Source organism: Trachypithecus francoisi, unplaced genomic scaffold, assembly GCF_009764315.1.
Source record: "Trachypithecus francoisi isolate TF-2019V2 unplaced genomic scaffold, Tfra_2.0 Lachesis_group12, whole genome shotgun sequence".
In the NCBI taxonomy this organism is placed as follows: Eukaryota; Metazoa; Chordata; class Mammalia; order Primates; family Cercopithecidae; genus Trachypithecus; species Trachypithecus francoisi.
Window position 1 is genome coordinate 13,214,500 of NW_022681457.1, and position 139,304 is coordinate 13,353,803.

A 139,304-nucleotide genomic window follows, 5' to 3' on the forward strand; every position below is an offset into this window, starting at 1 on the left:
AGCTTCCGGAGTAGCTGGGATTATAGGCACAACGCCACTGTGCCCAGCTAATTTATTTATCTATTTATTTGTTTATTTATTTATGAGACAGAGTTTTGTTCTTGTTGCCCAGGCTAGAGTGCAGTGGCACAATCTCGGTTCACTGCAGCCTCCACCTCCTGGGTTCAAGCGATTATCTTGCCTCAGCCTCCCAAGTAGCTGGGATAACAGAGGCCTGCCACCACGCCCAGCTAATTTTTGTATTTTTAGTAGAGACAAGGTTTCACCATGTTGGCCAGGCTGGTCTCAAACTCCTGATCTCTGATCTCCCTGCCTCGGCCTCCCAAACTGCTGACATTACAGGTGTAAGTTACCACTCCCAGCTGACTTTACAGGTCTTTTTTTTTTTATGGAGTTTCTCTCGTTGCCCAGGCTGGAGTACAATGGCGCAGTTTCGGCTCACTGCCACCTCCTTCTCCTCCTGGGTCAAGCAATTCATTCTCCTGCCTCAGCCTCCCAAATAGCTGGGATTACAGGTGCCCGCCACCACACCCGGCTAATTTTTGTATTTTTAGTAGAGACAAGGTTTCACCATTTTGGCCAGGCTGGTCACAAACTCCTCACCTCAGGTGATCCACCAGAGGCGGCATCCCAAAGTGCTGGGACTACAGGCGTGAGCCACCTCACCTGGCCCAGAAGTTTTAACAGTGATGTCTAAGAAGACATGGAATTAAGGTCAGCATGTGATTAAAAATGGTCCCCTTGTTGGTTTTGTCATTAAAATGAGATTCTTTTTCTTTATTAAAAACATTGAACAATACCAAGGTGGAGAAAAAGTGTGCCTGTTCACCCACCTACTTGGGAAGCTTAGAGGGAGAATCACTTTAGCACAGGAGTTTGAGGCCAGTCTGGGCAGCAGAGCAACACCCTGTCTCTAAATAAATAATTTAATGAATAAGTAAAAACAGAAGGTGAAATTTGCAGTATAGTATTATCCTCATAGAATTGTGTCTCCCTTTGCTCATTATTCAGTGTGTGTCAATTATATTATAGGTTTTTCATCTTATAGGAAAAAAGTCATAGATTCTATACATATCTGTACTTTGCTTTTCTCACTTAGCAATATGGTTTGAACAATGAAAAGCTTCTTTTTCACTTCACATTTGAAATCTGCTTATCTCCACATTCTATTTTTTTTTTCCTTTTTTGAGACAGCATCTCACTCTGTTGTCGAGGCTGAAGTGCAATGGCACGATCAAGGCTCACTGCAGTCTCAACCTCTCAGGCTCAAGTGATCCTCCCATCTCAGCCTTCAGGAGTAATTGGGACTATAGGCGTGCACCACTACACCCGGCTAATTTTTGTATTTTCTGTAGAGATGCGGTTTTGCCATGTTGCCCAGGCTGGTATCAAACTCCTGAGTTCAAGCAATACTCCCACCTCGGCCTCCCTAAATGCTGGCATTATAGGATTCAGCCACTACACCTGGCCTATTCATCTTTTTCTGATGTAGAACCCACTCAGTGACAGTATAAGAAAAATGTCAAGAATCAAGAAAGAGGCCAGATGCAGTGGCCATGCCTGTACTCCCAGCACTTTGGGAGCCCAAGGTGGTCACATCACTTGAGGTCAGGAGTTTGAGGCCAGCCTAACCAACATGGCAAAAACCCGTCTCTACTAAAAATACAAAAATTAGCTGGGTGTGGTGGCGCACACCTGTAATCTGAGCTACTCAGGAGGCTGAGGCAGGAGAATTGCTTGAACCCGGGAGGCAGAAGTTGCAGTGAGCTGAAATCGTGCCACTGCAGCATGGACAACACAGCAACTCCATCTCAAAATAAATAAATAAATAAATAAAGCCAGAATACAATACACAAGCAACTGAAATATTTCAACAGCAAAGAAACCCTCAAACAATACAATTTAAAAATGTCAAACGACTTGAATAGGCATTTTTCAAAAGACAACATACAAATGGTCAACAAATATATTAAAACACACTCATCACTATCTGGGAAATGCAAATCAAAACCACAATGAGGTATCACCTCTCCCCGTTTAGGATAATTATCATCAAAAAGACAAAAACAGATGCTGGCAAGGATGCAGAGAAAAGAGAACTCATGGTCGGGCGTGGTAGCTCACACCTGTAATCCCAGCACTTTGGAAGGCTGAACTGGGTGGATCACGAGGTCAGGAGTTCAAGACCAACGTGGTGAAACCCTGTCTCTACTAAAAATGCAAAAATTAGCCAGGCGAGGTGGTGTGCGCCTATAATCCCAGCTACTCAGGAGACTGAGGCAGGAGAATTGCTTGAACCCAGGAGGCAGAGGTTGTAGTGGGCCAAGATCATGCCACTGCACTCCAGCGTGGGCAACAGAGCAAGACCCTGTCTCAAGAAAAAAAAAAAAAAAAAAGGCTGGGCATGGTGGCTCACACCTGTAATCCCAGCACTTTGGGAGGCTGAGGCAGCCTGAGGTCGGGAGTTCGAGACCAGCCTGACCAACATGGAGAAACCCCATCTCCACTAAAAATACAAAATTAGCCAGGTGTGGTGGCACAGGCCTGTAATCCCAGCTACTCAGGAGGCTGAGGCAAGAGAATTGCTTGAACCTGGGAGGTGGAGGTTGTGGTGAGCCGAGATCGCGCCATTGCATCCCAGCCTGGGTGACGAGAGTGAAACTCTGTCTCAAAAAAAAAAAAAGAAAACCAACAAAATACAAGAAAAGGGAACTCATACACTGGTGGTGCAAATGCAAACTACTACAGCCACTATGGAAAACAGTATTGAGGTCCCTCTAAAAACTACAAATATGCTGGGCGTGGTGGCTCACGCCTGTAATCCCAGCACTTTGGGAGGCTGAGGCAGGCGGATCACGAGGTCAGGAGTTCAAGACCAGCCTGACCAAATGGTGAAACTCCGTCTCTTCTAAAAATACAAAAATTAGCTGCGCGTGGTGGCACACGGCTGTAATCCCAGTTACTCAGGAGGCTGAGGCAGGAGAATCGCTTGAACCCGGGAGGCAGAGGTTGCAGTGAACCGAGATCACGCCACTGCACTCCAGCCTGGACAATAGAGTGAGACTCCGTCTCAAAAAACAAAAGAACACACACAAAAACTACAAATACAACTACCATATCATCCAGCAATCCCCCTACTGGGACTTTCTCCAAAGGAAAGAAAATCATCACATTGGAGACACATCGACACCCTGTTTACTGCAGCACTGTTCACAATAGCCAAAATATGGAATCAACCTAGATGTCCAACAACAGATAAATGGATAAAGAAAATGTGGTTTATACACACAAAGGAATACAATTCAAAGAGCAGAATGAAATCCTGTCACCTCAGGCAACATGGATGGAAATGGAGGACACTATTTAAGAGAAAAAAGCCAGGAACACAAACATGCACATTCCCACTCGTATGTGGAAGCTTTAAAAAAAAAAAAAAGCTGGGTGCAGTGGCTCACGCCTGTAATCCCAGCACTTTGGGAGATCGAGGCGAGTAGATCACCTGAGGTCGGGAGTTCAAGACCAGCCTGACCAACATGGAGAAACCACGTCTCTACTAAAAATACAAAATTAGCCGGGGTGGTGGCACAAGCCTGTAATCCCAGCTACTCGGGAGGCTGAGGCAGGAGAATCGTTTGAACCCGGGAGGCAGAGGTTGCGGTGAGCCGAGATCGTGCCACTGCACTCCAGCCTGGGCAAAAAGGGCAAAACTCCGTCTCAAAAAAAAAAAAAAAAAAAGCCTGGGAGACAGAGCAAGACTGTCCCCCACCCCCACAAAACAAAAGTTGATCTCTTAGAAGTAAAAAGTAGAACAGAGGATACTAGAGGCTGGGAAGGGTAGTGGGTAGGCAGGAATAGACAAAGATTGGTTAGGCCGGGCGTGGTGGCTCAAGCCTGTCATCCCAGCACTTTGGGAGGCCGAGACGGGTGGATCACGAGGTCAGGAGATCGAGACCATCCTGGCTAACACGGTGAAACCCCGTCTCTACTAAAAAAATACAAAAAACTAGCCGGGCGAGGTGGTGGCGCCTGTAGTCCCAGCTGCTCTGGAGGCTGAGGCAGGAGAATGGCGTGAACCCGGGAGGCGGAGCTTGCAGTGAGCTGAGATCCGGCCACTGCACTCCAGCCTGGGCGACAGAGCGAGACTCCGTCTCAAAAAAAAAAAAAAAAAAAAAAAAGACAAAGATTGGTTAAAGTCTACAAAATTACAACTAGACAGGAGGAATAAGTTCTAGTGTTCTATATCACTACAGGAGAACTAAAGTTAATAATATATAATTTCAGGTTGTTGGGAGAATGGCAATTGAGACTGAATATTCTCAATATAAAGGAATGACGAATGTTTGAGATGATGGATATGCTAATTACTCTGATCACTCTAAATTATAGGTATCATAGAAACATCACTATGTACTCCAGGAACATGGACAATTATAATTTGTCCATTTATCGCTTCTCGGCCTTTTGGCTAAGATCAAGTGTATAATTTGTCCATTTAAAAACAAAGAATTTTTTTTTAAAAAGAAACCATTTGGTTTTATGTGTGGACATAAGAGAGACAAAGTAGTACGTACACATATAAATTTATTTGTATAAAACAAAATTCAGAGAACATATACTAAATATAAAGCATGGTTATTGAAAATACATATTTATTTATTTATTTACATCTATGAATTCTGCAGGGACACTTCTCAGTCCATAACAGCCCTATGTGTGTTACCTAACCTTTATCCCTTGTGGACATGCTGATGTTTTAGGAGGTTAGAGTTGAAGGTAAAAGATTTTCCACAGTCACTACACTCGTAAGGCCTTTCCCCACTGTGAACTCGCTGGTGATTACTGAGGTTAGAGCTCTGGCTAAAGGATTTTCCACATTCACTGCATTCATAAGGCCTTTCTCCAGTGTGAACTCTTTGGTGTTTAACGAGGCTAGAGCGGTTACTAAAGGATTTCCAACACTCACTGCACTCATAAGGCCTTTCTCCGGTGTGACTTCTCCTATGTCTAATGAGACTGGAGCTCTGGCTAAAAAATTTCCCACATTCATTGCACTCGTAAGGCCTTTCTCCAGTGTGAACTCTCTGGTGTTGAAGGAGTGTAGAGCTATGGGTAAACGATTTCCCACATTCCCCACATTCATAAGGCCTTGCTCCAGTATGAACTTTCCAGTGTGCGATGAGGTAGGATTTACAGGTAAAGGATTTTCCACATTCACTACACTCATATGGCCTTTCTCCTGTGTGAACTCTCTCATGTACAATGAGGTCAAATTTCCTGCTAAATAATTTTCCACATTCATGACATTCATGAGATCTTACTCCAGTATGAACTTTCTGGTGTTGGAAGAAACGAGATCTATAAGTAAACAATTTCCCACATTCACTACACTCATAAGGCCCTTCTCCAATGTGAAGTCTCCGGTGTTTAATGAGGTGACAGCTCTGGCTAAAGGATTTCCCACATTCACTGCACATATAAGGCCTTGTACCAGTGTGAACTCTCTGGTGTGTAATAAGGCTAGAACTATGGATAAAGGATTTCCCACATTCACTGCACTCATAAGGCCTCATTCCAGTATGAATTCTCTGGTGTGTAATGAGGCTGGAGCTATGGCTAAAGGATTTCCCACATTCACTGCACTTGTAAGGCCTTTCTCCAGTATGAACTCTCTGATGTATAAGAAGGTCATACTTCCTGTTAAATAATTTTCCACATTCATCACATTGATGAGGTCTTACTCCAGTGTGAACTCTTCGGTGCGTAATAAGGCTAGAGCTTTGCCTATAGGATTTCCCACATTCCCCACATGTATAAGGCTTTTCTGAAGTGTGAACTCTCAAATGATCACTGAGGCTACAGCTTGTGCTAAAAGATTTCCCACATTCACTGCACATGTAAGATCTTTCCCTAATGAGGTCTCCCTGGTGCTGAGCACGTACATGTTTGTAGCTGAAAGCTTTCACACATTCGCCCCAGTTGTAATGATTTTTTACACTGTGAAAGGCCACTGCACTCTTGGTTCTGTTTGACTTCTTTCTGGTATGAGTAGCCTGTTGCTGAAGAAATCTTGATCTTGCCAGGAAATCCTTCCCAACCTCCTTCCAAGTAAAGGGCTTCCCAGATACTTCAAATGTGCAGCTGTTCAAAAACATGTCTCTGCCCCCATTGCTTCTGAAGTGCTTCTGTCCAACATGCTGCTTCTCGTGCTGATGAAGGTATGCAGTAAATTGTAATTGTTTCCTACATGCCCCATCTGTATACAGTTTCTGACCATGGTGTGTTCCCTGGTGCTCAAGCAAGTGCAAAATCTCTCTCAAGACTGGGCCACATATCTCACAGGGATTGGTCTTCTGGGGAGAAGGAAGAGCCTTAGGAAGCCTAACCTGTGACACCCGCTGTGAAGAAGTGCTCTGCTGATAAGGTGCCTCCTCATCCCCTGCTCCACAACCACCTGAAAGAAAGAAATGATAGTGAACAGCATGCTGACTTTAGGGGAGTGGGGGTAGCCCACAGACAAATGTGCATCCAACAAACCCGGGAACTGAGTCCATGGGGTTGTTTTCAGGACCAAGGTGTTGGGTTCAAGTTGAAGATGGGGCTGCCTAGCAGAACTGGGCCTCTAAAGATCACGGAACCGGGGAGGCCTCCTGAGTTAAAAAAAACAGCCATGGGATGAGAAACATGGAGAAGCAGCAGGATACACAACTCATTCCTCTAGAGCAATATTCAGTGAGATCTGTTCTCCTGCTAACACGTGCATTGTGTGCAGGTATGTGTCCTGGTCCAAGAAAATGTGACAACAAAATAGCGGCTGACATACGTGGACATTGGACACCTCATAACATGCGATGTAGAGGCCAACACTGAAGAGCACTGCAGATACGGCAGAGAGAAAAATGGGTGAGACATGGAGTCCAGAGATGTGGGGATTAACCCCAGGCTGCAAGTAAGAGACACAGAAACCAGGTACAGAGCTGACAAGCAGGCTAAGTGTCCAGAATGGGAAAGAAAAGGCAGTAATGAGGTTTGGCCCCAAATGTCATTAGCACCAAAATATTGATCAAACAGGATATGTTTCTGGTATGATTTGGACATAACCCTGACAGAATGTCCTCCTTTAGGCGGTTCCTAGGGCCAGGATCCCTCTGAGTCCACCTTACTATGGGGAATCACAGCCATCCTCGGAACCATAGGGCCTGTACACCTGACCCCTACGATCAAGAACATGGAACTTGGAATATGTAAGTACCCAAGACCAGCCCAGAATGACTCTGCACATGATAGCCCACAGGAAAAAAAAGCAATACAAGGAGAAATTCAGAGGAGGATTTTGCAAGAGCCACTCATAGTCCACATAACTGCTGGCAGAGGCAGGCATGAGGAAGTGTACCCTAGAGGAAGGAAGTAGAGGTCTCCAGGGCCTCCAGGAGCCTCAGATCTGGACAATGCCACCTGGTCAGGGAGACGCAAACAAGGTGAGATCCATGAGGCTGACTGACTATAAAAAGCCTGACTCTGAATCTTTCCACATGAAAGGGAAGCAGGTGTTGCCGGCTCAAGGAGAAAAGCAGGCAACATGCAACCTTAGCCCTACCAACTGCAGCACCTACCCAGGAACAGGAAGCTGTGTCAAGGGTCCTCTTGTGAAGACATATCTGTCCCTGGGGAAAGGGTAAGAGCAAAGACTAGCTCGGGGCACAGAGGTGGGTGTGAGGACCTTACCCAGGGAGGTTGTAAGTGTCAAGTTCTCCAGCATCACATCATGGTACAGGCATTTCTGAGCCTCATCAAGAAGACCCCATTCCTTCCAGGAGAAGTACACAGCCACGTCCTCAAACGTCACAATGCCCTGCCAGGATGGGGACAGATGAAACCACAAACGGTTCCTCCTCTCAGGATCCATAATCCTTCCCCTCACACATTTACTCCATCCTCTTTCCAAGTTCCCCAACTCAGAGGAGAAAGCAGTCAACTGGTGCTGTTGTCTCCTAATGGGGCTCTTGGTCACCGGTTCCAGCCATCAGTAACAAGAGGCAGGTGAACAAATGCATGTATCTAAGCTATGGGCGTGGCGTAAGGGCAACCATTCCTTCCTGACAAGCATTCCTCTGGTATGACCAAGGTAATGTAAGTCTCAACAGGGGCACTGGGGCCATCTGGTACACTCCCCGTCCAAGTGCATATCATTCATTATACTGCATATACCTCAGGTCTCCACATCCCACTGCCATATGACCGTGCCCACCACTACATTCCATACCACAGGCAAATCCTGGCCTCCCCACATGCTACCTGGGTGAAAGAGTGGATAACCTGGGCCGGGCGCGGTGGCTCATGCCTGTAATCCCAGCACTTTGGGAGGCTGAGGTGGGTAGATCACGAAGTCAGGAGATAGAGACCATCCTGGCTAACATGGTGAAATCCCATCTCTACTAAAAATACAAAAAATTAGCCAGCCAGGCGTGGTGGCACGGGGCTGTAGTACCAGTTACTCGGAGGCGAGGCAGGAGAATCACTAGAACCCAGGAGGTGGAGGTTGCAGTGAGCCGAAATCGTGCCACTGCACTCCAGCATGGGTGACAGAGCAAGACTGAGATCCCCCCGCCCCCCACCAAAAAAAAAAAAAAAAAAAGAGAGAGAATGGATAACCAACAGCCAAATACAGACACGTGACATTGGACAAATGAGATCAACAGTTTATTTATTCATTTTTTTTTGAGACAGAGTCTCGCTCTGTTGCCCAGGCTGGAGTACAGTGGCAAGATCTCAGCTCACTGCAAGCTCTGCCTCCCGGGTTCACACCATGGCCCTATTCAACTTCTGTGCTGCACTTACCATCCCCTTGGCAGTCACTATACACCTAAAGCTCTTTAAATCCCAGCCTCACTAGTCGCTCATCCCACACACAATGACTCTCACAAATGACCACATGACATTAATTTAATCTTCCAGCCTGAATGAAACACCCAGGCCTCCTCAAGTTATCACAAAATCCTGGATACCCACAAAGTGGTGAAAAAGCACGAGTTCTGTCCTGAGTGGCCTATGCATTCGCATCCATCTCATGTCCATTCTTCTCTTGGAAGCCCTGGCCCCTGCCAAACTACACTGTCTTTTACATACCCTGCCTTCATGACCACTTACTCCATCATCATCCTCCCCATCTTGGCCCACTAACAGCTTTACAACCAAAATCTAGAGCTTGCCCCGCCTAACTGTGACCCACAGCTCACTCACCTCGGTGCACACAACAGCCACATCTGGAATATCTGCACCCTGAACTACTGTTTTTTTTTTTTGGTTTTGTTTTGTTTTTGAGACGGAGTCTCGCTCTGTTGCCCAGGCTGGAGTGCAATGGCGCGATTTCGGCTCACTGCAAGCTCCGCCTCCTGGGTTCACGCCATTCTCCTGCCTCAGCCTCCCTAGTAGGTGGGACTATAGGTGCCCGCCACCATGCCCGGTTAATTTTTCTATTTTTAGTAGAGACGGTGTTTCACCGTGTTAGCCAGGATGGTCTTGATCTTCTGATCCACTCGCCTCAGGCTTCCAAAGTGCTGGGATTACAGGTGTGAGCCACCGCGTCCGGTCACTACTCCCTAGATTTCAAGACCTGCGTGTTCATCTGCCCACTTAACGCCTGCATTTAGTAGGCTCTGAAAGATGTGACTCTTAGCATGACCCAAATAAACCTGATATCCCTAGTGAATATTACTCCTATTGCCAATTTGTTCATCTTAGTTGATGAAACTTCTTTCCCTACAGCTACTAACACCAAAAACCTGGGGGTCTTCTCTGAATCCTCGGTTTCACTCCCTCACCACCTACATTATGTAATTTAGTTGTCCCTTTTGAAACCGCGCATCCAGAATCTAACCACATCTCCTAAACCACGATCCTTGGCCAGTAACCCTCACTTGGACTAGTCTACCCTGATTTTCCTTCCTCCTCCCTCAACCCCACAGTTTGTGCCCCACTGTGCACACAGATGAAGCCTGGGAAGCCCCTGGTAAATTACTTTTTGATTCAAACTTGCTATTGCCTCCTGAAAACACACTCAACTTCTCAGGCAGCCACTGCAGTCCTAACGCCTATCCTCCTGTTATTTACTTCCCACCAGAAAGCAAGGAGACTTGTGGCTTCACAAATGCTTCCAGCTCCGTACTGCACCTAACCATTTGCACATCTTGTACCTTTCTGGAAAAACCTTCCACACCTGTTCATATTGCCTGCCAGAAATTGGAACAATTCTATATACACACTCACATGGGCATAGAACCCTGGGCTTGGGGTTCACCCAATGTCTTCAGAACTAAGGGCTGGGGGAATGGCACTCCGCAACCCAGACAACCTGTGGATGGGAGTTAAGGCTAGTGAGAGACTGGGAAACCCTCCCCTTCCTGGCGTAGGTTTCCTAACCCCCTCTACAGCCAAAGGAAACGTGGAAAGAGCCAGGCCTCAGGGGGCATCCATGGCGGTATTAATCGGGCTCAGGCCTCCCTGAAGCCCCATGCCTGGCCTCGGAGCCGGGTGCCCTCGCACTGGCTGTGTCACCTCTGTGCCCCAGGGCTCGGTGGCGCCTCTCATCAGGGGCACCTTGCAGTCGTGCCCTCCCTTTCCTAGGTGTTGGAAACGGGCGCCCTCCGACGAGCCCCCATGTCCTGTCCTGGGCTGCAGGGCCGCGACCAGGCGCCCTTGGGGTGCTACGACTCGCGTGGGGAGGGCGGGGAAAGTCCGGAGGACGCGGCACATACCTGGGCCGGGGCCGTCAGCTCGGCCGCCGCCATCGGACTCTGTGGGCGGAGCGGGACAGGAGAGGAAGTCCTTATTCCGGGCCGGGCCGGGGTACCCCGGGCGCCGCCGAACCTCAGCTTCGCCTCTGTGCAGCGGGGAAGACTCCTTCTGCGCCTTCTCAGTCAGTCACGGATGACGCTGACTATCGCTCCGCTGCTTTCTACCAGGGAAAGAGTCCAGACACATGCCAAAACGACCGCACCGGGAGGACAACGGAAGTCCCGCCGAGACCGCGCGTGCGCTTACGGAAACGCCACCTTTCGGAGACCTCATTGGCTGAAGGTCGCCGTCGCCCAACGCAGGCCATTCTGGGTAATGTTGTAGGCACTGCGGAAGAGTGAGGGTCGCCTCCACCTCCTTCCGGAAGTAAAGGCCAAACCTCTGTAGGGGGCGCTGGGAAATGGACACTCCAGGTTGGGGCGGAGGCGGGGCTTCGTTGTTTCTTAAAGGAGACGTACCCAGGTTTCTACCGATTGCTGTCTGAGAGTGTTTGTTTGAAGACGTGTCATTTCCTGTGTTCCCAGAGGCACATACCCAAATGCACATATTATTACATACAGTCAATCAGTCACAAAATATATCCATTGGAAGAGAAAGCAAATAAAAATGACTATGTTGCGGCTGGGCGCGGTGGCTCGAGCCTGTAATCCCAGCACTTTGGGAGGCCAAGGCGGGCGGATCACGAGGTCAGGAGATCGAGACCATCCTGGCTAACACAGCGAAACGCCGTCTCTAAAATACAAAAAATACCCCCCCCCAAAAAAAATTAGCTGGGTGTGGTGGCGGGCGCCTGTAGTCCCAGCTACTCCGGAGGCTGAGGCAGGAGAATGGTGTGAACCTGGGAGGGGGAGCTTGCAGTAAGCTGAGACCACGCCACTGCACTCCAGCCTGGGCGACAGAGCGAGACTCTGTCTCAAAAAAAAAAAAAAAAAAAAAAAGATAATGTTGTAATTCAAACGCATGCACTCAAGCCCTGGAGTCAGTTTTCTCAGTCTCTGTATGTTTGATTAGGGACAAGAAAAAAAAACACACCACATAGGTTCATGACAAAGAGGATGAAGGTGGGATACGGAAGCACCCTATAGCAACAGGACATAAGTAGATCCCTGTCTCCGGGCCCCACAGAAAATAACTCTCATGCATGTATAGTTAAACATTGTGTCCAATTTACTAAGCAACACTTGTATGCATCTAATTTCACTTTCTCTATGTCTTTTTTTTTTTTTTTTTTTGAGACGGAGTCTTGCTCTGTCACCCAGGCTGGAGTGCAGTGGCCGGATCTCAGCTCACTGCAAGCTCTGCCTCCCGGGTTCACGCCATTCTCCTGCCTCAGCCTCCCGAGTAGCTGGGACTACAGGCGCCCGCCACGTCGCCCGGCTAGTTTTTTGTATTTTTAAGTAGAGACGGGGTTTCACCGTATTAGCCAGGATGGTCTCGATCTCCTGACCTCGTGATCCGCCCGTCTCGGCCTCCCAAAGTGCTGGGATTACAGGCGTGAGCCACCGCACCCGGCCTTCTCTATGTCTTTTTATTCACTTCCTTTTAATAATTTGACATCAAGCTCAGAAAGAGAACAACAAAAGGAATGCTATTTTGAAAAGGCAGGATGGCTAGCCAGAGCACTCACAGGTGGAACAAAGGGTGCTCTGAATCCCAAATGTAGGGAGTATCTTAAATTCAACATCTCTTCTCATCCCTGAAATGATTATCTTTGCCCCCATTAGTTTCGCTCTTGTTGCCCAGTCTGGAGTGCAATGGTGCGATCTTGGCTCACCGCAACCTCTGTCTCCCGCGTTCAAGCGATTCTCCTGCCTCAGCTTCCCAAGAAGCTGGGATTACAGGCGCCCGCCATCATGCCCGGCTAATTTTTTTTTTTTTTGTATTTGTATTTTTAGTAGAGACGAAGTTTCGCCATATTGGCCAGGCTGGTCTCGAACTCCTGACCTGAGGTGATCCACCCGCCTCGGCCTCCCAAAGTGCTGGGATTACAGGCATGAGCCACTGCGCCCGGCATTTTGCCCCCATTATTATAGGGCTGTTATGCTTAAAAAATTGATATGATCTCAGGAAAAGAATTGTAAAATACAAATTACAGAAAGCTACTAATAATGAGTGTCGATTCGCCAGCCAGAAACCTCTGTGGTCGCGCCTCTGCTTGAGTTTTGCTCACATCCGCTGGGCTCGTTCCACCCACTCGGCCCAGTAGGCTGCACCTGGATCCCACAGCTACCAAGGGTGAGCCACGCGCGGAGGCGCAAGGGGTGTGTGAACGAGCAAGTGAAGGGTTCGGCCACTGCACACAGCCAGGCACGCTGGCTGCTGCGGTGGGGCGGGCAGCTCCAGGCGCTGGCACAGGGGCCGGCTCCTTGCAAGGCTGCGGCTGGACCACACAAACTACAGGCGGCTTCTGCTGCAGGCACCAGCATCTAGACGAGAGAAAAGTGGTGGCGCTGGAAAGCTCGGAGACACCACGAACAGTACAGCCCCAAAGAGGGTGTTGCAGCGTGTCACAGCCCTGGCTCCGGAGTCTCCAGTCTGGGTTCCCGGAAGAGCCACAGCTCTTCTCTTCTTCCCGTCGCTTGCGGCCTGGCAAGCGGGGAGGTGTGTTTTGGGAGGGGTGTGTTTTCAGCTTGTTTGTGATGTATCTCTTTCAGTCCCGCCGCCCTGCTCTGGCCCGCTGCTGCTTCCAGTCGTCCGGGGCAGCCACCCAGTGCTGGCTGAGGGTAGGAGGGCTACAGTGTTACAGCTCTGGCTCTGGGAATCCCAAAGTCTGGGCCCCCAGAAAAGTCGCCATTTTTCACTCATGCAGCCCAGGAACATGGCTACTCAGCCAGGAATGTGTTACAGCCCCTTTCTCTCCTGCTGTTGGTTGGGTCCTAAATTCTCGTCCCCCAAGTTTTTATCCCACGTCCAGAAAGAATGAGGTTATGCAGACAACTGGATGGTGAGCAAGGCAGAGAAGGGATTTACTGGACGACCCAACAGCCCTCAGTGGAGAGGAAACCTGAAGTGAGTAGCTCGCACCTGCATACAGAGTCTCCAATGTCTGAGTCTGGCTGAGTCTAGGGTTTTTCATGGGCTCAGAATGGAGACAGTGTGTGCTGATTGGCCCATGGGTGGGAGGAAGTGCATGCTGATTGGCCCATGGTCAGCCATGGGCAGGCCTGGGAAAAGCGCCATCCCATTGGCCGAAAGGCATCAAGGAACTTCTCTCTCTGGATCACAGACTCCACCTGGAACTGGCAGCATGGCTTCCAGGCTTCAGACCATCCGTGGCTTGAAGGTGGGGTTTCACAGAAAACCCACCCCTTGCCACCTAGGAACCTGTCTGCCTCTCATGGCCATCAACATGCTGTCCATGACGCCCAGGCTGTCCATGCTGAAGGTCGCCTGCAGGCCCGCCCCGAGCCACCCTCAGTGCCCCCGGCCTCCTTCCCCTGTCCTTGGTGCACAAAGTTTCAGCCTCAGAAGCAGTTTCTGGAGCAGGTCGAAGTGGTGGGGGGCTGGCATGTCATCACTGCCCCGAGTGCACACACATTTGGCTGGGTCGTGATAGCTCCCAGGCTTGGCTATCTTGACACGTCCACAACTTTGCTCTGCCATGGAGCAGGTGCTGAGAGTGGGGAGAGGCCAGGGAGTAGGAGCGGGCACTTTTGGGCCTGTGGAGAAAGGGTGTGTCCCAGGTCCCCAAGAGTGCAGGGACGCCCTGTCTGGAGCCGCGACTAGGTGGCTGCAGCTGCGCCTGGAAGCACAGGGCTCCCGTCCTGACAACTCAGTACGGCTTGGGGCTGGGATCCCACTGGGATCACCCGTTTCCAGCCCCCATGGGCTCCACGGACCATGCAGCTCTGGCTGTGCCTCCCCATTTGCAGCTGGCATCATCACAGCGGCCCCTCCAGATCAGCCACTGCTGCCATTATCATGACTATGTGGTCATTCAAAAATGGTGGCAGAATCATGTTTGGGAAGTATCAGCTGGTGAAAAAAGTGAAGGTCTCACAGAACTCTTTTGGTTTGGTTTGGTTTGGTTTTTTTGCTTTTTCTTTTTTTTTTTGAGACGGAGTTTTGCTCAAAACGGACTTTTTGAGTCCAAGGATGTGAACTTGGACTGGGAGGTGTGCAGGAGGGGTGCTGAGTACTAGGTCTGCATGTCTTGTTCTGGTGGCTGTCTCAAGTCATAGTCCACCTGGAGTGTGGGCTAGCCGCATTTCAATCATGGCCTGGTGGTTGACTGACTGCCTTGAAGTAATCTCTGAAATTTCACAGCTAGGTCCATATGCCTACCAAGTCTGTCTCAAGATTATCCCCAGGAACTTCTGAGTCAGCGCGTAATGAGATACTAGCATACAATTGACAAATGTGCATGGTCTAAGGGAGTGTATGGTGAGAAGCGGTGGACATGGTGTTTCAAAGAAAGTACATTTCAAGGCTGTATTTTAAGACTAAGAAGAAGAGGCCGGGCGCGGTGGCTCAAGCCTGTAATCCCAGCACTTTGGGAGGCCGAGACGGGTGGATCACGAGGTCAGGAGATCGAGACCATCCTGGCTAACACGGTGAAACCCCGTCTCTACTAAAAAAATGCAAAAAATTAGCCGGGCGATGTGGCGGGCGCCTGTAGTCCCAGCTACTCGGGAGGCTGAGGCGAGAGAATGGCATAAACCCGGGAGGCGGAGCTTGCAGTGAGCTGAGATCCGGCCACTGCACTCCAGCCTGGGCGACAGAGCGAGACTCCGTCTCAAAAAAAAAAAAAAAAAAAAAGACTAAGAAGAAGAAAAGATTCTGCGGTAAGGTTCAAGGTTATATCGCAAGACTAGGGAAAAATGAGAAAAAGGAAAAAAACTTTCAAAGTGCATTTTCAGGCTAGACTGTTCAGTTACAAAACTAGTTTTAGAGTTGCAGTGTGTCCTTTCAGTAGCCATGAAATAAAACTTGTTTCAGGTTACGGCAGGGAGTTTCAGCAGCCAGGCTTCCAGAGAATTACATTTTTGGATCAGTGTTACCTGCCCTGAGTGCTTTTCTTCCCACAGCTCTTTCAACTCTGTTTTAGATGGGTATGACAAGAAGGACCCAATTCATATGATCAACTTTCACACAATTAACAGGGATCCCTTCTAAATCTGCTAAATCTGCAGGATTTTTGAGCTGTGACTGGGGGAAAAAACCCACCAAATCTCAACTCAATACATGTTTGTTTTCCTAATACAAAATAAAATGTTGTTTTCTATTATTTATGTACTATCATAAAGTAGGATGTGAAAAATCTTTGTCAGAGACATGGAGGACATTTCAATGTGTATTAAAAAGCAAAGAAGCCATTCTGAAAAGGCTACACAGTGTGATTCCACCTCTATGACTTTCTTTTCTTTTCTTTTCTTTTTGAGACAAGGTCTCACTCTCACTCAGGCTGGAGTGCAGTGGTGCAGTCACGGCTCAGTACAACCTCAACCACCTGAGCTCAAGCAATCCTTCCATCTCCGCCTCCAGAGTAGCTGGGACTACAGGTGCACACTATACCTGGCTAAGTTTTGTATTTTTTTGTAGAGATGGGGGTCTCACTATGTTGCCCAGGCTGGTCTCAAACTCCTGAGTTCAAGTGATTGCCTGCTTCAGCCTCCCAAAGTGCTGGGATTACAGGTGTGACCCACTGCACCTGGCCATTTCCCTTATTTATATTTACAGCTCACACTTCCCCAGATGGGATCCATTTGCTGTGTCAGCCTGTCCAGCTGGTTGTGTAATCAGCCTTTCAGACTAGACTTGTCCAAAGGTTATCCCAAAGCCCCTGCTCCCAGATCTGCAGCCCCAGAGTCACCCCCTCGGCAGTGGCAGCTCAGACCTTCTGGCTCCTCAGTAGACAACCCAATAATCATGCTTCACTCCTTTCCTGCATGCCCACGTGGAGCCTGTGAGCAAGTTGTGTTCTGCTTTCCAGGGACAAGAATCTAATATTTTTCCGCATTGCATGTGTTAACAACATTGATCCAGCTAGAGTCTTTTTTGACTCACAGAGGCCTCATGTGCAATCCTTCAGCAAAGCTTGACCTAGACTCAAAATTCAACCAGAATGAAATTTGTTGTCATCAATACATACGTGATAGCCATGGACCACGCTACCATCATCTCATACCTGCTTTCTTACAATTGTCTCTAAATGGTCTTCCTCTTCCATTCCTCACTCACCATTGTCTGTTCTCCAAGCACAAGCCAGAAGGACGTATTTCAATCCCCAGTCCAATCTGGTCACTTCCCTTTCCAAACTCTCCAGTGCCTTCTCCTCCCTCAGTTAAGCCTTTAGCTCTCACAGTGGCTTCCATGACCCTACAAGGCTTTGTCTGGATCCAACACTCAATTTTTGTTCTCCTAGAACTTCATACCCATCTCACCACTTGGGCCACAATGGCACCATAATGTTTCCATTATATCTTGAATAGGGGCTGGGTAAAATGAGACTGAGACCTGCTGGGCTGTGTTCCCAGGAGGTTAGGCATTCCATGTCGCCAGAAGTTGTTAGTTAAGGGAACAGGTTAATCATGTTTTCCAGACAGACTCAGGACTTAACCAACCCAGAAATTAATGGACCCAGGAAATGTCCTGATGTCTCAATATCTTAAGAACAAAAGCATTCTTACTTTAAGAATAAGTTTCGGCCGGGCACGGTGGCTCAAGCCTGTAATCCCAGCACTTTGGGAGGCCGAGACGGGCGGATCACGAGGTCAGGAGATCGAGACCATCCTGGCTAACACGGTGAAACCCCGTCTCTACTAAAAATACAAAAAACTAGCCGGACGAGGTGGCGGGCGCCTGTAGTCCCAGCTACTCGGAGGCTGAGGCAGGAGAATGGCGTAAACCCGGGAGGCGGGGCTTGCAGTGAGCTGAGATCCGGCCACTGCACTCCAGCCTGGGCGACAGAGCAAGACTCCGTCTCAAAAAAAAAAAAAAAAAAAAGAATAAGTTTCACTTTAGGCTGGACGCGGTGTCTCACCCCTGTAATGCAGCACTTTGGGAGGCCAAGGCAGGCGGATCACGAGGTCAACACATCAAGACCATCCTGGCCAACGTGGTGAAACCCCGTCTCTACTAAAAATACAAAAAATTAGTTGGGCGTGGTGGCGCATGCTCATAGTCCCAGCTACTCAGGAGGCTGAGCCAACAGGATCGCTTGAACCCGGGTGGTGGAGGTTGCAGTGAGCTGAGATCGCATCACTGCACTCCAGCCTGGTGACAGAGCAAGACTCCATCTCAAAAAAAGAAAAAAAAGAAGTAAATAAGTTTCATTTTAATGTTAATAATAGAGATTGTTGTGGAAGACAGTAGTTACACAACGATTAACAATCCTTTGTCAGGAACTCTTGTGGTAGAGCACACCTCCCGTATGATTTTTTGCTTTGTTATCTTATATATAAACAAGCACTGCACCTAAGGTGGGCATGTTCCTCCTCTTACTTCTGGGAATGCCCTGCTCTGTCTATGAAGTAGCCATCCTTTGATTCCTTTACTTTCTCAATAAATTTACTTTCACGTTACTCTGTGGACTTGCTCTGCATTATTTCTTGAATGAGATCCAAGAACCCTCTCTCGGGGCCTAGATCAGGACCCTTTTCCAGTAACAACTTCAGATCTCTCTGCCCCAACTGTTTTCCTCTCAAATAGCCGCATGGAGTGTTTGCTACCTGCTCCTTTCAAGTCACTGGCTAAATGTCACTTTACTATAGCCCTTTCAGATTCCCCTGTATCAGTCCGTCCTCACTCTGCTAATACATACCCAAGACTGCGGTAATTTATAAAGGAAAGAGGTTTAATTGGAAGGTGGAAACAAGACAAATTTCCATTAACCAATAAGTGGATAAGCAAAATGTGGTCTATCTGTACAATTAAATATTTTTCAGCAACAGAAAAGAATGAAGTCACTCTGAAAGGCTGAGGTGGGAGGATCACGAGGTCAAGGGATTAAGGCCATCCTGGACAACATGGTGAAACTCCGTCTCTACCAAAAATACAAAAATTAGCCAGGCGTGGTGGTGGGCGCCTGTAATCCCAGCTACTCACAAGACTGAGGCAGGAGAATGGCTTGAACTCAGGAGGCGGAGGTTGCAGTGAGCCGAGATCGCACCACTGCACTCCAGTCAGGGCGACAGAGCAAGACTCCGTCTCAAAAAAAAAAAAAAAAACATTAGTGTGCAGGTTTTTGTGTGTACATGTGTTTTCAATTCTCTTGTGTGTATACCTAGGAGTGGAATTGCTGGGTCGTAAGTAACTCTGTGTTGAACTTTCTGAGGAATCGTCAGATTGTTTTCCAAAGCAGTTGCACCATTTCACTCAATCTTCCCTCTTTGCATTCCCACAGCCCTTGGTGTCCACTTGCTACCTCTGGCTGTGTTTCTTAGCTCCTTGCCTGTGGGCCTGTTTCCCTTGAGAGAGCTGGCACCTGACAGCAATGAGTGTATATTTCCTTGTGGAGATGGGGCCTCACTATGTTGTCCAAGCTGCTCTTGAACTCCTGGACTCAAGCAATCTGCCTGCCTCATGCTCCCGAAGGGCTGGGATTACAGGCATGAGCCCTCATGACTGGCCTGGATGAGTGTGTTTTATTTACTTATTTATTTAATGTAATTAATTAATTAATTTATTTTTGAGACAGGATCTTGCTCTGTCAACCAGGCTGGAGTGCAGGGGTGCAATCTCGGCTTACTACAACCTCCACCTCCCGGGTTCAAGCGATTCTCCTGCCTCAGCCTCCTGTATAGCTGGGATTACAGGCACGCACCACCAGGCCCGACTAATGACTGTGTTTTAATCCGGTGTCATATTTATTTTGACATCCTCAGTTTCCTCATGGTACAAAGGAGACAAGGTATGGAACTGACAGGTAATCTCACCAGGAAAGTTTGGCTTCGTGAAAGCTATTCCCTGGCAAAGTCTGGGAGATGGCCCCCCAAAACTACTTGTGCAATATTTCTGGTCAGGAGCAAGAAAAGAAAATCCTGATAAGTTCTCTTCACCCTTAACAAAGTTAGATTCTTTTCTATTTTCCAATTAAGTTATAATTATTCATTAAGTATGAGAGCCAATAAGCAAGAGTTGCTATATCATGTGGCTTTATTTTCTGGGATACACGTTTGGCGTTTCTTTCTTTGATGTCCTCTTCCACAAGGTTCTCTGGGAACAAGCCACGCCCACGGGCTCAGTCTCCCAGCACCCCCATAGTCTCTCCTCTGCCTCAGCCAGCACCTCTGTCATCTGTGTTCACAAATCTTCCATTTTTCCATTATGTGACGCATTCTTTGTTTCTTTTTGTGTTACTGAGTTTTTCTCTTCCCTCAGTTTCTTCTTCTTAATATTTTTCCTTCTTTTTGATCTAATAACTAAAATGTAGAAACGATGTTATCGATATAGTAAAAAGTGAGGATTAAAATTGGAGACAAAAGAGTTGAGGGAAAAAGCCTGGAAAAATGGAGGTACCAACAGTGGAACTTTCAGAGGATTCATAATGAATGTTATTTGTCTGACAAGGATAGTGAAAATTAAATTTTAAAATTATTTTCCCATATTTTGTATTCAAGTTGTATACATGCCCAGTAAAAGAAGAAGAAGAATGTAGAAAAGTTATAATCCAGTGTGGTAAAGAGACATTGGGAAAGTGTTCTCTACAGGTTACGACAAAGCCCTCTGCCTCAGTGAGCATCAGTGATCTCTCCTGCTCTGGTCATTCTGCCTCTTTCTGGCTATGTCTGGAGTTTTTAGAGAGTAAGTCCATGTGAGGAATGGTTAGTACGGCTGAATCACACACTGCACTCTCTATAGGTTTCTCTCTAGAAGTTTTTAAACAGATACCCACGAATCTCAGAACTTCTAGGCTGGGCTCAGTGGCTCAGACCTATAATCCCAGCAGTTTGGGAGGCCAAGACAGGAAGATCTCTTGAGCCCAGGAGTTTGTGACCAACCTGGGCAACATGGCAAAAACTGTCTCTACTAAAAATACAAAAACTAGCCCAGTGTGGTGGCTCATGCCTGTAATCCCAGGACTTTGGGAGGCTGAGGAGGGCGGATCACTTGAGGTCAAGAGTTCGAGACCAGCCTGGCCAACATGGTGAGGCCTTGTCTTTACTAAAAATACAAAAATGAGCCAGGCACGGTGGCGCACGCCTGTAATCCCAGCTACTCAGGAGGCTGAGGCATGATAATCACTTGAACCCAGGAGGCGGAGGTTGCAGTGAACCAAGATCGCACCACTGCACTCCAGCCTGGGCAACAGAGCGAGACTCTGTCTCAAAACAAAAACAAAAAAGAGTTGGGCATAGTGACTTGCACCTGTAGTCCCAGCCACTCAGGAGGGTGAGGTGGGAGGATTAACTGAGGCCAGGAGGTTGAGGCTGCAGTGAGCTGATATCACACCACTGCACTCCAGCCTCCAGGGTGACAGAGTGAGACTCTGTCTCAAAAAAAAGAAAAAAGGCCGGCGTGGTGGCTCAAGCCTGTAATCCCAGCACTTTGGGAGGCCGAGACGGGCGGATCACGAGGTCAGGAGATCGAGACCATCCTGGCTAACACGGTGAAACCCCGTCTCTACTAAAAATACAAAAAAACTAGCCGGGCGAGGTGGCGGCGCCTGTAGTCCCAGCTACTGGGGAGGCTGAGGCAAGAGAATGGCGTAAACCCGGAAGGCGGAGCTTGCAGTGAGCTGAGATCCGGCCACTGCACTCCAGTCTGGGCGACAGAGCGAGACTCCGCCTCAAAAAAAAAAAAAAAAAAAAGAAAAGAAAAAAAAAAAAAAAAAAAAAAAAAAGAGCCAGGAGTGGTGGCTCACGCCTATACTCCTAGCACTTTGAGAGGCCAAGGCAGGTGGATGACTTGAGGTCAGGAGTTCGAGACCAGCCTGGCTAACTGGTGAAATTCCATCTCTACTAAAAGTACAAAAATTAGCCAGGTGTCATGGTGCACGCCTGTAATCCCAGCTACTCTGGAGGCTGAGGCAGGATAATTGCTTGAACCCAGGAGGCAAAGGTTGCAGTGAGGCAAGATTTTGCCACTGCACTCCATTTTTTGAGACGCCTCTGTCTCAATCAATCAATCAATCAATCAATCAATAAATAAATAAAATTCTATAGCCGGGGTGCATTGGCTCACTCCTGTAATCTCAGCACTTTGGGAGGCCGAGGCAGGTGGATCATGAGGTCAGAAGATCGAGACCATCCTGGCTAACACGGTGAAACCCCGTCTCTACTAAAAATGTAATGGGCCTGGTGGTGGGCACCTGTAGTCCCAGCTGCTAGGGAGGCTGAGGCAGGAGAATGGCGTGAACCCAGGAGGCGGAGCTTGCAGTGAGCCAAGATCGCGCCACTGCACTCCAGCCTGGGTGACAGAGCGAGACTCCGTCTCAAAAAAAGAAAAAAGAAAGAAAGAAAGAAAAGAAAACCAAGCCACCGCTGCCAGCTTGGCCTTCCTGCAAGTGGCTCTGACAGGTCACGTTACCTGAGTGGATGAACTTCTCCAGCTCCTTTTCATTCTCTGGAAGTAGGTGCGTGGCCTCGTCTTCGTCCTCTGAGCCCTGTTCTTGGTCTCCTAATGATGGTATCTTGATATTCTTATAAAGCGACTCGAGCTGTTGTCTTTCCTCAGCCTGTGCCAGTCGACTGGAGAATGATATAAATAAATTTAGAAGCACAGTTTTCATGGTGAATAATTCATTTCTCAGTCATGCCACTTTTTGACTGGAAAGGAGTTGCTTGTGGGGTGGATCCAGAAGTAAGACTTTGAAACCAGACTAATCATGGTCAGATCTCAAATGTCTACATGGTCAGGTCATTTCCTGGAGTAAGGAGTAACTCTTATCCCAAAGTATGGATCAAAGCCAGGACTAGACGTGAGCAAGGCACTCACATCGGGTTCCAAACTTAAGCTGTTGACAAAAAACTCCATAATCAGACCAATCATCTTTCTTTCTCTTTTTCTTTCTCTTTCTTTCTTCTTTTCTTTTTCTTTTCCTTTTCTTTCTTTTCTCTTTCTTGTTCCTCTTTCTGTCCTTCCTCCCTCCCTTCCTTCTTTTTTCTCTTTTTTTCTTTCCTTTTTCCCTTTTTTTTTTTTTTCTCTCTCTCTCTCTCTTTCTTTGGAACAGGGTCTCATTCTGTCGCCCAGCCTCGAAGTGAACTGATGCGATCACGGTTCACTGCAGCCCCGAACTCCTGGGTTCGGTCTTCCCTGCTCAGCCTCCTGAATAGCTGGGACCACAGGCTCATGGCACCATGCCCAGCTAATTATTTTTGTATTTTTCTGTAGAAATGGGGTCTTGCTATGTTGCCCAAGATGGTCTCAAACTCCTAGGCTCAAGCTACCTTTCCTCCTTGGCCTCTCAAAGCACTAGAATTACAGGTGTGAGCCACTGTGCCCGGCCACAGTCATATTTCAGTGTAATATTTTACAAAATAAAAATTAATGCCAAGAAATCCGTGATGAACAAAATGGGACACAAAGGGTGTTACTGATGTTTCTACCTCACTGTAGGTCCAATCCTGGAAGTGGATCATTGAACAGCTATTTCTCTTTGGTGTGGAAATGGATGACAGTGTTTTCTTAACATGCTTACCTTCCCAGTACTGTGTGAATTATGTAACAAAAAAATACTTTCAGGGGCCAGGCGCAGTGGCTCACTCCTGTAATCCCAGCACTTTGGTCGGCTGAGGCGGGCAGATCACCTGAGGTCAGGAGTTCGAGGCCAGCCTGACCAACATGGAGAAACCCTGACTGTACTAAAAAAATACAAAATTGGCAGAGCGTGGTGGCGCATGCCTGTAATCCCAGCTACTTGGGAGACTGAGGCAGGAGAATCACTTGAACCCGGGAGGCGGAGGTTGCAGTGAGCCGAGATCGCGCCATTGCACTCCAGCCTGGGCAATAAGAGTGAAACTCCGTCTCAAAAAAATAAAAAATAAAAAATTTTTAGGGTTAGCTTGTTTTTTGTTTTTCTTGCAGAGAGCCAAATCCCAGCAGAGGGTTGGCTCCTTTGGGTGCCAGGGGCAGTGGTGGGGAAGGGTGTGGGCACTCTAGAAGCTGTGAGGCAGCAGAGCTGGCTACAAACATCACCAAAGATTGTCAAAAGGCTGGGGCAGGAGCAAGAATTGAGTGACAAGAGGGAGGTGCTCGCCTCAGTGTGAAATGTAAGGAGGTGCCCCAAACACTGAAAAATGAAGACGAGTATTTTTTTTTTTTTTTTTTTTGAGATGGAGTTTCGCTTTGCTGTCCAGGCTGGAGTGCAATGGCGCGATCTCGGCTCACCACAACCTGTGCCCCCTAAGTTCAAGCGATTCTCCTGCCTCAGCCTCCCGAGTAGCTGGGATTACAGGCATGCACCACAACGCGCGGCTAATTTTTTTTTTTTTTTTTTTTTTTTTGAGGCGGAGTCTCGCTCTGTCGCCTGGACTGGAGTGCAGTGGCCGGATCTCAGCTCACTGCAAGCTCTGCCTCCTGGGTTTATGCCATTCTCCTGCCTCAGCCTCCCGAGTAGCTGGGACTACAGGCGCCCGCCACCTCGCCCGGCTAGTTTTTGTATTTTTTTTTAGTAGAGGCGGGGTTTCACCGTGTTAGCCAGGATGGTCTCGATCTCCTGACCTCGTGATCCGCCCGTCTCGGCCTCCCAAAGTGCTGGGATTACAGGCTTGAGCCACCGCGCCCGGCCAATTTTTTTGTGTTTTTAGTACAGATGGGGTTTCTCCATGCTGATCAGGCTGGTCTTGAACTCCCAACCTCAGGTGATCCACCCACCTTGGCCTCCCAAAATGCTGGGATTACAGGCGTAAGCCACCACTCCCAGCCCTTAACTCAATAATTTTAAAAATTGAAATGAAGCAAAAAATAAATAAATAAATAAAATCCAGGCTATACCAAATGTCAAAACTGTAAACAGAGATAGGATCCAACAGTGCTGTGCTGAACAACAGGGGAGCTTGAGTCAAAAGGAAAGGTGTGAGTCCCTATATATATGTTTTAATGTATTTTTAAATGCTTATTCTTTTCCAAAACACTTAAGAAGTTCAGAATATTTTTAATAATTGAAAACTGGTGTATGAAAAGTCACAACGTTAAGTTTAAATATTTTATCTAGGCCGGACATGGTGGCTCATGCCTGTAATCCCAGCACTTTGGGAGGCCAAGGCGGGCAGATCACGAGGTCAGAAGATCGAGACCATACTGGGTAACACAGTGAAACCCTGTCTCTACTAAAACTACAAAAATGGGCCGGGCGCGGTGGCTCAAGCCTGTAATCCCAGCACTTTGGGAGGCCGAGACGGGCAGATCACGAGATCAGGAGATCGAGACCATCCTGGCTAACACCGTGAAACCCCGTCTCTACTAAAAAATACAAAAAAATCTAGCCGGGCGAGGTGGCGGGCGCCTGTAGTCCCAGCTACACAGGAGGCTGAGGCAGGAGAATGGTGTGAACCCGGGAGGCGGAGCTTGCAGTGAGCTGAGATCCGGCCACTGCAATCCAGCCCAGGCGACAGAGCGAGACTCCATCTCAAAAAAAAAAAAAAAAAAACTACAAAAACAATTAGCCAGGTGTGGTGGCGGCGCCTGTAGTCCCAGCTCCTCGGGAGGCTGAGGCAGGAGAATGGCGTGAACCTGGAAGGCGGAGCTTGCAGTGAGCAGAGATCGCACCATTGCACTCCAGCCTGGGCGACAGAGCAAGACTCCATCTCCAAAAAAAATAAAAATTATAAAAAAACCGTTTATACCCCAAACAAAATTAATTGTAATTTTACTTTCCTGGTTTAAATAAAAGCAAACTTACCAATAGTATTTTCAAAATCTACTTCTGGAAAAATGAACCACTAAAAATTACATAAAACTTGTATTTTTGAATAGGTGGTTTTGTTTTTTTGTTTGTTTGTTTGGGTTTTGGCCTCAGGCTCCACTCTAGCTTAGTGCTAATACAAATGTGAAAACAATAAGAATTGACTAGCTCAACAACTCAATTCAACACTGAGTGTCCAGGAGATATGTTTTACCAAGTTGCATTAGAAAACTTCACATTTATTAATAGTGTTGTCTATAATAATGAAATATACAGAAGCTACAGTTACATAATTTTTTTTTTTTTTTTTTTTTTTTTTTGAGACAGGGTCTCACTCTGTTGCCCAGGCTGGAGTGCAGTGGTGCGACCTCAGCTCACTGCAACCTCCACCTCTGGGGCTCAAAGCATGCTCCCACCTCAGCCTCTAGAGTAGCTGGGACTACAGGTGTGTGCCACCACACCTGGCTAATTTTTGTACTTTTTGTAGAGCTGGGGTTTCACCATGTTGCCCAGGCTGGTCTCAAACACTTGAGTTTAAGGGATCCACCTGCCTCGGCCTCCCAAAGTGTTGGGATCAGAGGTGTCAGCTACTGCCCCCGGCCTATACAGTTACATAAATTAAGTGGATGTAGTGGAGATAACCCACAACCAAGCACGCAGGTTACACTCTCATTAGCAACATTTTTCCTCTTTTACCTTTAATGTCACTTTGCCTTCATGTGACCTACTCCAAGGTGGTCTCAACATAGCTGCCTCAAAAAATATCCCACACATGGCAATATATCCTGTTTTCATACTTAATTCTAATGAAGCAAGTAATTTTGTACTTCTCAAGCTGTTTCTGGTGCGATAACAACGGAATCCTAGCACAGAATCATAGAGTAGGAGTCAGAGCCTGTTGGTTTGGTCAGAACCACATGAGGTCACAGTGTGTCTCACCTTTTTCTACCGTGAATTTCAAAACGATTACATCACTCAAAAGAGCTTGACCCCAAGCTTTATTTGCAAAGACAGTGACGTATCTTCCCCCAAAGATGCTATCACCCCAGACTGCACTGACACCTTTCTAGTGAAAGGGAGAGTGGTCGCTCTTTTCTGCTGTGCACTATTTTTTTTTTTTTTGAGACGGAGTCTCGCTCTGCCGCCCAGGCTGGAGTGCAGTGGCCGGGTCTCAGCTCACTGCAAGCTCCGCCTCCTGGGTTTACGCCATTCTCCTGCCTCAGCCTCCCAAGCAGCTGGGACTACAGGCGCCCGCCATGTCGCCGGCTAGTTTTTTGTATTTTTAGTAGAGACGGGTTTCACCATGTTAGCCAGGATGGTCTCGATCTCCTGACCTCGTGATCCGCCCGTCTCGGCCTCCCAAAGTGCTGGGATTACAGGCTTGAGCCACCGCGCCCGGCCTGCTGTGCACTATTGAGATTCCTTCCAAAGTAACAAGTTCATTATTTATTTATTTATTTATTATTTGAGACAGAGTTTTGCTCGTTGCCCAGGCTGGAGTACAATGGCGTTATCTCTGCCCACTGCAACCTCCGCCTCTCAGGTTCAAGCGATTCTCTTGCCCCAGCCTCCCGAGTAACTGGGATTACAGGCGCCTGCCACCATGCCCAGATAATTTTTGTATTTTTAGTAGAGATGGCATTTCACTATGTTGGCCAGGCTGGTCTCGAACTCCTAACCTCAGGTGATCTGCCCGCCTCAGTCTCCCAGAGTGCTGGGATTACAGGCATGAGCCACCACACCCGGCCTCAAGTTCATTTTAAAACACCAAATGCTGGGGTCTGGGAATGGTGGCTCACACCTTTAATCCCAGCACTTTGGGAGGCCCAGGCGGGCGGATCACCTGAGGTCGGGAGTTTGAGACCAGCCTGACCAACATGGAGAAAGCCCATCTCTACAAAAAATGCAAAATTAGCTGGGCGGGGTGGCACATGCCTGTAGTAATCCCAGCTACTTGGGAGGCTGAGGCAGGAGAATTGCTTGAACCCAGGAGGCAGAGGTTGCAGTGAACCGAGATCCGTACCACTGCACTCTAGCCTGGGCAACAAGAGCAAAACTCCGTCCCCACCCAAAAAAAAAAGTAAAAAAATAAAATACTGAATTTTGGGAGGATACCAGCATCTCAAACTGTGTCTTTCACACATTTTTGATCATGACTCCCAGTAAAAAATATATTTTATTTCACAACCATGTGTCTCTGTGTGTGTACATGTCTCACATGTGTCTGAAAAGTTTAAAAATCAGCCTTTTACATTAATATTTTAAGTAATATTTTCTAGTATTTTCTATTCTGCGGCCGGGCACGGTGGCTCAAGCCTGTAATCCCAGCACTTTGGGAGGCCGAGACGGGCGGATTACGAGGTCAGGAGATCGAGGCCATCCTGGCTAACACGGTGAAACCCCATCTCTACTAAAAAATACAAAAAACTAGCCAGGCGAGGTGGCGGCGCCTGTAGTCCCAGCTACTCGGGAGGCTGAGGCAGGAGAATGGCGTAAACCTGGGAGGCGGAGCTTGCAGTGAGCTGAGATCTGGCCACAGCACTCCAGCCTGGTGACAGAGCAAGACTCCGTCTCAAAAAAAAAAAAAAAAAAAAAAAAAAATTTTCTATTCTGCTGAATTGTATTCTGTCCTGTGTCTTTCTCTTTTTTTCATGTATATCATGACTCAATGTGAGTACAACCCACATTTTGAAAAACACTAATCTGCAAATTTATAATGACTGTAATAATTTAACAATTATAAGATGTGTCATCATCATCCTTTGACACTAAATAATAATCAGTTGACTTGTTATGTCCCATTTAAGGATAGCAGATGTTATTTAGCAGATACTTACTATATCATATAGGAGATTGCCATCCCACTTATCAGGGCAGTGCTGAAGGCTACGCTCGAAATTAAAATTACTTTAACAAGAGCAGGTCTATGCCGAATTATTGCTAAAAAGAAAAGAAAAGAAAATAAGTGCTCAAAAATGTTCATTTTAGCTATGTCTTTCCGTTAATGTATTTGTCCTTACAGAGGGGAACAGAAGTCAAAACCAGACACACTTTAAAAAAATAGCTTTTTTTTTTAGACACAGTCTCATTCTATCACCCAGGCTGGAGTGCAGTGCATGATCACAGCTCACTGCAACTTCCATCTCCCGGGTCTGAGCGATTCTCCTGCCTCAGCCTCCCAAGGAGCTGGCACCACAGGCATGCGCCACCACACCTGCCTAATTGTTTTATGTTTTTGTAAATATGGGGTTTTGCCACGTTGCTCAGGCTTTCTTAATTTTAGAAAATACCGAAGTTAGATTTTATGGCCTATGTGAACAAATATAATTTTTGCTCCCAACAATCTCTGACTCAAGTTCACTTTCCATCCTGGGCTGGAGCCCTCCCCTCTGCGCTGTAGAGACACTGGGTCCCTGACTCTGTGTGGCAACACCTGCTGTGTATGCAGCTGAAGGGGAAGTGGCCTTCATCTTATGATTTGGGTGCTGCCCTGATGGTCTCAGATTGTGTGGTGCTCTCATGAAAGGACATTGCAGGACAACTTAGGATGAAATTCCATGGACCTGCATTCCAGGTGTCAATTTTAGGACTACGGAACGTGCTATAAAATCATGGCTGTTCTTTGCAGGCTCAGGTGTGTCATCCTCCTTCATATTATCTGAAATGTGAAAAAATAACAAGTTGTTGTTTGTGCAAACTGAACAAAATAGCAGTTGGCGAAGTAAGTGCATTATTCAGCCATTTGTAAAATCCGACAAGTTGGGATGGGTGCCGTGGCTCACACCTGTAATTCCAGCACTTTGGGAGGCCAAGGTAGGTGGATTACCTGAGGTCAGGAGTCCGAGAGACCAGCTTGACCAACATGGTGAAACCCTGTCTCTACTGAAAATACAAAAATTAGCTCGGCATGGTGCCGCCTGCCTGTAATCCCAGCTACTCAGGAGGCTGAGGCAGCAAAATTACTTGACCCAGGAGGCGGAGGTTGCAATGAGCCAAGGTTGTGCCATTGCACTCCAGCCTGGGGGACAGAGCGAGACTCCATCTCAAAAAAAAAAAAAAAAAAAAAAATCTGACAAGTTGAGGCAGCTCCCCCTTGCCTCATGCCTGGCCTTCCCCTGACTGCCATCTCTTCACTGGCACAGGGCGAGGGGTTCAGCCACCTGAACTGAAAAGCATCCTGAGATTCATCCCTCAGTGGAAACAGCATGCTGAAAACAGCCTGGACTATGAAAAAGCTAAGAGTGTAACATGAACAACTAGATTTTAGGTGAGGGATATGGGGCGTTCACTCTACAGTTCTGTCTACTATTCTGTATGTTTTCAAATTTTCATGAGGAAATATTTTGGGAGGGAAAAGAACACAGGTTGCAGATAGTTTAGGTGTGATGAAAACTGAAAATGGGCCAGGCGAGCTGGCTCATGCCTATAATGCCAGCACTTTGGAAGGCCAAGGCAGGTGGATCACTTGAGGTGAGGAGTTCAAGGCCACTCCGGGCAACATGACGAAACCCCGTCTCTACTTAAAACACAAAAATTAGCCGGCGTGGTGGCTCACACCTGTAGTCCCAGCTACTCGGGAGGCTGAGGCAGGAGAATCACTTGAACCTGGGAGGCAGAAGTTGCAGTGAGCCGAAATGGTGCCACTACACTCCAGCCTGGATGACAGAGTGAGACTCTGTCCAAAAAAAAAAAAGTAAAGCAAACTGAAAACGGACACTGGATGGGGCATCCAGGAGGTCATCAGAGATCTAGGCAGAGGACATATTAGCTGTGTGGTGGGGACACAACTGAAGCAGGTTCAGGAGGGAGTGAGAAGAAAGTAATTGGAAACCGTGAATTTTGAAAATGATTTTGGGGAACTTTGTATAAAAGAAAGAAGAGAAATGGGCACAGCTCCTGGAGGAGTCTAAGAGATCGAGAGACGGATCTTGTTTTTAAGACATGAACATTGGCAGCACGTTCGTGAATGGGAATGAGACAGTGAATCGTGATACTACAGTACCAGTTCCTTCTGGCTGCTGTAACGAAACACCACAGGCTTAGTGGCTTAGAAACAACAGACACAGCCAGCCGCAGTGGCCCACTCCTGTAATCCCAGCACTTCGGGAGGTGGGCAGATCATGCGTGAGCTCAGGAGTTCAAGACCAGCCTGGGCAACATGGTGAAACCCTGACTCTACAAAAAATACAAAAATTCGTCGGATGAGGTGGCAGGTGCCTGTACTCCCAGCTACTCAGGAGCCTGAGGCAGGAGAATTGCTTGAGATAGGGAGCGGGAGGTTGTAATGAGGTGAGACTGCACCATTACACTCCAGCCTGGGTGATGGGAATGAAACCTTGTCTCAAAAAAAAACCTCTGAGAGGCCAAGGCAGGTGGATCAGGAGGTCAGGAGTTCGAGACCAGCCTGACCAACATGGCAAAACTCCATGTCTACTAAAAATACAAAATAAAATTAGCCAGGCATGGTGGCTGATGCCTGTAATCCCAGCTACTCAGGAGGCTGAGGCAGGAGAATCGCTTGAACCCAGGAGGCGGAGGTTGCAGTGAGCAGAGATCGCACCACTGCACTCCAGCCTGGGCGACAGAGCAAGACTCTGTATGGGGAAAACAACAACAACAACAACAAAGAAACAACAGACATTGATTTCTCCCAATTCTGGAGGCTGGGAGGTCCCAGATCAAGGTATCAGCAGCTTTGCTGGCTGGCAAGGTTCACTTTCTGGTTCAACAGACGGTGGATTCTTTGTTGTGTCCTTACAAGGTGGAAGGAGTGAGATAGCTCCCTGTGACTTCTATTGTAAGGGTACTATTCCCAATCATGGGGGTTCCACCCTCCTGACCTCGTCATCTCCCAAAGGCTGCAACTCCTAATATCCTCACCTTTCAGATTAGGATTTCAACACATGAATATGGGGTTGGGGGACACCAGCATTCAGACTGGAGCATGCAGGAAAGGGAGAAGGAATTGCCAGGAAAGTCCTTGAGTTGACCTAAGAGGATGGAAGCTGGGACAGAGGCCAGCCTTGGCATGGACAGTTCAATTTCCAGCAGGAAACGGAGAAAGGGGGTGTGATTGCTGTTAGACAGGAGGGTGTGGACACTGTCTTTTAACTGCTTAAATTTTGTTTGTGAAGGAGGCAAACAAGGGCATTCTGGGAGCGCAAAGCTGGGGTAGAATACACTGAGATATTTGCAGAGCTAGAGAAATAGATGAGAAAGTCACCAAGCAGGATGGGAGAAGTAGACTAGGAAAATGAATAGCATATTTTTAATAAAATTTCCTAGAAATAGACCAGGCATGGTGGCTCACACCTGTGATCCTAGCACTTTGGGAGGCCGAGGTGGGTGGATCACGAGGTCAGGAGATGGAGACCATCCTGGCTAACATGATGAAACCCCGTCTCTACTAAAAGTACAAAAAAAAAATGAGCCGGGTGTGGTGGCAGTCACCTGTAGTCCCATAAGGTGGGATAAGTCCCATACTTATCCCATAAAATACTTACCCCATACTTATCCCATAAAATAAATAAGAAAATTATATTTTCTTATTTTCTGAATTCCTGATGCTCTGGCATTTGGGGCCTTAATCCTGGAGAGACCTTCCTTCCCAGGGCTAGTTATTTCTTAGAGACAGCAGATGACTCCCCTGCAAGCACACCTTTGATATACAAACCAACCAATCCAGAGCCCACACCCCAACCATCTCCTTTTCAAACTCACACACTAAGCCAATCTCTCCGTCTGCCCTAAATCACTCCAGGGTCAAATACTGGACAACTAGAAACCACCCCTATGGTTTGCCAAAATTATTTTTATTTATTTTTATTTTTATTTTTTATTTTTTGAGACGGAGTCTCGCTCTGTCGCCCAGGCTGGAGTGCAATGGCCGGATCTCAGCTCACTGCAAGCTCCGCCTCCCAGGTTCACGCCATTCTCCTGCCTCAACCTCCCAAGTAGCTGGGACTACAGGTGCCGACACCTCGCCCAGCTAATTTTTTGTATCTTTTAGTAGAGACGGGGTTTCACCGTGTTAGCCAGGATGGTCTTGATCTCCTGACCTCGTGATCCACCCGTCTCGGCCTCCCAAAGTGCTGGGATTACAGGCTTGAGCCACCGCGCCTGGCCTGGTTTGCCAAAATTAAACCATTCAAATCTAAATTTACTCAGAGTACCTGCCATGCCTTACCCATTCTTTCCCTAGGAAACCCCAGTAGAGGCGGGGGCCACGCTCACCCTCCCTCCCTGTGCTTCCTGAGGGTCCTGGTGTGCCCCTCTGTGGTGGGCCGTGTCTCCTGTTTCCAGGAATCTGTGGGTATAAACTTTCTCCTTCATGAAGATCATTTGTATGTCTGGGAGTCTTGTCATAACTGATTAAAATAAATCCCCCAGGTATATTTCAACAGTCTAGGTTAAAAAGTAATCGCCGGCTGGGCGCAGTGACTCACACCTGTAGTCTCAGCACCACTTTGGGAGGCCGAGGTGGGTGGATCATGGGGTCAGGACTTTGAGACCAGCCTGGCCAACATGGTGAAACCCCATCTCTACTAAAAATATAAAAACTAACTGGGTGTGGTGGTGCACACCTGTAATCCCAGCTGCTCGGGAGGCTGAGGCAGGAGAATCTCTTCAGCCTGGGAGGCACAGGTTGCAGTGAGCTGAGATCGTGCCATTGCACTCCAGTCTGGGCGACAGAGCAAAACTCTGTCTCAAAAAAAAAAAAAAGTAATTGCCTTGCCCAGGCACGGTGGTTCACGTCTATAAGCCCAGCACTTTGGGAGGCTGAGCCGGATGGACCACTTGAGATCAGGAGTTCGAGACCAGCCTGATTAACATAGTGAAATCCCATCTCTGCTAAAAACACAACATTAGGTTGGCATGGTAGTGGGCACCTGTAATCCCAGTTACTCGGGAGGCTGAGGTAGGAGAATCGCTTGAACCCGGGAGGCGGAGGTTGCGGTGAGCCAAGATCTTATCATTGCACTCCAGGCTGCAGGCCAAGATTGAAACTCCGTCTCAAAAAAACAAACAAACAAAAAAAGCGATCGCATTGTTTTTCTATTTATGACAACTGTCAATTGCCTTTTCTAGAAGTTGTGCTCACTGCTAGCCTACAAACAAGACTTGAGGTTATGTTTCCCAGCTCCTTTGCCAATACAGTTATGACACATTTTACCCACTTTCAACAGGATAGCTGAAAACTGGAATTACATTGTAGTTTTATGAAATCAAATCATTCAAACTTAAACTAATTTAAACTTAAAGCTGCTGGAACCTTGAACTACTCTGAAACTGGAGAGCAATGTGGCTATAGAGCTTGAATCACAAGGATGCAGCAGCAACTTCTGCCTTTTTTTCCTGTAAATAAGAAGACCAAGAGGTGTCAGCTGTGAGAGCCCCCTCTGATGGTTGCTCCTCCTCACAGCAATAATCTTCCTTGGAAAGGGGTTGCTGTCTGGAACCAATCAAATAGCTGTAACTTATGCACTGGTCTCACATGGAAAATGTTACAATCCTGCTACAATGTCAGTCTCTGTGCATATAAGTGAAACTTTATGTTTTTTTATTTTTATTTTTTTTGAGACGGAGTCTTGCTCTGTTGCCTGGGCTGGAGTGCAGTGGCCGGATCTCAGCTCACTGCAAGCTCCGCCTCCCGGGTTCACACCATTCTCCTGCCTCAGCCTCCCGTGTAGCTGGGACTACAGGCGCCCGCCTCGTCGCCCGGCTAGTTTTTTATATATATATATTTTTTTAGTAGAGACGGGGTTTCACCGTGTTAGCCAAGATGGTCTCGATATCCTGACCTCGTGATCTGCCCGTCTCGGCCTCCCAAAGTGCTGGGATTACAGGCTTGAGCCACCGCGCCCGGCCATAAGTGAAACTTTAACTTCTCTTTAGAAATGCTGTCCCCATTAGTTTGGAGTCAGTGTCTCCTGGGTGGACATCCTCAAGCTTTGTGCTCAAATAAACTCTGTACTTAATCATACTTGTTGAACTTCATTATTTAAGCTTGGCAGTTTCAATGCACAATTCTTACTATGAGTAAGGCAGACATCTTTCCATATACATATATATATATATATATTATTATTATTTTTTTTTGATACACAGTCTCACTCTGTCACCAGGCTGGAGTGCAGTGGCTGGATCTCTGCTCCCTTCAACCTCCACCTCCTGGATTCAAGCCATTCTCCTGCCTCAGCCTCCTGAGTAGCTGGGATTACAGGTGCCCGCCACCATGCCCAGCTAATTTTTGTATTTTTAGTAGAGATGGGGTTTCACCATGTTGGCCAGGCTGGTCTCAAACTCCTGACCTCAGGTGAGCTACCCACCTCAGCCTCCCAAAGTGCTGGGATTACACGCACAAGCTACCGCAACCGGACCATCAACTTTGTTAGACAAACAATTTTGTTCCGCCTCCATTCTACCTACAACTGGGACCTGAAGCTCAGGGTGGCAGAGGTCTCAGTGACCTTCCAGCGCCAGCGCACAAAACCAGCTAGTGTCAAAAGAAGGACCAGTGTGCAGGCCTTTGACACCCCAGCCGGGACTCAAGCTCTGTGCTTTGGTGACGGTGGTGTCAATGGGCAGGTGAAATAGTCATAGCTGAGCTTTAGGAAGATTGATAATGTGTTTGGCATGGATGGATGTATTCATTGTGTTTTTATTTTCTGCATTTCCTGATACTTTGACATCTTGGGGCCTTAACTGACCTTTGCAGACACTGCCCCTCCCAGGTCCAGCCAATTCCTAAAGATAGTAAACTCTGGCCTGCGAGTCCACCTTTCATGGGCAAGCCGACCCACCCAAAGCCTACGCCCCAACAATCTCTATGTAGCTCTCATGCTCCAGGCCACTGTCCCCTGCCCCCAACTACCCCAGGGCCAGGTCCCAGACAACCAGGGACAGATCCCATGCTGCACAGCCACCAAATCACTCAAGCTGATCCCAAGCCTGCCTTGCCTACCTGCTTCTTATAAAAACCAGAATAAAGTTTTGGTTTTTTTTTTTGAGAAGGAGTCTCGCTCTGTCGCCCAGGCTGGAGTGCAGTGGCTGGATTTCAGCTCACTGCAAGCTCCGCCTCCCGGGTTCACGCCATTCTCCTGCCTCAGCCTCCCGAGGAGCTGGGACTACAGGCGCCGCCACCTCGCCCGGCTAGTTTTTTGTATTTTTTAGTAGAGACGAGGTTTCACCGTGTTAGCCAGGATGGTCTTGGTCTCCTGACCTCGTGATCCGCCCGTCTCGGCCTCCCAAAGTGCTGGGATTACAGGCTTGAGGCCCCGCGCCCAGCATTTTTTTTTTTTTTTGAGACGGAGTCTTGCTGTGTCGCCCAGGCTGGAGTGCAGTGGAGCGATCTCGGCTCACTGCAAGCTCCGCCTCCCGGGTTCACGCCATTCTCCCGCCTCAGCCTCCGAGTAGCTGGGACTACAGGCGCCGCCACCTCGCCCGGCTAGTTTTCTGTATTTTTTTTTTAATAGAGACGGGGTTTCACTGTGTTAGCCAGGATGGTCTTGATCTCCTGACCTCGTGATCCACCCACCTCGGCCTCCCAAAATGCTACGATTACAGGCTTGAGCCACCGCGCCCGGCCCGTTTTTTTTTTTTTAAAGACAGTCTCCCTCTGTTGCCCAGGCTAGAGTACAGTGACACGATCTCAGCTCACTGCAACCTCCACTTCCCAGGTTCATGCGATTCTCCCCCTTCAGCCTCCCGAATAGCTGGGACTACAGGCACCCACCACCGCTCCCAGCTAATTTTTGTATTTTTAGTAGAGATGGGGTTTCACCATGTTAGCCAGGCTGGTCTCGAACTCTTGACCTCAAGTGATTTGCCCACCTCGGCCTTCCTAAGTGCTGGGATCACAGGCATGAACCACCGGGCCCGGCCCGGAATAAAGGCTTTTGCTCACACTTTCCTGGCTCCCTTTGCCTCCTGACCAACCCTGGTGCTTCCTTGTGTGGCCTCCTACTTCTAGGGACCCGTGAGTACCAGGCTTCTTCCTTCATGACAGTCATTTCTGCGTCTGCATGTCTCACTCAGCGTATGTGATTAAAACAAATGGTGGCTACGTGCTAAAGCAGTGGGGATGGGTGGGGGGCGGAGCTGACTCAGTTGCCGTCCTGTTGCAGGCACTTAGCAAATGTGCAGAGGAGAAGGAAGGACGCTCTGGGGCGGGAGCAGCAACAGGACACGAGGTGCCTTCTGCTTTGGAGGACTCTGAAGCGAGTGGTGTTGAGGAGGTTCCAGGACAAGCCATGGTAGGGAGAGTTGCTAGAAAGGCTGCTGACAGGGTCGCTGTGTATGCCCATGCATTCTGTGTGTTCCACTGAGATCTCAGACACAGCCTGTGCTCTACTCACTACACCACCAGCCCATGGAGTTCAGCCACCTTCTCACCCGCCCCAGACGGCGTCACTGTGCATCCCCCTCCAGAGGGGGCACCTTGTCTAACACACGTGAAGGCGCAGACTCCTTGTGCAGACTCCTTGGTGACCACCCGGCACCTTCTGCAGCCACACATCACCACAGCTTCAGGAATGCTGCGGGTCCACCCGCCCGCCCGCCCTCCCAGATCCCTTGACTTACCTTTATTCCTCAGGAATTTCATGGGGTGCGTAGGTGATGCCGCTAAAAGGCCATCAAAGGGGATCAAAAAGAAGAGATTTTAAGATGGCTTAAGATGAATTTGGGAAAACAAGGAAATAACTTGGCATTAGAGAAGGCAGCCTAACACACAGCTTCCAAATATCTCAGATGGCATGTGTTAATACATTCTTCCCAACGCCTGGCAGCAATGTGCGGGTTAATTTGCAGAAGCCTGGTGTTCTTTTTGCATCTGGTGCTCCCTAACATGAAGAATGACCTTTAGGAACAGGATACTTTTGGTTTCTGGCCTCCTTTTGCAGTCATACAAGTTGGGAAATCTCTGCCCAAATTGAGGACCTGGAGGGAATTTCAGTTGAAGGGGCTATGACCTCATTAGAAGGTCAGAGAGGGTTGGGCACAGTGGCTCATGCCTGTAATCCCAGCGAGGCAGGCAGATCACGAGGTCAGGAGTTCGAGAGCAGCCTGACCAACGGGGTGAAACCCTGTCTCTACTGAAAATACAAAAATTAGCCAGGCGTGGTAGTGCATGCCTGTAGTCCCAGCTACTCAGGAGGCTGAGGCAGGAGAACTGCTTGAACCCGGAGGTGGAGGTTGTGGTGAGCTGCGATCGCGCCATTGTACTCCAGCTAGGCGACAGAGAAAGACTCCGTCTCAAAAAAAAAAAAAAAAAAAAAATCAGAGAGCCAGGCAGAGAGGCCAGGGAACCAACAGTAGTGTCCTTTCCTTGGACACAAATTAGATGCAAATGTATCACACAGCATTTCCTTTGCATGGAATGGACATTGTTTATAAGCATCATGTATCTCCACAAAGGGTTGCTGAGCTTCAAAGATTGTTGGGCTTGGTTTTGCTGTTGTAAGATGAACAGACATCCTCTAGTACTCAAATTAGAAAGGAACCATAGAAAATGCTTATAAAGAATTCTCGGGCCGGGCGCGGTGGCTCAAGCCTGTAATCCCAGCACTTTGGGAGGCCGAGACGGGCGGAGCACGAGGTCAGGAGATCGAGACCATCCTGGCTAACACGGTGAAACCCCGTCTCTACTAAAAAAAATACAAAAAACTAGCCGGGCGAGGTGGCGGGCGCCTGTAGTCCCAGCTACTCGGGAGGCTGAGGCAGGAGAATGGCGTAAACCCGGGAGGCGGAGCTTGCAGTGAGCTGAGATCCGGCCACTGCACTCCAGCCTGGGCAACAGAGCGAGACTCCGTCTCAAAAAAAAAAAAAAAAAAAAAGAATTCTCGGCCAGGTGCGGTGGCTCACGCCTGTAATCCCAGCACTTTGGGAGACTGAGACAGGAAGATCATGAGGTCAGGAGATCGAGACCATCCCGGCTAACATGGTGAAACCCCGTCTCTACTAAAAATACAAAAAATTAGCTGGGCCTGGTGGCAGACACCTGTAGTCCCAGCTACTCAGAAGGCTGAGGCAGGAGAATGGCGTGAACCTGGGAGGTGGAGCTTGCAGTGAGCTGAGATCGCACCACTGCACTTCAGCCTGGGCGACACAGCGAGATCCGTCTAAAAAATAAGAAGAAGAATAAAAATTCTCTACACTTGTAAACCTTCTGTGTCTAGACTTGCATGCTCTACTGCCAAAACATGCACCAAATTACAATTCAAGTCAGACAGACACATCTGTGTAATCTGGATGGGATCAAGGTTTTTGTGTGTGCTAATTAAAGTGAAAAGAAGAAGAAAGAGAAGAAAGTGGCAATCCCTAAACAGAAAGCACAACTTAACAGAGTGAAGAGCATAAGATCTAATTTCCAAGCAAATGTTTATCTAATTACACTCTATTTTATGAACCTATCTACTACCAAGCACACAGTACACATTCCCATAGCAGATAAGACAGGACTCCAGGCTACGATTCTCACTTCACTGAATGAGGAATTCAATGACTCACCCACGGATCTCGAAGCAGCCCCTTGAATCCCAGGTAACTGGGTTTTACGAGAGAACACTTTGGGCCCTTTGGTGATGTTTCTGGGTGGTTGTGATTGTTTATTGCCTTGAAAAGAAAACGTTTTGCGGTGAAATGTCATTACCCTCTTTTTCTCTCTCCTGAAACAGCTTTTCAGTTTTCCCTGAGTCACGTAAAACCAGTGGTTGAAGCTACCTGGTAAGCCTGTTACGTTTCCAGCGGGATGGAGTCCATCTGCAAACGGCAAGCACAAATGAAGTGGGCATTCCATTACAAACAAAAACAAAATGAGGAAACCACTCTGAACCTTGTCCATCACTTTCAAATTAACAGTATTTTATCCTATGGATGAAAGGAAATACTCAGCTACAGTCCAGCATCTGCCCTCTATTTATCTGAGCAATCAAGCTCTACTCCCTTCAGAATGTTTGGGCAGTGACCTGGAGCCACCACTGTGAGGTCAGTCTTTGCTGTGGTAACGGAGTTCCTTCATGGAACCAAGCTGACCAATGGGGAGACGACGGTGGAAGAGGGCAGTGCTTGGAGGTGCAGGCATGATTAGACCAGGTCCCTGCCTGCAGTGTGCAGACTAGTGAGGAGGCAGAAAGAAATCAATTACAGTCAGCCCTCTGCATGCGTAGTTCCCCATCCGTGATTCCCACCAACCTCACTTGGAAAATGTTCAGGAAAAAAGGAATAGGCATGGTAGCTCATGCCTGTAATCCCAACACTTTAGGAGGTCAAGGGCAGATCGCTTGCGGCCAGGAGTTCAAGAACAGCCTGGCCAACATAGTAAAAGCTCATCTCTACTAAAAAGACAAAAATTTGCTGGGCGTGGTGGTGCACACCTGTAGTTCCAGCTACTTGGAAGGCTGAGGTGTGAGAATCACTTGAACCCAGGAGGTGGAGACTGCAGTGAGCTGAGATCATGCTACTGCACTCCAGCCTGGGCGACAGAGCAAGACTCTGTCTCTAATAAATAAAACAACAAACGCCAAAACAAAAACAAAAACTAGCCAGGCATGGTGGCGTGTACCTGTAGTCCCAGCTACTCGGGAGGCTGAAGCAGGAAGATCACTTGAGCCGAGGAGGCAGAGGTAGCAGTGAGCCAAAATCGTGCCACTGCCCTCCAGACTGGGCAACAGAGCAAGATTGTGTCTCCAAACAAACAAACAAAAAAAAAAAAAAAAAAAAAGAAAGAAAAAGAAAAGAAAGTGGAAGGAAAGCAGTCACCCTTAGAAGGGAGGCAATGTGCACCAGGGAGACCCATAGCAGGAAGGTGAAGGGGGACTCCTGATGACTGAAAGTGGGCCCTAGGCTTCAGAGATGGCAGGAATGGAAAATGGGCTCAAGAAGGCAATGAACTCAGTCATGTATGAGGGAGACAGAGGGGACCTGGGAGTCCTGGACGTTAGGGAACACCGAAATCAATCTTGATTCTTTAGTGTCCAGGCTGTGCATGATAGGTGACAGGAAGGGAATACTTCCCGGAAGAAGCAGAAGTCTGGGACTTTCTTTTGACTCGTGATGTGACCTGAGCCACAGGAGGTCCCCCCCCCTTTTTTTTTTTTGAGATGGAGTCTTACCCTGTCACCTACACTGGAGTGCAGCGGCACAATCTTGGCTCACTGCAACCTCCACCTCCTGGGTTCAAATGATTCTCCTGCCTCAGCCTCTGGAGCAGCTGGGATTACAGGCGCCCGACACCACACCCAGCTGATTCTTGTATTTTTAGTAGAGATGGGGTTTCACCATGTTGGCCAGGCCAGTCTCGAACTCCTGATCTCATGATCTACCCACCTCAGCCTCCCAAAGTGCTAGGATGACAGGAGTGAGCCACTGTGCCCTGCCAGGAAGCCCTTTAAGACATGAAAAAAACTGTATCTATTTAAACAGAGATGGGATCTTGCTATGTTGCCCAGGCTGGCCTTGAACTCCTCAGCTCAAGTAATCCTCCTGTCCCAAATGTCCCAAAATGCTGGCATGAGCCTCGGTGCCTGGCCTAGAAATTTTTTCAAGATAATAATCTTGATAATAAGGTTATAAGTTACCAGGATGCTTGTGAAATATTGCATATGACTTATGAAATCCTTTGGAATCTCTAAATCAGAGAATTTGGATTCACTTTGGGTATTACAATACAATATCCACATCCTACTGGTAGTATGATTCTGGGTATATTATGCTGCTTTCTCTAAGCTGAGCTGCTGACTTCATTCTCTCCAAGGGCCTTTGCATACATCATGTAAAAAAAAAAAAATCCATCAATAACTAACTTGCCCCTGCCACATTTATCAGGTGACTACTAACGTGTCAGGCCCTAAAAGGACTGCAATGAAATGTTGCATACCTAAGTGAGCCCCAGCTGGGAGTCAGAGGGTGAAAACAGCCTCCCCATGACATCACTAGGCCATCATCTCTCAACCACCGGGGAGCCATGGGCCCTTTAAAAATTAGATGAGCTTTATGAACCCCAGAGTTCCACTCAATGCCCTTGAAGCCTATCCAGGAAGGATCCTTGGCCCCCAGTTAGAGCCCTGTTGTAGAGAGCACAGGAAATACTTATGACTGGAGAGAAGCCACCCAAGTCTTTGGATCCATCTTTCCCCTGTGAACACTGAGACTTCATTACTCTAGGTGGAATAGCTAGCTCTCTTCCCTTCTGAATTCTGCTCCTTCAAGTAAGCTTTTCATCTGCAGAAGATTTTGAAAAAATAAACACTGAATTCAAGGTAAACCTTGGGAAATGGTGCTCTGAAGTGCAGTGGTGTTTGGTTATGGAAAGGAACAAATATCATTGCTCTCTGCTCTGTAAGTGGCATTCTAAACCCACCAAGGGACTTGCCCAGTCCTCCAGCAAGTCCTCCAGGCCCTGTTGCCCTGTAATCCTTGGGGTTGTAGGCAGCAAAGTTCTAGGGAACTCAGGTCCCAGAAAATGCGTGATTCTGAATGTCCAACACAGACTTCATATTCCAAAGGGATATTAGTTCTCATGTTACTATAAATCCTTCAGGACAGAGAAAGCAGGTAACTTTATACCTCATTGTTTAGGATTTTCTTTTTATTATCAAATCTCTACTATAGAAACACTGAAGAAAATGGAAAAAAAAATCACTGGCGAGGCAGCATAAAATGGTGGCTGAAAACAAGAACTCTAGAGCCAAACAATCTCAGCTCTACTCCCTTACTAGTTGTGCCCCTTAGGTAGGATCCTTCAACATCTATGCTTCAGCTTAGCCATTTGTAAAACTGGGGTAACAGTATCTATCTCATAGAGTTAAGGGGACTAAACAAGTTAACACTTGGAAAGCATTTAAAACAAAGCCCAGCACATAATTGTTATATGTATTTGTAAAACTTTTAAAAAATCTCAAATTAACTGGGTTAATTTTTCCATGGATCTTTCAGGTTTTTACCCATACACATTTTTTAGATCTGTTACAGTAAATATGTATATACAATTCTGTATCCTTTTTATTCTTTTGTTATGTATACTGATGCAGTGTCCATAATTATAATTTATAGTGATTGCCTAAAACAAAATACAAACTAATTGCCCAACAATGCAGTGATGAGTAACAATGGATGCTGACACACTGGGCTAAGGATCACTTTCTGTCCAGCAACATCAGTCTCATACTCCTAGGCAAGAACTTTTCTACCATTAGTCATCTCATTCATTAATTTTCTCTAAGGAGGTTAATCAACAGTAAATACCCCATTCAATACTATTTTTCTTACATTCAGATTTAGCATTTCATATTCTACTCCTGAGCACCTAGACGCTCCCCTTATAACAACAAAATCTGTATTTCTACAATTATGCACAAAATGTTATTGTAAAGTTTTCCATCCAATACTCCAGCTTGATGCAAAACAGTGTATTTCCAGTCAAAAACTTTTCTCTGCGTAAGGTTTTTCCCTTAGCAATTCACACCAATCTACAAGTAGGTGAGAGCTCTTGCTAAAAGATGCCTCATTCCCCACAGTCACGGTCCTCAAGTATGAATTACTGGTAGACCGTAAGGGGAGTTTAGAGTTTTCTTCACTGTAATTATCTGATTTTGAATAAGGGCTACATAACCGCTGAAAGCTTTTCCCTATTCTTTTACTTCACGGGGTTTCTCCTAAGATAGATATTTTCTAGTAAATAATGTGGGAGAAGTCTTCCTGAACTCTTAATGAAAAATGTCCCCTCTTGATTATGTTTATAGGGTTTTCCTCAATGTGTTGTCAAAATGTACGATGAACAAAAAACTCGCATACATTCAATTCAGTTTCTCTTCACTGTGGTTTCTCTGGTGTTGAAGAAGGGCTGAGTGACCACTAAAGGCTTTTCCACATTCACTGCATATAAAGCGCTTCTCTCCACTATGCATTCTCTGATGAATAATAAGGGAAGAATTCTTACAAAACGCTTTCTCACAATGATTACATTTGTAGGGCTTTTCTCCAGTATGGTTTCTTAGGTGTACAATAAGGGATGAACTCTCATTAAATGCTTTCCCACATTCATTACACCTGTATGGTTTCTCTCCAGTATGAGTTCTCCGGTGTGCAATGAGGTGAGAACTACAATTAAAGGATCTTTCACATTGATTACATTTATAGGGTTTCTCACCAGTGTGAATTCTCCGATGAGCAACAAGGTGACAGCTTTGACTGAAGGATTTTCCACATTTATTGCATTCATAGGGTTTTTCTCCAGTATGAGTCCTTTGATGTCTAACAAGGTGAGCCATTTGGCTACAGGATTTTCCACATTTATTACATTCATAGGGCTTAATTCCAGAATGAATTATCTCATGTTTAGTGAGGGCTGAGCGTTCTCTGAAAGCTTTGCCACATTCCTGACAGTTATACGGTTTCTCTCCCGTGTGAGTTCTCTGATGGGCAATAAGATGGGAGCTCCAGCTGAAGGATTTTCCACATTCAGTACATTTATATGGTTTTGCTCCAGAATGAGTTCTTTCATGTTTACTAAGGGCTGAGTAGTCCCTAAAAGCTTTTTCACATTCATCACATTTAAAGGGTTTCTCTCCAGTATGCATTCTCATATGGGCAATAAGATGGGAGCTCCAGCTGAACGATTTCCCACATTCAGTACATTCAAAAGGTTTCTCTCCTGTATGAGTCCTCTGATGTCCAATAAGATGAGAGTTCCAGTTGAAAGATTTCCCACACTCATTACAAACATAAGGTTTTTCTCCTGTATGAATTCTCTTATGTACAATAAGATGAGAATTCCAGCTGAAGGCTTTTCCACATTTATTACATTCATAGGGTTTTATTCCAGTGTGAGTCCGTTCGTGTTTAGTAAGGGCTGAACGATTCCTAAAAACTTTTCCACATTTATCACATTCATAGGGTTTTTCTCCAGTATGAGTTTTCTTATGCTGAATAAGGTAAGAGCTCCAGATGAAAGATGTCCCACATTCATTGTAGTCATAGGGTTTCTCTGCAGTGTAAGTGCTTGTATGCTGAGTAAGGAATGAATCATACCCAAAGACTTTCTCCCATTCATTGTATTTATATGCTTTCTCTACAGTACCGATTTTTTGATGTTCCATAAAGGATGAGAAATAAAAGATATTCTCATATTCTTTGTAATTATACTGGTTTTCTCCAACATGAAGCCTTGGGTGTTCATTAAGTGATGGGCTGTGGTTAAAGATTTGATGGCATTCCTTATATTCATAGAGTTTTTCTCCTGTGTGAATTCCTTTATGATCACCAAAATGTATTATATGATTGAAAGATTTAACAGCATCAGTACATTTGAAAAGATTATCTCCAGTTTGTATTCTTGAAGGGTAAATAGGCTGAATGGACTGATAAATAGTTTTGTCATAATCATTATTTTCACAGGTAACTTTATCTGCATACATTATGGCTGAGTCACATCTCCAACTTTCAGCATGTGTATCAGGCTGATAGAAATGTTCTATCTGAGAAACTCTCTGAGATGGAACAAAGTTTAAGTTCTGGCTAAACTCTGCCCCAAGTTCACAGAATTCAGAGCTTCTCTGGGATAGTACTTGCTTTTGCATGAAGACCATCTGCCTCATAGCTGTACTCTGGTTCACGTGATACATTTCTAATTGGTCTTTACATCCCAAAACTTCTAACCTGGAGAACCAAGGATCATCCCATATATATCTTTCCAACTTCATGTCATGGGGTTGTTCTTCCTCAAAAATGCTCTGTGCTGGGATCAATGCTTTGCTTTCAAGATTTCTCATCCATTCTGAAACAGACAGAAAAAAAAGCTATGAGAGCATAGAGAAAGACATTAGAATAAAGTGTGAATGGTGAGATTCACTGTCCATATTATCAAAAAGACAAGTATAAATTTGTTTTCAAGACCAGACTTAGAACTCAGAGAATGATCATAATAGGGAAAAGAATAATGAAAAGTAAACAACAGTTAACCAGAATAAAGTGTGTACTGAAAACTAATGAAACCATTTAAAAGTCTTCCTTTCCACGAAAAGGAAGACCAGGATAAGAATGTGCAAGAAAGAGGCTGGGCACGGTGGCTTACCCAGTGCTATACTCTCAGCACTTTGGGAGGCCAAGGCAGGCAGGTCATGAGGTCAGGAGACAGAGACCATCCTGCCTAGCACAGTGAAACCCTGTTTCTACTAAAAATACAAAAAATTAGCCAGGCGTGGTGGCGGGCGCCTGTAGTCCCAGCTGCTCAGGAGGCTGAGGCAGGAGAATGGCGTGAACCCGGGAGGCGGAGCTTGCAGTGAGCCAAGATCGCGCCATTGCACTCCAGCTGGGTGACAGAGCGAGACTCCATCTCAAAAAAAAAAAAAAAAAAAAAAAAAAACAATGTGCAAGAAAGAGTTAACTCTGCAGGCCTGACATGCTCAAACCTTGCAAAGGTGGCCTGTTTCCTAACTGGCCCTTAGCCAACTCCTGGGAATTAAGATCTTGGAATGTTCTAACTAGTAAGAGTGTTTTGCATGCTCAAGGTATTGAAGCACATTTACCAATTTCTTTAGATATGTGTGCAAACAATGTCATTCATAGTGATCACCTGCTTTCCCTCTGGATGGCCTGGAGTTTCAGCGATTGCAGTCAGTCACGCAAGCACTATGTGCCTGTACGACCAACCTCTCAATAAACACACTGGACTCCTAGACTCAGGCAAGTTTCCTAGTAGACATTTCACGTGTGTTGTCACAACTCCTCGCTGGAGGAATTAAGTGTGCCCCATGCACGCTACTGGAAGCTTGCACCTGGTCTAACCCATGCACCTTTTTCCTTTGCTGATGTTACCTTGTATCCTTTCACTGTAATAAACAATAATCCTGAGTATAATGACTTTTGAGTCCTTTAAGTCCTCACAGTCAATCAGTGAACCTGGGGTGGTCCTGAAGATCCCTGACAAAAGGACACAGTGAATGTTATTAAGGTTAAAAAAGAAAAAAAGAGAATAAAGCCTTTCATCTTAACAAAAGGTAGGCAGGTGAGCACACGAGGCCTTTAGCAAGTAACGTTTACATCATGAGTGCTCTAATTCACTTCTGTGTCATAATGTCCTTCTACTCCCATATATTGACAAACGCAGAAAAAAGGAGGAGCGGGTGTTAAGAGAGTATCACCAAGCAAGGCTTCAAGCCAGGCTGTTACCTATGACAAAATGCTATCACATTGTTTCCTATGTCACAGAATCCAGTCAATCACACAAGATCCACCAACCCAAAAGGCAGACATCATCACAGTTTATGGATACCCCTAAAGTTACACTTCTATCCACCACAGAAAATTTTTAGAGCAATGATAGATGGACTAGGAAGACAGCATAGTGTTAAAAAACAGACACAGGAGTCACAGTCTGCTAACCTATACTTGAACAATGGCCCTGCTGCTATCCTTCGAGAACTTTTCTGATAACTAATGAGACTCAGAATCCAGCCAAACTCCTGGCAAGTTTAATACACAGGAGCTGCCTATTGTCACTGCTGAAGTATCAGTTCTCTAACAACCAAAGGAGGCTATATTAGTTTCTTTCTGCTATTGTAACAAATTACCACATATTTAGTGACTTCAGATAATACAAATTTATGATCTTACCATTCTGGAAGTCAGAAGTCCAAAACGGCTTTCACTGAACTACAATGGAGTTATCGGCTGGGTTTGCTCCCTCCAGGAGCTCTAAGGAATCCACCATATCCTTGCCCTTTCCATCTTCTAGAAGCTGCCCAAATTCCTTGGTTCACAGCTCCTTCCTCCATCTGCAAAGCTCGTCACTCTGACCTCTGCTTCTGTCATCACTTCCTCTCCCTGTGTCTCTGACCTTCCCATCGCAATCTTGTAAAACGACCCTTGTGAGTACAGTTAGAATCCACTCAGACAATCCAGGATAATCTCCCCACAGCAAGATCCTTAATTTATTCTCATCTGAAGGTCCCTTTTGCCATACAAGGTGCACTATTCACAAATTCTGGAGATTAGGATGCAGATATCTTTGTAGGGGAAGTCATTATCCAGATTGCCACAGGGTCTAAAGTCCCAGGCAAGTCCCAACAAGAACTAGACCCTGTCCTCTCTCTCTGCCTCTTTTTCTCTCTTTACTGTATGTAATTTCCCCCCTTTTACCACCCAAGTCCATTATTTTTTGTTCAATTTTTTTGAGACAGGGTCTCACTCAGGCATCATAGCTCACTGTAATCTCAAATTACTGGGCTCAGGCAATCCTCCCACCTCAGCCTTCCGAATAACAGGACTACAGGCGTGCATCCTGTACACATAACCATGCCTGGCTAAATGTTTTCAAATTTTTTGTAGTGACAGGGTACTGCCATGTTGCCCAGGATGGTCTCAAATTCCTGGGCTCAAATGATCCTCCTATCCTGGCCTCGCAAAGCACTGGGATTACAAATGTGAGCCCCCATCCTGGACCCCATGATCATTATAACAGAGGGTCTACTCTGCACAACTGGCATTTATTATCAATTTCAAGCTCAGCTCTTAAAAGTTACTGAATTATCTTCATATAGATTTTAAATCCTTCCAGTAAAAGCTTTTCTACAAATGGAAGCTGACCAATTCCCTGACCAAACGAAAGACCAACTGAAAGACCAAATGAACAGCTCTTGTCCAACTTTATACTTGCTCAGTACTTGTAGTCTACTGAGTTTCCAGCACCAGAGACGAGGCAAGAAAGTATGGTCTCCCTGGAAGTCAGAATCTATGTGATGAGAGGTCATACCAAACAGTGATGAATATACATGAAATATCACTCTGAGGCTGGGCGCGGTAGCTCATGCCTGTAATCCCAGCACTTTGGGAAGCTGAGGCAGGTGGATTACCTGAGGTCAGGAGTTCAGGACCAGCCTGGCCAACATGGTAAAACCCCATCTCTACTAAAACAATACAAAAAAATTAGCCGGGCGTGGTGGCAGGCGCTTGTAATCCCAGCTACTCGGGAGGCTGAGACGAGAGAATTGCTTGAACCCAGAAGGCGGAGGTTGCAGTGAGCCAAGATCACGCCACTGCACTCCAGCCTGAGCAACAAGGGCGAAACTCCATATCAAAAAAAAAAAAAAAAAAAAAAAAAGAAACATCACTCTGAGATAGTGGGGTTATAGAATAGATGCTAAGTGGGTGGGAGATCAAAAAAGGAGATCAGCACTAACTGAAGTGATCGAGGATGGTTCACACAAAAGAAACAACATGAGCTCAGCCTTGAAGCACGACCTGTGTACAGAATGACTAGTCACTCAGCATGAGCAGAGGCATGCATGGCGTGACCGGTGTGTAAGGAGGAAGATAAGGATACCTGCTGAATAAACTCCAGGAACTATTCAGGAAATGAGAGAAACAATAGAAAAAATAGAAGGTCTTGAAATCCAGTTGTTTTGTTAAAAGGCAATTAGAATCACTCTAGGTTGACTGACAGGGACCTCATAATGAAGGATTTCAGGGATATAAACCTAGAAATAATACCTGAGGTGGCTAACAAGAAGTGAGAATTTCCTCATCAACTTGGGCTGGAATTTTATGAGAAAGGGGCTGGACTGAGAGTGATGATGGAAGCTGAATGACATAACTCACATTTCAGAGGAAGAAAATCTTGGGAGTTAGAAGGGAGATTACTTCTTGGAGAGGAAAGAGTAGGAAGTCAAGATGACTTCTTAATCTCCAGCTTAGGGGACATGCAGAAATACATTTCAGGAAGATGGGAAAACATCTAGACAGAGGAGACAAGATTACTGGTTCTATCGGCTGTGATCACGGAGACAGCTGAGATGCTTTGTAAAAGGGAGAAGTGTAAGGACAGGGGTGCTGGAATTGCAGCACTCTGGATGGTAATTAAGAACGGGCAGCACTGAAGGTGGAAGAATTAAAGCTCCTGGAATTCATGAGCTCTTAGGGGAAAGTTTCCAATCTGAATAGAAAACAATTGGCGAGATTCTCCACCAAAGTCCCTCCATTAGACCGGGTGGAAGATAATCCAACTTCAGGACTCGAGAAGAGATGGTGGCACATTGCCAAAAATAGTAAGATAAAGACAATGTGTATAATATTCCTACTGTTGAAAACGTGAAAAGTAACACAAATTCCTACATGCTTGTAGTTGCATAAGGAAACTCTGTTATGCACATAACAGAAATTACTAAAAGTGATTACCTGGGGCAGAATGTCAGTGAAAATGGTGAAGTAAAGACATCTAAAATTTCAACACTCTGTAAAACTAACTAAAAAACTGGCAAACCTGTCAGAAGGCAGTTTTTCAAAATTCTGTAAATTAACCAAAGCCTTGCAGCAACCAGGAAACATTTATTCCAGAAAAGTAAATTTTAATAAGAACAGTAAGCTATATGGTGTTTTAACTTACCCTGGTCCCATCTCTGGCTCAGTAACAGCCTTTGAAAATGACAGCTCCCGCTTCTGGTACTTCAGTGAGCAGAACAAAGCTGGAGCTTTTTCAAAGCCTCAATCCCAAAGAACAGTCATTACTAGATCTGCCTAGTGGCTCCCTGGAAGACTCCACTGAAAAAGCTGGTCTTTATTTTGTCTGACACAGAACTCTCATAGTGTTAAAAAGCCTCTAGGGAGGACGTACTTTTCTAACATTTACAGGCAATGTTTTAAAGTCACCATTGCCCAAGGTGATGGCAAACAGGTGGGGCCCAAAACACAGGAGTCAAAAAGATAGAATGAAAGAACTGAGGAATGAGATGTCTATAGGGACTCTGAGAAGCTCCAACCTAGAAGGCTACATGCATACACATAATAATTAAACTAGGGCCGCGCGCGGCTCACGCCTGTCATCCCAGCACTTTGGGAGGCCGAGGTGGGCAGATCACGAGGTCAGAAGATTGAGACCATCCTGGCTAACACGGTGAAACCCCGTCTCCACTAAAAACACACACACACACAAAAAAGTAGTCGGGCGTGCTGGTGGGTGCCTGTAGTCCCAGCTACTCAGGAGGCTGAGGCAGAAGAATCGCTTGAACCCAGGAAGCAGAGGTTGCAGTGAGCCAAGATCGCGCCTCTGCACTCCACCCTGGGTGACAGAGCAAGACTTCGTCTCAAAAAATAAATAAATTAGTTAATCAATTAATTCAATTTAATTAAAGCCAAAGAGAGAATCCTGAAAGCAGAAAGAAAGAAGAAACTCATCACATACAAGGGATCCTCAAGAAGATTAACAGCTTGTTTCTCAGAAACTATTCAGGCCAGAAAGAAAGACAAAAAAACATGACAATCAAGAATTCTGCCGGGCGCGGTGGCTCACGCCTGTAATCCCAGCACTTTGGGAGACTGAGGCAGGCTGATCACAAGGTCAGATCAATATCATCCTGGCTAACACGGTGAAACCCCATCTCCACTGAAAAATACAAAAACAAAAATTAGCCAGGCATGGTGGCGGGTGCCTGTAGTCCTAGCTACTCGGGAGGCTGAGGCAAGAGAATGGCGTGAACCTGGGAGGCGGAGCTTGCAGTGAGCCAAGACTGCATCACTGCACTCCAGCCTGGGGGACACAGCGGACTCCGTCTCAAAAACAAAAACAAACAAACAAACAAAAGAATTCTACACTCAGTAAAATTATCCTTCAAAAATGAAGGAGAAATCAAGAGATTTCCAGATAAACAAAACGCCACAGTTTGCTGTTAGCAAACCTGTCCTATAGGAAATGCTGGCTAGGGATAGTGACTCATGCCTGTAATCCCAGCACTTTGAGATGCTGAGGCAGGGGCATCACTCGAGCTCAGGAGTTCAAGACCAGCCTAGGCAACATAGTGAGGCATCGTCGTGTGCACCTATAGTCCCAGCTACTCAGGAGGCTGAGATGGGAGGATCACTTGAGCCTAGAAAGTTGAGACTACAGTAAGCCATGATCATGCCACTGCACTCCAGCCTGGGCAACAGAGTGGAAATGCTAAAGTGAGTCCCTCATGCTGAAATGAAAGAACATTCAACAGTAACTCAAAATAAAAAAATCAATAAAGGCAGCTACATAAGTATGAAAAGACAATATAAATACAATTCTTGTTTCTAGCTCCCTGTTTTAGTCTCTTAGAAGACAACTGCATAAAGCAATAATTCTATATTCTATAATATAGAATATAGAATATAGAATATAATTATAAATCTATATTCATGAACACACAATGTATAAAGATGTAATGTGTGACAAAACAGCATAAAAGGAGGAGGGCAGAGCTATACAGAAACAAAGTTTTGGTATACTATTAATATTAAACTAGTATTAATCCAAACTACATTGTCATAAATCGATGTCAATTGTAAGGCCAGGCGTTGTGGCTCACATCTATAATCTTAGCACTTTGGGAGGCCAAGGCAGGAGGATTGCTTGTGCACAGGAGTTCAAGACTAGCCTAGGCAATACAGTGAGACCTCGTCTCTACAAAAAAAAAAAATTTTTTTTTAATTAACTGAGCATGACGGTGCATGGCTGTAGTCCCAGCTACCCAGGAGGCTGCAGTGGGAGGACTGCCTAAGCTTGCGATGCAGAGGTTGCAGTAAGTCAAGATTGTGCTACTGCACTCCAGTCTGAGCAGAAGAGCAAGACCTTATCTCAAAAGATGTTAATTGTAATCCCCAGGGCAACTATCAAGAAAATAACTCAAGATTTCTTTTCTTTTTTTTTTTTTTTGAGACAGAGTCTCACACTCTCGCCCAGGCTGGAGTGCAGTGGCATGATCTCAGTTCGCTGCAAGCTCTGCCTCTCGGGTTCACGCCGTTCTCCTGCCTGAGCTTCCTGAGTAGCTGGGACTACAGGCACCCGCCACCACGCCCGGCTAATTTTTTATATTTTTAGTAGAGACAGGGTTTCACCATGTTAGCCAGGATGGTCTCGATCTCCTGACCTTGTGATCCACCCACCTAGGCCTCCCAAAGTGCTGGGATTACAGGTGTGAGCCACCGTGCCCGGCCAAAATAACTCAAGATTTTATAGTAAAAGAAAAGTGGTTACCTGTGTGTATGCCTCTATGTATCTCTGTTTTGGAGGAATAATAGTAATGTGACTAAGAACAGGGAGTATGAATGAATTATTTTTGGTGTTATTTTTGGTGTTGTTTTGAGACAGGGTCTTGCTCTGTTACTCAGGCTGGAGTGCAATGGTGAAATCACAGCTCACTACAGCCTCAACATCCCAGGCTCAAGCAATCCTCACCTCAGCCTCCTGAGTAGCTGGGACCACAGACATGTACCACAAAGCCCAGCTAATGTTTTTAATAAAGGAGATTTTTTTTTTTTTTAGTTTACACATTTTAAGTAGCTTTCAGATATTTGAACATTACCTATATTTTAAAAATCTATTTTATTTGGTATCCAAGAAGATCTAAGTAAGAAAGAACAAAAGCCCAAGCCGGGCACCATGACTCATACTGTAATCCCAGCACTTTGGGAGTCTGAGGTGGGTGGATTACTTGAGGTCAGCAGTTCGAGACCAGCCTGGCCAACATTGTGAAACCCTGTCTCTACTAAAAACACAAAAAACAGCCAGGCATGGTAGCGGGTGCCTGTAATCCCAGCTACTCAGTAGGCTGAGGCGGGAGAATCGCTTGAACCCGGGATGCGGAGGTTGCAGTGAGCCGATATCGCACCACTCACTCCAGCCTGAGCGACAGAGTGAGGCTCTGTCTCAAAACAAACAAACCAAAAAGCCCAAAAAACCTATTTTTTTTTTTTTTTTTTTTGAGACGGAGTCTTGCTTTGCCCCCCAGGCTGGAGTGCAGTGGCCGGCTCTCAGCTCACTGCAAGCTCCGCCTCCCGGGTTCACGCCATTCTCCTGTCTCAGCCTCCCGAGTAGCTGGGACTACAGGCGCCCGCCTCGTCGCCCGGCTAGTTTTTTGTATTTTTTAGTAGAGACGGGGTTTCACCATATTAGCCAGGATGGTCTCGATCTCCTGACCTCGTGATCCGCCCGTCTCGGCCTCCCAAAGTGCTGGGATTACAGGCTTGAGCCACCGCGCCCGGCCTATTTTTTTTTTTTTAAAGAAGTATCTGTAGTTATAGGTTACACGTTTGGCAACAGAGGGAATAAGGAAAACATTTTAAGTAGCTACATGGATGAGAGGTAACGTTAGAGGAAGGGACCGCAGAAAACAGGAGCCATCAAGAGAGCCAACAGCAAGGGAGGGAAACTGCAGCACATGAAAATGGCTGCCTTATTAGGATGGTGATGCTTCTCTGCTCTGAATCAAAAGCAGTAAGAGAAGAAAGCTCCTTAGAGGGAATTTTAAATGTATCTGAGGAAGGTAACTCTTCATGGCCTTATTCCATTTCTTTCTTTTTTTTTTTTTTTTTTTTTTTGAGATGGAGTCTCGCTGTGTCGCCCAGGCTGGAGTGCAGTGGCGCGATCTCGGCTCACTGCAAGCTCCGCCTCCCGGGTTCCCGCCATTCTCCCACCTCAGCCTCCGAGTAGCTGGGACTACAGGCGCCCGCCACTGCGCCCGGCTAGTTTTTTGTATTTTTTTTAGTAGAGACGGGGTTTCACCGTGTTAGCCAGGAGGGTCTCGATCTCCTGACCTCGTGATCCACCCGCCTCGGCCTCCCAAAGTGCTGGGATTACAGGCTTGAGCCACCGCGCCCGGCCAACCTTATTCCATTTCTTAACAAAGAGGGCCTGGGGGGAAGTTCCTTGTTCAGCCTGGGCTCTGCCCTCACCTGGACAAGTGCGTTGAGGACATGCCTGCTCCATCGACCATGGCTCTTCTCCTTGCTCCAACAGGGAGATGACCTCAGGCTTGGCAATCTGATTTCCTGTGCATGGAGGAAAAGCATGGAACTCGTGTCATGAGGCTTTGGGACAGCCAAAGAAAGCTTCTCTTGCCTACTGCTCCCTGTGACTTCTCAACCTGGGCAGAATACGCAAGGTCCTTCCCACTCCATGTTCTGTAAGCATTAGGAGTTTCGTCCCCGAACCTCAGGGCCCAAGATCATCTCAGCTCTTCTGAGACACCACCCTCGCCCCTGCAACAAGCTTCTAAAACATGGAGCAGCTGAAGGCATTACCATGGGAACAGCTTCGTTTACTTGGGCAGCACCTGCCTTACCCACAGAGAGCAGGTGCCCATAGGTCTCCAGCATCACATCGCGGTACAGAGTCCTCTGAACAAGGTCCAGCTGCCCCCACTCTTCTTGGGTGAAGTCCACGGCCACGTCCTTGAAGGTCACTGGTTCCTAAAAGAACACAAATGTTCCTTCTCAGCCTGTGACCACCGCCTCCAATATTTCTAGGGATGGAGTGAGGCTGACAGCCCTGGGGAGAGAAGACAGGATATAGACAAACTGTCCTGGTTATTCACGAGTCTGACTAATGTGAGGCAGGGCTCACTGAGAACCACTCAAGACCCCATCTTTGGTATATACTCTTAGGGAATTAGATACCTGGGCCCACAAGAACCACAGCAAAGCTGAGCAGGTCTCTTCCAAGACTCTTGCCAAATTCCAGCACACTGGCTATGTCCCCCACCTTGGCAATGCCCCTCTTCTGGAAAGGCAGTCATGTAATAAGGCCTGGACTGGTGCAGCAACAGGCTATAAGCAATGGTTGCAAGCCAGAGACTTTTAGGATGGATTATTTGCTTCAACACCCAGATCAAGGACCTGAAAGGGTGATCTGTACATTCACAAGTTGTCTTTCTGGCCATGGTGGGGAGCCTTCCATTCCCAGTTCATCTCTGTCCCAAGGACTGAAGCTAAGGGTGTGCAGGATGCCCCAGAGCAGCCCAGTGCAAGGAAACTTGGTTACAGCTGCCATCAAAAGCACTTTAGTTACAATCTAAACTGATTTTTTTTTTAATGAAAGCAAGAAAACTGGAAAACTAGAAGGAAAAAGGAAAGGTAATCTAAGTCTGATTTTTCCTACGAATACATCCCTCAAGTCCTTTTATTATTTTAAAATTATTTTTCTCGAGACAGAGTCTCACTCTGTCGCCCAGGATGGAATGCCATGGTGCGATCTCAGCTCACTACAACCTCTGCCTCCCAGGTTCAAGTGATCCTCCCACCTCAGCCTGCTGAGTAGCTGGGACAATAGGCATGCACCACCACGCCCGGCTAATTTTTGTATTTTTAGTAGAGATGGGGTTTCACCATGTTCACCAGGCTGCTCTCGAACTCCTGATCTCAGGTGATCCGCCCACCTTGGCCTCCAAAAGTGCTGGGATTACAGGCATGAGCCACTGCACCCAGCTCGAGTCCTGATCTGAGCCAGCCCTCCCTGCTGAATCTTCAGTGTATCAACTTTTTTTTTTTTTTTTTTGAGACAGACTCTCCCTCTGTCGCCCAGGCTGGAGTGCAGTGGCCGGATCTCAGCTCACTGCAAGCTCCGCCTCCCGGGTTCACGCCATTCTCCTGCCTCAGCCTCCCGAGGAGCTGGGACTACAGGCGCCCGCCTCGTCGCCTGGCTAGTTTTTTATATTTTTTTAGTAGAGACGGGGTTTCACCATGTTAGCCAGGATGGTCTCGATCTCCTGACCTCGTGATCCGCCCGTCTCGGCCTCCCAGAGTGCTGGGATTACAGGCTTGAGCCACCGCGCCCGGCCTCAGTGTATCAACTTTTATTGTCTCAATTGCTTCCCCTCTACCTTCACATGATGGGCTTAAAACAAAGAACTGCTTCTGCTCCAATAAATACCATATCCTGAAAAGTCAACTCCTGCTCACAACCCTCCAGGCTCAGCCTTACTGTACCCCACGGCAAGGACTGTCCATCCTCTTTTCTATGGCTGAATCTCACCTCTGTGTCCCACATCCTCGGAGGCAAAGAATCATCCCTCCCAAAGCCTCACACCCCCCGTAGAGACGTCTCCTGCACCCTTGTCCCACTTCTTCTGTGTCTCATGTCCTCAGAGGCACAGAGTCACCCCCTGCAGCCTCACACCCCCTGTAGAGACGTCTCCTGCACCCTCGTCCCACTGCTTCTGGCAGTCAACCTCCTCCTGCCAGGTACAGTGCACTCTCACCTTCTCTCCTTCCTTGTCGTCCGGCCTTGCCCCAGGGCAGTTCCTTCTCTGCCTTTATTATCCGTTTTCCTGTTCCTTGGTAATGGAAATTTTTTCTGAATATTTGTCATTTTTGCTGATCTATATTGAAGCATTTTTGAGCAATAATTATATGAGTCTTGTTTTTACCAAGCTCTCACCAATGTCTCGTGATTGCCAAGTCCAAAGTTTGATTTCTGCCTTTACCTTTTTTTTTTTTTTTTTTTTTTGAGACGGAGTCTCGCTCTGTCGCCCAGGCTGGAGTGCAGTGGCCAGATCTCAGCTCCCTGCTAGCTCTGCCTCCTGGGTTTACGCCATTCTCCTGCCTCAGCCTCCCGAGTAGCGGGGACTACAGGCGCCCGCCACCACGCCCAGCTAGTTTTTTTGTATTTTTTTTTAGTAGAGTCAGGGTTTCACCATGTTAGCCAGGATGGTCTTGATCTCCTGACCTCGTGATCCGCCCGTCTCAGCCTCCCAAAGTGCTGGGATTACAGGCTTGAGCCACCGCGCCCGGCCGCCTTTACCTTCTTGGCCTATGCAGCATTTAGCTAGCCATAACCTCCCTCTATGATACCCTCCCAAACCCCCATGGTCAATGACAACTTATTGGTTTTCCTCTCACAGACTGTCCAGATCTCAGTATGCTTGACGGCTACTGTTTCTACATTGTATGGTAATGTAATTTTTTTTAATTTAAATGTAACATGGAGTTGGGAGCAGTGGCTCATGCCTGTAATCCCAACACTTTGGGAGGTCAAGGTGGGTGGATCCTTTGAGGTCAGGAGTTCGATACCAGCCTGGCCAAGATGATGAAACCCCCATCTCTACTAAAAGTACAAAAATTAGCTGGGCATGGTGGGGCACTCCTGTAATCCCAACTACTCAGAAGGCTGAAGAATGAGAATCCCTTGAACCCGGGAGGCAAAGTTGCAGTGAGCCAAGATCGCACAACTGCACTCCAGCCTGGGCGACAGAGTGAAACTCTGTCTCAAAAAATAAAAAAACAAAAAACAAAAAATAAATGTCATATGGACAGAGAAGGGCACCACACCTACGCCAGATGCACTTTCACAGAGCAACAGCACCTGGGGAGCCAGCTAGGCAGCTGTGCTGATAGCCCAAGGTGCCTCTGACCCGGTGCTTGTCTCACACATCCTAACCTCCCTGGGGTGGCACCTTCTTAGATGGCTTCAATGTTCACCTACACTAACAAGGTGCAAACCTACACCCTAACGGCTGTCCAGCTGGTAGACCAAGCCACAAATTCACTTCCCACCCCTCCCAAGACCCCAGTGGAATCATTATATGTTTAAAAATACAGGAATTAGGTCTAATAAACATAAGAGGAATGAAATCGTGAGACCGGTTCTGCGGTCCCTAATAAAACAGTGGACAGTGGCAATGACCATCAATGACTGCTCAGCCGCAGGTGAAAGGCAGACAGGTGGCTTTATAATGGAGGGATCAGCCTGACAGTACCTGCACCCACTAACCCACCATACATGAAAATGGGACGACCAGACATCACGTGCTCACAGATGCAAGCAGTACGAAGAACCCAGCACCACCTATGAAGTATTCTTTCCAAAAATACCAGATGAGTCTACTCAGGCCTCTAGTCCAACTACTGCTCACAGGAGACGAGGCGATGGAGGAACGTATTCAATGACATCATGAAGGCAAAAATCAGGCAAATCAACGAGACCAGTGACCTAGTTTCTTCCGCATGGGAAGCACGTGCAGTGTGTGAGCCTTGTTTGGATCCTGATTTGAACAAACCAACAACTGTAAAAAGTTATTTTAGGGACATGTAGAGAAAACAGTATGAACTGGATATCAGGTAACATTGAGGAATTATGGGTAATTTTGCTGAGTATGATAAACGTATTATGATTTCTTCCTTAAGGGTACATATCTCTTAGATACATACACAGAAACACTCACAGGTGAAATGATACAATTCTGAGATTTGCTTTCAAAGCCTCCAGTTTAAAAAAGGTTGTGTTGGAATCGATGAAAAGAAATGCAGAAAGCAGATAGCTGACAGCTGCTGAAGCTGGTCAACATGGGTGCTTGGAGCAGGCTAAATGACACCCCCCAAAAGATGCCCATGTCCTAACCCTAGAACCTGTGACTGTTATCTTAATGATAAAAGGAACTTACAGATATAATTAAGAATCTTTAGTGGGATTATCCTGGATTATCCAGGTGGCCCAATGTAATCACCAAAGTCCTTATCAGTGAGAGAGGGAGGCAGGAGTCAGAGTCACAGGAGATATGACGCAAGCAGAGGTCAGAGTGATGTACTTTGCAGACGGAGGACAGGGCATGAGCCAGGAAATGGCTCATGATAGAGGTCAGGACATGAGCCAGGAAGCAGTCTCCCTTGAGCCTCCAGAAGAAACAGCCCTGCAGACCCATTTTAGACTTCTGAGCTGCAGAACGTTGTTCTAAGCCATAAAGTCTGTGGTAGTCTATTACAACAGCAACATAAAACTAAACTAATACAGGGTTCATCTTCTACTTTGGGGGTCAAAAATCTCCTAAAAAGTTGTTTTTTTTTTTTTTTTTAAAGAAAGTTAAAGAAATAACCCAGCCAGTGAAAAAAAATGGGGGCGTCAGCACCTTGAATTCAACTCATTCCTCCCAGAGGCAGAACAGATGAAGGTGAGGCTGACCAACTAGACCAGAGGTGATTCCAGCCCCACACTAGGAGGCACCATGGTGAAGCAGGTGCTTCCTGCAAGAGGACTCTAGGAGAGGCAGGAGTGAGTCAGGCTGAAAACAGCAGGCAGAAGCCTGCACTTGAATAGCTTTGCAAGTGCCCCACCTCGTGGGCGGCACTGCCAGCAGCCATGCACTTATAACCAGGCAAAAATCCCAGGAGCCTCCTCAGACTTGAGACTGCGGCTAAGTTCTCAGGCTGCCCAGATGCGTGGAGACCTGTTCAGTCCCACCAGATGAAAAAGAGAAGGGAGTCTGTGGCCTCACAGCTCATTATCTATGAAACTGGAAGTACAGCTGACCGGCTGGCCCTGGCCCATGCAGGCCCACGAAACCCAGGGCATGCCTCGCCAGGAGGGCAGAGGGGAGTGGAAGGCACCAATCAGGAGTCAGATCTACGCAGCTGCAGTAGAGCAGGACTTCTAGCCTCACAGCCCTGCCCTAGACCAGACGACTCCTGGACATGAGAAACCCCTGATGCAGATCAAGAGACTGAACTAAGCAGCCACAAGGCCAGAGAATCCAAACAACAGCCACATTCAACTTTCAGAGAACTGTAATTCCTATTCTCAGATTCTCAGATCAGAGTGATTTCAGTATAAAGTGGGACAGGATGCTACAAGAGAGGTTGAGAGAAGAGGAAAGCCTTCAAAGAGTAAGAAAAGACTAGAAGACATAGCAATTAGTTCAGGAGGCCCTAGAGAGTTCTGCTGTGGTGAGAACATGATCATCACACCCCCAAACTCCGCCAAGAAAAGGACATGGAATATAAAGAGATCAGAGACATGGCAATTTGTTCAGGAGGTCCACTACCTAATAGAAGAGCCCACAAAGAGAACATAAAGGAAAAGGACAAGAGGGAAATATTACTTTTTAAATAACACAAGACTTCTTTTTTTTTTTTTTTTGAGGCGGAGTCTCGCTATCACCCAGGCTGGAGTACAGTGGCCGGATCTCAGCTCACTGCAAGCTCCGCCTCCCGAGTTTACGCCATTCTCCTGCCTCAGCCTCCAGAGTAGCTGGGACTACAGGCGCCGCCACGTCGCCCGGCTAGTTTTTTGTATTTTTAGTAGATACGGGGTTTCACCGTGTTAGCCAGGATGGTCTCGATCTCCTGACCTCGTGATCCGCCCGTCTCGGCCTCCCAAAGTGCTGGGATTACAGGCTTGAGCCACCGCGCCCGGCCCACACGACTTCTTAAAATAAGACACAGAAGGGCCGGGCGCGGTGGCTCAAGCCTGTAATCCCAGCACTTTGGGAGGCCGAGACGGGCGGATCACGAGGTCAGGAGATCGAGACCATCCTGGCTAACACGGTGAAACCCCGTCTCTACTAAAAAAAAAAAAAATACAAAAACTAGCCGGGCGAGGTGGCGGGTGCCTGTAGTCCCAGCTCCTCGGGAGGCTGAGGCAGGAGAATGGCGTAAACTCGGGAGGCGGAGCTTGCAGTGAGCTGAGATCCGGCCACTGCACTCCAGTCCGGGTGACAGAGCGAGACTCCGCCTCAAAAAAAAAAAAAAAAAAAAAACTACATAAACACGTGCACAAAGTGAAGCTACAGGAATGTTCACACAGCTTTGGCTGGAGCAGCAAAAACAATGGGGGAAAGAGGAATTTATAAACCTGTCCATAAAAGAAACTATGAACAGAGGTGCACTTCTCTAATGGACACACTCGGCAGCACAAAAGGAACAAGCCTGACTTCTCTGTATCTATCAACACGGATGGACCTCAAAGTTGAAAAAAGAAAACTATAGGAAAACTACATGTAGAAAAAAATCACTGGGAAAAAAATAGAGTGTTTGACCGGGTGCAGGGGCTCACACCTATAATCCCAGCACTTTGGGAAGTCGAGGCAGGCAGATCACTGAGGCCAGGAATTCGAGACCAGCCTGCCCAATATGACAAAACCCCACCTCTACTAAAAATACAAAAATTAGCCAGATATGGTGGCACATGCCTGCAATCCTAGCTACTTGGGAGGCTGAAGCACAAGAATCCTTTGAACCCAGGAGGCGGAGATTGCAGTGAGCCGAGATCACCCACTGCACTCCAGTATGGGCAATGCAGTGAGACTCTGTCTCAAAAAAAGAAAAAGACTATGTCTATATAGTTTATCATCTACGTATGCATATGAAAATGAATTAGCTGTGTACAAACTGAATCCATGAGTGGTTGCCTGAGAAATGGTGAAGACAAAGAGTACTATGTAAAAGAAGAAAAAGATAACAAATATGACAAAACAGTAATAATTGTTCGCTGATGGTGATGCCATTTGTTACCTTTTTATACTCTTCTGTAATTATGAAATTTGTCAAAATTAAAATTAAAATAAATTTTTAAAAAATTCAGAAATGAAAAAGGGGACATTTTCAAACTGTAAGCCCCATGGGCTAAAAAGCAGGAAAAAAAAAAAAAGGTGCCCCCAGCTGAACATGTAACCATGTCTGGGCCCACAAATCATGGAGGCCTCACCTCCAGGATGGTAACGGGACCGGGCACAATGGCTCACGCCTGTAATCCCAGCGTTTTGAGAGGGCAAGGCAGGCAAATCACCTGAGGTCAGAAGTCTGAGGCCAGACTGACCAACATGGTGAAACCCTGTCTCCACTAAAAATACAAAAATTAGCCGGGTGTGGTGGTGCACGCCTGTAATCTCAGCTACTCGGGAGGTTGAGGCATGAGAATCCCTTGAACCCAGGTGGGGAGGCTACATCAAGCCAAGATCGTGCCACCACACTCCAGTATGTACAACACAATGAGACTCTGCCTCAAAAATAAAAATAAATAAATGAATGGTAAGGGGACACAGTAAACACCTTCAGCCTAGAATTGCAAAGGAAAATGCAAAACCAAAAGGCCAGAAGGAAGAGATGGTGGAAGACAGGAACCTAGTCTCACGGGCTGTGGAGATGAGAGGGACCCTTCAAGGATAGGAGAGGAAATGCAGGTTTCACTGTTGCCTGATGCTGAGGTTACCGTAAGGGTGCTAAAGAGAGAAGAGTCCTGCTAGAGGGAGGAGCAAACCCTTCGGTTCCACAGGTCACCCTCAGGAGCTGCATCTGCATTTTCCAATTATATCCTAGGATGACTTGCAAATGTGTTTCACCCAAATTCTCATAAACATTCTTGCACACATCACTTTGTACACACGTATAAGCACTTATCTAGGCATTCTAAAGCACTTTATGGAATCTGCTAACAAACCAGCCACATATATAAACCCTGTGAGAGTCTCAAGGAGAGAAGACAAAGGGTGCTGAGCCGGGTCTCAGATGTTTGCCAACAGATCTTACCCAACTGCTCCCCCTTCAAGGAACCCGGGGCAATTCAGATGGCTTCTATGGTAGATTTCACTGCAGAGAAGGAAAACAGAACTAGACTGTGCACATCCTCAAGTCTGACCAAGGATGAGTGCAGATTATTACTGGTGTTTTATGTACATAACGTTTGTTACGCAGATATCCTAGGTGGATTGTTACAGGGGGGTTTTAATGCTTCCATATTTGGACAGGCTGGTTGGGGTTTTTTAGATGGAATGAGATATTATCACTACAATTATTATTTCCCCCTATTTCTAGAAATAAGGGGATCTGGGCTTCTGTAGTAAAAACCTCACTATTGAACATACTTCCATGAATGGACTATTCAGATAATGAGGGATGACAGCATTTTATGTTTTCACCAGATAAATGCTTTATTTCAATAAAGATTTAATCTCGGAGGGAACAATAAAGGACACAGGGTTCTTTTGCATTCCTGAAGATCTCACTTAGTTAAAAACACACAGCAGTCAAATCCAAGTTTCCCACAGGAAAAAATCCAAAGTAAATGTGGGGAGGGGGGCCAGCCAGGAGCATGTTATCAGAAATCACAACTCTTCAGACATTGGAGGGTGTTGTTATTTTTAATTCTGTTTTATTTTCTCGGCATTAACTTGGATAATTCTCAGAAAGCCTAGCATAAATTAACAGCAGAGTGTAGCATGGTGGTGAACAGGGCTTCTTCGCGGTGTTTTATTACAGCTAACTTCTCCTCCTCAGAGTCTGATTCACGGGCCATCTTTCAGGTTAGCCTAGCTTCACTACTGATGATTCTGTTTTAGGATTTAATAATGACTGTACAGTGTAACAGCAGCACACCTCATAGCTGCCCACGTTCTGATACCAGGCAACAATCACCTTGCATCATATGGTTCAAGCCCTTCTGCTTCCCATCTCATCTGGACCAGGGATAGCAACACTGCCAAGTGGGGACAGCATACTTATGATATACTTCACCCACCAGATTTGAAACTGTGGGCAGTTTCATTAATATTTTTTAATTTCAGGGGGAGGCACAAAGTAGAGACATGATTTTTAAATCGTTTTATATCCAAGTATCTCACATCTGCTGGATTCATTATTTCAATTTAAAAATAAAAGACCTAAAAAAAGGTAATGAAACTGTTTTTCTTCATCTTTCATAGCAGGGAGTTAACAGGGTAAATGTAACTTTGATGAATTAGAAAAAACAAATTTTTAAAAATCTCCCATTTAGAAATACAGACAACTCTAAAAAATTGAAAACAAGAAGTTAAAAATGGCTGCCTCAGTCATTAAAAGAAGTATTGACGCAATGCTACAACATGGATAACTCCTGAAAACGCAAACACTATGCTAAGTGAAAAAAGCCAGACAAAAAAGGCTGTGCCATATTATGATTCCATTTTTATGAAAGTCCAGAATAGGCAAATTCCTAGGAACAGAAAGTACACTAGTGGTTGGGAGGGAGTAGGGGGACAGGGAGTGACTACTAATGGGTACAGGATTTATTTTTGGGGTGATGAAAATGTTCTAGAATTAGATACTGGTGATTGTTGCACAATTCTGTGACTATACTAAAAACCACAGAATTATAAACTTTAAAAGGATAAACTTTATGGTATGTCAGTACCATCTCAATAAAGCTATTATAAAATTTTTTTTAAGTGGCTGCATCTGGTGAGGAGGCTGGGCAGGAGGAGCACAGAGAGATGATACCTTTCCTAAGTGACTCCATTGTCCTGTTTCTCTCAGGAGCCACCCTGTCCCCATAATCACAAAGGACCCTGCTTTGATTTCCTTATACTTCTCCTCCCTAGTTCCAAGGTCCTGGTCAGACTGAAGCCTGAAACACCAGCCTGCTTCCCACAGCCCTCCTCTTCCACACCCATCATCACATTTCGAACCCTGGTGCCCCCTGATCCCAAGACTTCTGAGGCTCTGCAGCAGGCATTCAGGGCCTGGCTGGGTTCATCCTGGCCTCTCTAGCCTAAAATCTAACTGGAGTCAGTCTCACTCAAACACTGGTCACGTAGTGTGCCTGCCACCCCCACCCCTGTAGTGCTGCAGGAGGCCAGACTCCCACTCACCAGGCTGTGCCCAACTGGCTGATGCATTCTTTTTACCTCTTGGCCCAGGTCTCCCAAGCAGCCTTCCCTCCACAGCAAAAGCTGACCTCACACAGACTCTGTCCCATCTCCCAACTCATCAGGTGACTGAGCTCCTCCGGGCCTACCCCACCCGTCTCAGGTTTCTCACATCCCACACTGCATGTGTGGCTCCAGGTAGGCCGTGAGATGTCCTCAGCTGAGTGAATAACCCTGGAAAAGGGTCTGGGAGCTCCTCAGGGTGGAGGCTCACACCTGTCCTTGTTCCCCTCACAGCAGGCACTGCACAGCATAAGCCTAAATCAGGTGCTAAAGACATGAGTGAAGGTGGCAAGAGAGAAGTGGGGCTGCCAGCCAAAAGGGCTGCCCCTCATGCCCCACAAGCGGCCAGGCTAGTCGGAGCTCAGCACTGTGGACAGGCTGGTCCGCAAGGCCAGGCTCCGAGCAAGGCTCCGAGGCACCAAAAACAGCCTGATTCTCCCTGCCTGCTCTCAGGAAGCATTAACTTCCAGTTGCTTGTTTCCCTACCCAAACTCCAACTGTTGTAAACTGGTGAGCCACATCAACTGGGATGACCAGGGATAACCTGGACATCATCCTTTGGGAACAGAACAGCCCCATCTCACCTGAACCTGGGCTGCTGGGAGCCCAGTGGCCCTCCTCCCCTCCTCGAGGTTCCCCTCCACATGCCAGGCAGGATCCTGAGGACACAGAGCTAGGAAACGAGAAAAAAGTCATGGAGGCAGCTCTCGCTGCCAGGAGCTCACCTGTCCTTCTGGCGGGCTGAGGACCAGCCCCTGCCCCTCCCCCTTGAATGAGGCAAGAGACCCACTTCCTCATTCTATAGATGAAGGAATTAGGGCTCAGAGAAGGTAAGGAAAGTACCTGAACACATGAATCTCTCATTGCTCCCCCTGTGCTATAAGGTACCATCTCTGAGAAGCAGTGTCTGGTCACAACCTTCCTGGGCCTGAACCCTAAATGGCCACACATGAATTCTCATGCATCTTGAGACGTCACCATCACCTTATTGCTCACTAGTTTTCTGATTCTTCCTTGCTCCAACTCTGCACAGAGACAGATCTGGACCACCTGCCCTAAAGCCCCACCTGGTCTCCATTCTTTTTTTTTTTAAGATGGAGTCTGGCTCTGTCGCCCAGGCTGGACTGCAGTGGTGCGATCTCGGCTCACTGCAAGCTCTGCCTCCCAGGTTCACGCCATTCTCCTGTCTCAGCCTCCCGAATAGCTGGGACTACAGGCGCCCGCCACCTTGCCCAGCTAACTTTTTGTATATTTAGTAGAGATGGGGTTTCAGGGTGTTAGCCAGGATGGTCTCGATCTCCTGACCTTGTGATCCACCCGCCTTGGCCTCCCAAAGTGCTGGGATTACAGGCGTGAGCCACCGTGCCCAGCCCACCTGGTCCCCATTCTAATCTCCAGCTGTGGCAGAGCACTACAGCGAGAGGCCACAATATGGCAGCCCACAGCTGACCGGGCTCTTGACTCACCCCAGGAGGCCCATGGGTCAACAGCCGTCATCCCCCAAGACTGGTCCGTAAGGGCACCTGCACAGAAGGAGCAGGTTAGGACTGTGACACCAAACCTAGCGATTCCAGGCGACAAAATACAAGAGGAGACTGACTTGCTAATGGGCACTACAAAATTCCATAAACAGAGCCCAAAGGCATGTAAAAAAATCCAACATAAGCTGGATTCACACAGGCGATGCACAGGTGAGTCGCTATTACTTAACACTTTTAAAGTTACCAACCAATGCTATATAAGTAAAAACAACAAAGCTAAAAATATATATGGGAGCAGTAGAGACAATATTTTCTTATATGTATTACTGTTGTTTAGGAAACCCCATAAACCACCAGAAAATCTCTTAAAACTAATGACACCTCTCAGGAGATGACTATAAAACACATAAAAGTTAGTGTCTTTTATGCCAACAATTTTCCTCCTTTACCACCAATCAGTTCTAATTTTGTACCAAGATAGAGCCCCTTCCATCCTCAAAAGTCCTCAGCTTGTCCCAGCTCTGACCCATGACTTCAGCAGCTAATGTTGGGGGAGGCCCAGAAGAAACACAATTTGGACTCACCCCAGGAGGCCCATGGGTTGATGGCTGCCATCCTGAGGACTGATTGACCAGGCACCTGCTCAGGAATACTGCAAATTCCAACCTAGTGACAAAAGTGAAAAAAGACAAAACTAGTCCTTTCTCACAGAAGACCAAGTGGGAACAAAGAAGGGAATCCATCCACAGAAGCGACAAAGAAACTTGTAAGGAGCATCATCAGAAAAGAGAATTTACATGTCAAAAAAGTAACACAATTCCTGGAGAGAAATGAAGGGTAATTTGCATAAGCTGGAAAAAAGCATGATCCTGAATGAGGGTACAAATTTGTCAGCCATTCCCAAGAGACAGCCAGTCACCACACAAATGGAACTTTTGGGTTGACAACAGTTATTGTAAAATCAACTTGCAATCCTCATATATTAGTGGTTGCCTAGAGCTGGGGGGAAAAATGAAACGGGGAGTGACTGTTTAATGGGAACAAGGGTTTCTTTGTGGGGTGATGAAATGTTCTAAAATTAGATAATGGGGATGGCTGCACAATTTTATTAATATACAATAAAACCAGTGTATTACACACTTTTAAGTGGTTCAAGTGGTGAACGTTATGCAAATTTAATCCCACCTCCAAAAGAAATTCACGTCCAAGATTTACTAAGCCTAAGCTTGTGTGTGTGTGGAGGACTTAGGGATGGGCCTGGCGCCCAGACCCCTAACTCCTCAGGTTCCAGATCTTTGTACAAGTCAGCAACCTCTCGACTGGATTCCTGGGTATGTGTATAAAGCACCAGAACACACAGTGGGCCTCAGGAGCACCGGAATCAGCGCGAAAACGCAGAATGCAAACCGTATTTTGCACCGTTATTTGCAACTTGACAGTGACCGCCACCGTCGCTGCATGTTTAAGGGAACCCGGAGCTGTTTCCAACCCCGGTCTGACGTCCTTCACAGTGCTTTGTGTGAACTGGCGGGGGGAGAAACGCCGGCTGGGGAATGAACGGGGTTATTCGTCCCATCAATGGCCTCGGAAGCATCCTTATCACCTGCTTCCAGAGCTCCCGACCCAAATTTCCTCCGCAAGACCGACGCGGCCGCGACGCTGCAGAAGCTCGTCCCGGCCTCACCTGGCTTGCAGCCGCCGGTCCCCCTTGAAAGCGGCGCAGCAGGCTCGGGGTCGCTTCGCCTGGGGGGTTTGGCTTTTGTCCCGCGCCGAGGTCCGGGCCAGCAGTGCGCTTGGGAGCTCCAGGCGCGGCCTCGGGGACAAAGGCGCGCGGAGCCGACGTTGCAGAGTTCACCCAGGCCCGTCCGGCCAGACAAGGAAGAGCGCCCGGAGGCGGGAGGCCGGAGGCAGGCTGCTGGCTGGAGAGCCGAAGGCAACGGGGGCGCAAAGCCGGCGCGGAAAGGGCAGGCGCAGGACCCGCCCTAGCGCCGCCTTTCCCCGCCGGCTCTCCCGACCCCCGAGCCCCGCAGCTACAGCAGCCCCACAGCCCGAGCAAAGGCCTCGCCTCAGCCGCGGACAATGGCGGCTGCTCCCCCGGCTTCGACCGGGGCGCGCCGCGGGGTCTGCTGGGAGCTGGAGTTTCAGGCGGGCACTTCCGGCGTCGGGCAACTGCGCCACCATGACCGCTGCCTGGGCTGCCCCGCCTCGCACCGCCCTACTTGGGCGGGGTAAGGACCATTCTGGCAGCTGCGTGGAAGCCGGCGGCAGGGTGGACTTTGTTGTCCCGGCCCCAGACCACCCTCCTCCACCGCCGCCTCCCACTGCAAAAGGGCCTGGGTAAGTCGCGGCGCCGCGGGCCTCAGTTTGCCCGTCCGCAAAATGGCGCCTCGTGATCCCGGGTTTCCCGGGAGGAGCTCGGCGAGTTCTCAGCGCTCTGGAGGGATCCTTCCATTTGGCGTTCGCAAGATTGTGAAAAAGTGGTTGCTGTTATTCTCTTTATTTAAGATAAGAAACCTAATTCGAGGTACCCCTCTCTGTGAAGCCCCACGGCTGAGAACGTCAGGGCTCGTTCCCAGGTCTCTTTCCAGAGGCCAGCCTTTATGGGAGCATGGATTACCAGCGACGCATCCTGTGAGTTTTCCTGTATCAATATGTATGGAGCGGTTCGGGCGCGGTGGCTCATTCCTGTAATCTCAGCATTTTGGGAAGCTGTGGCGGGAGGATCGATTGAGTTCAGGAGTTCGACACCACCCTGGGCAACATAGCGAGACCCCATCTCTACAAAAAAACACAAAAATTAGCCCGGTGTGATGGCGCGCGCCCGTAGTCCCGGCTACTCAGAAGGCTGCGGTGGAAGGATTGCTTGAGCTCGGGTGGTCAAGGTTGCAGTGAGCTAGGATCGCACCACTGCACTTCAGCCTGGGCAACAGAACAAGACCCGGCCTTAAGAAAAAAAAAAGGCCGGGGGTGGTGACTCACGCCTGTAATCGCAACACTTTGGGAAGCCAAGGCGGGTGGATCGCGTGAGGTCAGGAGTTCAAGACCAGTCTGGCCAACATGATGAAACCTCGTCTCTACGAAAAATACCAAAAATTAGCTGGGCGTGGTGGCGGGCACCTGTACCCAGCTACTCGGGAGGCTGAGGCAGGATAATCGCTTGAACCTAGGAGGCGGAGGCTGCAGTGAGCCGATATTGTGCCATTGCACTCCAGCCTGGGCAACAAGAGCAAAATTCCATCTCAAAAAAAAAAAATGTATACATATATATATACACACACACACACATATGGAGAGGCGCTGGGAAATAGAGCAGGGAGCAGGGCTAAGGACTCTCTGCCTTGGCGGCTGCCATTGAAAAACACAAACAGAGAGGCTAAAAATGAAGGAGCCTGAGGTGTTGACCCCCAGCCTGATCCTGGAGGATCCCCTTGGCAGAGCCCATTGACGCCCCTTTGGGGTCCTCACAGAGCCACCTCCTCACCTCTGTTAAGGATGACTCTAACCCAGAGCTTCCTTGCTCACTCCCCTCCCCATGCCCAGTCCCTGTGCTCCTCACTCTCCTCGTCTATTTTGTCCACCCTCATTCCCACTGCTCCTAGGGTCTGATCTGGGCTGGTTGTCTTCACTTACTCAGCACCTCAGTGAGAGACCCACTTTTCATGCACCCACTGCTTGCTGCTTGCACATTTTTACTTATTATTTTGTTTTTTTTTTTTTAGTCAGAGTTTTGCTTTTGTTGCCCAGGCTGGAGTGCAATGGCGTGATCTCTGCTTACTGCAACCTCTGCCTCCCGGGTTCAAGTGATTCTCCTGCCTCAGCCTCCCAAGTAGCTGGGATTACAGGCATCTGCCACCACGCCCAGCAAATTTTTTGTATTTTTAGTAGAGATGGCATGAGCCACTGCGCCTGGCCCAGTCCCTTCTTTATATTAGCTGCCTAATTTGTTAAAATTCACATGTAACCTCACTACTTCCTTGCCTAAAATCTTTCAAGGGTCTCTGTAACTTCATTATAAAAGCTGTATCTCTCGTCACTCCTATTTCTCCTCCCACTTTTGTTGCTCTCTGACACTCTCCATTCCAGCAACTTTAAGCCAGTTACTTATCTCCTAACATAATCCTAAGCCTTTGCACACACTCTTTCCTTTGTCTAGACAACCTCTTCCATTTGTTCCATATCCAGTGTAAATGTCCTGCATCAGTCAACACCTGATCTGGGGCCATCTCTCCCCTTTCTAATAGAGCTGACCCTTTGCTTCTCTGAAACCCATGCACACACACAAACACACACCCCACTCCTGAGCCACTTTTACCACATTTCTTCCCTGTCATCCTCTGTAGGTGTGGATCCTCACAGGCTACAAACAAGTCTTGTCTTGAACACCTCCATACCTATCACAGGGTAGGTGCTCAATGAACGTGCAAGGAAAAAAAAGCGCTGGGTGTGGTGGCTCACTCCTGTAATTTCAGCACTTTGGGAGGCTGAGGTGGGAAGATCACTTGAGCCTAGGAGTTTGAGAGCAGCCTGGGCAATGTGGCAAAACCTTGTCTCTACAAAAAATACAAAAGTTAGCTGAGTGTGGTGGCAGGCATCTATAGTCCCTGCTACTCTGGGGGCTGAGGTGGGAGAGTCACTTCAGCCTGGGAGGTCATGGCTGTAGTGAGCCAAGATGGCCCCACTGCACTCCAGCCTGAACAACATCCTGTCTCAATAGACTGGGCACAGTGGCTCACACCAGTAATCCCAGCACTTTGACCAAGGCGGTGGATCACCTGAGGTCACAATATGAGACCAGCCTGGCCAACATGGTAAAACCTCGTCTCTACAAAAATACAAAAATTAGCCGGCCATGATGGTGGTTGCCTGTAATCCCAGCTACTTGGGAGGCTGAGTCGGGAGAATCGCGTGAACCCAGGAGATGGAGGTGGCAGTGAGCCAAGATCAAGGCATTGCACTCCAGCACTCCAGCCTGGGCAACAGAGCGAGCCTCTGTCTCAAAAAAAAAAAAAAAAAAAGAAGAGACTGAGGGACTGTAGGTGGTGATACCAAAGCATGGCCATTTAGGAAGCTGGACTTGAGTGAGCAGTGGGCAAGAGAGATCTTGAAGATATTTCTACGGTAATGGAGGATCATTTTAAAAAGCAGGCCTGTGGGTTGAGCTTTTGTTGTTGGGTGGTGTTGGCACTCACTGTGGGTGGGCAAAGGGGAGTAGCCCTTTCAGAGGGAGAGGAAAAGTTCAAGTAGAACAGGCTGAATTCAAGGGAGAGGACTAAGAGAGAGGTAAGGTGGAAGGGGCAAGGTATTGGGACAGGCCCCAGCTGGCAGGAAGGTGAACCCAGGCAGAGTGGGCACTGAGAGGAAAGCAATCTATGGATGATACAGCCACAATTTCCATCTCAGGCTCAAGCAGAGAAAGAGACGCTGGAGAAGGAAGAGTGACAGAAATAAGAGGAGTATTTCTCCGCTTCCACTCAGCCCCCTACAGCTCATCCTCCGGCAGGCAGCCAAGGGCACTTTTAGGATATCACATCAGGTCCCTGCCTCACATTCTGCACTGACTTCCCAAGTAGTTAGAGTAAAATCCAAACTCCAACTCGCAGCTTGGAAAACTCAGCAGGACTAGCCTCGTTCCTATCCCACACCCCACCTCAGTCCCTCAAGCTCATCTCCTGTCACTCCTGCTGACTCCAACCATTCCTCAAACAGGGTAAGCCCATTCCTGCTTCAGGGCCTTTATATGTATTGTTTCCTCTTCTGGAATCTTCCTTGTACAGCCACAGGGTTTTCTTTTCTTCATTCAGATTTCAGCACAGATGTCACACCCTGATAACAGCCAGCTGTGACTCATCCTCCCTAATTCTCAGTCACATTACCCTATTTATTTTCTTCATATCAATATCTAAAGTCATAACTGATTGTCTCGTACAGAAGCTAAGTTTTGTGATAGGCAATCACCTAATACCTGCTACACGAACCTCAATGTTCATATAAGACTAGAATTCATATTCTAAAGAGAGATAAGGTAGCTCTGTTCACTTTTGAGAGAGCACTCAAATGAGAGAGAGACCTTTGACCTAAAGGTGTCAGGAAACCGATGAAGAAAAACACCCCTGCTATGGTTTTAATGTTTTTATCCCCTCCAAAATTCATGTTGAAACTTAATCCCCAGTGCAGTAATATTGGGAGGCAGGGTCTAATGGGATTTATGTAGGTCATGAGGCTCTGCCGTCATGAATGGATTAATGTTGTAAACCAAAAAATAAAATTATGAGCACCCCCCCCAACTATATGAATAGACCTTGGCCAAGGGCATTCCAAAGGTAACCTGAAAAATGAGTTCGGGCCATAATGGGAAGCAGAAGCTGGACTTGCCTCATTATACCCTCCTCCCTTCTGGAATTAGTGATAGAACAGACTCTTTAAGTCTGATAAGAAACATTTACAGTCTATTATCTCTGGAGGTTTCATCTGCATGATAAAACCTTGAGCTCCACAACCCCAGACATTCCTTTCTATTGACAATAACTCTTTAAATCAATTGCCAATCAGCAATCTTTAAATCTGCCTATAACCTGGAAACTCTCTGTACCATTGTACATCTTATATGTATTGATTGATGTCTCATGTCTCCCTAAAATGTGTAAAACCAAGCTGTACCCTAACCACCCTGGGCATGTCCTCAGGATCTCCTGAGAGCTGTGTCTGGGGCCATTGGTCACCATATTTGGCTCAGAGTAAATCTCTTCAAATATTTTACAGGGTTTGACTCTTCATCAACAATGCCATTGTAAAAGGCTCATGGAAGTGGCCGGGCGCGGTGGCTCAAGCCTGTAATCCCAGCACTTTGGGAGGCCGAGATGGGTGGATCACGAGGTCAGGAGATCGAGACCATCCTGGCTAACACGGTGAAACCCCGTCTCTACTAAAAAAATACAAAAAATTAACCGGGCGAGATGGCGGGCGCCTGTAGTCCCAGCTACTCGGGAGGCTGAGGCGAGAGAATGGCGTAAACCCGGGAGGCGGAGCTTGCAGTGAGCTGAGATCTGGCCACTGCACTCCAGCCTGGGCGACAGAGCGAGACTCCCTCTCAAAAAAAAAAAAAAAAAAAAAAGCCTCATGGAGAGATTCTGCGTGTACTTGCATGCTCTTTCTCTCTCTTTCTCTTTCTCTCTCTCTTTCTCTTTCTTTCTCTCCCTCCACCCCTACCCCTCCACCACCCTCCCCTTTACCTTCTATCATGTGAGAATGCAGTGTCCAAGGCACCATCTTGAAATCATCATCGCCAAATATGTCAGCACCTTGATGTTGGACTTCCCAGTCTCCAGACCGGAAGGCAGTACATTTCTTTGTAAATTACGCAGTCTCAGGTATTCTATTATAGCAGCACAAATGGACTAAGACAACTCCTGAGATAGGAAGGGGTGAGGTAAATGTAATCAGAGTTGGGGTTTTAGATCTTAGTCCAGTAAAGGAGCTGGAACTGTTCTGTATAAACAAAGGGCAAGGTAATTGCTACATAGATTCTTTTTTTATTATTGCTGATTCTTACCCTAAAACAAAGGATGTTGCCACTATACATCCACTAGAATGACCAAAAATAAAAATACTGACAGCATCAAATGGGACGACATGGTGCCAACTGGAATTCTCATACCCTGCTGATGGGAGTATAATGTGGTACAGTCACTTTGGAAAAAAGTTTGACAATTTCTTATAAAATTATACATAAACCTGTACTATGATCTAGAGATTCTACTCTTGTTTGTTCAAAAGAAAGGAAAACATCTGTCTGCTAAAAGATATGTACAAGAATGCTTACAGTGGCATTATTGATGACAGTCCAAACCAGGAGATAATCCAAATGTCTTGTTACCAAGAGAATGAATAAAGAAATTTTGATACATCAGTTTAATGGATTACTACTTAGCAATAAAAATAATTAGCCATGCCGGGTGCGGTGGCTCACTCCTGTAATCCCAGCACTTTGGGAGGCCGAAGCAGGCAGATCACCTGAGGTCGGGAGTTCAAGACCAGCCTGACCAACATGGAGAAACCCCATCTGTACTAAAAATACAAAATTAGCCAGGGTGGTGGTGCATGCCTGTAATCCCAGCTACTCGGGAGGCTGAGGCAGGCGAATTGCTTGAACCCGGGAGGCGGAGATTACGATGAGCCGAGCTTGCACCACTCCACTCCAGCCTGGGCAAAAGGAGCGAAACTCCATCTCAAATAATAATAATAATAATAATTAGCCACATATCCACACAACAATATTGCATTATCACAGGTATAGTGATAAATACTGTATAATTCCATTTATATGAAGTTCAAGAACAGGCAAGTAATCCATGGTGAAAGAAGTACTTACCCCTGGGGGTGGCGGTGTTGACTAAAGAGGTACAAGGGGGTCTTCTGGGGCCTGGAAATGTTCTACATCTTGATCTGGGTGGTGGTTACACAGGTATATGCGTGTTAAGAATTCACCAAGCTGTATACTTAGTAGTGTACTGTAATGTAATTACACTGTATTTCGATTAAAATGTGAAAAAAAAAAGGGGGTGTCTTTTGCTTCCACATTTGTAGCCCCAGCTTCTGTAAGTATCTCCTGCGTGATAACGGTTGGATGAATTAAAAGGTAGGAGGGATAGAAGAGGAGAGAAGCAATAGGAAGAGGAAGGTTGGAAGAAAAGCCCAGCTCCACTGTCTCACAGGGGTGTCACTGGGTACTGGGGAACTTGGAAGCACTAGGGAACAGAGAGGAAGGTGCTGCCTCAGGCTTCCACTTCTCAGCCCAGAAGTGAGAGGCTATGAAGCTGTTGGCCCCTGGTGGGGGACAGGTAAGACCAGTGAGAGAGGGTTTTCGCCCTTGAATTGCCCCTTCCCTGGAGACAGCAGCAAGATGAAGGCCTCTCAAGAAGTGCTTCATCCTCTGGAAGCCAACTGAGGAAATGACTTTCCCAAGAGAAGGATCATACATCACTCAATCATCAGCAAACATTTATGAAGCACCTGCTCTGTGCCAGGCCCTAAAGTGAAAAAAATAAACGCCGCACTTACAGAAGCACGAGATAAACAATAAACATAAGTAAGTTAAAGAGTAGTTAGAGGCCGGGCGCGGTGGCTCAAGCCTGTAATCCCAGCACTTTGGGAGGCCGAGACGGGTGGATCACGAGGTCAGGAGATCGAGACCATCCTGGCAAACATGGTGAAACCCCGTCTCTACTAAAAAAATACAAAAAACTAGCCGGGCGAGGTGGCGGGCGCCTGTAATCCCAGCTACTCGGGAGGCTGAGGCAGGAGAATGGCATAAACTTGGGAGGTGGAGCTGGCAGTGAGCTGAGATCCGGCCACTGCACTCCAGCCTGGGCAACAGAGCGAGACTCCGTCTCAAAAAAAAAAAAAGAGTAGTTAGAAGGCAACAACTTTGGAACAAAGAAAAAGAAGAGTGTGGGTGATGTAGTGCCCAGATGGGAAGGGCAAGTTGCCGTATTAAATGAGGTGCTGAGGGTGAGTCAGAGTCACTTCATTGAGGTGACATCTGAGCAAGGACTGGAAGGAAATGGATGTAGACGGCTGGGCGCAGTGGCTTACACCTGTAATCCCAGCACTTTGGGAGGCCGAGGCGGGCGGATCACGAGGTCAGGAGATCGAGACCATCCTGGCTAACACGGTGAAACCCCGTCTCTACTACTAAAAAACACACACACACAAAAAAAATTAGCCAGGTGTGGTGGTGGGCGCCTGTAGTCCCAGCTACTCGGGAGGCTGAGGCAGGACAATGGCGTGAACCTGGGAGGCAGAGCTTGCAGTGAGCCAAGATGGTGCCACTGCACTCCAGCCTGGGTGACAGAGCAACACTTCATCTCAAAAAAAAAAAAAAGGGATGCAGATACCGGAGGGAAGAGCTAAAACAAACCCCCTGGTGTAAGGCCTGCCTAGTCAGCTGCAGGAACAACACAGTGAGGCAATAAGGGGGCCAGATGGTAGAGAAAGCTGAAGGCACCATGGGGGCTCTGGCAGGGTTCTGAGTAGACCATTGATGGGCTCTAGCCTCTGGAGAGTCAACTAACCAAGGGAAGCAGTGGAGTGATGTGTGAAACAATGTAGTAATTAGGTGGGAGATGATAGCCACTTGGATGAGATTGGTGATCAGTGGCTGGATTGGGAACATGCTGATACTTTAAAGGTAGAGCCAACAGACCGTAGGTTCAAGGTTTTGCATCATAAGGGGCAATATAGCCCGTAATGTCCAGAACAAGTCAGGACATAAAGGAGGCCTCTCAATACAGAGCTATTCACCAAGGGCCTTGATGGGTAGGAAATTAGTTGCAAGTGTATGGAGATACTGTTCCCCTCTGGCCCAAGCTCCCTCCCACTCCAGTTACCTAGTGTTCTGGGCAGCACCCTATTCTCTTCTGTGAATAGGCAGAGGCAGGACCACACCGTCATCTTGGATGCACCTATTATGGGAGACTGGAGTGCAAGGGTACCATCTTGGCTCACTGCAACCTCCGCCTCCCAGGTTCAAGCGATTCTGCCTCAGCCTCCTGAGTAACTGGGATTATAGGTGTGCGCTACCACGCCTGGCTAATTTTTCTATTTTTAGTAGAGATGGGGTTTGGCCATGTTGGCCACGCTGGTCTTAAACTCCTGACCTCAAGTGATCCGCCCGCCTTGGTCTCCCAAAGTGCTGGGATTACAGGTGTGAGCCACCATGCCCAGCCTGGACTTGCCTTTTACCTCATCCATGGTGTCTTTTGAAGAAAAAGATTCTTTAGAAATATTTTTTCTTTCATAACTTGTGTTTTATGTATTACTTTCAAGATCCCAACTACATCTAGGTCCTAAAAATAGTATCCTACCTATTCTAAGTTTTTGTGTTTTTTTTTTTAAATCAACTTAATTGTAGTGTAATTACACACTGCAGATAAACTGCACATGTTTGAAGTGAGTAACGTTGTAAGATTTTTTGTCTTGGAGCCCTGAGGTAAACTTTTATTTCTAGCTGACAGGACTTCCACACCCATGCTCCTCTCGGCACCTTTCACCCAGCCCAAGCAGCGGCGGCCCAGTGCAAAAGTGCGGTGGCCAAAGGGGTGGGAGACTCACTCCGCATTCTAGGCCGGAGAAGCGGGCGGGCTTGGGATGCCGGCAGGAGGCAGTGACTCTCCCCAGGGCACAGGCTCCTTTCCGCCCTGACGCTGATGCTCGTCTGGCTGCCTCCCGTTCCTTGGCATCAAAATACCAGACGACGGTGGCTCATTCTGCGGCCTGGGCTGCCTCACCTCGTTCGGTCCCGCCCAGAAAGACCAGACGACCAGAAAACCAGAAGCCGGTCACAGCGACCGCGAGCCTCAGCGTCCACGCGGGTTACCTGGGTAACGCGCCGCTTGGGCTCGGCGCCCAGCAGATGACAGGGGAACCCTGCCAGACGGCAAGCGCCTCCTCCAGCCCCGGAGGCCTCCAGCTGTGCACCCGCCCGCACTCCCTCCCATTGCGGTCGCCTGCATGCGTTTTGACAAATACCTAAACCCACAAAACCATCACTAGCTCTGGTTTCCCAGGGCTCTTGAAGCCCCTCCGTTCAGCATTCCACGCCCCTCTGCCCTGCTTTCAAACCACCGCCAATCTTTCTGTTATATATATAGATTAGTTTGGATTTTCTAACACTTGTATATAAATGCAGTGACACATTTGAGTGTACTCTTTTGTGATCTGGCTTATTTTACTCAGCATAATTATTTTGAGATTATCCATTTTGTTGCATATGTAAGTAGCTCATTCCTTCTATTGCTGAGTGGTGTTCCATCTCATGGATGCACCACAATTGTTAATCACGCTGGACATGTGAGCTGTTTCTATTTGGGGCTGTTAAAAAAACTTATGGCCGGGCGCGGTGGCTCAAGCCTGTAATCCCAGCACTTTGGGAGACCGAGACAGGCGGATCACGAGGTCAGGAGATCGAGACCATCCTGGCTAACACTGTGAAACTCCGTCTCTACTAAAAAATACAAAAAACTAGCTGGGCGAGGTGGTGGGCGCCTGTAGTCCCAGCTACTCGGGAGGCTGAGGCAGGAGAATGGCGTAAACCCGGGAGGCGGAGCTTGCAGTGAGCTGAGATCCGGCCACTACACTCCAGCCCGGGCGACAGAGCAAGACTCCGTCTCAAAAAAATAAAAAAATAAAAATAAATAAAAATAAACTTATGTGAACATTCGTGTACAAGTCTTCCTAAGGACACACACTTCCTTTCTTGTTGGATAAATGCCTAGGAGTTGAATGACTGGATCATATAGGAAATGAAAGTTCTTTTTTCTTTCTCTTTTTTTTTTTTTTTGAGATGGAGTCTCGCTCTGTCACCCAGGCTGGAGTGCAGGGGCGCGATCTTGGCTCACTGCAAGCTCCACCTCCCGGGTTCACGCCATTCTTCTGCCTCAGCCTCCCAAGTAGCTGGGACTACAGGCGCCCGCCACCACGCCCGGCTAATTTTTTGTATTTTTAGTAGGGACGGGGTTTCACCCTGTTAGCCAGGATGGTCTCCATCTCCTGACCTCGTCATCCGTCCCCCTCCGCCTCCCAAAGTGCTGGGATTACAGGCCTGAGCCACCGCGCCCGGCCACTCCTGGGACTCTTAATCTCCAGGCCGTGTTTTATTTTCTTCTAGGTATTTATATTTCCGTGAAGCATCTGCTTTGTTTACTGGCGTTTGCCCCATGAACATGGGCTTCCAAGGGGCTAAAGCCCTATCAGTCCCTCTCACTGTCGTGCTCCCACCCCAGTGTCCAGAACAGTGCCTGTTACATATAGGCCCTCAATAAAGAGCTGTTCAGCAGATGCATGGTGGTCAGGCCCAGGCCCCTGGAGGTGGGTCCTCCTCTCCTTCCTTAGCTCACACTCTCCTGCTGCTTCTTCAGCAATGGGCAGCTTAACCTACCCTGAGCTCAGTCCCAGAGCTGAGGACCCTCCTTGCATCATGATCTCACCCCCACCTGATTTTCAGATACAAACAGAATATATGTGGAATCCTACTATTCTGGCACATGGTTACATTGTAGACAATATTAAAACATGTATATGAAATGTACTTATGTAATGTTTCGTTAAAGTATATGAAATATAGGACACATTGATACTAATCCTTGTTTTTCTTCTTCTTTTTTTTTTTTTTTTTTTGAGACAGAGTCTCACTCTGTTGCCCAGAGCAGGCTGGAGTGTGTTGGCAGGTCTCGGTTCACTGCAACCTCTGCTTCCCCAGTTCAAGCCATTCTCCTACCTCAGCCTCCCAAGTAGTTGGGATTGCAGGCACGCGCCACCATGCCTGGCTAATTTTTGTATTTTTGATAGAAATGGGATTTCACCATGTTGGCCAGGCCGGTCTCAAATACCCGACCTCAGGTGATTCGCCTGCCTCAGCCTCCCAAGTCTGGGATTACAGGCGTGAGCCACCGCACCCGGCCTACTTGTTTTTCTTCAGTTTACATATAACTGAGCTTTCTTTTTTTTTTCCTTTTCCTTTTTTTTTTTTTTTTTTTTTTTTGAGACGGAGTCTCGCTCTGTCACCCAGGCTGGATGGAGTGCAATGGAGTGATCTCGGCTCACTGCAACCTCCTCCTCCCCGGTTCAAGTGATTCTCCTGCCTCAGCCTCCTGAGTAGCTGGGATTACAGACATGCGCCACCACGCCCAGCTAATTTTTGTATTTTTAGTAGAGACGGGGTTTCACCATATTGGTCAGGCTGGTCTCCAATTCCTGACCTCGTGATCCGCCTGCCTATGCCTTCCAAAGTGCTGGGATTACAGGCGTGAGCCACCGCGCCCGGCCGACGTCCTGTATTTTTATTTGCTAAGTCTGGCGATCCTAGTCTGGGACATAATCTTACTAAACATATTTATATTAAAAACAATGTTTTCACATACTACTCGGATACTGTAAAAAACGGTTGCGTGTCTAGAACGTCCTCGTTTTGCCCAGCGGCCGCATCGTACATGCGCATCCCCGCAGCCGCCCCCTTCTCCACATCCCCTAGCAGCGCCCCCTACGCTGCGGGACCCGTTGCCAAGGCGACCGTAACCGCGGCCGGAGGTTACTGGAGGGCACGGCGGGGGCGGGGCGCTCATTCCAGGCGGCTTCTGACTGGCCCCGGCCGCCTCGTGCGTCACAGCCCCGCCCCTGCCCGGGAGTCCCGCGGCGCGTGACATGTCGCCGACGCTCGGCGCGCTCCAGCGGACCAATGGCGGCCGCCCGCGGCGCGCGGGGAGCCGGGATGGGGTCCGCCCGCGGCGTTGGGCGCGCTCGCCAGCCCAGGGGTCGCCATGACTGAGCGGCCCAGGCCCGAGCGAAGCCCGCGCGCGGTGAGTCCGCCGCGGCCCATCCGTCCCTCCGCCCGCCAGAGCGTCCATCGGGACGCCCACCCGGGAGTGGCGCGGCGTCGTGTCGGCGGGAGCTGGCTCGGGATTGCGGGCCAGGGGCGCGCGTCGGGGGAGGAGGGCCCGGGCGGGGGCGGACCGGGGCGGGGTTCCAGAGCCGGTCCGGAGTCCTGAGGTCGCCGGAGGGGAGGGGAAGGCTAGAGGCCACGCGGCGCGGGGCACTTGGGGGCTAGGGCCGCCCCTTCCTCAGGGACCCCGACCCCCGTTGGCATCCGCCTGTCAGTTTGAGGCCGAAGCCCCTCTACGTATCCCCTTTTTCCACCCAGACACCGCTCTGCCGCGTCCAAGTTCTCTCTTCTACACCTGATCGGCATCCCGTGACCTATCTCCCTCCTGAACAGCTGCCCCGGACCCATCTCCCTCCCTACCACCTCCCCGGGCCCATCCCCCACTGGAACAGCAGCCCCCGACCCGTCTCCCTCCCTACAAGCTCCCCCCCCGCCCCCGCCCGTCTCCCTCCTGAGGAGCCGCCGCGAGCCATCCCCAACCCGACCAGCCGTTGTCGCTGCCCCTCCCCCGTGTTCCCAGTGCACACTTCCCCAGCCCATTTATTATGGAGCTCCCCCGAGTGGCATCCTAAGCTCCCAACGCCCTCCCCACTCTAAGCCCCCTTCTCAGAGCCAGAGCCATTCACTGACTGTCGCAGGGAACATGTCTACTATGTCACTAAGCATCGGCCATCAGCGGCAAAGCCCTTTGGCCCATCCCCACAATAGAATTTGGGGCTCGGGCTGCAGATCTCAGTGCTCATGTCAGGTGAACCTGGCCCTTCCACAGGCACTGAGCCCTCCAAGTGACACTCTCACACACACACATCCCCAGCATTAATCCCAGACTCCCACCAAAGTAGACCTCTAGGACCCCAGGGCCACCATAGCATTGCCCATGGGGGGCCCAGATCCTCCTCACCAGCCATGTAGACCTCAGTCCCCTCCACATCATCGCAGGCCCTCTTCATCTTCCAGAAGTGACCCCCCATCAGTCCTGGACTCTCATCAGCTCAGGCACCCCCACATTGGCCCAGGTTTTCCGTCAGCCCCCATATAGACCCCAGACACACCCATGAACCTCTGGTGCCTTCTGCTAAGACCTCCTCTTTACCCTCATCCCGGATAAACTTAGCCTCTCCTCCCACAGACCCCAGCCCAAGACCCTGGAGGATGCTGAGGGGCTACAGCCCCCCTCCCTGGAGTCTCCAGGGTGAGCTGCCATGAGCACCTGAGAGAGTGTAAGGTCTGAGGCCCCAGGGCAAAGGGACTTCTTGAACCTGTGGAGCTTCAAAATGGGCCTTTTTTTCTTACTCAAAACTACATATATAAAAGCGTGAATACAACATAAGAGAGCATTTTTGCCTGTGGCAGGGAAGTCCAAGCTGGTAGTTTCCCAATCAGGGTGCGGGTGGCTGGGTACGCTGACTGGAAGATGGCTGGCGGGGCACAGTCCCCGTGAGTTGCCTTTTCTGCCACCCTGCACCTCTCCTTTCTCCTGGATTGTAAAACCAGATGCACAAGAACTGCAGAGTGTATGAAAAATGCAGCAGAGGATGAAGAGGGAAAAATCCCATGGAATCCCTCCTTTTCATTTGTCATAAGCATTTCCCATACGGTTAAAAATGCTTCCTAAAGATTTCTTGTTTTGTTTTTGTTTTTCCATGTTGATGAAGGTCACATGGGATCCTGACACCATTTGGAGGAGATTGAGAGAAGTATGAAGAGCACAAAGCACTTGGCTGCCCCCCGTGGGCCTCTTCCCAGCACTCCCTTTCTATGATACTCATGCATCATCCTGCATCCCACATTCCCTATGTCTCATGTCATCTGTACATCGTGTGTCTACTCCCCATGGTCATGTCATGGTGTTGTGTACTGGACACAGTTGAATACTCCCGTCACATGATGGGGAAGGTAGTTGATCCCACCATGTTCAACTGTTGGGCACTTTTGCAGTGAATCTTGGTGCCTGAATCTCACATCTTGCACGCAATCTACCAAGTGTTCTTGATATATAAGTGGCCACAGTGCTTTCCAGAAAGGTCGTGACAATTTATATTCTCACCAGCAGATCAGTCCAGGGTACAATAGTTAAAGACAAACAACCAAAACCTCCCTGCTTATTTTTATTTTCACAACTTTTAATGTTTTCTTCAGTTATATGTTTACCATAGTGGGCTTGGAAAATGTACAAAAGGTAACTTCTTTTTTTTTTCTTTTTTTTTTTGAGACAGAGTCTTACTCTGTCACTTAGGCTGGAGTGCAGTGGCACAGTCTCACTGCAATCTCTGCCTCCTGAGTTCAATCTCACTGCAATCTCTGCCTCCTGGGTTCAAGCGATTCTTCTGCCTCAGCCTCCCAGGTAGCTGGGATTAGAGGTGTGCACCACCACACTGGCTAATTTTTGTATTTTTAGTACACAGGGTTTCGCCATGTTGGTCAGGCTGGTCTCGAACTGCTGACCTCAGGTGATCCACCCACCCTGGCCTCCGAAAGTGCTGGAATAACAGGTGTGAGCCACCGCACCCGGCCACAAAAGGTTATTTTTTAATTGCCCTTCCCACTTTCCCTCTCTTTTCAGAGTCTCCAGTCTCCTTTGCCCTCTTCCTGGTCTCCTCTCCCAACTTGGACTTGGTAGGAAAGGCAGGAAGACAGCAAAGATAACACCATGGGCAGAGCTGCTGCTGCTGCTGCTGTCATCCATTATTATGTAGCCCACCTGGCTACTTCCATTTAAATGGAATTTAAATTTAAAATTCAGTTCCTATTTCAGGTGCTCCCAGCCACCTGTAGGTGGCTGCATGAGTAGAGAATGTTTACATCCCTGTAGGAACTGCGCTGGGCAGTGCTGGCCACACCACAGGGCAGGCATTTTTGTTCCCACAGCTCAGTCGATGTGTGTTGAGTGACTAAATGAGAGGGAGATAGACGCTAAACTAAGGGGAAAAGATATGTTCAGAAAGTCATAGGGGTTGTGAAGAGGGTGCCATGAGGATGATGGCTGGGATATCTGCAAGGGGAGAAGCTGGGGGGAAGGGGGAGGAGCTGGGGTGGGATGGCAGGTGCAAAGGTCCTGGGCAGCCAGTGGCTTGAACTCAGTGCAGAGTAGCCCATGAGAGGCATGTGGAAGATTAGGTCAGGAGGTGGGAAGAGGTCAGGTTAGTTCCTTGGGGTGCTGGAGATCAGGACAAGGAAGCAGGGAGCTGAGGGGCATCCTGAGTATGGAGGGCCACCATCTGATGTGGCCCCTCTGTCCCTGCCCCTCTCTGCAGGCCCCTGATTGCTGACTGCCTGCCTGCCACACGGGCTCTGTCCGGAGCCACTGGGACTCGGAATCCAGTCCACACACACCCCTCAGACAGGCCCTGTGGCCAGAGATGCTCCCGCGGCCCAAAGCCCCTGCCTCCCCCAGACGCCCCCAGACCCCAACCCTGAGTGAGCAGGACGCAGACCCTGGGCCAGCAAGCCCCAGGGACACCGAAGCCCAGCGTCTGCGCTTCCGGCAGTTCCAGTACCACGTGGCGAGCGGGCCTCACCTCGCGCTGGGCCAGCTCTGGACGCTGTGCCGCCAGTGGCTGAGGCCCGAGGCGCGTTCCAAGGAGCAGATGCTGGAGCTGCTGGTGCTGGAGCAGTTCCTGGGCGCGCTGCCCAGCAAGATGCGGACCTGGGTGCAGTCACAGGGCCCCCGAAGCTGCAGGGAGGCCGCCAGCCTGGTGGAGGACCTGACACAGATGTGCCAGCAGGAAGGTGAGAGGCGCAGGCTCCGTGCCCTGGGACGGGCAGGGGGCCTGACGTCTCCGAGAACGGAACTGCCCTCCTTCCCACCCGCATCACTCCCACCCCTGCCCGGTCCCTCCCGACCAGCAAACCTCTCCTGCCCCGCGGCTGTATTTTTAATTATTTTTACATATAAATGTGCTGCACGCCTCATCTGCCTCGAGTTTCTCACTCAGTGATTAAAGATGCCTCCATTTCCCATGCGTCCATCTGTCCTGTGGCTTTGTGTCCGCTGCTCCTCACCGGCTGCTCTCTGGGAAGGACGCTGCCCCGCCACTTCCTCCCAGCCACCTGCAGCGCCTCCTGCAACACTCAGGAATCCTAGAGATCCTTAAGCCCTCACAGGGCGCAGGCCCCATCGCTGGCTGATGGTGGGGAGAGACGCTTAGGTCTGCATCCCGACTCTGGGAGCCTGGGAAATGTGGGGTTGAAACTGGGCTTCCTCCCTGTCTCCTGTCTCAGCTCCCTTCTCCCCTGAGAGGGCTTTGTCCTCCTGCATCTTTGCCCCTGTGACCCCACGTGGAGATTCCATCCACCCAGGGCCCAGTCCCATGAGTGAGGCTCTTTCTTTCCTAGTGACGAAAGTGCAGGGATTGGACACCGGGAGGCCAAAAGAGGCAGCCACGAATGGTGAGAGCAGTCATGGCACTGTGACCTGGGGAGGGCTTCCTCAGCAGGGCCCCAGCAAGGAGGGTATGCCAGGCAGCCACACTGCAGGAGCAAAGGCTGGGAGGGACAAGGGTCAGATCAGAGCTCAGAGAAAAGAGGGCTGGAGCAAGGGAGAGGAACAGGCTTTCCCTTTGCACCCTCCGACTACAGCTTTCCTATAGGCTAACGGTGACAAGCAGTTTGAAGAACACAGGGTCCAGGGTCCCCTTACTGCCTCAGGGCAGCCCGTGAGCTTTCCAGAGGCGCAAGGCTAGCCCTGTAAGCTGCAAGGCAGGAGCCAGATGAATTGGCCCTTTGAACTCTCTGCTCCTGGGGCAGAGGGCCCAAGACCACTGGCTTCTGGTGCTCTGTGGACCTCACAGCCATCCCAGCCCAGAGCCACCCTTGCTAGGTTTCATGTTCCATGGTCACTCTCGAAATTCTTCATTGTTTCTGAGCAAAGGGCTCTATTTGTCTTCCATAGCGGTGGTCTGCTTTTTACATTCCATATTTTCAGCCTACGAAACAGTAGAGCAAGTATAATGAACAGCCCTGCACATGCCACCCAGCCCTATCAAAGCCCAACCTCCAGAAAGGCTGACTTGAAGTTGTTTTAAAAGAAATACCCATGGCCAGGCGTGGTGGCTCACCTCTATAATCTCAGCACTTTGAGAGGCCAAGGCGGGTGGATCACAACGCAGGAGTTCGAGACTAGCCTGGCCAACATGGTGAAACTCCGTCTCTACTAAAAATACAAAAATTAGCCGAGCGTGCTGGCACATGCCTATATTATATCCCAGCTACTCAGGAAGCTGAGGCAGGAGTATCACTTAAACCCAGGAGGTGGAGATTGCAGTGAGCCAAGATCATGCCACTGCACTGCAGCCTGGGCGACAGAGCAAGACTCTGTCTCAAAAAAAAAAAGGACCAACTAGTGGAGTTGGCTGAAACCCCGTGCACGTCTCCTAGTCCTGGTGTCCCTCACTCTGCCTGACACCCCCAGAAGTGGCCATGGTCTTAAATTTTTCTTTTTTTAATTAAAAAATAAATAGAGGGAGGGGTCTCGCTGTGTTGCCCAGGCTACTCTCAAACTCTTGGTCTCAAGCAATCCTCCTGCCTCAGCCTCCCAAAGTACTGGGATTACAGGTGTGAGCCACCGCGCCTGGCCTGGTTCCCGTATCTTGACCCTTCTGTAAATGGTGTCCTGAACCCTGCTTCAGCAATCGTCCTCTCTGTGCACAGCAGCCCCGGGGGTCTTGGGGAGCAGTAGGCTCACGGTGTCCGGGCCTCCCTAGTTGGTCAGTGCTGCAGTGCGTGTCCTTGTGGGCTTCTGGAGGCACACAGGGGTGTGGAGTGTGAGTGAAGAGGGTACTTGGCCTCAGCAGCCCTCAGTGTCACCACAGGTTCCTGCCCAGCAGCCACATGGAGGGACAGAATGACAGCCGTGCCGTCGCTCTTGCCTGCGCCTCAGGGATGCTGCAGGAATGTTTGGGGAAAGTCTGCCCTCCCCAGAAGGTCTGGAGAATTGGGGGCTCTGGGAAGAACAGGCCCCTCTCACAATCCCTTTCTCCCGCACAGTTCTGGTATCTCTGGACTCGGTCGAACACCAGGACTGGAGTTTTGGTGAGGAGGAAGATGGGAAGAGTCCAAGGTCCCAGAGAGAACCATCCCAGGTGAGCCTGGGGCCCCCTGCTCCGTGCTCCCGCACCCCAGGGCGTGCGTGCCGCTCCTGGGACGGCCTCAAGGACCCCCCATTCAAGGACTGTGTGAGGTTGTCCCCAACGCTCCCAAGAAGCCCGGCCTCCAAACTCCCCGCCTGCCCCACAGATTCCCCAACCTTCCTGGGGCTCAGTGCTGGGCAAGGGCAGTGAGTGCAGGTGTGTGTATGCCGTGCGCCTCTGGGCCTCACCCCAGCCCCTCCTGTCCTTTCCAAGCCGTGCAGTTAGGACCCTTCCTCCTGTGTCACCAGCACCAGATGCTGGGTGTGTTGAGAAAGTCCTGCTGCCCCTGATCACCTTCTCTCAGTGAACCCAGGATTCTGGGCGGGGCCAGAAGGAAACGCTGAGGGCTCCCCGGCAGCTAGACCTGCTGGTGCACAGGCTTCAAGGTGACGGGAGGGGCCCAGCTCGGCTGGGAGCCTAGCAGATCTTGGTGTGGCTGGAGAGATTAAAATCGGGGTGGGGCCGTGCAGATGTGTAAGAGAAATACAGGGGTAACGGGTAAATCACAAAAGAACAAAAGTAGGAACCGCTAAGTGAGTAGCATGTGTTCGTATGATCAGGGCTACCGTGAGTTTGAACACTTTCTGCCTCTGGATCTTGGTATTGGAGCCGCCAAGGGAAACACAGCACGGTCGAACAATGGATGGAGGGAGGTTTTGTTCACAGAGCAGAGACGGGGCCAGAGCACCGTCTGCCCATGTGGCTGTCAGGCCCGGGCCAGCAGGTCCCTCCTAGAGGGGACCTGACCTCACAGTGGGGCTGTCTAGATGCCACGTGAAGCACACGCCTGAGCAGAACAAAGGGGCACACATTAGGAAACAGAGACCCCCACACAAGGCACTGCGCCCAGCACAAACTGTGGGGACCCCTTATCTCTTGGTAAGGAGATGTTCTAAGCCCAGGGCCCACTCTCAGGCAGCTGAGTAACAGGCTGAAAGACTGCACGTGTCTCTCCCACTGACTTAGTCCATTCTTGGTGCTGTAACAAAACACGGCTGGGTGTGGTGGCTCATCCCTGTAATCCCAGCACTTTGAGTGAGGCCTCACGGGAGGCTGTGGTGGGAGGACCACTTGATCTCAGGAGTTCAAGAACAGCCTGGGCAACATAGCAAGACCCCATGTCAAAAAAAAAAACAAAGGCCGGGCGCGGTGGCTCAAGCCTGTAATCCCAGCACTTTGGGAGGCCAAGACGGGCGGATCACGAGGTCAGGAGATCGAGACCATCCTGGCTAACACGCTGAAACCCTGTCTCTACTAAAAAATACAAAAAACTAGCTGGGCATGGTGGCAGGCGCCTGTAGTCCCAGCTACTTGGGAGGCTGAGGCAGGAGAATGGCGTAAACCCAGGAGGTGGAGCTTGCAGTGAGCTGAGATCCGGCCACTGCACTCCAGCCCGGGTGACAGAGCGAGACTCCGTCTCAAAAAAAAAAAAAAAAAAAAAAAAACATAGCCAGGTGTAGGGGCATGCACCTGTAGTCTTAGCAACTCTGGAGACTGAGGTAGGAGGATCACTTGAGCCCAGGAGTTCAAGGCTATAGTAAGCGATGACCACGTCTCTACACTCCAGCCTGGATGACAGAGTGAGACCCTGACTCAAAATACAAAAACAGCCGGGTGCGGTGGCTCACGCTTGTAATCCCAGCACTTCGAGAGGCTGAGGCGGGCAGATCACGAGGTCAGGAGTTCAAGACCAGCCTGGCCAGCACAGTGAAACCCCATCTCTACTAAAAATACAAAAAAATTAGCCGGGCATGGTGGCAGACACCTGTAATCCCAGCTACTCGCGAGGCTGAGGCTGGAGAATCGCTTGAACCCAGGAGGTGGAGGTTGCAGTGAGCCAAGATCACACCACTGCACTCCAGCCTGGGTGACACAGCTAGACTCAGTCTCAAAACAAACAAACAAACAAAAAAACGTAGCCTGGATGGCTTATAAACCACAGAAGTGCTGGGCATGGTGGCTAATGGCTGTAATCCCAGCACTGTGGGAGGCCAAGGCAGGAGGATCTTGAAGTCAGGAGTTTGAGACCAGCCTGGCCAAACTCATGGTGAAACCCCATCTGCATTAAAAATACAAAAATTAGGCCGGGCGCGGTGGCTCAAGCCTGTATTCCCAGCATTTTGGGAGGCCGAGACGGGCGGATCACGAGGTCAGGAGATCGAGACCATCCTGGCTAACATGGTGAAACCCCGTCTCTACTAAAAAATAAAAAAAACTAGCCGGCATGGTGGCAGGCGCCTGTAGTCCCAGCTACTTGGGAGGCTGAGGCAGGAGAATGGCGTAAACCCAGGAGGTGGAGCTTGCAGTGAGCTGAGATCCGGCCACTGCACTCCAGCCCGGGTGACAGAGCGAGACTCCGTCTCAAAAAAAAAAAAAAAAAAAAAAACATAGCCAGGTGTAGGGGCATGCACCTGTAGTCTTAGCAACTCTGGAGACTGAGGTAGGAGGATCACTTGAGCCCAGGAGTTCAAGGCTATAGTAAGCGATGACCACGTCTCTACACTCCAGCCTGGATGACAGAGTGAGACCCTGACTCAAAATACAAAAACAGCCGGGTGCGGTGGCTCACGCTTGTAATCCCAGCACTTCGAGAGGCTGAGGCGGGCAGATCACGAGGTCAGGAGTTCAAGACCAGCCTGGCCAGCACAGTGAAACCCCATCTCTACTAAAAATACAAAAAAATTAGCCGGGCATGGTGGCAGACACCTGTAATCCCAGCTACTCGCGAGGCTGAGGCTGGAGAATCGCTTGAACCCAGGAGGTGGAGGTTGCAGTGAGCCAAGATCACACCACTGCACTCCAGCCTGGGTGACACAGCTAGACTCAGTCTCAAAACAAACAAACAAACAAACAAAAAAACGTAGCCTGGATGGCTTATAAACCACAGAAGTGCTGGGCATGGTGGCTAATGGCTGTAATCCCAGCACTGTGGGAGGCCAAGGCAGGAGGATCTTGAAGTCAGGAGTTTGAGACCAGCCTGGCCAAACTCATGGTGAAACCCCATCTGCATTAAAAATACAAAAATTAGGCGGGCGCGGTGGCTCAAGCCTGTATTCCCAGCATTTTGGGAGGCCGAGACGGGCGGATCACGAGGTCAGGAGATCGAGACCATCCTGGCTAACATGGTGAAACCCCGTCTCTACTAAAAAATAAAAAAAACTAGCCGGGCGAGGTGGCGGGCGCCTGTAGTCCCAGCTACTCAGGAGGCTGAGGCAGGAGAATGGCGTAAACCTGGGAGGCGGAGCTTGCAGTGAGCTGAGATCTGGCCACTGCACTCCAGCCTGGGCAACAGAGCGAGACTCCGTCTCAAAAAAAAACAAAAAAAACCTAAAGAATATTTTGGAGGCTTTGGAGAGATTGAAAATTTTAAAGGCCAGGCACAGTGGCTCACGCCTTGAATCCCACCACTTTGGGAGGCCAAGGCCGAGACTGGAGAATTGCTTGAGACCAGGAGTTCAAGACCAGTGTAGGCAACATAGCTAAGTCCCATCTCTACAAAATTAGGAAATTACCAGGCACTGTGGCTCAAGCCTGTAATTCTAGCCGAGATGGGAGGATCACTTGAGCCTGGGCAGTCAAGGCTGTAGTGAGCTGTAACTGCACCACTACACCCCAGTCTGGGGAGACCCCGTCTCAAAAAAAGGAAAAAAGGGCTGGCCTCAGTGGCTCATGCCATGATCCCGGCACTTTGGGAGGCCAAGGCAGGTGGATCACTTGAGGTCAGGAATTCGAGACCAGCCTGGCCAACGTAGTGAAACCCCGTCTCTACTAAAAGTACAAAAATTAGCCAGGTATGGTGGCGTTCGTCTGTGGGGCAGGAGAATCGTTTGAACCCAGGAGGTGGAGGTTGCACTGAACTGAGATCATGCCACTGCACTCCAGCCTGGGCAACAGAGCGAGACTCCATCTGGGGAAAACAAAACAAAACAAACAAACCACAGAAGCTTATTTCTCACAGTTCTGGAGACTGGGAAGTCCCAGGTCAAGCTGCCAGCAGATCCAGTGTCTGCTGAGGGTCGGCTGCCTCATTCACAGGTAACCTCACAGGGTGGAAAGGGCAAGGGAATTCTCTGGGGCTCTGTTAAAAGGGCACTAATCCCAGTTGTGAGGGCTTCAACCTCATGACCTGATCCTCTATCAAAGGCCCTACCTCCTAATCCCCTCTATCTATTTGGGGGTTAGGGCTTCAACATATGAACTTCATAGAGACACAAACATTCAGACCAGAGCAGCAACAAAATCGAATCGGTTCCCCTTCCCTCTGGCACTGAACAGACAGGGCCATGTCCTCATTCTTCTTCAGACCGCAGGCCCCCTCTCCTTCTCTGAATGATAACCTTGTCTCTCTTCTTTGTCCTCTTGAACAATAACTGCCAATCCCCGGCTGTGTCGGGACCTCAATCCCTCCAGCACACCGTCGACACCTTGGGCGGCCCCAGGACACCCCCACCTCTCCCTCAGGGCCACCCAGCTTCCTTCATCCTTGACTGAGGTTGCAGGTCTCCCCTCCAAACCCCCCAAGCCATCTGTACCATCCACTCACAGCCTTGCAGCATCTTTGGTTTCCTCCATGTTTTCTGTTTTTTGGGGAGGGGGTATCTCACTGTTGCCCAGACTGGAGTGCAGTGGTACAATCGTGGCTCACTGTGGCCTCAAACTCCCAGACTAAGGTGATCCTCTCACCTCAGCCTCCTGAGTAGGTAGGACTACAGGTGCATGCCCCACCACACTCAGATAATTTTTGTATTTTTAGTGGAGACGGGGTTTTGCCATGTTTCCCAAGCTGGTCTCGAACTCCTGATCAAGTGATCCACCCGCCTCAGCCTCCCAAAGTTCTGGGATTACAGACATGAGTCACTGTGCCTGGCCTTAATTAGCTTTTATAGATAATGAGTTTTAATCCATGAAGGTCCTGTTATAACTTACATGTGACCATATTGTTTGAAATGCTTGTTCCCTGGTGCCGTAAAGAAATAGCACTTGAACATAAACTTAATTTCCTTAGCAAGGCCATTTTTACTTTCTGCAGAAAGGGTACAGTCACTAGCAGTTTTGCTATGAGAGTACACCGAACAAAGGAGACAGGGTCATTTATAACCTGATGTGTCCACTCTACTGCTGTGTCTGGTTTCCATTGGCTGGAAGGGGACCTTACATTCTGTATTTGTCCTAATTGGCTAGTAACTTAGAACTTTTTAAAAGAGGCGGCTAGGCACAGTGGCTCCTGCCTGTAATCCAAGCACTTTGGGAAGCTGAGGTGGGCAGATCATAAGGTCAGGAGATGGAGACCATCCTGACTAACACAACGAAACCCCATCTCTACTAAAAATACAAAAAATTAGCCCGGTGTGGTGGCGGGCGCCTATAGTACCAGCCACTCAAGAGGCTGAGGCAGGAGAATAGCTTGAACCTGGGAGACAGAGGTTGCAGTGAGCCGAGATCGCTCCACTCTACTCAGCCTGGGTGACAGAGCAAGACTCCATCTAAAAAAAAAAAAAAAAAAAAGAACTTTTTAAAAGAGGCAAAGACAGAGGAGAACAAAGGAAGGAGGAAGTAACTTGTGGAATGCTGAGAAAAGTAAAAACACCTTCAAATAAGGAAGAGAAACAAGCTATAACCTTGGACCAGTATAAGCATGCCAGGGCAAATATTTAGGCTAAATTGTGGGAGCTAAGAACATAAAGTACATTGATTTTTTTTATTACAGCTAGCAGATATTTAAGAATGTTAGCACAGGTCTTTTAATAAATTTTGCTTCTTAAGAGAAGTTACGCCGGGCGCGGTGGCTCAAGCCTGTAATCCCAGCACTTTGGGAGGCCGAGACGGGCGGATCACGAGGTCAGGAGATCGAGACCATCCTGGCTAACATGGTGAAACCCCGTCTCTACTAAAAAATACAAAAAACTAGCCGGGCAAGGTGGTGGGCGCTTGTAGTCCCAGCTACTCGGGAGGCTGAGGCAGGAGAATGGCGTGAACCCGGGAGACGGAGCTTGCAGTGAGCCAGGATCCGGCCACTACACTCCAGCCTGGGCGACAGAGCGAGACTCCGTCTCAAAAAAAAAAAAAAAAAAGAGAAGTTACTATTTATTCCTAATTAGATGCAGAGGAAAGTCTGCACCTCTACTTTACTTTTTTTTTTTTTGAGATGGAGTCTTGCTCTGTAGCCCAGGCTGGAGTGCAGTGGTCCGACCTCGGCTCACTGCAACCTCTGCCTCTCGGGTCCTGGTTCAAGCAATTCTCTTGCCTCAGCCTCCCGAATAGCTGGGATTACAGGCACATGCCACCACGCCCAGCTAATTTTTGTATTTTTAGTAGAGAAAGGGGTTTCACCATGTTGGCCAGGCTGGTCTTTAACTCCTGACCTTGTGATCCACCTGCCTCGGCCTCCCAAAGTGCTGGGATTACAAGTGTGACCCACCGCGCCCAGCCTTACTTTATTTTTTACAATATGAACTACTTTACCGGGGAGTTCATGAAGTCCCATCATATCTGGCTAATTTTTAAGTGACAAAGACTTACTTTAATTTTTATTTATCATCGTTATTATTTTGAGACAGGGTCTGACTCTGTCGCCCAGGCTGAAGTGCAGTGGCCTAATCATGGCTCACTGCAGCCTCGACCTTCCAGGCTCAAGTGATCCTCCCACCTCAGCCTCCCAAGTAGCTGGGACTATAGGGACATGCCACCATGCCTGTTTACATTTTTCATTTTTTTTTTTTTTTGAGATGGAGTCTTGCTCTGTAGCCCAGGCTGGAGTGCAGTGGTCCGACCTCGGCTCACTGCAACCTCTGCCTCTCGGGTCCTGGTTCAAGCAATTCTCTTGCCTCAGCCTCCCGAATAGCTGGGATTACAGGCACATGCCACCACGCCCAGCTAATTTTTGTATTTTTAGTAGAGAAAGGGGTTTCACCATGTTGGCCAGGCTGGTCTTTAACTCCTGACCTTGTGATCCACCTGCCTCGGCCTCCCAAAGTGCTGGGATTACAAGTGTGACCCACCGCGCCCAGCCTTACTTTATTTTTTACAATATGAACTACTTTACCGGGGAGTTCATGAAGTCCATCATATCTGGCTAATTTTTAAGTGACAAAGACTTACTTTAATTTTTATTTATCATCGTTATTATTTTGAGACAGGGTCTGACTCTGTCGCCCAGGCTGAAGTGCAGTGGCCTAATCATGGCTCACTGCAGCCTCGACCTTCCAGGCTCAAGTGATCCTCCCACCTCAGCCTCCCAAGTAGCTGGGACTATAGGGACATGCCACCATGCCTGTTTACATTTTTCATTTTTTTTTTTTTTTTTTTTTTTTGAGACAGAGTCTCGCTCTGTCGCCCAGGCTGGAGTGCAGTGGCCGGATCTCAGCTCACTGCAAGCTCCGCCTCCCGGGTTTACGCCATTCTCCTGCCTCAGCCTCCCGAGTAGCTGGGACTACAGGCGCCCGCCACCTCGCCCGGCTAGTTTTTTGTATTTTTTAGTAGAGACGGGGTTTCACCGTGTTAGTCAGGATGCTCTCGATCTCCTGACCTCGTGATCCGCCCGTCTCGGCCTCCCAAAGTGCTGGGATTACAGGCTTGAGCCACCGCGCCCGGCCTACATTTTTCATATTTTTTAGAGACGAGGTCTCTCTATGTTGCCCAGACTGATCTCAAACTTCTGAGCTCAAGTGATTTGCCCACCTCAGCTTCCTGAAGTATTGAGATTACAGGTATTAGCCACCGGGCCTGGCCAAATTTTAATTTATTGTTTATTGTGTCAGAATATCTATGCCCAGCCAGGCGCGGTGCCTCACGCCTGTATTCCCAGAACCTTGGGATGCCGAGGCAGGCGAACCACCTGAGGTCAGGAGTTCGAGACCAGCCTGGCAACATGCCCAAACCCCTTCTCTAGTAAAAATACAAAAATTAGCCAGGCGTGGTGGCTCACACCTTTAATCCCAGCTACCCAGGAGGCTGAGGCAGGAAAATCACTGGAACCTGGGAGGTGGAGGCTGCAGTGAGCCGAGATCGCGCCGTTGCAGTCCAACCTGGGCGACAGAGCAAGACCCTGTCTCAAAAAAAAAAAAAGAAAAAAAGAAAAAAAATGCCCAATACAGCAATGGAGATGATGACTGTGAGAAATACAGGCCAAGCTACAGTGAATGTGAGGCATACCCATTTTCCAGATGCGATATGGTCACCTTCTCAAGAGTACAGAGCAGAGAAGGGCTCATTTAGGGGGACGGGGATGGTGTTAGAGGTTCCAGAGGGCACCCAAGGGAGGCTGAGACTGCACCGCCTGCACCACCTGGGGGAAGTCAGGGTCAGAGGTGAGCACTGCTGCTGGCGCCGCCTACTGTGTTCCTGTGTCTGACACCAGCCTGAGGCAAGCCAGCCTGAGTCCCTAAGTACGAAGATGTGTTGGCATCAGGCAGTTGGGAGGAACCCTGCGTACCCAGTGTTGGTAACCTCAGTGTCCTTAGACTGGTCACTCTATCATCATTCCCGGCAGATCTCTGTGGCCCCGGAGAGCCTCCCTGCTGTGGGGAGCTGCACAAGCCACCCAACACTTGCCAGCGTGACCCCACTGCTGGGACACGGGCTCTTCAGGGTGGCTCTGTCTCAAGAAAAAAAGTTTTTAATTACATATTTTATGACCACACTGGTATAAAGATCAATATATTCCAGGCTGGAGTAGTCTTTATGTTCGTTTTTTCCATTTAACTTTAAAATCAATTTTTTTTTTCCTTTTTTTTTGAGACGGAGTCTGGCTCTGTTGCCCACGTTGGATTGTAGTGGCCTGATCTTGGGACACTGCAAGCTCCGCCTCCCGGGTTCACGTCATTCTCCTGCCTCAGCCTCCCGAGTAGCTGGGACTACAGGTGCCCACCACCACACCCGGCTAATTTTTTTGTATTTTTAGTAGAGACGGGGTTTCACCATGTTAGCCAGTATGGTCTCATCTCCTGACCTCATGATCTGTCTGCCTCAGCCTCCCAAAGTGCTGGGATCACAGGCGTGAGCCACCGGGCCTGGCCCTAAAATAAATTTAAAGATCAACATGAGAACCCCTCTCCTGCACCAGAACAAAGTTTCGTGGGCCGTGGTCTCTGTTGTGCATCTAACGGAGGCATCTAACCTGGGTAGACCACAGTTGTCGGCCACGGGTTTCCTCAGCTTCTGAGGGCAGATGTGCTGATCTGACTCCCTCTCCCATCCCAGACTCCACGTGGAAACCGCAGCTGCGCTCAGAGGCCATCCCTTCACCACACAGCAACTCAAAGGACTCTCTTTTTGGGTGGTCTAGGTGGGGAAGGCTGCTGAGAGGATCCCTGTTGGCGCTGGGTTTGGCTGTCGGGGGCTCAGCCGCAGCGGGGTGCCCCAGCATCCCTGAGTGAGCGGCACTTGTGGAGGGAGGGGCCTTAGGGCTGAGGCCTGGCGCCGGCGTGGAGCGACGGCAGCTCTGGGATGGGGCATTGATGGTGCTGGTGCGCGCTGGCCCAGGCATTCCCGCTGCCAGGGAGCTAACACTGCCTGAGGTACCTCTGCTTTTGAAGCCGCCGGGGATTGGAGAGTGGGAGCACAGAGGAGGCAGAGGTGGAGCCGCTCTGCGTGGGGCAGCCCGGCTCGCCAGAAGGCACTGTGGAGTGGGCACAACTGGCGATGGCTGAGCATGTACAACCGCCTAAGCATCAGGACGCCTTTTGAGAACTGCTTCCTCAGGCGCTTTGGTCACCATGCGTACATCGCAGAGGGCACTCACACACCTAGAGGGCACAGCCCATGGCTCCTAGGCTACCGACCTGCACAGCACGGGGCTGCACTGGATACTGTGGGTGACGGTAACACAATGTTGTGTATTCAAACGTAGAAAAGATACAGTAAAAATACAAAATAGAAGACAAATAGTACACTTGTATAAAGCACTTGCCAGGAAGGGAGCTTGTGAGACTGGAAGTTGCTCTGGGTGAGTCTGAGTGGTGAGTCAATGTGAAGGCCTGGGAAGTTATTGTGCTGTGGACTGTATAAACATGGCGCACTGAGGCTACTAAACTGACAAATATATTTCCTTCTTCAATATAATTTATCTAACTGTAAGTTTTTGCTTTACATTTTTTTTTCTTTCTTTCTGAGACAGAATCTCATTCTGTCACCCAGGTTGGAGTGCAGTGGCATGATCACGGCTCACTGCAACCTCAACCTCGCATGCACCTACAGCAGCATGCCCTTCTTAACCCTTGTGGTGTTGCAGGCTCAGGCCCCTGGGCTCCTTTAACAAGCAGGCTGGTCACTGAAGCACGAAGCTACAAAGATGACGCAGCACAGGGCATCCCCTGGGGCTTCAATGACAACACCTGCAGTGCTTAGGGTTTGCCCTGTGCCCTCTGGGTAGGGCGGCCTCCCCGCACTCGGCACTCGGCAGCATGGTCGGGCTTGCAGGGCGTGGGCAGGCAGTGTCCTGTGGCCACCTCCACCCTCCTGCCCAGCCGGCTGTGTCACACTCATCTTTTTAAGATCAGGTTGGTTCCTGGCAAAAATGTCCCTCCAGGGGCCTCCAAGCATAGGATTTGGAAGACATAGGAACAGCACAGGCAGCCAGGAAAGCAGCTGCGCTCAGACGATGCCTTCTCCATTACTCAAAGCTTCTTTTTGTTCAGCCATTAAAGAAACTTGACGAAATAGGAGCAGGAGATACTTCTCAATTGTAAACCTTTGTGCAGGGACAGTTGGCTTCCAAAGGCTTTCAGATTTCAATTATTTGAGAAAGAAGTTTGTTTTAGATCCTTAATATTTACGAATTCTCAAAAAAATTGATGAATAGGCATTTTATAGCTTTAACCCTGCAAGTGTTTCCTAATGAGTATACTAACTGCCCTGGGGCATGTAGGTAAGTGTAAATGATGTGGTTTGAGCCAAGTTTTCATCTGTAATCCCAGTGCTTGAGGTGGCCAAGGCCGGAGGAGGACCCAAGCCCAGGAATTGGAGATTAGGCTGGACAATGGAGCGAGACCATGTTACTTTCTTTCTTTTTCTTTTTTTTTTTTTTTCTGAGATGGAGTCTTGCTCTGTCGCCCAGGCTGGAGTGCAGTGGCATGATCTCAGCTCAGTGCAACCTCCACCTCCTGGGTTCAAACGATTCTCCTGCCCCACAGACGAACGCCACCATACCTGGCTAATTTTTGTACTTTTAGTAGAGACGGGGTTTCACTACGTTGGCCAGGCTGGTCTCGAATTCCTGACCTCAAGTGATCCACCTGCCTTGGCCTCCCAAAGTGCCGGGATCATGGCATGAGCCACTGAGGCCAGCCCTTTTTTCCTTTTTTGAGATGGGGTCTCCCCAGACTGGGGTGTAGTGGTGCAGTTACAGCTCACTACAGCCTTGACTGCCCAGGCTCAAGTGATCCTCCCATCTCGGCTAGAATTACAGGCTTGAGCCACAGTGCCTGGTAATTTCCTAATTTTGTAGAGATGGGACTTAGCTATGTTGCCTACACTGGTCTTGAACTCCTGGTCTCAAGCAATTCTCCAGTCTCGGCCTTAGCCTCCCAAAGTGGTGGGATTCAAGGCGTGAGCCACTGCGCCTGGCCTTTAAAATTTTCAATCTCTCCAAAGCCTCCAAAATATTCTTTAGTTTTTTTTTTTTGAGACAGAGTCTCGCTCTGTTGCCCAGGCTGGAGTGCAGTGGCCGGATCTCAGCTCACTGCAAGCTCCGCCTCCCGGGTTTACGCCATTCTCCTGCCTCAGCCTCCTGAGTAGCTGGGACTACAGGCGCCCGCCACCTCGCCCGGCTAGTTTTTTGTATTTTTTAGTAGAGACGGGGTTTCACCATGTTAGCCAGGATGGTCTCGATCTCCTGACCTCGTGATCCGCCCGTCTTGGCCTCCCAAAGTGCTGGGATTACAGGCTTGAGCCACCGCACCCGGCCACTAGTTAGTTCTTCAGAAGTAGCTGGGCTCAATCCACCCACAAAAACCTTTCCGGGGGTTCTTTCCCTTTTCACGCTTTGGCTCTTTGTGGCAGGGGTGGGGGGTGGTCCTGTCAATTTGCCATCCAGCTTCTGTTCTTTCCATTCCAAGGCCCTAACAGCACTAGCATTTTGCAAAACCACCAATACAAATCCCCTTGATCTTCCAGTAACTGTTTTAACTGTGCAGTCTGCAACTTGCCTAAGTCAAGACACATCATCAGATCTTTTTGCTTGTAACACTGTACCATCATCCTGCAGATCTTGGATCCCTCTGTGATTTCCTCTGTATTGCTTGCGGTACTCATTCAGGTCTTTGCTGGTGGAGGAGTTGTAGGTAGGGGGCTGCTGGTGCACACTCAGGATAAGGAAGCAGTGTATGCTATGGAGTTGGATTTCAAATGGTGGTGGAAGACAGTCATTATAATTTTACGGGACCACGGTGGTGTGTGCGGTCCGTTGTTGACTGAAACGCCATCACCCCATGTGGGGAGCTGCCAGAAGCCTGTAAGGGTAGCTGCCTGAAGTCCTTTGGGGGTAGCACTCTAAGGTCCCTGAGATCACATGGGTGTAGCTCCGGGAGGCCCTGGCAGGAATGACTGTTGGAACCTCAGTGGTAAGTGATGCCAGTGTCCTCTGTGGAGCAAACTGCTGGGGTCCCTGGTGGTTCCCACCGTATAGCTGATACTCGTGGCCTCTACTTTTCTTCTTTGTTCACAGCGTTCTCCTGGCATCTCAGATATGCATTATCTCACCAGATAACTTTTTCATGTGGACATTCTCGGGTTTTTTCGTTTTACTCCACTGTGTTGCTGCAGATCTTCAATGGGTCCTTAAGCATTCTGGACTATTCTAGCTTGTGAATATCTATCTGTAGTTGATTTGTGTGTGGGTAGTGGGGGGGGAAATGAAGGCTGGTATCTCCTACTCCACCGTCTTGGTGATGTTGCTCCACTCTTTCCTTTCTTTTTTTTCCAAAATAACCCAGCAACATTGCCCCAACTTAAGATAATTTCTGGCCAGGTGCAGTGGTTCACGCCTGTAATCCCAGCACTTGGGGAGGCTGAGGTGGTTGGATCACTAGAGGTCAGGAGTTCAAGAGCAGGCTGGCCAACATGGTGAAGCCTCATCTCTACCAAAAAATACAAAAATTAGCCGGGTGTGGTGGCACGTGCCCATAGTCCCAGCTACTCGGGAGGCTGAGGCACAAGAATCGCTTAAACCCAGGGGGTGGAGGTTGCAGCGAGCTGACATCGCACCACTGCACTCCAGCCTGGGTGACAAAGCGAGACCCTGTCTCTAGATAAATAAATAAAATAGAGCCATTAAGATAATTCCTTAAAAACAGTAAGTTGCCAGGCATTCACATTTCTCCTTTATTCTTGTTTTTGTTTTGTTTGAGACGGAGTCTCACTCTGTCACCAGGCTGGAGTGCAGTGGTGCAATCTCAGCTCACTGCAACCTCCGCCTCCCGGGTTCAAGTGATCCTCCTGCCTCAGTCTCCCAAGTAGCTGGAACTACAGGTGCGCATCACCACACTCAGCTAATTTTTGTATTTTTAGTAGAGATGGGTTTCACCATGTTGGCCAAGATGGTCTCGATATCCTGACCTCTTGATCCACCCACTTCTGCCTCCCAAAGTGCTGGAATTACAGGCTGGAGCCACCATGCCTGGACCCTCATTCTTGTTTTCTTTTTCTCGGTTGCTTGGTTTGCATTAGGACTTTCCCAGGGTGTAACTGCGTCTCCCTCCCCTGTCCAATCTCCCCACCTGTCATCTCTGAGACAATAAACCTGGGAAGGATAAGAGCCCAGATCTGTGGCCAGTGGCTCACTGGGGCTATGGGGATGTATTTGCATTTGAAGGTACAGATAGGGCCCGGGGAATGTCTTGGTTTCTGTGCCCGACCCACGTGTGCCGATAGCTCCTCAGATGCCTCCCGAGAGTCAGGGGAACTAAGCATGCCCGTCTCCACACACACGCACAGGCCACCCACTCTTCTCTCCACGCAGCCCCTCTGCTGCCCTTGATTAGTCATAGACACCAAGGTGAGTGAAGTAGGGAGGAGGCTGACTGTCCACAGTGGCCCCCAGAAGCCAGGTACTGGAAAGACGCGTAAAAGGGAGTCCCGCCTTTACTCTTGCAGATGATGGTTCCTCTGGTGACGATTTCAGAATTCAACTTGTTTTACAATCAAAACTAGCATTTGATAAGAAATAAAAATCAACAGCCCAGCCAAACACACCATCCACATACTCCCAATGTGAGAGCAGGAAGACTCCTGTGCCTTAACTCCCTTCCTGCCACCAGCTCCTTCTCTCCCTCCCTCCTCTGTCTCTAGCCCAGCAATCCCTCCACTCCGGTTCTGCCCAGCTGTTGGGAATCTTGGACAGCTTCCTGAGGTCCCTGTGCATCCAGTCAGGGTTGGGGCAGCAGAAAACGAAGACCCACTCAAGACCTTATCAGTGCGTGCTTGACTCCTGGTCTCTCTTCTCATGCTTTGTTTGACTCGACATACCTCCTCCAACAACTTGATTTGCATTGATAAGTGTCACTGTGTTTTCCTTTGACACAACCCCATTGCAGTTTACCAAACCCTTGGTACCAGGCTCTGGGCATGTAGAACCTACATCCTCATTGGAAACCCAGAGAGCTAAAGCTCCTCAGCCAGGGTCACAGAGCGAGCAGAGCTGGAGCCTGGACACCAAGCCAAGCCCCTCTGTTTTGAATTCTTGCTCTTCAACCACAGCTCAGTCTCCTCCCAGGAAGTGGTGATCCCCGCTTTGGGCGGGACAGGGTTAAGTGCCTCAGAGGTCATAGGTCGCAGGTGGGATGTGAAGTCTGTGCAGTCGCCCACCTTCTCTGGGCTTGTGGGCAAGGACAGTGCAGCCTTGGGGGACGGGAGTTAGGAGTCCCAGCGGGTAACAGTGACCTGAGCCATGGCACAGGTCCCCTGGCTCCATCTTATGCTCTGTTGTCACCGTCCTGAAATGATCAACGATTTTTGAACAAAGGGGATCTGCATTTCCATTTTGTACAGGGGCCCCTCGAATTATGTCTCAGGTCCTGGTAAGAGCTCCTTAGGAGTGGTTACTTATTTTTTTGTATAAGCGGAGTCTTGCTGTGTTGCCCAGGCTGGTCCCAAACTCCTGGCCTCAAGCGATCCTCCAGCAGCAGCATCCCAAAGCACGGGAACAACAGGCGCGCCACCGCACACCACCCTGGGAGAGAGCCTTTAGGGATGACGCCCGTTCCTTTGTTGTTCCGTGGTGGTGGGGAGGACGGCTCCTGAGGGGCAGCTGCCGAACAGTCCTGTGCTTGCCATTCCAGGCGTCTGAGCTGATTCTGGATGCAGCAGCAGCAGCCCCGGCACTCCCTGAGGAAAGTGAGTGGCTGGAGCCCACCCAGCTCCCGCAGAGTCTGCACACCAGGGCGGAGGCCGAGGCGCCCCGTGCCCCTGGCTTGCTGGGTGAGTCTGGCTCCTGCGTGGATTAACGGTTGGAAATGGAGTTTGGGACCTCAACCCAAAGTCACAGACTTTGTTAATGGGTGGAGCTGGGGGCTTCGGTGGTGAACTCCACACTTCCCCCAGAAACCATGCATACCTCCTGTGGGGACTGAGATCGGGGGCCCCTAGAACTGCCACATACATCGTTCAGCCCACGAGAAGGGCCTCAGCCTCCCCACCTGAATGGCAGCCAAGGCAGACAGTCTGAGAGTGCTGGGGCACAGGGCTACCCCGAGGGCCAGCCAGGTAGGAACAAGGGGCCAGTGCTGTGGGACCTGCTCCCAAAACACATGCCCTTCTTTTTTTTTTTTGAGATGGAGTCTTGCTCTGTTGCCCAGGCTGGAGTACAGTGGTGCAATCTCAGCTCACTGCAACCTCCGCCTCCCAGATTCAAGCGATTCTCCTGCCTCAGCCTCCTGAGTAGCTGGGATTACAGGTGCCCACCACCACACCCGGCTAATTTTTGTATTTTAGTAGACATGGGGTTTCACCATGTTGGGCAGGCTGGTCTCGAACTCCTCACCTCGTGATCCACCCTCCTCGGCCTGCCAAAGTGCTGTGATTACAGGCGTGAGCCACTGCACCCGGCCACATGTGCCCTTGTGTCTTAAAGGACAGAACGGAGGGCACGGGGACATATTGAGCAGAAGAAGGGCCCAGACTTGGCTCAGTCATTGGGGTCCTCCACACCCCTGGGGGGCACAGGGAGATGCCAAAGCCGTTCACTCACTACAGGTGACCCGTCTCCCTCGCCCTCCACAGGGTCCCGGGCCCGCCTGTCTCTGAAGCCATGTATCTGGGATGAGCCTGAGGATCTTCTCGCAGGGCCCTCCTCAGATCTGCGTGCAGAAGGAGCTGTGATCTCAGGCCCCAAGGGTCCGAGTGGTCAGAGAATCAGTCCCCGAAGGAGAAACAGGAACACTGACCAGAGCGGCCGCCACCAGCCATCCCTCAAGCACACCAAAGGTGGCAACCAAGAGGCTGCTGCAGGGGTCCCGGCAACGCTGCGTGGGCCCCGGGGTGGGCGGCCCTTCCAGTGTGCCGACTGCGGGATGGTCTTCACCTGGGTCACCCACTTCATCGAGCACCAGAAGACCCATCGCGAGGAAGGGCCCTTTCCGTGCCCCGAGTGTGGCAGGGTCTTCCTGCACAGCTCTGTCCTTGCTGAGCATGGCAAGATCCACCTGTTGGAGCCACCCAGGAAGAAAGTCCCCCGGAGCAAGGGCCTCCGGGAGTCCGCCCCACCCAGGGATAGAGCCCAAGGCTCAGTGGCCCCTCGCAGCCCCAAGAGACCCTTCCAGTGTAGTGTCTGCGGGAAGGCCTTCCCCTGGATGGTCCACCTCATCGACCATCAGAAACTCCACACGGCCCACGGCCACATGTGAATGGCCAGCCTCGGGCCTTGGCCACCCGGCCCTGAGTCCCTGGGGAGCACCGATAGGCCCCAGAAGATGGGGTACATCCCCCAGCCCCACCAACCCCTGGCCACCATGGGACTCCTCTTGAAAGACACAGGCTGCTTCTCGGAAGGTCCTGGACACCTGCTCCAGAGCCCAGCATGGCTTCCCAGGATCTCGGCTGAGTAGCAGCAGTTCCACAGCATAACCTGGTCAGTCCTGCACACTGTGTTTTGCAAGTGGCTTGAAGAGGAGTTTCATTCGCGTCTCGTCTTTCAGAAGCCTTGTCCAGGTCTCCCTGTGAGCACCTGACTCAGGGGCAGACTCTGCCGCTGGGTTTTCATTTCACTGTGGATATCCCTGAGGCATGAGGGCGGGAGCCGGCCTGGGCAGCTCCAACTCCAGAGATGGGCACAGCTGACCCCGGCTGCCCTCCTGCCAGCTCAGCCCCCTTGGAACCTAACAGATAAACAGGGTTTTGTTTTTTTTTCCTTTTTTGGGAAACATAAAATTTACCATTTCAGTCATTAAAAATGCACAGTTCAGTGGCATTAAACACATTCACAACACTGTGCAACTACCAGCACTCTCTAGCTCCAAAGACATTTTCATCTCGCCCAGAAAGAGCCCATAGGCCTCACCACGCCCTCGCAGTTCCGCCTGCCCTGACAACCAGAATCTGCTTCCTGTCTCTAAGGATTTCCGGCACAGTCTTTAGACCTGACCAAAACTGACCTGCCTATATTTTGTTTGACTTACAGAAGGAGTTGTTTTTGAGAAAGATGCCAACATTTGTTTAAACCATAAAAATCTGGCATTCTGGTCTGCCGGGAAGAACCAGATGGTCTCCAAAGAGTGGGGCCGCCTCTCCTGCTAGACTGGAGCAGAAGTGGGCAGGCGGTGACGTCACAGCGGGGAGCCAGCCTCAGATTCAGCGTCTCACCCATCCCCAACTCATTGTTGCCGGACACTTGTCCTCTTTCAAGCCTTAAAAGTTTTTGTCTTTTTCTTTTTCTCCTTCCAACTTCACTTGGAAACACAGTGTTGGGCTGACTGTGAATCTGCACAGGCAGACATTTTTCCAAGTCGCCTTCTAACTCAAAAGCCTTTGGACCTACCTACGTCACATCCGCCTGCTGCTGATTCTCAACCAATCTGCCCCCACTCTCGGCCTCTGTCCCCGACGGCCCTCACGGGCTGCGCAGGTCCCGCGGACCCGCCGCTGCCTTCACTTCATCCTCGCTGCCGCGCTTGCCTTCTCACGCTTGCCTTCTGGAGCGCCCCCTAACCGGGCCTCTGGACTTCGCTTCCCGGGGTCCCTCCGGCATCCCCAGCTTTTCCCTGCAGTCCCCACTGGGGGCGCCTGGCTCTATCCTATGCCTTAATTGCTGGTGGGCTCCAGCTCCCCTCCTGGGGCCTTCTCTCTCATCCTGCAAAGGAGGAGCTTCTTCTACCGAGCTCAGGATGGAGGGTGGGGTCTTGGCCCCGCAGTCAGCCCATTACTCTCGGAAGCCCCCCTGAGCCTTCTCTCAGGCGCAGATCGATCCTCTCGGACAACGGGATATGTAGAGATAGCTCTCTCGAGTGCCCCCACTTGTTGGGAGCCAGGGGCTCATTCCATGCAGTTTCCATCTCGGTCTCCACCTGCTGGAGGCACAATCACAGCTGTTTGTTGGTGCAAGAATTGCACAAGAAAGTGGGTGCCATTGAACACAGGGCGTCAGTCAGGCTCAAGCCTACCCGGGCTGGCCCCACAGACATCCATCTCGTGTCCCTCAGTCCTCCAATTGAGTTTGTCCAAATAACTCATCTTCCCTTGTGCAAAAACAACAAAAAACATGCAAACTGCCTCCCCTCTGGGGTTCCCACTCTCCTCAGAGGGACCACCACCTTCCAAGGCCCCAGAAGGATTTTTGATTGCCCTGGGAACCCACCTCCCAACCCCTCTCAGTTCTCTTTTCTCCTCTGCACCATCAGCCCCAGGCTCTCTCCCCATTTCTTGAATGCTTGCAGCTGCCTCTAAGCAAACTCTGCTTCCAGCCCCTTCCCTCTGCCCCATCCTCATCCTGCAGCCAACAGGGTCCCTCTAAAATGCAGACACTGAAAAGACAAAGCCCAGCAGGGCAGCTCCATCGTGTCTTTTGTGGCCCTGCTGCCTCCACAGCTCCCAGCACTGGGATGGTGGAGGCTGGTGTCCTTAACTCACTGTGTCTCTGCCTAACTCCACACTGCCTCTCACCCTGGCCTCCTCCTGTGCCTAGAACAGTCTCCACTGCCACGCTTGACCACACTCAGCATACAACAGGCCCTGCAGAGTGAAGGGATGACTCTGAGTGAGGGGAAGTCCCTGTGGAGATAACTGAGACACCGTTGTGGGCTGCAGTTTCCAGCCGGGGAAGCCTCCCTCAACCTCTGAGGGGAGGTGGGCCATCCTTGGAGGGCCACTCTCACACGCTCCACCTTAGCTGACAGAAGCAAGGACATGGCCCAGGGTCCTGGAGCAGTTGTGGCAGCTGCCGCAACTCACAAAAGCCACCACGTGGTGTTCTTCGCCCAACTTGCCCAGTCCCAAGACCCTGCCTGAGCTGCAGTGAGACACAGCGCTGGCCCCTCTCTTCTCTTTAGGTTCACCCCAGCTGTGGAAGCCTCAGCACCTCAGCACGCCTCCCTCACCCTGTGCCTTCCTCTGCCAGCACCCCCCAAAGACCCCAACACCCCCATCATAATGTGCCCCAGTCTCCTGTCCTCCAACTCTTGTCACAGGAGCTGTGAGCTCAGCCCTGGGCACTTAATGCTCTGGAAGACCGGAGTCTCACAAGTCACCTTTCTCCCTGGCAGCCAGGGTCTCTTGGGTCAGAGGAGGGCTGGACACTGCTAGGTTTTGAAGCTCTCAAAAAAAATTTTTTTAAGGGAGAAATATGTCCAGGGAGCTATAACTGTCACAGTATATTTTAAATGTATATGTTGAACAGATTAGCTTTTTGAACATTAACGTACAGCGTGACACAGTTCTGCTATCCATGCTGTGATTGCAGGATTGCTTGGAAGCTGCACTGATGTGCAGCCCACCTGCTCCTGGTGGGGGGGTCCTGTCCCAGGCCACACAGAGAGGCAACCAGCAATGCTCTGCTTGGAGATTCGGACAGGAAGCCAAGAAGGAGCTGAGAAGGGCCCAGCCAGTGGTTACGAGAGAGCAGGAGGTTCAGACCACAGCAAGGGCGGCACCGGAGTAGCCTCCAGCTCATCTTATTTGACTGGTGGTGTTATTAAAGCCTTTGAAATCCCTACCAGCTTTTAAAACTCAAGAGATTTCACACAGAAATCACGATCTGTGGGTTTTTTTGAGAAATCCAGACCTGGGACGCTGAGCTTACCAGTCTGCAAGACCCCACTTGGCTGGAGCCAAGCAGCACCTGCCCCTGTAGAAAGAGCCCGCCCCTGCTGGCATGTACGGTTTAGAAACCTGGCTGAGAAAAACCGAGGATCAGAAGGTCTGAGGAAGGAAACAGAGGGGCAAGTGTGAGGGAGCTGGGCAGGGCCTCCTGACCACCATCAGGGCTGAGCAAGCTCAGTGTGGCACCACCGACAGCTTCTCACCAGGACTGTCAGACCACTTGGGAAAAAGACTTCACCATAAGTTGTGTGTTCATACCTTTTGATCCAGTAAAAGGAAACAGGTGGAGGAGGTGGGGTGGGGGCAGGGGACAAAAGAGTACACATTTTGTGAAAGAAAAAAATAGACACACACAATGTTTTGTGGCATTTGGGTTTGTGAGTGAGAGAACTGAAAAATAGCATTTTATGTATAATGGAAAACCTCTTTACTGCAGTAGAGTGAAAAGCAGGCTGGCTTTCAGTGTGACAGTCACTAATGTGGGGCTTTACAGCTCTTCGAACATACAGGACACCCTTAAAAGCCAAGAAGCTTGCCTTTGCTTTGTTTACATCAGTGCATTATGATTTTGAGCCATTATATCTCTTCATAATTGCCACTGTTTTAGGGCTTATGATATTTAAAGTCTTAACTTATGTGTCAACCAGCTAAATCTTTTCAAGTGTCTGCGTGTGGTATGAGAATTCGTATTGTGTTCTCTGCTTTCAGAGTTCAGTCAAAGAAAAAAAAAATGCGGCCGGGCGCGGTGGCTCAAGCCTGTAATCCCAGCACTTTGGGAGGCCGAGACGGGCGGATCACGAGGTCAGGAGATCGAGACCATCCTGGCGAACACTGTGAAACCCCGTCTCTACTAAAAAATACAAAAAACTAGCCGGGCGAGGTGGCGGGCGTCTGTAGTCCCAGCTACTCGGGAGGCTGAGGCAGGAGAATGGCGTGAACCCGGGAGGCGGAGCTTGCAGTGAGCTGAGATCCGGCCACTGCACTCCAGCCCCGGCGACAGAGCAAGACTCCGTCTCAAAAAAAAAAAAAAAAAAAAAGAAAAAAAAAATGCCCCGTCTTAAAACTTTTCCGCAGCTTCAAACACAGTTCCCAAGTCCAGGCTGCTTGGAATTAATCAGTCCTCTCTTAAAAGGGCAAAAGCACAAGGCTCAGTCCTGGCTTTCCCAGCTCCTCTCGCCTGGCTGCTCCATGCACGTGTGATGTATGCTGGTGAAACCAAGCCCGCTTGAATGGGGGCTTCGCTACTGTGTGCTGCTGAACCTGGGCCTAGCGACTGGCAGGCTTTGGTGAATGTTCAAAAAATGACAATTCATTTTGTGTCCGCGAGAACACACCAGCTTTGAATATCATGCTGCTGTTCAAATGCACAATTTTGACAACTACCTAGCAATGTCCAAAGTCGTCATAATTGTTAGTGTCTTGCACATGATGTTCCTTATAACCATGTAGTAAATACAGCGGGAAGTCTCCATGAATGCCTCAGTGTGGAAAATGCAAAGACTCCCGTGTGTGCGATCTTGGTGAATGCTTTGGTTTAAAGTATGTGTTTTGAAAAATCACTGCTTTGTTTGGAGCAATAAAGCTGACGGGAGGGTTTCCAACACAAAAGCCCGTGTGGTCGCGCCGGGAGTTCACGGCGTTCCAGGTGGCCCCGATCCCGCGTTGATGCCCAGGCACCTCGCCCGCCCTGTTTCACCAGTCCCCGTGACTCCAGCTCCAGCAGCACTGAGAGGCCGCCAACGCCAAGGGCGAGAGCGACGTGGGGACTGGCGGCCGGAAATGCGCGCGCGGCTCTCTGGGAAATGGAGTCAGGCGCGCGCAGGCGCAGTGTCGGCTGCCGGTGCCGCGGCCTTTGTCTAGCCGTCAGGCGGGTGAGCTAGGCCGGCGAGGTGGGGGAGGGGAGGCCAGGCTGGGCCGGGTGCGGGGGTCCGGGGATCTTCCTGGGGCCCTGGCGGGGCGAGTTTCCAGCAGCGCGCGTCTGTGTGGAGTCCGTTTTGCTGCCCGGGGCCTGGGGAAGGCCGTTTCGGGGCTGGCGGGGGCAGGCTTTGGGAGGCATCCCTGGTCTGAGAGGAGGGCGGGGCCCAACGCTCAGCTGGACTGGAGCTGCTCCGACAGCCCCTGAGGGAACGCGCGCCCCGCCCCCGGCCCCACCTCTGCCCTACCCCGGGCACTGGGCCGCCACCCTTGTTGATAGAAGAGGGAAAGTGAGGCACAGTGCCCAGGGCCAGGGGACCGCAACCACCCAGCCCTTGTCACTGTAGCATTAAGGCCCAGAGTCTGCGCAGCAGGCATGTGTCGGCACCCGCCAGGCCCTCCGCTTTCCTCAGACAGGCGGGAAAACCCTAGGCTGCCCTTCCCCGCGCGGGGGGCCGCCCCCCACACAGCAGGCGCTTAAACGGGTGCGCGGGGCCCTGGAGGGCTCTCCACGGAGCTAGGCTCTGGCGCAGTTCCGCGGCTTTGGGACCTGAGCACCGCCTCGGCCTGCCCAGCTGCTCACCCCCCCTTTCCCACAGAGCAGGGCCAGCCGTTCCTGCCAGAAGCCAGGGCATGACCCCTGGGCTGCGCGTCTCCACAGACCCGGTGAGAATCTCGGCCTCCTCGCGCGTGTTCTCCACCTCGTGCGCGGCCTCCTCACACCCGGCCTCCTCTTTGCACCCCGTCCCTACTCGCGCGTAGCCTCCTCCTTGCGCCGGGCCCCTACTTGCGTGCCCGGCCTCTGCTCGTGCCCGGCCTCAGCCTGCACGCCCGGCCTCCTGAGGTCCACGCCAGGCTCCCCAACCACAGCCTCTGCTCTGCCCACGCTGCGCTGGCGGTCAGCGGGCACGGGTCCCGGTCTGAGTGGGCTTTATGTTTGTGTGGCCGTCATTGCATACCTGAGGCGGGGTGATGTCAGACAACTGTAGGTGCTGACTCTGCAGTCTGAAGTTGAAGGCCTTTGCATGCTCTGCGCTCCAAGATGGCGGCGCATCGAGTGCTGCTTCCTCAGACGGCTTGGAGGCCAAGGGGGCGGAACTCGCCTTTTTATGATGACATTAACCTCACCCATAAGCCCCCGAAAGAAACCAGCCTCCTGTGGGAATGTCAGAAAACCCATACAAGGGGACTGGTGCGGTGGCTCGTAGCTGTATCTGTAAGCCCAGCTACGGGGAGGATTGCTTGAGCCCAGGAGTTGGAGGCTGCAGTGAGCCATGATCGTGCCACTGCACTCCAGCCTGGATGACAACAAGACCCAGTCTCTAAAAAATTAAAAAATTCAGATTCAGGCCGGGCGCGGTGGCTCACGCCTGTAATCCCAGCACTTTGGGAGGCCAAGGTGGGCGGATCACGAGGTCAGGAGATCAAGACCATCCTGGCTAACACGGTGAAACCTCGTCTCTACTAAAAATAGAAAAAATTAGCTGAGCGTGGTGGCGGGCGCCTGTAGTCCCAGCTACTCGGGAGGCTGAGGCAGGAGAATGGCGTGAACCCAGGAGGCAGAGCTTGCAATGAGCCGAGATCGCTCCGCTGTGCTCCAGCCTGAGCGACAGAGCGAGACTCCGTCTTGGAAAAAAAAATAAAAATAAAAAAAGAGACTCAGATTCAGTCTTTAGACTTGCTGCTACTAGCTTTATAACCTTGTTTACCCCCTAGGCTGAAGTGCAGTGATGCAATCATGGCTCGCTGTAGCTTCAAACTTGTGTGCTCAAGTGGTCCTCCCCCCTCAGCCTGTTGAACAGCTGGGACCACGGGCGTCTGACACCATGCCGGACTGGTCCACTCCTTTATTGTTGGCTCCTCTGCACCATTTCTTATTTCAAGAGACAAATTATTGGAAACGGGAATGATGCCTTAGATTCTAAGATCCTCCACCTCATCAGCAGGGCCCCCATCCAGGCCCCACAGAAAAACCTGACCCAAAACCCCAGACCAACGAGAACTCCATCTGACCCAGCCTGGCTGGCATTCACCAGCTACCCCACCAACAGCCAGTGCCAGGGTTGGCTTAGCTGAGGACACTTGTGTGATGTTTCAGGAGCAAGTGACCTTTGAGGACGTGGTGGTGGACTTCAGCCAGGAGGAGTGGGGGCAGCTGAAGCCTGCCCAGAGGACCCTGTACCGTGATGTGATGCTGGACACCTTCAGGCTTCTGGTCTCTGTAGGTAAGGCCACACCCATATCCTATCTGAGGGTCTGTCCCTGACATGGATTCTGATTCTACTAGGTTAAATATGGGTATAGGACAGAGCTTTAATAGCAAATGCCTGGGGCTGTATGTCTTGGGCTTTAGGAACCTGACTGTTTTAATGTAGGAAATATCAATTAGGACTAATATCAGCAAGTCTCAGACTCAACCTGAAATCAACAGAAGCAGAGAAACATACTGGGTCTCAAGACTACAGAATCTGCCGGGCGCGGTGGCTCACGCCTGTAATCCCAGCTCTCAGGGAGGCAGAGGCGGGAGGATAGCTTGAGCCCAGAAGTTCGAGACCTGCCTGGGTAATACAGCGAGACCCCGTTCTCCACAAAAAGGAAAAAAAAAAAAAAGACAAAAAAAAAAGACTACAGAATCCCAGGGTAGAACAGGGTCTTCTGTAGAGCTGTCAGGAGCCATTCCTTCTTTAACACCTCCCTCTGCACTTCTGTCTTACTCTGTTAGGGCTGCTAAAATACCTTAGACTGGGTAATTTATAAACAATAGATATTTGTTGCTTATGGTTCCAGAGGCTGGGAAGCCTAAGATCAAAGTGTCAGCAAATTCAGTGTTTGATGAGGGCCTGCTCCTCACTGATTGCACTTCCTTCCTGTGTCCTGACATGCCATAAGGGGCAAGGGAGCTCTCTCAAGCTTCTTTTATAAGGGTCCTAATCCCATTCATGAGTGGAGCCCTCATGAATTAATCACTTCCCCAAGGCCCCACCTCAACACTATCACATTGGGTATTACGTTCCAGCATTTGAACCTTTATTATTTATTTTTTATTTATTTTATTTTTTATTTTTGAGACGGAGTCTTGCTGTGTCGCCCAGGCTAGAGTGCAGTGGTGCGATCTCGGCTCACTGCAAGCTCCACCTCCCAGGTTCACACTATTCTCCTGCCTCAGCCTCCCGAGTAGCTGGGACCCGCCACCACGCCTGGCTAAAATTTTTTTTTTTTTTGTATTTTTAGTAGAGATGGGGTTTCACCGTGTTAGCCGTGATGGTTTCTATGGTCCTGACCTGCTGATCTGCCTGCCTTAGCCTCCCAAAGTGCTGAGATTACAGGCGTGAGCCACCGTGCCCGGTCTGAACCTTTTTTATTTTTAAGAAACAAGGTCTTGTTCTCTTGCCCAGGGTGGAGTGCTGTGGCACAGTCATACTTACTGCACACTCAACCTCCTGGCTCAAGTAAACCCAGCTAATTTTTAAAATTTTGTAGAGACAGGGCCTTGCTGTGTTGCCCAGGCTGCCCTCAAGCTCCTAGGCTAAAGCTCCCACCTCAGCCTCCCAGAGTGCTGGAATTACAGGCATAAGCCACTATGCATAGCCTAAATTTTAGGGGGACACTGACATTCAGACCATAGCAATCTCCTTCTGGCTTCATCTCCAGAGAAGCTTCTCTGGAGGTGACAAGACAACTGCCAGGGTGCCTTTCCTGGGACCAAGATCAGCAGAAAAGACAGGGTCTGTGTCCCAGGGTTGTCCTGGTTTGGCTGCCAAGTCTTCTTCACAGTGATCATTATTGCCAGCGGGCAGGGGAGGAACCAGAGTTCTGATTGTCCAGGCCTGGGTCACATGTCCACCCCAGAAGCAGGGGTAGGGTCAGGGACTGAGAGTAGGGGAATGAGTCCCTGGGGAACATCCAGGGCTGTGGGTATGACAGCTGAAGTCTCTCAGGGGCCCCCAGCCATCTGGGACCTGGAAGACCAAAGGTGGAATGGGCTGAGGCTCAGGAAGGGTCCTGGGATACAAATGCTCACTCTGTGGGTCTCTCCCTGAGTAGGACATTGGTTACCGAAGCCGAATGTCGTCTCCCTGCTGGAGCAAGAGGCAGAGCCACGGGCGGTGGACTCTGGAGTTCCCCCAGGCGTGTACCCAGGTGAGATGGGAGCCCTCCGGGGCTGAGAGAAGCCTGTCCGTGCTTGCTTCCTGGTTTCTCGCTCTGCATATGTTCTCTAATTCTTCACAGAAAATTTACTACTCAGCCTTAGTGAAGATTTAGCGGGCACCCATTTTGCTGTGAGTGACGACAGCAAGTCCTCATCTCCACTGAATTTACATTCTTGGTGAGGGAGTCGGGGAGACAACAATAAATCGGTAAAATAATAATAATAATAAAATGAGTTGGATGATTACAGATTGTGATGAATGCTGAGAAAATGAAAATGAGCAATGAGGTAGACTAGGATGGGGGTGAGGAGACTTTAGCAGAGAGATGAGGGATAGCCTCTCCAAGGGGGTGACATGTGACTTGAAGCCTGAGCCATGGGGCAGTCTGAGTGAATAGTAGTATTTCAGGCAGAGGAAACAGCAGGTGCAAAGGCCCGAAATCATGCATCAGTCAGCTCTTGCGTAGGAAAAGCACTCCGACCTCAGTAGCTTAAACCAAATAATTGTTTATAACTCATGTGTCTGTGGGTCAGTGGATCCATGCTGGGCCCTGCCATGTGCCTGTAGGGTGATTGGTAGGTAGCAGAGGTATCCCAGTCTAATGACAGTCAATTTCCCACTGGCATCAGGTGGGAAGACTGGCCTATCACCAAAGTCCAGGAGGGATGGCCAGTGTGGGAGAGGGTCACGGTAGGGTCCCTCCACATCAATAAGAGTCAGCCCTTACGCAATATATTAGCTTTCTATTGCTCCTCCTGCAACAAATTACCATTGACCCTTGAACAACATGGGTTTGAACTGTGTGGGTCCATTTATACATGGATTTTCTTCTGCCTGAGCCACCCCGAGACAGCAAGACCAACCCCTCCTCCTACTCCTCAGCCTACTCACTGTGAAGACAACGAGGATGAAGATCTTTATGGTGATCCACTTCCATTTAATGCATAGTAAATATATTTTCTCTTCCTTATGATTTTTTAAAGTAGCATTTTCTTTAGCTTACTTTAAGAACACATTATATAATACATATACAAAATGTGTGTTAACTAAGGGCTGGGAGCAGTGGCTCACACCTATAATCCCAGTACTTTGAGAGGCCGAGGCAGGCAGCATTTGAGGTTGCGAGTTCAAGACCAGCCTGGCCAACATGGTGAAACCCCATCTCTACAAAAAAAATACAACAACAACAAAAAAATTAGCTGGGCATGGTGGTGCGCGCCTGTAGTCTCAGCTACTCAGGAGGCTGAGGCAGGAGAACTGCTTGAACCCGGGAGGCGAAGGTTGTAGTGAGCCAAGATCACGCCACTGTTCTCCAGCTTGGGTGACACAGCAAGACCACGTCTCAAAGAAAACAAAGTGTTAACTATTTATTTTATCAGTATGGTCAACAGTAAGCTATTAGTAGTTAAGTTTTTGGGGAGTCAAAAGCTGTATGCAGATTTTCTATTGTACTGGGGTCAGTGCCCCTAGCCTCCTCATTGTTCAAGGGTCAACAACACTACAAACTTCATAGCATAAAGCAAAGCAAATTATCTTAAAGTTCAGAAGATTAGAAGTCCAAAATGGGTCTCTCTGGGATATAATAAAGATGTCAGCAGGGCATCATTCCTTCTGGAAGCTCTAGAGAAGGGAAGAATCCATTTCTTCCTTTCCTTTTTGTTTTTTAAGAGTTGGGATCTTGCTCTCTTGACCAGGATGAAGTCCAGTGGTATGATCATGGCTCACAGCAACCTTGACCTTCCTGGGCTCAGGTGATCCTCCTGCCTTAGCCTCCTGAGTAGCTGAAACTACAGGTGTGTGTCACCATGCCCAGCTAATTTTTTTATTATTTTTTGTAGAAACAGGGTCTCATCATTTTGCCCAGGCATGTCTTGAACTCCTGGGCTCAAGGAGTTCTCCCGCCTCAGTTGTCCAAAATGTTGAGATTACAGGCATGAAGCCCTGTGCCTGGCTAAGAATCCATTTATTTGCATTTTTCAGCTTCTAGAGTCACCCACATTCCTTGGCTATGGCCTTGTCCATCTTCACAGTCAGCAAGTCCTGGTCAAGTCACACATCATATTCACTCTGACTCGGACCCTTCTGCCTCTTTTCCCCATTTAAGGGCCCTTGTGATTACACAGGTCCACCCAGATAATCCAGTGTAATTTCTGTATCTTAATGTTAGCTGATTAGCAACCTTAATTCCTCCCTCCCATGTAATTGGAGACATACAGGTTCTAGGGTTAGGATATGGGCATTTTGGGAAGCCACTATTCTGCCATTCACTCCTGGCTTAACTTTTTTTTTTTTTTTAACTGAACTTTTCACTGAAACATAACAATATGGGGAAGGTGCCCACATCACACCTCTAGGCCACTATGGGGTCACGGTAGGGGCAGCAGGCACCCAGGTCATGGCTGTGCAGAGAGGACTGGGTACCAGGGCAAAGAGAGAGTACTGCCAGGAAGGAGGAGGAGGGAGTGCATTTGTTCATTCATTAAGCATGTATATTGAGCTCTTGCTGTGGGCTATAGATACAGTGGTAAGCAAGGTGGACAGAAACCCCTACCCTCAAGGGGTTCCCAGTTAGTGAAATGGACAAAATAAGGCAGATCAAAGTACTCTGATACACCATGGGTCATTTATCTTCCTCTTAGTGATACATGTTGCAGCTATTCCTGTTTGTGGGGAGCAGATAGGTTCCTTCACATCTGGAGTGAGGTGGTACAACAGCATATGGTACCAGGAAGAAGCTGGGTGTCAGCCGACTTTCCCCATGCAGCACCGTTTTCTCTGTTGCCACCTGGCATCGTGGAGGCCACTGTAGCTGGGGCCTGGGTGCCACACTTTTCCTTCCAAGTCCAGTGCCTCTGTAGTGCTGTCTCCTGGGCATCCCCTTTGCACCTGCCTCTGTGCTCCCCTCACAGATTCCATTCATATTTCTTGTGCCAACTGTTTTTTCCTCCCTCTCCTCTTCCTTTCCTTATTCTGTTCTTTCCACTTCCTTTCCTTATTCCTTATTTTCCTCTTCCTTATTCTGTGTTTCCCTCTCTTCCTTTCCTGATTTGCAAAACTATATTTTTAAATGGTCAAAGCCACTTGAACCTTGAACCTTTCAAAATCACTAGTTTTATCCTTCCTCTTCCCGTCTCACCACAAACTCTTTTGCCCTGGAACAGAGATTAAGGGACATTTCCAGTTTTTGCTTCTTTCAGACTTGGAAACTAAACCCAAAGTCAAACTGTCAGTTCTAAAACAAGGCATCTCTGAAGAAATATCCAACAGTGTCATCTTGGTAGAAAGATTCCTGTGGGATGGTCTGTGGTACTACAGGGGTGAGGACACTGAGGGCCACTGGGAATGGAGTTGTGAGAGCCCGGAGAGCCTGGCAGTGCCGGCGGCCTTCACGCCTGTGAAGACGCCTGTTCAGGAGCAGTGGCAGAGGAATGGGTTTGGGGAAAACGTAAGTCTGAACCCTAATCTCCCACATCAACCAATGACTCCTGAAAGACAAGGCCCCCACATGTGGGGAACACGTGGAAAAAGGGAGAAGCCAGACCTAAATGTTCTACAGAAAACGTGTGTAAAAGAGAAACCCTACAAATGTCAGGAATGCAGAAAGGCCTTTAGTCACAGCTCAGCACTTATCGAACACCACCGGACACACACAGGAGAGAGACCTTACGAATGTCACGAATGTGGAAAAGCCTTCCGGAACAGCTCGGCACTTACCAAACACCAGAGAATCCACACTGGGGAGAAACCCTATAAATGCACTCAGTGTGGGAGGACCTTCAACCAAATTGCCCCACTGATCCAGCACCAGAGAACTCACACAGGCGAGAAGCCCTATGAGTGCAGCGAATGTGGAAAATCCTTCAGTTTTAGGTCCTCCTTCAGCCAGCACGAGCGAACTCACACAGGCGAGAAGCCCTACGAGTGCAGCGAGTGCGGGAAAGCCTTCCGCCAAAGCATCCACCTCACCCAGCATCTGCGAATCCACACTGGGGAGAAACCCTATCAGTGTGGTGAGTGTGGCAAGGCCTTCAGCCACAGCTCGTCCTTGACCAAACACCAGCGAATCCACACAGGGGAGAAGCCCTACGAGTGCCATGAGTGTGGAAAAGCCTTCACCCAGATCACCCCACTGATTCAGCACCAGAGGACCCACACAGGAGAAAAGCCCTATGAGTGCAGCGAGTGTGGGAAAGCCTTCAGCCAGAGCACACTCCTGACCGAGCATCGGAGGATTCACACAGGAGAGAAGCCCTATGGATGCAACGAGTGTGGGAAAACCTTCAGCCACAGCTCCTCGCTCAGCCAGCATGAGCGGACGCACACAGGAGAGAAGCCCTACGAGTGCAGTCAGTGTGGGAAGGCCTTCCGGCAGAGCACACACCTCACTCAACACCAGCGAATCCACACGGGGGAGAAGCCCTATGAATGCAATGACTGTGGCAAGGCATTCAGCCACAGCTCATCCCTCACCAAACATCAGCGAATCCACACTGGGGAGAAGCCCTATGAATGCAACCAGTGTGGCAGAGCTTTCAGCCAGCTTGCTCCCCTCATTCAGCATCAGAGGATCCACACAGGAGAGAAACCCTATGAATGTAACCAGTGTGGCAGAGCCTTCAGCCAGAGCTCCCTTCTCATCGAACACCAGAGGATTCACACCAAGGAAAAGCCCTATGGGTGCAATGAGTGTGGGAAATCCTTCAGCCACAGCTCCTCGCTCAGCCAGCATGAAAGGACGCACACTGGGGAAAAGCCCTATGAGTGTCACGATTGTGGAAAGTCTTTTAGGCAGAGCACCCACCTCACTCAGCACCGGAGGATCCACACAGGAGAGAAGCCGTATGCGTGCAGGGACTGTGGAAAGGCCTTTACACACAGCTCCTCCCTTACCAAGCACCAGAGAACTCACACTGGATAAACCCATCCACATGTGCTGGGGACATAGGAAGACCTTAAGCCATAGCTCATCCCTTTCCAGATTTGACCCAATCATACACATGATAAATGTATATTCATACACAAGCCTTTTCACACAGCACTTCCCTCAGACACCTCAGAGAGTTCACACTGATGGGAAATGACCATAGGACTACCAAGCTCTAGGTCGTCCATCCCTGTATCCAAATAATAGGGAAATGTGGAGATAATCAGCACTCAGGACCTTCACCCTCGAATGCCCATTAGTGCTACGTTATAGAACCTACAAAAAAGAAATGGAACAAGTGTAGTGGATTCAGGGAAAGCTTTTGTCCAAGGATTCACCATATTCCAAAACCAGAGATGTTCAGATTGGTGAGAAACCCAACAAATGCCTTTCATATATACAAGAACCAAATGGAGTCAGAATTTGCCATTATTGCACATCACATTTTGCGGGGGGAAAGTGCTTATGAATGGTGCAGGTTGACTCTGATATTCCCAAATGACAATATGGCAGAGTGTTCCAGAAATGAGAGTGGCATCTTTATGGAATCACTATGGATACTGACTGTCTCAGTAAAAAGCTGTCTGGTTTGTGTGTATATTGTTTGATCAGGGTATGTGCCAGCCAGTCACTGATTGGAATTCCATATGAGAAAGTATCAGTGTACTATAAACAGGTTTTTAGTTATCCCTGCATTATTTTTGCAATTAATCTTTATATGCAATGAGATTGAAAAGCTTTGTATGGGAAGACTTAAAATGTAAAGTTGCTTCCATAGAGTCTCACTGATTCTGAGATGGCTTTTGCTACTCTGTTCTCCCTCTACATTTCTCTGCAGAACTCGCGTTAGAAACACAGGTATTTGCTTTACAAAAAGGAAGATCTTTCCTTTGTTAAACCATCATCTTATAAGCAATAGCAAATTTGTGTTAGAAACTTCTGTTTTGCAAGATTCATCTTTTTTGGGAAATGTTCAAGTTAATCCTCTCAAACTGCTTTTTCATTGTTTTCATACAATTTAACATTTTGCTAAAGCCTAAGTCCACAAATAGCAGTCTTTCTGACAACTATAACCTTTAAATGGTGACTTGCTGCCCTCATTAGAAATTGCATTGGCTGGCCGGGCGCGGTGGCTCACGCCTGCAATCCCAGCACTTTGGGAGGCCGAGGCAGGAAGATCACCTGAGGTCAGGCATTCGAGACCAGCCTGACCAACATGGAGAAACCCCATCTCTACTAAAAATACAAAATTAGCTGGGCATGGTGGCATATGCCTATAATCCCAACTACTTGGAAGGCTGAGGCAGGAGAATCGCTTGAACCCGGGAGATGGAGGTTGCGTTGAACTGAGATTGCACTCCAGCCTGGGCAACAAGGGCGAAACTCCATCTCAAAAAAAAAAGAAAAGAAATTGCATTGGCTGTTTTTGGTTATCAGCTGTCAGTTGTGGTTACATCCATCAATTTGATTTTTCTAATCCAAATGCTGGGATATAAATTTCCAGTTACTTGATATTTCTCTCTTGGGGAAACCATGTTGCAGACAGTCTTCCAATATTGCTTCTCAGTATGATTGTGGAGTGCCTCTTGGGATAAATGCCTTTGTCATTTACAAGCCACTGGAGAGCCAGATGTGGCTGCACCTGCCTCTAGTCCCAGCTGCTTGGGAGGTTGAGGCAGGAGGATCACTTGAATCCAGGAGTTCTGGGCTGTAGTGTACTCTGCTGATTGGGTGTCCACACTAAGTTCGGCGGCAATATGATGACCTCCAGGTTGCCTATGTAGGGGTGAACCAGAGCAGGTCAAAACTCCCATGCTGGTAGGGCTCACACCTGTAATCCCAGCACTTTGGGAGGCTAAGGATGGCAGATCACTTGAGGTCAGGAGTTCGGGACCAGCCTGACCAACATGGTGAAACCCCATCTCTACTAAAAATACAAAATTAGCTGGGCACGGTGGTGCATGCTTGTAATTTCAGCTACTTGGGAGGCTGAAGCAGGAGAATCACTTGAAACTGGGAGGTGGAGGTTGCAGTGAGCCTAGATTGTGCCAATGTACTCCAGCCTAGGTGACGAGTGAAACTCAACCTCAAAAAAAAAACAAAACAAAAAAACTCCCATGCTGATCATCAGTGGGATCGTGCCTGTGAATAGCCACTGTGCTCCAGCCTGGACAACACAGCGAGACACCATCTCTAAAAAAACAAAAGCCACTGGAGAAAGCCAGCGTACACGCTTCATAGCAGCTCTGTCTCACTGAAACAATGCAAGTCACGTAAATAACTTTAAATATTCTGGTAGCCCGATTTAAAAAGCAAGAAGAGGGCCAGGAACAGTGGCTCATGCCTGTAATTCCAGCACTTTGGGAGGCTGAGGTGGGCAGATCAGTTGAGGCCAGCCTGGCCAACATGGTGAAACCATGTCTCTGCTAAAAATACAGAAATTAGTCTGGTGCAGTGGCATGCACCTGTAATCCCAGCTGCTCGGGAGGCTGAGGCACCAGAATTGCTTGAGCCTGGGAGGCAGCAGTGAGCCAAGATTGCACCACTGCACTCTAGCCTGGGTGACAGAGCGAGACTGTCTCAGAAAGAAAAAGCAAGAAGAAACGGGTGAAACTAGTGTTTACCCCTATATATCTCAAATGTTAGCAGTTTCACATGTCAATATAAACAAGTATTGAGATATTTGCCTTCTTTTTGTTACGTGACATCTTCAGAATCTAGTGTGCATCTTTTTTTTTTTTTTGAGACGGAGTCTCACTCTGTCACCCAGGCTGGAGTGCAGTAGCTCAATCTCGGCTCACTGCAACCTCCGCCTCCCAGGTTCAAGTGATTCTCCTGCCTCAGCCTCCCAGATACCTGGGACTACAGGCATGTGCCACCACGCCTGGCTAATTTTGTAGTTTTAGTAGAGATGGGGTTCTCCATGTTGGTCAGGCTGGTCTTGATCTCCTGACCTCAGGTGATCCGCCTACCTCAGCCTCCCAAAGTGCTGGGATTACAGGTGTGAGCCACCACTCCTGGCCTAGTGTGCGTCTTATACTTGCATCACATCTCAGAGTTCACTATAGTGACATTTCAAGTGCCCATTTGACACATGTAGCCAGCTGGTGGCTGTACTGGTGCAGCTCAACAGCTTGGTCTTTGGTCAGCTGTTTTGTCCTCCTTCCCTTTACTACATGTGTTCTCCTGCCTTTCCCTGTGTTCCTATCCTTGTGTAGCATCTTATGCTCAAGGAAACTAAATGTGCTAGGAAGATCTGCTGTTTTAGGTAATTGGAATGACAGGTGCCTACTCATTTCAGGCTCTCTAGGATATTATTATTATTTTTTTTCTTTTTTCTTTTCTTTTTCTTTCTCTTTCTTTTGAGACAGAGTCTTGCTCTGTCCCCCAGGCTGGAGTGCAGTGGCACGATCTTGGCTCACTGCAAGCTCCGCCTCCCGGGTTCACGCCATTCTCCTGCCTCAGCCTCCCGAGTAGCTGGGACTACAGGTGTCCACCACCATGCCTGACTCATTTTTTGTATTTTTAGTAGCGATGGGGTTTCACCGTGTTAGCCAGGATGGTCTCGATCTCCTGACCTTGCGATCCGCCCACCTCAGCCTCCCAAAGTGCTGGGATTACAGGCATAAGCCACCATGCCTGGCCTAAGGTATTATTCTTATCACAGAGCATTACATTCAGGAAAGAGATTATGGCCGGTCTATTCCAATTCTGTTCAGTTAAAATGGAATCTAGTGCATGCTCTTTTGCAGTCCTTTGAAAGTCCTAGATTGGCATAATCACCAAGAAACAGTAATGGGAGTTCCTTCCTCTCTACTCAGCCCCTCTTCATCAGACCTCCTTCAGTGACACAGGGGAAATACAGCAAGGATTGGAAACTACAGAGAGGTGCCCACAGTATCACTTCTCTCCTAAGCCAGGGAAAGAGACGAGATTCCTTTCCCTGATGGTGCCAAGCCAGTGGAAGGGCATTGTGGGGGTTACACCCTCCTGAGTCTAGAGAACCTTGCTTACTATGCCTCAGTTATTGGCACACAAGCAGAAGATCAAGTGGGAAAACAGGTGCATGCAGGTTAAATAAGAAACAGGGAGAGTTCTGAGGCTAGTTCAGAAAAGGCCATACAGCGTCTATCTTTTTCTGCTGGAACACTTGTGCTTGGACCCCTGAGACACCACTTGAGAAACCCACTGGCCCAAGGCCACCATGCTGTGAGGATGAAGCCACACAGACTCTGCTTAGGATGTCAGTTCACTCCTAGTCTGAATCTCCCCAGCCTCATCAGGCATGTGAGAGAACAGTCTTCAGATGATTCCAGCCTCCCAGCTTTCAAGGTACCTCAGCCTTCAGGTTCCCACCTGAGGCCCCAAACATGGTGGAGCTGACAAAAGTCATCCCTGAATATGCGCCCCCCTTTTTTTTGAGACAGAGTCTAGCTCTGTGGCCCAGGCTGGAGTGCAATGGCATGATCAAGGCTCACTGCAGCCTCCACCTCCTGGGCTCAAGCAATTCTCCTGCCTCAGCCTCCCAAGTAGCTGGGATTACAGGTGCCTGCCACCTTGCCTGGCTAATTTTTGTATTTTTAGTAGAGACAGGGTTTCACCATGTTGGCCAGGCTAGTCTCAAACTCCTGACCTCAGGTAATCTGCCCACCTCGGTCTCCCAAAGTGCTGGGATTACAGGAGTAAACCACCACACCCGGCCTGAACTCTGGTTTTGTAAGTGTGCGGGCACCCCCTGTACCCCGCACTCTCTTGCTCCTCCTCTGGCCATGTGATATGTCTGCTCCTACTTGCCCTTCCACCGTGAGTAAAAGCGTCCTGAGGCCTCCCCAGAAGCTGAGCAGATGCCAGTGCCTTGTTTCCTGTACAGCCTGCAGAACTATAAGCCAATTAAAACTCTTTTCTTCTGGCCGGGCGCGGTGGCTCAAGCCTGTAATCCCAGCACTTTGGGAGGCCTAGGCGGGTGGATCACAAGGTCAGGAGATCGAGACCATCCTGGCTAACACGGTGAAACCCCGTCTCTACTAAAAAATACAAAAAACTAGCCGGGCGAGGTGGCAGGCGCCTGTAGTCCCAGCTACTCGGGAGGCTGAGGCAGGAGAATGGTGTGAACCCAGGAGGCGGAGCTTGCAGTGAGCTGAGATCTGGCCAGTGCACTCCAGCTTGGGTGACAGAGCCAGACTCCGTCTCAAAAAAAAAAAAAAAAAACTCTTTTCTTCATAAATCACTCAATCTCAGGCATTTCTTTATAGCAACACAAGAACGGCCTAACACAGTGACCACAGTATCTGGGCGTGAAGCCATGAGACTGAGAGGAAGGTCTGGTTCTTTGGCAAGGAGAGGTTCTGTCTCTTTCTGGATGTAAAGGGAGAAGTATGCTGCCTACCACCTGCAAGCACAGAGAGGACCACCCTGGACAAAGTCAACTCAGAGAAGACGGCAAAGCCCAAGCTCATCTACAGCTCAAGCAGGGGCCCCACCCTGGACCTTGCCTCCTGGTCTTTCACAGCAAGTAAATAATACACTCAGCTAGGCGTGGTGGCTCATGCCTGTAATCCCAGCACTTTGGGAGGCTTGCTCAAGCCCAGGAGTTCAAGAGCAGCCTGGGCAACATAGTGAGACCCCAATCTCTACAACAGACAAAAAATTAGCCAGGCATGGTAGTGTGTGCCTGTACTCCCAGCTGCACAGGAGGCTGAGGCAGGATTATCACTTGAACCTAGGTATTTGAGGCTGCAGTGAGCTATGGTTTCACCACTGCACTCCAGACCATGTTTCTAAAAAAAATAAGTAAATAATATCCTAAACTGTATACAATTTTGAGTTGGATTTCTGGTGACTGGCAGTCAAAACTGCATCTTGGGTGGAAGAATCATAGAAAGTAGAGAATTAACTATGCTTTGGCTTCCGATTGTGTTTCTGAAAAAAAGTCAGGAAAGCTGATGCAATGGTTTGGATATTTATCCCCTCCAAATCTCATGTTGAAATGTGATCCCAGTGTTGGAGGTGGGGCCTAGTGTGAGGTGTGTGGGCTATGGGGTGGATCCCACCTGAATGGCTTGGTGCTGTCCTCATGGTAATGAGTGAGTTCTCACTTTATGAGTTCACCCAAGAGATGGTTATTTAAAGAAGCCTGGCACCTCCTTCCCTCTCTCGTTTTCTCTCTCACTATGTGATGTACCAGCTCCCCTTTGCCTTCTGCCATGATTGGAAGCTTCCTGAGGCCTCCTCATAGTGCAGATGTCAGCACTATTCTTCCTAAACAGCCTGCAGGACAGTGAACCAAATAAACCTCTTTTCTTTATAAATTACCCACCCTCAAGTATTCCTTTATAGCAGTGTAAACAGACTAAAACAGCCAGGGCCCTTGGAAGTTTCATGGAAGCACTGGGTAGGACTGACATGTGGTAGTCACTGTCCCTCCTGAGCCTCCGTTTATTATTATTATTATTATTATTATTATTGAGATGGAGTTTCACTCGTTACCTAGGCTGGAGTGCAATGGCATAGTCTCGGCTCACTGCAACCTCCACCTCCCAGGTTCAAGCGATTCTCCTGCCTCAGCCTCCCGAGTAGCTGGGATTACAGGCATCCGCCACCACGTCTGGCTAATTTTGTATTTTTAGTAGAGATGTGGTTTCTCCATGTTGGTCAGGCTGGTCTCGAACTCCTGACCTCAGGTGATCCGCGCGTCTCGGCCTCCAAAGTGCTGGGATTACAGGTGTGAGCCACCATGCCCGGCGAGCCTCCATTTATACTGTATGTGAGAGGGAGATTCTTTCAGGCAGCAAGTATTTTCCAAGCACCAACTGTAGCTCAAGAACAATTCTGGACTCTGGCAACCAGACTGATGAAACTCCTGGCCTCAGGAGCTTATATTTTGGTGGGGAAATGGAAAATAAAGATAAATTAGGATGTTATGCGCACATTACACAGTAAGCGTTATGTAGAAACAAAATGGTCTAAAGGGAAACCCCAGGCCAGGCGCAGTGGCTCATGCCTGTAATCCCAGCACTTTGTGAGGCCAAGGCAGGCGGATCACCTGAGGTCGGGAGTTCAAGACCACCCTGACCAAAATGGAGAAACCCCATCTCTACTAAAAATACAAAATTAGCCGGGCGTGGTGGCACATGCCTGTAATCCCAGCTACTCAAGAGGCTGAGGCAGGAGAATCTCTTGGACCCGGGAGGCAGAGGTTGCGGTGAGCCGAGATCGCACCATTGCACTCCAGCTTGGGCAACAAGAGTGAAACTCTACCTCAAAAAAAAAAAAAAAAAAAAAAAAGGAAACCCCAAATCCTCTAGACTTTTTTTTTTTTTTTTTTTTGAGGTGGTTTTGTTCTGTCACCAAGGCAATAGCTTCAACCTCCTGGGCTCAAATGATCTGTCCCACCTCAGCCTCCTGAGTAGCTGGGACTACAGGCATGTGCCACCACGCCTGGTTAGCTTTTAAATTTTTTGTAGAGATGGGGTCTTGCTATGTTGCCCAGGCTGGTCTCAAATTCCTGAGCCCAAACGATCCTCTTGCCTTGGCCTCCCAAATGCTGGGATTATAGGCATAAGCCACTGTGCCCAGCCTCTCTGGACTTTTCAGTTACCTGAGCCAATACATTCCTTTTTGGCTTAGCCCCATTGCAAGTAACAGAAAATTCAATCCAATTAAAGAAACACGGACAGGCATGGTGGCTGATGCCTGTAATCCCAACACTTTGGGAGGCCGAGGCAGGCGGATCACGAGGTCGGGAGATGGAGACTGTCCTGGCTAACACGGTGAAACCCCATCTCTATCTACTAAGAATACAAACATTAGCCAGGCATGGTGGTGGGCGCCTGTAGTCCCAGCTACTCAGGAGGCTGAGGCAGGAGAATGGTGTTAACCCAGGAGGCGGAACTTGCCGTGAGCCAAGATTGCGCCACTGCACTGCACTCCAGCTTGGGTGACAGAGCAAGACTCCGTCTCAAAAAAAAAAAAAAAAAAAGAAACACAACTGGTAAGCTGGGTGTGTTGGCTCACGCCTGTAATCCCAGCACTTTGGGAGGCCAAGGCGGATGGATCATTTGAGGTCAGCAATTTGAGACGAGCTTGGCCAACATGGTGAAATCCTGTCTCTACTAAAAATACAAAAAAATACAAAAAAAAAAATTAGCTGTGTGTGGTGGTGCGTGCCTTTACTGCCAGCTACTTGGGAGGCTGAGGCAGGAGAGTTGCTTGAACCCCAGAGGCAGAGGTTGCAGTAAAACGGGATTGCGCCACTACACTCCAGCCTGGGTGACATAGAGAGGCTCTGACTTAAAAAAAAAAAAAAGAAACAGACACACACACACACAACTGGTAAATTACCTGCCCCTCAATGTGCAGTGATGATTAAATGAGCTCCTGGAATCCCAAGCATGTGGCAAAGTATCAAGTGTATGTAAAACATCCGTTCAGTTGCGTCACTTGTAAAACTGTCGTGCCCATTCAATGCCCAAAAGAAGAGGCTGTTTCTGAAGACAGTCTCTTTGTTATAGTACACACGCTTTATATAGCAGCACACAGACGTATATATTTAGATACCGTACACATTCATATAGAGAGGAGGTGGTCAAAGCTTTAGCTGTCCTTAGGAGAAGCCAAGAGTGACACCATGAAACCACATGTCGCTGGCTCTAGCCCACATCCGAACTCAGTGATTTAGATTTCTGGTGGGAGACTTTCCTGCCTTCAAAGGCCGCTCTATGCATTTCTTTTTCTTTCTTTCATTTTTTAATCCTTAGGGTCTTACTCTGTCACCCAGGCTGGAAGGCAGTGGTGTGATCATAGTTCACTGCAGCCTCGAACTCCTGGGCTTAAGCAATCCTGCCTTAGCCTCCTTAGTAGCTGAGACTACAGGCACGCACCACCATGCCCAGCTAATGTTTTATTTTTTGTAAAGACAGAGGCCCACTATGCTGTCCAGGCTGGTCTCGAACTCCCAGACTCAAGCAATCCTCCCACCTTGGCCTCCCAAAGCACTTGTATTATAGGCATGAGCCACCACTCCACCATGCTCCACGCATTTCTGCAACACACTCAACCCCCAAGTTATGTTTCTTTTAGGAGAGTGAGTGCTTTAAGGGAAGTCCTCAGGGTTTACTGTCAAAGGAATTGATTAGTTTATTCTTCTCTTTGAGCCCAAAGTAAACAAGTGTAAACCACACAGAAAATGCCCCTTGCCCTATGCGGGTTGCAAGCTAGTGGGCAAGATAGGCAAAGCAGGTCATCAGAAGAAAAGCAAGGTGAGTCATAGTGGAGAAAACACGATGAGATGGGCTAGACACGGTGACTCATGCCGTAATTTCAACACTTTGGGAGGCTGAGGCGGGTGGATCACCTGAGGTCAGGAGTTCAAGACCAGCCTGGACAACATGGTGAAATCCCGTGTCTACTAAAAAATACAAAAATTAGCTAGGCATGGTGGCAGGCGCCTGTAATGCCAGCTACTTGGGAGGTTGAGGCAGGAGAATCGCTTGAACTTGGGACGCAGAGGTTGCAGTGAGCTGAGATTGTGCCACTGCACTCCAGCCTGGGCGGCAAGAGCAAGACTTGTCTCATTAAAAAAAAAAAAAAAAAAAAAATAGATGAATACTAGCCAGAGATGATAACAACTTGAGGATTATTGTGTTTGGTGAATGGGGTGAGAGACATCACATTAAAACCATGGCATCAGGGCAAACCTCTATGAAAAGACAGGCAGAGCCATAGCTGGAGAGACCTCTGCAGTCCCAGTGGCCTTGGTTGGTCTCGATCTTCTGACCTTGTGATCCACCCGCCTCGGCCTCCCAAAGTGCTGAGATTATAGGCGTGAGTCACCGCACCCAGCCAATTTTTTATATTTTTAGTAGAGACAGGGTTTTGCCATATTGGCCAGACTGGTCTCGAACTCCTGACCTCAGGTAATCTACCTGCCTCGGTCTCCCAAAGTTCTGGTACAGGTGTGAGCCACTGCGCCTGGTCCTCCCTCTCCTTTTTTGAGAGTGTCTTGCTCTGTCACCCAGGTTGGAGTGCATGGTGTATCATAGCTCATTGCAGCTTTGACCTCCAGGGCTCATGCCATCCTCCCACCTCAGCCCCCCACACAGCTGAGACTACAGGCACATACCACTACACCCACCTCATTTTTAAGTTTGTAGAGATGAGGTCTAGCTGTGTTGCCCAGGCTGGCTCCTGGGTTCAAGGGATCCTCCCACCTCAGCCTCCCAAAGTGCTGGGGTTATAAGTGTGAGTCACCTCGCCCAGCCTCTTGCTTTTCTTATAAGGACACTAGTCCTGTTGGATGCAGGCCCCACTCCAGCGACCTCATTTAGCCTATTTACCTCCCTAAAGGCCTTGTCTCCACATATCAGATTGTGGGCTAAGGCTTCAACATATGACATTTAGTGGGGGACACAATTCAGCTCGTACCAGAGGGTGTTTAAGCATTTTCCCATTGAAATGTATTCCCACCTTTCCAGGTTTCCATCTCTCATTTGCTTTTTCTACTTATTGAGAACACAGCTACCTTCCAACACCCTATATAAACCCACCCTGAACTCTACCCCTCTTCACTGCCAGCCTGCCTGGGGCTTTCCCTTGCCCCCCAGAGAGTCTGTGTCCTTTTGCACACAACCCATCCCTGCCAACTCCACTGGACAGACCTGAGCCACCCTCTCCTGCCTCACCCCACCTGTCTTTCTTGCTGGTCCATGTTGCTGCGCTTTTGTATGGGAGCTGAGACCCACTGCCCCCAATGCCTGAACCAGCCCAGTTGCCCCTGAGGTTAACAAGTGGAAATATCTAGCTTAATAAAACATCCATTTGTGCTCCTTACATCCTGGTCAGGGTGGTAGTGGTAGGGGAACAGCAAACAAATCCCAAAATCTCAATCGGTTCGCTTTTGGTAGTGGTTTGGGAAAAGAAATTCTGAAACTATATTAGAGTTATTTTAAGATTCATCGAGGCCAGGCACGGTGGCTCAAGCCTGTGACCCCAGCACTTTGGGAGGCCGAGACGGGCGGATCACGAGGTCAGGAGATCGAGACCATCCTGGCTAACACGGTGAAACCCCGTCTCTACTAAAAAAATAGCAAAAACTAGCCGGGCGAGGTGGTGGGCACCTGTAGTCCCAGCTACTCAGGAGGCTGAGGCAGGAGAATGGCCTGAACCCGGGAGGCGGAGCTTGCAGTGAGCTGAGATCCGGCCACTGCACTCCAGCCTGGGCGACAGAGCGAGACTCCGTCTCAAAAAAAAAAAAAAAAAAGGATTCATCGAATTAGTAAAATGCTGAATTTTGGGGTGTCAGCGTTCTTAAAGAAGACACATACAAATATGGGCTGGAGGGAGTCACAGATTGAGTTGGAGGTCTTACTGGATACGTATGTGCATGTGCACAGACATACCTTTGTGTGGGACCTATGTGCAGTCATATATTTCATAGCTCAGCAGGAGACACTTCAACTGGCTCCCTATCTTGGTCTCTAATGCCATTACCCACTAAAAGGAATCAGTTCTTCGAAGACATGGCCAATTTCAGGGCTGAGGAAGGGTAGAAAGGAGATGGGCTTAGAACATCCTACTACACCAAAAAGCAAATAAGCACTTAAAAAAAAAAGTGGGGGGGGGGCATGTCACGAGGATACAGGAGTCAACTGAAGGGAGTCTCACTGGCCTCATCTAGGGCAACTTGAGCACCAAAATAAGATCAGCAGCTAGTTATAAAACACTGAATAAACAGAAATCCTCGAGTCCATTCCAATAATAAAGACAAATTCTCGGGGAGAAGAAGAGTGCTGGCTGGCAGTAGGATGCTGAGGGCCAGCTGGTCAGCATGGAGGCAGGGCTGGTGTTGGAAAATCACCACCCTGGTAATGATGGATTCAGGCAAGAACGAGAAATGAAAGCCAAATTTAGGCGAAGTTTTGATGAGGAGCAGGATATTTGCCTTATCTTTAATCTTTTTGTGACAACTGAAGATCATCGATATTTGCATGATCTTAAAGTCTCTTCCCACCGATTCTTATTCGTTAAAAGGAGAAAAAGTTAACTATATTCTTTTTTTGAGACAGGGTCTTGCTCTGTCACCCAGGCTGGAGTGCAGTGGCTCGATCTCAGTTCACTGCAACCTCAACCTCCTAGGTTCAAGCCATCCTCCCACCTCAGCCTCCCAAGTAGCTGGGACTGCAGGTATGCACAACTACGCCCAGCTTCAGCCTTCCAAGTGCTGAGATTACAGGTGTAAGCCTCTGCATTTGGCCCCAGTTAGCTATACAGTGGGAAAATTGCACTCTAACCAGGTGAGCAAAGAGAACATCACCGACAGGAGGAATGTGGACCCCGTGCACCCTGGATGGGGTGGTGGAAGGCGCACACAAGCAGGCCATAGGTAAGCAGGGTCGAATGTTAATAGGTGGGTCTGGGTGAGGGTGTGTGAATGATCTGTGCACTATTTTAATTCTTGTGCCTTTTAAAAATATGTTTGTAATTATTTCCAAATAAAAAACTTAAAAAAAAAAAAGGCATAGACATCTGGCTGTGCACTAAATGAGACAGGAGATGGGAAACTGAAGATAGAGGGTGGGGCCCTATAATAACAAATAACAATCACCCACAGCCTGAGAGCTGAGTGGGACACATCTCAGGGGATGCTCCCTGTGGCAGTGCAAGGTTAATTCACAGGTTCGGCTGAGAAATGAGAGACTACATTTTAGCCTTTTTCTTTCTTTTTTTTTTTTTTTATGAGATGGATTCTCGCTCTGTCCCCCAGGCAGGAGTGCAGTGGTGCGATCTTGGCTCACTGCAACCTCTGCCTCCCTGCCTCAGCCTCCTGAGTAGCTGGGATTACAGGTGCCTGCCACCATGCCCAGCTCATTTTTTGTATTTTTAGTAGAGACGGGGTTCACCATGTTGGCCAGGCTGGTCTCAAACTCCTGACCTCATGATCCACCTGCCTCAGCCTCCCAAAGTGCTGGGATTACAGGTGTGAGCCACCACGCTCAGCCCATGAATAAATATTAAGCCTCTGTGATTTGGGGGTCATTACAACAGACCGCCTGCTCAAACACAGTGACAGAAAAAGAGGCACCAGTTTCTGTATCTACAGGGAACAGTTAAGTTTATGAGCAGGGAGCAATTAAGTTTATGCGGAGGCAATGGGGAATAATGCTGTAATCTGAGAGTAAATACAATCAATCAAAAGATCACCTTATGTAGCCCAAGGAGTTTACTCTCCTTTGCTCAGACAGACAGATCTTTATTGGCGTTTTCAGCTTATTTTGATCACAACTTCCCAGCAAGAAATACATCTCTTACATTGCAACCAGTTCTCACATTTAGATGTATGGGTGAAAAGTTTCACAAAACAGTATTTGCCTTTACTACATGATGCATTCTTTATTCCGATTCATTGCTGTGTAATGCTGGTGGCCACTTGCTAATTGATTTCCCATTTTAACTAATGGGCTGGGACCCACGGTCTGAAAACCCTGCCTTATGCTGCAAGCATTTCTGTGATCTCTGAGAGCTACTCCATACAGGTAAAGAAAGACACGTGAGGTAAACTAGGAAACAGCTTCTGCTTTTGCAGATTAGAAGTGAAGTTGACGTCACGGAAGTACGAAAAGGCTAAACAGTTGACAAAATTTCCACTTGAGCAACCCTGGGGAGCGCAAACAGGAGGAATCGGGGCAAGGGTGACTTGAAGAAAGCACTGGCAGATCACGCACTTTAAGGCAACTCTACACTGCACAATGTCAAATAACCTAGCGTGGGGCGGCACTAAATGGCTGCAGGAAAGCGGAGTCTTCTTCCACATCCGGCGGCTCCCGTCGCGTGCGAGCGCTGGCCCGGGGTGTGTTTACAGAGGTGAGGGCTTCCCGTGGACCCTTCTTGTTGGGAGCGCTTAGCCTCAGGGGCGGATTCGGGGCACAGGCAGATGACGTCCACAGACACCACAGGAAGCCGCCACCCAGGGGCGTGGAAGGGCCCGATGCCTCGTCTGGGATTCACGGCCGGCAGGGCGGCCCCTCCCCACAGCACAGCGGCTCACCTCTGCGCCTCTGGGGGTGCGGGGAGAGCCTCGCCCTCCCCGCTCTCCGGGGGCCCGCCCGCCCTAGCCCCTGCCTGGGCTTCGCGGGTGGACGGTGGGGGGCCTCGGGCGCCCCCCAGCGCATAGCTTTTCTCCTTCTCGTGGGTCTTCTGGTGCTCGGCTAGGGCCAGGCTGAAGTGGAAGGTCTTCCAGCAGCCTTGACAGGCGTAGCGCTTCCGGCCGCCATGGCTGCTGTGGTGCTCCATGAGGTGCGAGAGCCACGCGAAGGCCTCCCCGCACTCGCCGCAGGCGTAGGGCTTCCCGCGGGACAAGCCCGGCTCGTCAGCCCCAGGGCCCTGCCCAGCCGCCAGCCCTGTGCTGTGGCCAGCGCCGGAGACGCCCTCGAGGCTCTGCCCGTCGCCGGAGACGCCCTCGAGGCTCTGCCCATCGCCATCCTCAGGGTGCGGCCTCTTGGTTCCCAGCCTCGCCGCGCCCCTGTCCGGGGCAGGCTGCTGGATGACGGACTGCCTCTGCGATTCGGAGGAAGAGCCGGACTCCGTGTCCTGGGGGTCCTGCGGGTCCTGCGGGTCCTGGGGGTCCTGCGGGTCCTGCGGGTCCTGGGGGTCCTGCGGTTCCTGCGGTTCCTGGGGGTCCTGCGGTCCTGCGGGTCCTGGGGGTCCTGCGGGTCCTGCGGGTCCTGGGGGTCCTGCGGTTCCTGCGGTTCCTGGGGGTCCTGCGGTTCCTGCGGTTCCTGGGGGTCCTGCGGGTCCTGGGGGTCCTGCGGGTCCGGGGCCTTCCCAGGCTGCTCTACCTCCTCCTCAGTGGTGCCCGACGGGGGATCGGCAAGGGCGTCCCCTGGGGGCGCCTCCGTAGGCAGCTCAGGCAGCACCCGCGCAGGGGCGGCCTCCTCGCAGGCGCACCCAGCAGTCTCCTGCCGCCTCCCGCCTTCTGGAACAAGGTCAGAGCCCTAGAGTGAGCGCCCCGATCAGGGCCAGGGAGCGGAGGACCCAGCCGAGCCTCAGTTGCCGGAACAGGACACAGGGCTCCGGGCTCTGGATCCCCGCGGGGCTCACGGCTGTTTGGAAGCAGCGCTGTCCCTCCCAGGCTGCCCTGCAGCACGTGCCCCACGCCTGCTGCTGCAGATGTGGGACCTGGAGGCCTCCAACAATGGAGGCCACCGACAGGACAGGAAGGACAGCCCCACTGAGCCAGGGCTCTGGAAACCGCGCCTTTGGAGGTCTCCACCCGTCCACTAGCTTGGCCACGAGATGCACGATGCAAGCAGAGCCTGCTCAGAGCGCACCCTCCTGGAGGGAGGGGCCCAGCTGCCAGCGAAGAGAGTGGTGTCAATAGCTATGGCCAAGCCCCCCAGCGACAAGCTCCCTGGTGACAGGCACCTGGGGCCCTCCACCCCAAGTCCACCTCTAGGTGTTCTCGTTGGTGTGCTGGCACAGAACCTCCAATGCCGCAGAACGGCCATCCCCTGGGACCCATACACAGATCCTGGCAACTAACACCACTGCCGTTTCCACTGACCAAGTCTTGGAGTGATCTGTCATGCAGCAAGAGACCATGGATGTAACTGGATTCCTGCCTCACTCTGACATGGTGGTGGGAAAATGGTGAAGCAGTCAATGCTGAGGTCTTTGCTGGGGCTGATGGCACTGGGAGGGGACCCCTCAGCCTCTGAAGTAAAAGCAAACCCCACCCGGTCCTAACACCAATTCAACCCAACCTCACCTGGGACACCGCTTCCTTGTGGATCTCTTTCCACCAACCGGAGTTCCTCAGTGTCCAGCCTGGAGGCAGCGTCAGGCTGAGAAAGCTGATACCCTGAGTGGGGATAAAAACCAAAGAAATGAAAGAGGCATCAACACAGAGTAGCTGATGGGCGTCGTGTGTTGTGGACCAGCCAGGGCAGGCTGCAGCCCACCTCCTCTTCTCTGCACTGGGACCCCCACCAAGGCCACCTCCCTGTCAGGCCCCTGGACAGTGGAGCAAAGAAGGAAAGGCTGGAAGGGCGACAGGGCAGGCGGAGGCAGAACTCAGGGAAAGCAAAGTTAAAGACATTAAGACAAAAAATGCTCAGGAGTCTGAGTGGGGGGACCTCCCTAAAAGGAGGGTTTCTGGGGCAAGAATGTCTACAAAAGAGGAGACCCTTGACCAGGCCATGCAGGTGAGGCCCTGTCTCTGGGCAAGGAGGGTGGCAATGTCGGCGCCTTGGGGCCAGGAGGCCTTTCCAAATTCCGAGGCTTCAGTCCTACAGGCAGGGCCTGGGCAGAACTCAGATGTTTAGATCAGAAAGGGTGGGGGCTTCGGCAAATACATTCAAGCTCAAACACGTGCAAGTTCAAATCCATGTAAGACATTACAGTGTCCCAGCCAAAGCCCCTGGGGTCACAGTTTCCTGCACCAACCCCTGCGGGAGGGGTTGGGGAGTGAGGTGTGAGCCCGAGGCAGGTGAGTCTCACCCCACAGGAGCAGCTTCCGGTAGCTCTTCAGGTTCTCCTCGGCAGGGTCCAGGTGGCCCCACTCCTCCAGGTGCTGAGGCTCCTCTGGAAAGGACTTCAGCTTCTGAAATAGCCACACAGCCGTGGCTGAGACCTTCCACCTGCCCTAGAGAAGGGAGGACCCGCCGCAGCCCCACAGCCACAGGAGCCGGCTAGGAGTCAGCCCCGGTCAGGGGCTCCAACCCAGGTGCACTGCAGGAGGCAGCCCCCTTCGCACCACAAAGATTCCACCCTCATGCTCCCACCAGGTTGGGTTCTGGGCCTCCGCGCTGTGGACATTGGGGCCACAGCCCTCTGCGGAGCACGGGTGATGGGGAGGGGAATGCCTCTAAGCTGAGGCCAGGCCCCTCACCCTGGGACTCATGCCCACCCACCTGCTCGGTGTTGGCAGGGCTGGCCTCTTCGGTCCTTGCTTCTCTGACCCTCCTCTGTTCCAGAAACAGGGAGTCTGGAGAAAGCCAGGCTGGGGAGAGGGGGAGGCAGAGCTGAGGTAACAAGCTCCCTGTGGCTAGGTTCCCCCAAGGGTCAAGGAGTCCCCACTGACTCCCACACAGGCCCCAGTGTGCTTATATGACAGCAGCACCCAAGGCTCAATGGACACCACATCTGTCCCTGATTTACAAAGCAGGGCGGTGGCCACAGGGCTTGGGTGGCCCCAGAGATGCCCATTCAAGTCCAGTAGATTCATGGAAATCTTTTTTTTTTTTTTTTTTGGTTTGTTTTTTTAAAGACAGGGTCTTGCTCTGTCACCCAGGCTGGAGTGCAGTGGCACGATCTTGGCTCACTGCACCCTCCACCTCCTGGACTCAAGTGATCCTCGCACCTCAGCCTCCCCAGTAGGTGGGACTACAAGTGCACACCCAGCTAATTTTTGTATTTTTTGTAGAGATGGGGTCTCCCTATGTTGCCCAGGCTGGTCTCGAATGCCTGGGCTCAAGTGATCTGCCTGCCCTGGCCTCCCAAAGTGCTGTGATTACAGGCATGAGGCACCGTGCCTGGCCTTCGTGGAAATCCTAAAAAGCAACACCACATAGTGCTGGGCTGCATCCAGGCCAGTGGGCGCCTCCCATGCTGGTAACGAACAGCCACAAAACCTCTGGAAAACCACATGGAAGTTTCTATTTTATGTGAAATGTCGAACTCACACACCATTTGCCCAGCGGTCCTAAGGAGCCCACCCACAGTGCCCAGAGCCTCACATAGGGGGCACACAAGTCAGGAGGTGTCATGGCAGCTTCACTCCAAGGGGCAGAGAGTCCACCTCTAGGATGGAGATGGGCTAAGCACGTGATGCTGGGCAACTAAAGAACCAGACCCAACCACAGCCTGGAGGACCCACCCCATCTGAACAGCAAGCACTCAGACACAGCACACCATACACAGGGAGCCCGACCCCAGGCCCTGAATGTGCATGTGTGATGTGCAGGGAGACATGAGGGACGTGCATCAGGACACTCGAGACCCTTTATTTTCAGAGGGTGCCTGATGGGGGGTTGGGAGATTCTTTTCTTTATGTATTGATGCTTTTTCACTATTTGTGGCAAGTATGGATTATCTGCATAATCTCTGAAGACTAATAAACAATGTCTAACATTCAGAGGAACTACAGGAGTAAGTCCCAAGGATAGCGTGGACCATGGGGCCCCTGACTCCCTGGCTGCCCTCCTGCCCTCTCCCAACCACAGGCCTCTGCCCACCACCTAAGGCCCAGCAGAGGCTGCCAGGCTGGCTGGGCACTCACGTGTCTCAGAAGGTGCTGGGATCTCCCCAGCTCCGGGGGCTTGGCTGGGGCTCTCGAGTTCGCCTGGTAGCAGCAGAGGGTCCATGTGCCTCTCGTACACTCCATCGCTAAGAATTGAGGATGAGCCCGCAGGGGAGCCCAGCAGCATCCCTGTCAACAGTGGAGGGACCTGTGACCCCAAGAGGTCAGGACACGCGCCAACAACAATCACACAGTTAAACCACAGGGACCTGAAGGCTCCAGGGCCCCATCACGACCCATCCTGCACCCTCATCCTTGGACCAGGAGACCTCTGGCCTGCAAAGCACCCAGAATATTTACTGTTAAGAGGCTGGGCTGGGTGCAGTGGCTCACAATTGTAATCCCAGCACTTTGGGAGGCCGAGGTGGGCAGATCACAAGGTCAGGAGATCGATACCATCCTGGCCAACATGGTGAAACCCCATCTTTACTAAAAATACAAACATTAGCTGGGCATCGTGGTGGGCACCTGTAATCCCAGCTACTTGAGAGGCTGAGGCAGGAGAATTGCTTGAACCCAGGAGGTAGAGGTTGCAGTGAGCTGAGATTGCGCCACTGCACTCCAGCCTGGTGACAGAGCAAGACTCTGCCTCAAAAAAATAAAAAAGAGGCTGGTCCCTTTCCCTCATTCTTCTGGCTTCCTTACATCCAGAAGGCAGATGTGAAGGCAGGAGCCCAAGCAACTGTCCTGGCCCCTGAGGACCAAGGAGCTGCTTCACCAGCGTGGGAAACTTAATTATCTCAGGCAAGCCATGGCTTGGCTTTTAGGGCCTTCCAGGACCCCTTCCCCATCTCCTCTGAGCCATGCTTCTCCCCTGGGGCAGCCCACCTGGCTCTTCCAGGACATCAGCGAGGCCCTCCACCAGGGAGGCTGCCTTCTTGCAGCTCTCAGGGTACTGTGCCACCACCCAGGGCCGGACCTTATCAGGCAGGATGCCCAGGAACTGCTCCAGCACCAGCAGCTCCAGCATCTGCTCCTTGGAGCGTGCCTCAGGCATCAGCCACTGGCGGCACAGCTCATGCAGGCGGGCCAGAGTCTGGTGGGGCCCGGCAGCCTCCTGGTACACAAATTCTCGGAAACGCAGGCGGGAGAACTCCAGGTCAGCAGGGGTCCTCTCAGGGATGGTCTCGGGTTCTTCCTGCTGGACTCCGGCTGCTGACCCTGGCGTGGGCAGATCCAGGGGGGTTGGGGAGCTCCTGGGGGAGGCAAACGCCTTTTCCAAAGGCAGCATCTTTCCAAAACGGCACTGGAAAATGCGACTGTGTCTAATCGGGGACAAAGTGGCTCCAAAGCAGAGGTGCCAGGGATGACCAGATGGCCAGGGGACTCAGATGGTGCGAGAACCCACAGACCTGCAGAGGACACAGGCAAGACAATGGCCTTGCATAAGGCCAGGGCACAGCCACCCCAGCTGCCAGAGAACAAAGACACCATACCCAGACTTCACGCAGACTTCCAAGAAACCTGCTTGTTAGGCATCAGAACCTCAGTGTTGTACTTGTGTAGATAAAAAGTAGCATCTAAGTGGAGGGTAACTCATTCTGTGCTTTACCAGATATTTTTTTTTCTTTGAGACTGAGTCTCCCTCTGTCACCTAAGCTGGAGTGCAGTGGCGCAATCTCAGCTCAATGCAACCTCCACCTCCCGGGTTCAAGCGATTCTCCTGCCTCAGTCTCCCCAGTAGCTGGAATTACAAGCATGCACTACCACATCCAGCTACTTTTTGTATTTTTAGTAGAGATGGGGTGTCACCATGTTGGCCAGGCTGGTCTCAAACTCCTGACCTCAAATGATCCACCTGCCTCAGCCTCCCAAGGTGCTGGGATTACAGGTGTGAGCCACTGCACCCAGCCTCATTACCACAATTTTTAAAAAATCAGTCATGAATAGGATGAAAATGAAAAATTACTTGACAATCTCTATGTAAACCTACATGTAAAAACCTTGAAATAGGCCTGGCGCGGTGGCTCACGCCCATAATCCCAGCACTTTGGAAGGCCGAGACAGGTGGACAACCTGAGATCGGGAGCTCAAGACCAGCCTGACCAACATGGAAAAACCCCATCTGTACTAAAAATATAAAATTAGTTGGGCGTGGTGGCGCATGCCTCTAATCCCAGGTACTTGGGAGGCTGAGGTAGGAGAATTGCTTGAACCCAGGAGGCGGAGGTTGCAGTGAGCCGAGATTGTGCCATTCCACTCCAGCCTGGGCAACAAGAGCGAAGCTCCATCTCAAAAAAAACAAAAAACAAAAAACCCTTAAAATATTAGTAAACCCATCCTAACCATGCATGCTTTATGCTTCATTCTAGATTTGTGTTTATACCAGAAATGCAAGGTCTGTTTACATTTAAAAGATATATTATGTGGGCCAGGTGCGGTGGCTCGCACCTGTAATCCCAGCACTTTGGGAGGCGGAGGCAGGTGGATCACTTGAGGTCAGGAGTTTGAGACCAGCCTGACCAACCTGGCGAAACCCCATCTCTACTAAAAATACAAAAATGAGCTGGGCGTGGTGGTAGGCGCCTGTATTCCCAGCTACTTGGGAGGCTGAGGCAGGAGGACTGCTTGAACCCTGAGGCAGAGGTTGCATTGAGCAGAGATTGTGCCACTGCACTCCAGCCTGGGCGATGGTGAGACTCTGTCCCAAAAAAAAAAAAAAAAAAAAAAGATATATTAGGGGGATGTCAATTTCTAATAACACGAAGGAGCTGTGTCAAGACTGTTCGTGCAATTAAAACCACCACAAATCTGAAATGAAATTATTTAGAAAAAAGCGTAGGGAGTGGGGGGCCCCCTCTGGAGGCCACTGAACAACCCCCGTTTCTGGAAATGGTGCAGAATGTAGGCCTCTACCAAAGCATCCACAGAACCAGGCAGGAGGGGCAGGAAGTACCCAGGAGCAGTGACACCTGGGGGTGGGGGGTGGGGGAGACCACAATGACTAGGAGAGTTCAGGTCCTGCCAATCCGTGCCCCAACCTC

General features: G+C 49.5%; 7 protein-coding genes, 1 long non-coding RNA gene and 1 pseudogene across 20 annotated transcripts in view; 5 read left to right on the forward strand and 4 right to left on the reverse strand.

Annotated features, from left to right (window-relative positions):
• Positions 1–4,445: 4,445 nt before the first annotated feature.
• Positions 4,446–4,576, forward strand: LOC117094119 (annotated as a pseudogene).
• ZNF256 (zinc finger protein 256) lies at positions 4,565–11,158 on the reverse strand. Of its 2 annotated transcripts, XM_033224682.1 has the most exons (3): positions 10,752–11,158; positions 7,723–7,849; positions 4,565–6,451 (listed from the first exon to the last, which is right to left on the reverse strand). In XM_033224682.1, exons 1-3 carry the CDS (start codon positions 10,782–10,784, stop codon positions 4,728–4,730), a joined length of 1,884 nt encoding a protein of 627 aa, XP_033080573.1. In that variant the 5' UTR covers positions 10,785–11,158; the 3' UTR covers positions 4,565–4,727. The 2 variants fall into 2 exon arrangements, with proteins under 2 accessions (XP_033080573.1, XP_033080575.1); XM_033224684.1 differs by lacking the exon at positions 7,723–7,849 and having other exon boundaries at positions 10,752–11,156.
• An 8,711-nt stretch (positions 11,159–19,869) lies between these two features.
• Positions 19,870–39,774, reverse strand: CUNH19orf18 (chromosome unknown C19orf18 homolog). The gene is made up of 6 exons (XM_033224689.1): positions 39,299–39,774; positions 39,086–39,190; positions 37,160–37,201; positions 28,414–28,516; positions 22,261–22,421; positions 19,870–20,153 (listed from the first exon to the last, which is right to left on the reverse strand). Exons 1-6 carry the CDS (start codon positions 39,417–39,419, stop codon positions 20,035–20,037), a joined length of 651 nt encoding a protein of 216 aa, XP_033080580.1. The 5' UTR covers positions 39,420–39,774; the 3' UTR covers positions 19,870–20,034.
• A 2,368-nt stretch (positions 39,775–42,142) lies between these two features.
• Positions 42,143–68,352, reverse strand: ZNF606 (zinc finger protein 606). 3 transcript variants are annotated; one of them, XM_033224685.1, is made up of 7 exons: positions 67,921–68,352; positions 66,821–66,902; positions 66,222–66,278; positions 65,340–65,428; positions 54,649–54,775; positions 54,260–54,355; positions 42,143–45,350 (listed from the first exon to the last, which is right to left on the reverse strand). In XM_033224685.1, the coding sequence occupies exons 2-7, from the start codon at positions 66,849–66,851 to the stop codon at positions 43,372–43,374; spliced, it is 2,379 nt and encodes a 792-aa protein (XP_033080576.1). In that variant the 5' UTR covers positions 66,852–66,902; positions 67,921–68,352; the 3' UTR covers positions 42,143–43,371. The 3 variants fall into 3 exon arrangements, with proteins under 3 accessions (XP_033080576.1, XP_033080577.1, XP_033080578.1); XM_033224686.1 differs by lacking the exon at positions 66,222–66,278; XM_033224687.1 differs by lacking the exons at positions 65,340–65,428; positions 66,222–66,278.
• On the forward strand, positions 67,636–69,012 carry LOC117092096. The gene has a single exon (XM_033225295.1). It carries the CDS (start codon positions 67,636–67,638, stop codon positions 68,575–68,577), a length of 942 nt encoding a protein of 313 aa, XP_033081186.1. The 3' UTR covers positions 68,578–69,012.
• A 2,159-nt stretch (positions 69,013–71,171) lies between these two features.
• On the forward strand, positions 71,172–73,982 carry LOC117091844. The gene is made up of 2 exons (XR_004440549.1): positions 71,172–73,040; positions 73,359–73,982. It is a non-coding gene; the product is annotated as an uncharacterized LOC117091844 (long non-coding RNA).
• A 6,445-nt stretch (positions 73,983–80,427) lies between these two features.
• On the forward strand, positions 80,428–106,300 carry ZSCAN1 (zinc finger and SCAN domain containing 1). Its single transcript, XM_033224690.1, has 6 exons — positions 80,428–80,587; positions 82,326–82,367; positions 83,925–84,399; positions 86,656–86,750; positions 102,071–102,209; positions 103,011–106,300. The coding sequence occupies exons 3-6, from the start codon at positions 84,030–84,032 to the stop codon at positions 103,631–103,633; spliced, it is 1,227 nt and encodes a 408-aa protein (XP_033080581.1). The 5' UTR covers positions 80,428–80,587; positions 82,326–82,367; positions 83,925–84,029; the 3' UTR covers positions 103,634–106,300.
• A 1,791-nt stretch (positions 106,301–108,091) lies between these two features.
• ZNF135 (zinc finger protein 135) lies at positions 108,092–118,968 on the forward strand. Of its 5 annotated transcripts, none has more exons than XM_033224692.1 (5): positions 108,835–108,910; positions 109,553–109,619; positions 111,052–111,178; positions 112,998–113,093; positions 116,302–118,968. In XM_033224692.1, exons 2-5 carry the CDS (start codon positions 109,587–109,589, stop codon positions 118,020–118,022), a joined length of 1,977 nt encoding a protein of 658 aa, XP_033080583.1. In that variant the 5' UTR covers positions 108,835–108,910; positions 109,553–109,586; the 3' UTR covers positions 118,023–118,968. The 5 variants fall into 5 exon arrangements, with proteins under 5 accessions (XP_033080582.1, XP_033080586.1, XP_033080583.1 ...); XM_033224693.1 differs by having other exon boundaries at positions 108,849–108,910; positions 109,558–109,619; XM_033224694.1 differs by having other exon boundaries at positions 108,894–108,928.
• A 12,253-nt stretch (positions 118,969–131,221) lies between these two features.
• Positions 131,222–139,304, reverse strand: part of ZSCAN18 (zinc finger and SCAN domain containing 18) — a 15,692-nt gene continuing 7,609 nt past the window's right edge. For 3 of the 6 annotated variants that reach the window (XM_033224696.1, XM_033224697.1, XM_033224698.1), the window contains exons 2-7: positions 137,149–137,672; positions 136,300–136,449; positions 134,933–135,021; positions 134,520–134,622; positions 133,789–133,881; positions 131,222–132,996 (exon numbers count right to left, since the gene is read on the reverse strand). In XM_033224696.1, coding sequence (XP_033080587.1) covers positions 132,230–132,996; positions 133,789–133,881; positions 134,520–134,622; positions 134,933–135,021; positions 136,300–136,449; positions 137,149–137,551 — 1,605 coding nt within the window. In that variant the 5' untranslated portion in view covers positions 137,552–137,672 and the 3' untranslated portion in view covers positions 131,222–132,229. Of the gene's footprint in view, positions 132,997–133,788; positions 133,882–134,519; positions 134,623–134,932; positions 135,022–136,299; positions 136,450–137,148; positions 137,673–139,304 lie in introns of those variants that run through there. The other 3 variants (XM_033224700.1, XM_033224701.1, XM_033224699.1) reach the window with 3 other exon arrangements.

Bases quoted from the DNA above. Each gene is read 5' to 3' on its own strand.
- ZNF256 (XM_033224682.1), bottom strand. From the start codon at position 10,784: ATGGCGGCGGCCGAGCTGACGGCCCCGGCCCAG. The intron at 7,850-10,751 runs GTATGTGCCGCG...CCATCCTGGCAG, and splicing joins AGCTGACGGCCCCGGCCCAG to GGCATTGTGACGTTTGAGGA. The intron at 6,452-7,722 runs GTAAGGTCCTCA...TCTTTCTTTCAG, and splicing joins GACACTTACAACCTCCCTGG to GTGGTTGTGGAGCAGGGGAT.
- CUNH19orf18 (XM_033224689.1), bottom strand. From the start codon at position 39,419: ATGGACAAGGTTCAGAGTGGTTTCCTCATTTTGTTTTTGTTTGTAATG. The intron at 37,202-39,085 runs GTGAGTCATTGA...ATGGCCTTTTAG, and splicing joins GGCTGCTTCGAGATCCGTGG to CGGCATCACCTACGCACCCC. The intron at 20,154-22,260 runs GTAACGTGACCT...TCTACATTTTAG, and splicing joins GGAGAAGTTCATCCACTCAG to TTATTAGATCAAAAAGAAGG.
- ZNF606 (XM_033224685.1), bottom strand. From the start codon at position 66,851: ATGGCAGCCATCAACCCATGGGCCTCCTGGG. The intron at 66,279-66,820 runs GTGAGTCCAAAT...CCTTCTGTGCAG, and splicing joins CAACCCATGGGCCTCCTGGG to GTGCCCTTACGGACCAGTCT. The intron at 54,356-54,648 runs GTAAGGCAGGTG...CTCCATGCACAG, and splicing joins TGGGCACCTGCTCTCTGTGG to GAAATCAGATTGCCAAGCCT.
- LOC117092096 (XM_033225295.1), top strand. From the start codon at position 67,636: ATGCAAACCGTATTTTGCACCGTTATTTGCAACTTGACAGTGACCGCC.
- ZSCAN1 (XM_033224690.1), top strand. From the start codon at position 84,030: ATGCTCCCGCGGCCCAAAGCCCCTGCCTCCCCCAGACGCCCCCAGACC. The intron at 86,751-102,070 runs GTGAGCCTGGGG...TTGCCATTCCAG, and splicing joins CCCAGAGAGAACCATCCCAG to GCGTCTGAGCTGATTCTGGA. The intron at 102,210-103,010 runs GTGAGTCTGGCT...CGCCCTCCACAG, and splicing joins CCGTGCCCCTGGCTTGCTGG to GGTCCCGGGCCCGCCTGTCT.
- ZNF135 (XM_033224691.1), top strand. From the start codon at position 108,842: ATGGAGTCAGGCGCGCGCAGGCGCAGTGTCGGCTGCCGGTGCCGCGGC. The intron at 108,911-111,051 runs GTGAGCTAGGCC...GTGATGTTTCAG, and splicing joins TTTGTCTAGCCGTCAGGCGG to GAGCAAGTGACCTTTGAGGA. The intron at 111,179-112,997 runs GTAAGGCCACAC...CTCCCTGAGTAG, and splicing joins CAGGCTTCTGGTCTCTGTAG to GACATTGGTTACCGAAGCCG.